This window comes from Prionailurus viverrinus, chromosome X (genome assembly GCF_022837055.1).
Source record: "Prionailurus viverrinus isolate Anna chromosome X, UM_Priviv_1.0, whole genome shotgun sequence".
Taxonomy (NCBI): Eukaryota; Metazoa; Chordata; class Mammalia; order Carnivora; family Felidae; genus Prionailurus; species Prionailurus viverrinus.
Window position 1 is genome coordinate 47,542,551 of NC_062579.1, and position 142,438 is coordinate 47,684,988.

The 142,438-nt window shown below is 40.8% G+C and overlaps 1 protein-coding gene across 3 annotated transcripts; it reads left to right on the forward strand.

Annotated features, from left to right (window-relative positions):
* The first annotated feature begins 35,611 nt into the window (after positions 1-35,611).
* Positions 35,612-101,497, forward strand: MSN (moesin). 3 transcript variants are annotated; one of them, XM_047844375.1, is made up of 14 exons: positions 35,612-35,818; positions 55,933-56,004; positions 77,288-77,371; positions 85,843-85,938; positions 87,316-87,590; positions 89,362-89,445; positions 89,927-90,073; positions 91,095-91,191; positions 93,317-93,480; positions 96,289-96,419; positions 96,679-96,839; positions 98,142-98,234; positions 98,540-98,764; positions 99,286-101,497. In XM_047844375.1, exons 2-14 carry the CDS (start codon positions 55,999-56,001, stop codon positions 99,448-99,450), a joined length of 1,728 nt encoding a protein of 575 aa, XP_047700331.1. In that variant the 5' UTR covers positions 35,612-35,818; positions 55,933-55,998; the 3' UTR covers positions 99,451-101,497. The 3 variants fall into 3 exon arrangements, with proteins under 3 accessions (XP_047700331.1, XP_047700332.1, XP_047700330.1); XM_047844376.1 differs by lacking the exon at positions 55,933-56,004 and adding an exon at positions 76,417-76,494; XM_047844374.1 differs by lacking the exon at positions 55,933-56,004.
* Positions 101,498-142,438: the final 40,941 nt, after the last annotated feature.

Here is a 142,438-nt window from a genome sequence, read left to right on the forward strand (position 1 = left end):
TACTATATATATTAGGATATAGTGTACATTGCCATATAATGCAAAAAGAAATATCTATATATAAACAAGTGTCATGCCAACCAACTAAAATACCAAATAAACTTTGAACAGTGAGGAAAAAAAAAGATTATGCTGTTTCATTTCCACAAAATGTCAACATTTACATTTTTCTTTTGTTATTGATTTCTAGCTTCATTTCATTGTGGTTGGAAAAAACATTTTGTATGTTTCAATCTTTTCAATATTTATTGGGATTTGTTTTGTGACTTAACATATGGCCTCTTCTGGAGAATGCTCCATGTGCACTTGAGAAGAATGTGCATTCTTCTGTTGTTGGTTGGAGTAATTAATTTATTAATTAATGTTTTTAATGTTTATTTTTGACAGAGACAGAGAGAGACAGAGAGAGAGAGAGAGACAGTGCAAGTGGGGAAGGGCAGAGGGAGATGGGAACACAGAATCCAAAGCAGGCTCCAGGCCCTGGGCTGTCAGTGCAGAGCCTGATGCAGGCTTCAAAGCCACAGACTCTGGGATCATGATCTGAGCCGAAGTCGGATGCTTAACTGACTGAGCCACCCAGACACCCCATTGGGAGGAGTAATTTATATTTGTTAAGTTTAGTTAGTTTGCAGTGTTGTGCAAGTCTTTTATTTTTTTATTTATCTTCTGTCTAAATGTTCTATTTATGATTGAAAGTGGGATATTAAGTTTCTCACTCTTATTGTACAATTGTTTATTTCTCACTTTAATTTTGTCAATATTTGCTTTATATTTAAGTGGCTCAATTGTTTGGTGCATATATGTTTATAATTATTATGTTTCTGATAAATTGACTATCAGAATATCATTCCCTTCAGTGTCCCTTGTAAAAGGTTTTAGCTTGAAGTCTATTTTATCTGATACTCATACCCAGCTATCTTTTGGTTGCTATTTTCAAGAAAAATATTTTCCCATCTTTTCAATTTCAACTTATCTGTGTCTTTGGATATAAAGTTAATCTTTTGGGGGCACCTGGGTGGCTCAGTTGGTTAAGGTTCCGACTTTGGTTGGGGTCATGATCTCACAGTTCGTGTATAGAGTCCCATGTTGGGCTCTGTGCCCAACAGCTCAGAGCCTGGAGCTTGTTTTGGACTCTGTGTCTCCCTCTCTCTGCCCCTCCCCTGCTCAACCTCTGTTTCTTTCTCTGTATCTGTCTGTCTCTCTCTCTCTCTCTCTCTCTCTAAAATAAACATTAGGGGGCGCCTGGGTTGCGCAGTCAGTTAAGCGTCTGACTTCAGCCAGGTCACGATCTCGCGGTCCGGGAGTTCGAGCCCCGCGTCAGGCTCTGGGCTGATGGCTCAGAGCCTGGAGCCTGTTTCTGATTCTGTGTCTCCCTCTCTCTCTGCCCCTCCCCCGTTCATGCTCTGTTTCTCTCTGTCCCAAAAATAAATAAACGTTGAAAAAAAATTAAAAAAAAATAATAAAATAAACATTAAAAATTAAAAAAAAATAAAGTGAATCTTTTGTGAACAGCATATTGTTGGGTCATGTTCAGAAACAATTTCATTAATCACTGCCTTTTGATTGGGTAGTTTGATACATTTACGTTTAATATAATTATTGTATTTTTATTTGTCCCTCATTTTCTCTATTACTTGCTACTTGTATGTTCAGTGGTTTTTGAGAAGAATTGTCTTCAGTCTCTTCTTTTTTGCTTCTGTGTATATGCATTAGATGTTATTTTATGGTTGCCATGGGGATTAGATTTCACAATCTAACTTAAATTGTTACCAACTTAACTTCAATATTATTCAAAGACTCTGCTAAGATACAGCTCTGTCTCTTTATGTTATGGTTTTCACAAATCACAGCTTTATGTTTTATGCTCAATAATATAGTTATAATTATTTTTATACATTTGTCTTTAAATAATGTGAGAAATAAAAACTAGTTTAAAACTAAAAGCACAATAATATTGGCTTTTATGTTTGCCCATTTATGGACCTTTATCATAGTTTATTTCTACACATGATTTATAGTTACTGCATATATCCTTTTATTTCAACCTAAAAGACTCCCTTTAACATTTCTTGTAGACCAGGTCTAGTGTTAACATATTCCCTAAGCTATTGTTTATCTGGAAATGTCCCAATTTTCCCATTTTTGAAGAAGAGTTTTTCCATATACAAAATTCTTCACTGGCAGTTATTTTTCCAGTACTCTAAATATAATGTTCCTTTTTTTATCTTACGTTTTTTGTTGTTGGAAACTGGACATTTGAATATTATAATGTGGTAACTCTGGAAATCAAATTCTTTTACTCTTCCAAGATTTGCTGTTCTATTGATTGCTGAAGGTTATAGTATGTATGTTTAATGAGTATTCCAAACTATTTTTGGAAAGACTGAATTCCTTGTCATGTATGGTCTCTGAAGTATCTATTTCTTAAGCTCATGTTTGGCTAGTGTTTTGAATTTCTTTGAATGCCAGGAGCTGGAAACAAAAACAAACAATAACAAACAACAATAACAAAATAAAAACATCCTCTATCAAGAAAAAATACAAAATACAAAGCATGTTTCCCAGTCTTTGCAGATAGGCTCCGTGATGGGCCAATCCAACACTTATCCAGGATTGCACTGAGCCTGAGGTGAAACTTTAGAGTGGTCTGAGTTGTAAGTGAGGTAAAATAGAGAGAAGTTATGCATTTGTCCTTCACGGAGCCCTCAGAGAACTTACAGCAGACATATACAGGGTGTGGACACTTGCAGGGGATGAGCTCTGCAGCTTCTTCCTCTTGGTGATCCACTGTAGTTCTTAAAAGAAGTTTGGTTATTGAGAGAAGATGGCAGTGGAGTATGAGGACCTTAGGCTTGCCTGGTCCCCCATGAACATAACTGGATAATGAAAAATTATCCTAAATACACCAGAAATCAATCTGAAGACTTACAGAACAAACTCCACAATTAAAGGGAGAGAAGAAGCTCCATCAAAGAAAGTAGGAAGTGTGTAGTTGGGGTTTAGGGGAGAAACAGATCATGGGTACTGTGGAGAGGAGGGAGCCATTGTCATGGAGAAGAGAGAGAGAAGTCATGGTGTGAGAGAGAGAAGCACACAGAGAAATGTACAAGGAGAATGTTTCCACAAAAGTATTGGCTTGGAAAATGAGAGGGGCAGAATTTTGTGAGTTCTTGCAACCAGTGGGGCTTAAAGCCTGGAGTTGTAAAGGTCAGTGGGTTTGGCTGGGTTAGAGTCTGGAAGACACTGTGCTGCTTGTGGAGAGAAGGCAGGAAAACAAGCCAGGAACAGACAGTATGGAAACAGCAATTTTAAGTTCCTGGATCACAGAGTGGAGAGATTATTTGCTCTCCTCAGAGCATGTCACTGAGAGGCAGCATTCATGGAGACACCTCTCTGGGAACAAAGGAGCTGGCTGGAAACATTTCCCTCCCATGACCTTCAGCATAAACACAGAACAACTTGTGGGAAGGATTGCAGCACTGACACTGCCTAACTTCCTTACACAATACCCCATTCCCCAGTGCTCTGGCAGGACTGCTTCTCAGTTAAGCTTGCCTCAGTCCCAGTGCAGAAAGCCTATCCCCTAGGAGATCAACACAAACCCATGGACACATCACATCTCTGAAACAGAGAGTTTTGTAGTTATGCTGGAGTTGGTGTCAGGTCTCATTTCACAAGCTGACCAGAGCACACCTAGTTAAAACTCACCACATTCAGGGGGCACCTAGGTGGCTCAGTCAGTTAAGCATCCGACTTCAGCTTGGGTCATGATCTCACTGTTCATGAGATCGAGCCCCGCATTGGGCTCTGTGCTGACAGCTCAGAGCCTGGATCCTGCTTTGGATTCTGTGTCTCCCTCTCTCACTGCTCCTCCCCCACTCGTGCTCTGTCTTTGTATCTCTCTCAAAAATAAATAGACATTAAAAATTAAAAACAAAAAACAACACATTCAGGCCTGGGACCACACACTGCCCACAAAAACCAAGGAGAGCCTCTGCGGGTGAGTGGTCTGAAGGATAGAGCAGCCAAAACACAATAGCAGATCATACACAGCACATACCAGAGACACACCATGAAATGTCAGGCCCTGGATACCACATGATCTCTTCTTTATAATGCCATTGCTTTTTTTTAAATTTAAATTCAAGTTAGTTAACATAAAGTGTAGTCTTGGCTTCTGGAGTAGAAACCAGTGATCATTTCTTACATATGACGCCCAGTGCTCATCCCCAAAAAATGTCCTCTTTAAATCCCTTCAAATATTTAAACCACCCCCCACCCACACCTCCTCCAACAACCCTTAGTTTATTCTTTGTATTTAAGAGTCTGATATGGTTTGCCTCTCTCTCTTTTATCTTATTTTTTCTTCCCTTCCCCTATGTTCATCTGTTTTGTTTCTTAAATTCTACATATGAAAACATGATATTTACCTTTCTCTGACTTATTTCGCTTAGGATAATACCCTCTAGTTCCATCCACATTGTAGCAAATGGCTAGATTATATTCCTTTATATGGCTGAGTAATATTCCACTGTATATATGCACCACATCTTCTTTATCCATTTCTCAGTCAATGGACATTTGGGCTCTTTCCATTATTTGGCAATTGTTGATGGCACTGCTATAAACATTGAAGTGCATGTGCTCCTTCGAATCAGCACTTTTGTATCCTTTGGATAAATACCTAGCGGTGCAATTCCTGGATTGTAGGGTATTTCTATTTTTTACTTTTTGAGGACCCTCCATATTGTTTTCAAGAGTGTTCACACTAGTTTGCATTCTGACCGACAGTGCAAAAGGGTTCCCCTTTCTCTGTATCCTCACTAACGTCTGTTGTTTCCTGAGTTGTTAATTTTAGCTATTCTGACAGGTGTGTGGTGATTTCTCATTGTGGTTTTGATCTGTATTTCCCTGATGATGAGTGATATTGAGCATCTTTTCATGTGTCTCTTAGCATAAGGCCATTAGTTTTAGAAGCAAGAGACATAACTGGCTTTTCTAATACAGAGAAAAAAGGTTGAGACTTAGACAAAATGTGAAGATGGAGGAATTTATCTGAAATGAAAGAACAAGATAAAGTCCAGGCCAAAGATCTAAGTGAAACAAATATAAGTAACACACTTGATGGAGAATATAAAGGAACAATCCTAAGGATACTCAATGGGATTGAGAAAAGAATAGAAGACATCAGTGAAACCCTTACCACATAGATTAAAAGAATTAAAAAAAGAATCAATTACACATGAAGAGTGCAATAATCAAGATTAGAAACAGGCTTAATGCAATGAACATCAGGCTGGAAGAAGCAGAGGGAAAAATTAGTGGCTCAGAAGACAAAGTAATGGGAAAAAATGCAGCTGAATAAAAGAGAGAAAAAAGGATTATGCACAAGAGAATATACTTAGGGAACTCAGTGACCATCAATTGTAGTAACATTTGGATTATAGGAGTCTCAAGAAGAACAGAGAAAAGGGGGAAGAAAATTTACTTGAGGAAATAATAGCTGGAAACTTCCCAAATCTGGGGAAGGAAACAGACATCCAGATCCAGGAGGCACAGAGAACTCCCATCAAAATCAACAAAGTCAGGCCAAGTCATATTCTAATTAAATTTCCAAGATACAGTGACAAAGAAAAAACCTTAAAGGCAGCAAGAAAAAGAGGTCCCTAACTTATGAGGGAAGACTCAAAGGAGAAAATTGGCAAACCAGAAGGGAGTATCATAATATATACAAAGTGCTGAATGAGAAAAATCTGCAACCAAGGATATTCTATACAGCATGGCCATCATTCAGAATAGAAGGAGAGATAAAGAGTTTCCCAGGCAAGCAAAAAGTAAAGGATCTTGTAACCACCAAACCAGCCCATCAAGACATAAAATATGTCCCCCTTTAATATAAAGGGGACTCTTTGAATGCAAAGGAGACACCCAAAGTGACAAAAACAAGAAAAGATCAGAGAAAATCTCCAGAAGCAATGGCAAAACAGGTAATAAAATAGCAATAAACACATATCTATCAATAATTACTTTGAATGTAAATGGGCAAAATGCTCCAATCAAAAGACATAGAGTGTCAGAATGGATTAAAAAAAAAAAAGACCCATGTATATGCTGTCTATAAGAGACTCATTTGAGACCTAAATCCTAAAGTGATGGGATGGTGTAACATTTATCATGCAAATGGATGTCATAAGAAAGCCAGAGTAGCAATACTTATATCTGACAAAATAGACTTTAAAACGAAGACTAACAGAAGACAAAGAAGGACACTATATAATCATAAAAAGAACAATCCAACAGGGGCGCCTGGGTGGCGCAGTCGGTTAAGCGTCCGACTTCAGCCAGGTCACGATCTCGCGGTCCGGGAGTTCGAGCCCCGCGTCAGGCTCTGGGCTGATGGCTCAGAGCCTAGAGCCTGTTTCCGATTCTGTGTCTCCCTCTCTCTCTGCCCCTCCCCCGTTCATGCTCTGTCTCTCTCCGTCTCAAAATAAATAAACGTTAAAAAAAGAAAAAAAAATTAAAAAAAAAAAAAGAACAATCCAACAAAAGATTAACAATTGTAACTATTTAATCACTCAACATGGTAGCACCCAAATACATAAAGCAATTAATAATAAATATAAAAGAACTAATTAATAATGTTAGAACTTTAAATCCCCACTTACATCAATAGATCATCTAAACAGAAATAATCAAGGAAATAATAGCTTTGAATGACACACTGGACCAAATTTACTTAACAAATACATTAAGAACATTCCATCCTTAAACAGCAAAATAAACATTATTTTCAAGTGCACATGGTCACAAAACGGGACTCAACAAATACAAGATTGAAATCATACCAGGCACCTTTTCTGACTAAAACACTATGAAGCTAGAAGTCAACCACAGAAAAACTCTGGAAAGACCACAAATATTTGAAGGGAAAACAACATGCTACTGAACAATTAATAGGTCAATCAGGAAATCAAATAAGAAATATAGGGCTCCTGGGTGGCTCAGTCAGTTGAGCATCTGACTTCAGCTCAGGTTGTGATCTCACGGTCTGTGAGTTTGAGCCCCGCATCAGGCTCTATGCTGACAGCTCAGAGCCTGGAGCCTCCTTCGGATTCTGCGTCTCCCTCTCTCTCTGCCCCTCCCCCACTCATGCTCTGTCTCTCTGTCTCAAAAATAAATAAAAATTAAAAATATATATATTAAAAAAAGAAATAAAAAATATATGGAAACAAATGTAAATTAAAACCAAACGGTCTGAAACATTTGGAATGCAGTGAATGCAGTCCTAAGAGGGAAGTATATAGCAATATAGGCCTATACCAAAAAGCAAGAAAAATCTCAAATAAACAACCTGATGGTATACCTAAGGGAGCTAGAAAAAGAACAACAAACAAAACCTAAAGCTAGCAGAAGGAAGGAAATAATAAAAATCACAACAGAAGTAAGTTATATAGAAACAAATAGAAACCCCAAATAAAACATATCAGTGAAAGCAGGAGCTGTTTCTTTGAAAAAAAATTAATAAAATTGGTAAACCTCTAGCCAAACTTATCAAAAAGAAAAGAGAAAGGACCCAAATAAGTAGAATCACAAATGACAGAGGAGAAATAACAACCAACACTCAGAAATACAAACAGTTTTAAGAGAATATTATAAAAAACTATATGTCAATAAATTGGACAACCTAGAAGAAATGGATGAATTACTAGAAACATATTAACTACCAAAAAGAAACAGGAAGAAATAGAAAAAATGAACATACCAATAACCAGCAAATAAACTGAATCTTTAGTAAAAAATATACCGACAGAATGAGAGAAGAATATTTGCAAATGGTATATCTGATAAAGGGTTAGTATTCAAAAAAATAAGTAATTTATAAAACACAACACTCAAAAAAGCAAATAATCCAGTTAAAAAATGGGCAGAAGACATGAATAGACATTTTTTTCCAAAGATGACATACAGATGGCCAACAGACACATGAAAAGATGCTCAACATCACTCATCAATAAGGAAATACAAATCAAAACTACAATGAGACAGTATCTCACACTAGTCAGAATGGCTAAAATTAACAACACAAGAAACAACAGGTGTTGGTGAGGAGGTGGAGAAAGGGGAACCTTCTTGCACTGTTGGTGGGAATGCAAACTGGTGAAGCCACTCTGGAAAACAATATGGATGTTCCTCAAATAGTTAAACATAAAGCTACCCTACAATCCAGCAATTGTACTAGTAGGTATTTACGGAAAGAATTCAAAAGTACTTATTCAAAAGGATATATGCATCCCGATGTTTATGGCATTATTGTAGCCAAATAATGTAACAGCCCATGTGTCTATTGACTGATTAGTGGATAAAGAAGATATGGTATATATACCAAATTGAATAATACTCATGCATAAAAAAGAATCAAATTTTCCCATTTGCAACAACATGGATGGAGCTGGACAGTATTATGTGAAATGAAATGAGTCAGTCAGAGAAAGACAAGTACCTTATAGTTTCACTCATATGTGGGATTTAAGAAACTAAACAGACAAAAGAGGGAAAAAAGAGCGAGAGAGAAGCAAACCAAGAAACAAACTCATAACTTTAGAGAATAAAATGATGGTTATCAGAGGGGAGGCGAGTGGGGTGATAGGTTAAATAGGTGATGGGGATTAAGGAGGGCACTTGTGATGAGCACTGTGTGATAGATGGAAGTGTTGAATCACTAAATTGTTCCCCTGAACCTAATATTGCACTAATTATATACCTGAAACTAACCTGTATGTTAACTTGAATTTAATAAAAACTTAAAAAATAAAACATTTTCATCACCATAAAAATAAACCCTGTGTATCTTATCAGTCACTTCCCATTATTATTACAAAGATGGGGATGATATTGTCCCCACACTCAAAATATTAATTATCCTATGGGGAACATAATCATGAAAACAAATAATTAATGTCAATCTAGATTGCTGAGTGGAGGAGGCATGAACGATATCCCAGACTGGGGACAGAAGATGGTCAGGAAGATTTCCCAGTAAAGGTGTTCTTTAGCAAAGCCCTTAGCTTAGCTAATCAAAACAAAGAGAGGGGTGACATGGATGCATTTCAGGCAGAGAGTAAATACAGATTATGGTGGCCAGAATTTTAATATGGCTGTAGGTCAGGGATATAGAGATGGAGAGAAGCCAGAGTCTGGGGAGAGTGTGATAAGGGATGAAACAAGGACTTATATACTACAAAAAGGAGTTTAGCATTAACTTCATAGGCACTGAGAGCCATGTAAGCACCAAGAGTGACATTTGGCCAGGTTGGAGAATTTCATGGTGCTCCACCTCTCAGGGATTCCTGCTCAGGCTTCTAGCAAAGACTGGCTACTTCCTGGGTCCCTGGTAGGCTGGCCATGCTCCCTTTTTAAGGGTTTCTTTTATAAAGAGCTTTTTACATATTAGATATATTTATAATTCCTCTCTAACCCATCACCAAACAAAGCCCAATAAGGCCATAAAAATTAATTACATCTCAGTTCTTATTAAGACAATAAAGTCATATTTCCAATTTTTAACTCTCTGCTTCAGTTTCCCATTTTCCTCCAGGCTTCTCTGAGGCTTTCTTGCTCTCTCCTCTTATTCCTGCCCTAGTGAAATTCATAGAGCCTCATTTCTACCAGGAGTCGTGTTCCCCTTAATGGCCCAACATTTCTTAAAGCGATTTGTAGTAATAGGAAATATTCTCACATTTTTAGTTTCTAATAGCTTATTCTTCTGCAAACCTCATGAGAACTCCAGTACAATGGGTAATAGTTCCATTTTATTAAGAAGGAAGCTGAGTTCCAGAAAGTTGAAGTCAGAACCCAAGGTCACACGGCATTTCAGGGGCAGAATTGGGCCTTAAATCTATGTGGTCCAATGCATTACCACCAGACCAGACACCCTTTATTCACCTTCTTGGACTAATCTATTTGCTTTCTTCCCAGCTGGTCCTCACAAACCCCAAAAGAAGTTTTGCTAAAAAAAGTTTCTACTTCTTGTCCAGGGACCCTGACAAAGATGACTGAGAAGTGGCAGAGAGGCATTCAAACAGGCCCAGAAGGGCAGCATATCCCACCTTACCCTAATACCCAGAACCATGGTAGCAGGTTAGGTGAAGACCTTCAAGGCTGTAAATGATGAACATGTTCTAGTGTCCCTGCTCCTATGAAATTAAAAATAAAAATAATAAGCCATTGAAATCAGTGTAAAGAAGTTCATTAATATTCTGATATCTCTTAATATAACTTTTTATTTAAAGTTATTTATTTATTTTTATGTTTATTTTTGAGAGAGAGAGCATGAGTGGGGGAGGGCAGAGAGAAAGGGAGAGAGAGAATTCCAAGGAGGCCTTTTGCTGCCAGCACAGAGCCCCATGGGGGGGCTCGAACCCACAAACTGAACCATGAGATCACAACCTGAGTGGAAATCAAAAGTCGGACGCTTAACTGACTGAACCACCCAGGAGCCCCTGAAGTCTTTTTAAATATCAAATATAAGGGTGCCCAGATGGCTCACTCAAGCATCCAACTCTTGATTTCAGTTGGAGCCCTGCACTGGGCTCTGTGCTGAACCTGCTTGGGATTCTTTATCTCTCTCCCTCTCTCTGCCCCTCCCCTGCTCGCTCGCCCTCTCTCTCTCTCTCTCTCTCTCTCTCTGTTTAAGAATAAATAAACATTAAGCACTTGCTTTGAGGGTGAATATTTGTTGGCCTATCTTCAGTACATGGTGGGTGTGTGTCTGGTGACAGCACCATGCAAATATGAGGGTTGCTTGGGCTCAATGCCATACTGACCTTGGTCCTCGGTCAGTCAGGCCTCCAGGGGGCCCTGCCAGCTCCCACCCCTGAGGAACTGGTTTCAATAGGGGCTACCTCCAGGGCTCAATTCAGGCCTCATTCACAGGCTGTTGGCTTGATACAAAGGTTTAGGACAAAACAAGGAACTGAGGATCCCTCTCTTTTGTCTGGGTCCTACTCTCCTATTTTCTCTGCCTGTTTCTGATTCTATATATGTTTTACTTTTTCTTTTTGCTTTTTTCTTGCCCTCTGTATTTATTTCTATCTCTGAGTCTTTCTCCTTCTCTACCCCAATCTCAGACTCTGTTTCTTTTTTAATCTTATCCATTCTGTTTCTCTCCCTATTCTCGTTCCTTCTCTATTTTTTCATATCCCAGTGTCTCTTCCTTTGTTTCCTGACCTCTGTGAGCACGTGTCTTGGTTTGGTCTTTTCCCTGTCTTATTTTCTTTCCTATCCCAGAACCCACAGGGACTTCTAGAGAGCATAAGCTGCTGTATTTTGAACTTTCTTTCCAGGACAGTTAGGGATGGAGACTTAGGGTTAAATTTGAACTTTTTAGGCTTGGGTGGAGCCTCCAAAGAGACAGCTAAGGAAGGAGGGAAAACTGACTTACTTAGTAAGAGGATGGAGCCTAGGGTGGGAACTTGGCAAAGACTGTGAGTTCCAATGTTCAGTTAGTGTCCTAGTCCTGCCTTCTCTAACTAAGGCCTTGAGGCTATTTTTAGATGCTTTCAAAATATCCCAGAAGGCTTCTACCCCTCCATTCAGCCTGAGATGCCAAAGGATTCATTCATGATAAAAGAACTGAGGTCTACTTTCTATTCTTCCTCAGGTCCTACCAGCCCTGATAAAACAATAGTAATACTTCCCCAGAGTGGGACATGGAGGGAGAGGGGAGAAGTGGCAACCGATGATGAGCCAGCCAGAAAGCAGGAAGGAGGTGAATAAAGCACCTCACATTCCAAGACCTCAAAGTGTCCCAGCTGGGCGGGATCCTAGAGGTCAGTTGGTCTTTCTCCCTCAATATGTGTATGTGGGGAATGCTGAAGAGGGTGCTATTAATATCTCTCAAAAGGAAGGGAGAAAGAAAGAATATCTTAGATCCATCTCCTTCACCTCTACCCTAGTTTTGTATTTCTGGCATGGATTCTGGACTCTCCCTGGGAAATCTAGTCTCTACTAGTTTCTCTACTGGCCAGAGAAAACTTTCATATTTAGGGGTGGGGGTAGGAGTGGAAATCCAGCTCTGACTGTGTCACTTCTGCTTAAAGAGTTCACTAGCTCTCCAGTACATATTGTATAAAATCCCAAACTTCTTAGCCTGACACAAAAGTCTAAACCTCATTGTGATTTAGTTCCCACTTATCTTTCCAAATTCTTCCCTTACTTGCAATGTTTCCCTTTGCAACCTTAAAAACTGACATTCTCCACATTCTCCTGACCTGACATTCTCTCTCTTTCCCTCTCAAACAAACAAAAAACAAACAAGCAAAAAACAATCCACAATAGTTAACACATGCCTACATGTAGAAATTCAAACAGCATAGTAAAATGAAAAGTAAAACCCCTCAAACTTTCCATGCCCTAATGCCATCCAAAGGCAACCATCTCTCCAACCTAATCCTTGTTATTCTATCCCTCTCTGATCCAGTGATAAGGGCCTCCTTGTTGTTCTAAAACACATGAGCTACCACCTCAGGACCTTTGCCCTTGCTAATGCCTCTGCCTGGAATGCTCTTTCCCCAGATATTTTGCTTGTCCCTTCAGTTCCTTCATGTTGCTACTTAACTGTGGCCATCTCAGTGAGGCCTTCTCTGACCTCTTTATCTAAATTTAGTACTGCCCTCACATCCTTTATTTCCTCCCCTGCTTTATTATTTAGTACTTATTGCCATCTAATTTACTACCTATTAGACTGATTTATTTATTTGTCTGTCTCTCCCACTAGAATGTAATGGCATGATGGCAATTATTTTTCTACACAGCTGTATCCTCAGTACCTAATAGAGCACGTACCAAATCATAGGTTTTCAATAAATATTCATTGAATGAAATTCAACAGGTGATAAACATAAATTCTCTTATGCATTTGAGACTATGAATAAATTCTATGCTGACCAACTGAATTTTTGTTCTTTCTTTGGTACCAAAGTGTTTTAATTACTGCAGTTTTTATGGTTGATATATGCTTTCACACTTCTCACTTGTGTACTTGCTGTTCCTTCTGCCTGGCATGAGCTTCCCTCTCCCTGGTCTATGTGGAGAACTGCTGCTTACTCTTCAAGTCTCAGCTGAAGCTCCACATTTTTGTGAAACTTTTCTGCTTCTGCAAGGCTGAATTAGATGCCCCTCCTCCATTATCCCATAATCTCTCTGTCATTTTATTTGCCACGCTGTACCTTGGTCATCTATTTACATATCTGCCTCACCTACTAAACTATAAGCTCCCTGAGGAACTACGGCTTGATGATGATATCTTTAGTGCCTAGCACAGTGCCTGGCATTCAGTAGGAGCAGCTGTAATCAGATCTGAATTTAAATCCAACTGTGACAATTTATTGCTGTGTGATCTTGGGGAACTTACTTAACCCTGCTGAGTCCCAGTTTCATGTCCTGTAATATAGGCATCTTAATACCACATGGGGTCGTGGTGAGGATGGAATGAAATAACTCTGCATGTATAAAGTGCTGTAACAAATATGTGTACCTCTCATTAACTCGCTTGCTCTTTATGAGGGAAGTAGGGAAAATATTATGAGCTCCATTTTCCAGAGATCCTGAGAAGTGGAAGTGAATTTTCCAAGGTTGCAGAATAAATAAGTGGCAGAGCCAAGACCTCCATATGAATCTCCCAGGTTGGAAGCTTGCTCTCTGTGTGGGAAGTAAGAAGGTTATGGGCTCCAGGGTTCCTGGATCCTAAGGAAGCATGTAAATATGGTGTGCTGCCCTCAGAAAAGACTGGCACATCCTTGGCAGCATGCTTTTCCCCACTGAGGCAAATAGAGAGTGGTCCCCTTTTGCCCCCAGGTTTGTCTTAGCTTAGGTGTTCTTGGCTATCTTCTTAATCAGGGAAAAGGAGGCCATTTTTTACTGTCTGAAATAGGAGGGGGGTAGAACTATGAGATTTTTTTTCCCATGAGGGGCAGCTAAAGCCTGGGCCTGCTCTGGGAGGATTCTGAGAGGGAAGGAAACCACAGGAACCTACACAGTACCTACACAGAAACCTACACATTACCTACTATTTGCCAGCCACTTTTCCATGGATCCATTCATTCAAGTAATGAACATTTGCTGTGCACCTATTATCTGTCAGGTGCTGCACTGGATGCTGGGAGTTTAGTGGTAATGAGACTGGAAGGGGAGGATACAGATGACAAACAGGTAATAACTATAAAGAACACATAGTAGCCTTATCATTTTATGGATGAAGAAATTCGGTCTCAGAGAGGGAATATAAATTGGCCACAACACACAGCTAGTGCTGGGATCCAAAATGCATAATTGTCTAACTTTAAACCTGGTACTATTTCCACTCTACCACCTACATCCCTGAACCTGCTGCCTCCAAATCATTTTCTTCACCCATCTGTCTTAGTACTTAGAATGACACCATTAGAGAGGTATTCCTATGGGGAATACCTCCAAGAATTACTTCCAAGAATTTCCTATCAACCTGTCTGGAAAACATACCTGCAAGCCTGAGAACATATATGCAGCTATTAGCATATCTCAGTTTATGAGTTTTAACCTAGCAGTCACCTAGCAGAAAGCAGAGGAGAGTAGATTCCAGGTGGTGAGTTCTGATGGAAGGCAGAGGTGGGAGGAGGAAAAGTATAGTAGCTGGAATGAGGGTCTGAATGTATTAAAAGTAAATATGGATTGATATTTTTATAACCTTGGTAGCATAATACATAAATAACAAAATGAATATTGATAAAGGCTGGTGAGCTAAAAATTAAGAAAATTGTGTTGCAAAAATTAAAATCAAAACACAAAGGACAAACTAGGGACAAATCGGCAAGATATTTGACATAAAAGGGGCTGACATCCTTAAAATATAAAGAAATTTTATAAATCAATAACTAAAAGATAAAACCTCAGGAAAAGTTGAACAAATAATATGAATAACTTATAAAAAAGAAATATAAATCACTAACTTAACATGAAAAGATGTTCAACTTCATTAGTAATTAAATAAATGAAAATCAAGATTAAAGAGATTGTTTTTCTTCTAGCATATTGGCAAATATTAAAATGACTAATACCCAGTATTGTTGGCATGTCAAGGTAAAAGTACTTGCATGCACTGTTTGTGGAAATGAGAGTCAGAACAATTTCTCTAAGGATTGTTTGGTGACATTGAAATTTATTTTATTTATTTTATTGAAATTTAAAATTTGCTTACCCTTTGACCAACTGAGGAATAAATGTGGACCAGTGTGCAGAAATATATGCATAATGTTGTTTGATAGTACACAATAGGAAACAGTCCAAGTGTCCTTTGATAGCAGAATGGTTAAATAGGCCATGGTATATCCATTCAATGACACCACTTAAAATGTTAAAATAAACTCATTTTAGTTGACATACACAGATGCCCATGAAATACTGTTGAGTGTAAAAAGCAGATTATATATCAATATGTAGAATGTAAATTATGGGGTGTGTGTGTGTGTGTGTGTGTGTGTGATACCGTGGACTATATTAATAGAAATATCATTTCTAGAAGAAGTTCATCTCTTTATTAGGCAGAGTCCAGGTCCAGCTTTGGACATGGCATGTTAGCAGGCACACAGACAAATGACAAATTGGATCCGGTCCAAGAAGGAAGTAAGTGGGCTAAGAAGGAGTGGACCTAACTCAGAGAAATAGTTGAAGGAATTGGAGCCAGAGGTTAAAAATTCCAGGGAAACCAATTTTGGCTTAAATAAAAGAAGCTCTTTGAATGTCCTAACTCTCTTGTGATCAAGTAGACTGTCCAACTAAGGATTGGAGTGAGTTTATCACCAATGAAGGTATGTAAAGAGAGGGTCACAGAGTCAGGTGGCCTCCAAGTCACTTTTCTTCTAGTTTTTGTGAGTCTCAGACTTGACAAATGCTGTGGGCCTACACTGCCTGGGGCTGATGGGGAAGACAAGGGCAGGGGCCTAGCAGTGGGACCTGCAGAGTTAGAACAAAAAACACAATCACCCTGGCTTTCCAGCCAGACCCTTGCAGAGATCCTTTTTTTTTCCTTGCCTGGCTTCCCTGCCCCACCAGCCCCTTCCTTTTCCTACAACATCTGACCTGTGAGAACTGCAGAGTTTCCAGTAAGGAGACTGGAACTTCCACAGCTCTTTCTCCTACTGAGTCCTAATTTAAATTAGCTCCATTATTAGGCTGATAGGCAAGAGGTTACCTAGGTAGTGTGATTCCAAGGCTACTAGATCAATCCCTGTTTTAAGAGACCTCCCCAGTGTCTAATTTTTCACCATTAGTGCTTTGTTCTTTGAGTCTTGAATGCTTTCCAAAATTCTTTTGCAAAAATGCCAATAATTTCAGGAAGGAGACCACCGTAAACTGCTAGGAAAAGTAGAGGGATGGGGAAGGGCTTCTGTATTCTGCAGAAGGCCTCTTGTGAGTGTCTAGAGGAAATTTTGTATGTTGGAAGGCTAGGAAAGGAGAAGAGGAGAGAAGGCCTTTGGGGAGAAATTTTTCCATCCAAGGACCTAATCTATTTTGTGGTTAAAACTTAGAACAGCTAGACACAGTATTTCCTAGGCTTGACTGCACATTAGAATCACCCAGAGAGCTTATAAAAATACTGGTGAACAGACTTTATTCAAGCCAGAGGATTCTATCTAATTGATCTGGCTTGGGGTCCAGGCATAGTAATTTTTTGCAAATCTCCCCAGGTTTTTCTAACATTCAACCAATTCTGTGAACCACTAAGCTGTGAGAAGCCCAGTCAGATGTAATCCAGATTAGGGGAGAACAAACACGGCTAGATTAGCCTCCTGGTCCTCAGTAGGGCAGGATCATAGGGGAGAGATGATACTACTCCACTGCTCCCCAACTACATCTGCTTACCTCAAGAGTGATTAGGAGCAGGAGGGCTAGTCAGTTGTATAGATAACCAAACTTTCTGGTTTGCCTGGACTTTTCTCATTTTAAAACGGAAAGTCTCACATCCCTAGCAAACTGGAAAGGTTGGTGACTCTACAAAGGGTGACTGCAAGTATTTAAACCTTAAGTCATTTGAGCACTGATTGGCACAACCACTTCTTTCTCTCTCTTAGTTTTCTCTAAAGAACACCAACAGCTTTTAAATGCTTGTTATGCCTCTCTCACTGGCTGCTATAAAATGAAACAATGCAAGTGAAAGAACTCAGTGATCTGTAAAACAATGCATACAATACTGGGCAGAATGTTATAAATAATAAGCAGTACCTGCCAGGCTGGAAAGGTCACAGGACTATTGACAGTTAAATCTGTAATGTGCCTTGTGATGATAGAATGGCTCTCATTTATCCTTTTCTTCTCTTCCATGAGTTAATTTATCTCTTTCTCTACATTTAAAAAATTCTAGGATATCAGAGCTGGAATTGACCACTGACATCTTTCAGTCCTATACCACAATCAAATGGAGTGATGGAAGCCTAGAGAGGTAAAATAACTGATAATACAGATAACAAGATAATGCAGCTCACTAGTGGCAGAGCTAAAACTCAAACTCAGCACACCTTGGTGCCCAGCTCCTTCATTCCAGAGTCACAAAACATTGTCAAACAATATTCTTGACTCCCATAAGCCCATATGTCCTTTTGGAAGGCATCATATTTAATTTCTCCTACAAACACTGTCTGAGTTCAAAGAGAAAAAGAAGCTCAAGGAGCTGTGGGAGCTTAGGACAGGGGAACAAAATCCAGTCTGGAGAAGTGGCTATAGTCATGGAGGACATCTCAGATAAGGTGAACTGAGACTAAAAGAAAATTACTAGTTTTTCGGGTAAACAGGGGCAGTGGAGGAAGGAGGAAGCAGAAGGGGAAAGGTATTTTAGATAATGGGAACAGCATGCCCAATAGCCTAAAGGAGTCACAAAATATGGCTTTTCAGTTCAGTCTCAGTTTTTTATGACTGGAGGGCAGGATGATGGTTAAGTGGACAGATTAGGCTAGTCATATATGTCTTACTAAGGAGTTTGGGCTTTAGCTTGTAGGTGTCAGAACACCACTGAAAGTTTTTTTTTTTTTTTTGAGTCAGATATTTAACTCTCTTGAACCCAGTTTTAACTCCAGGGCAAATAGAGAAGGATTAACAAAAATAATGCAAAAGTTAGTTATCCTGAATCTCAGAACAGCACTAACACTTTCCTGGCCCAAGCTACCAGTAATGGAGCTGAAACTAAGCCATGACTGACTCATTTCTGCGATACTGGGCTGGGAGGAAACCAGCTCCTGTGTGAAGGTTTAGCCCCATCCTCCCCTATGTGGACAGAGCCAGGAAGAGTCTGAGCCCAGGCTGGCTGACCTTCAGGTTGTCTTTCCCAGAGTATGCTCTGGGGGCAAGGGCCCAGAGCACCTGGCCCCTCTACCCTTGGCAGATACTGCTCCCTGGCAATGTGTCCCCATGGATCTCTTCTCTGGTCCTGGTCTCATCTGCACTGGGGGAATTTTCCCCATCTGTCTTCTGGGCTTTATGTAATGACCCCTCCTACTCTCAGGTCACCATAGCATGAGGTTCTCTTTTTTTCTTCTATTTGGAGTTTCCCTAAAGCATGTTCATTTAGTTGACAGTCTAATGGGGAATGACAGTCTAACAGGGAAGTCTAATGTACAATTACAGACAATTGTAATTAGAGGACAGTGGGCAAGTTTGGTGTCCAAAGCATAATGGGAGCACAGAAGCAGGAAGGGAGTTTCTGTGGGTCGTGGGGCAGCTTCCCAGTGAAAATGACTTTTGCCTTGGGTTAGCAAGGGCGAGTAGGAGTTGGCCAGGGAGAGAAGGATTATAAAACTGAGGGAACAATAGGCTCAAAGGAACAGAGCTGAGACCTACCCAAGGATGATTAGGTGTGGTTCCAACAGAGAGGAAACGAATGGTGGAGCAAGGGAGGGTAGGGAATGGGGGAGGAAATGTTGAGATAAGACAACTCAACTACTGTTGGGCCTCTTCACCTGGATGTTCATGGATACCTCAAGCTCACCATACCCAAAAACTTTATCATCTTTTCCTTACCCCACAAACTGGTTCTCTTCTAGGGTTTCTAATTACCTAGTCCTACCAGTTCTACCTCTTTAATCTCTCTCTAATTTATCCTCTTCTCTCCATTCTTAATACTACCTCCCTAGTCAGAACTGAAGAATAATGCCTTTCTTTTTCTTTTTTCTTTTTTTTTTAATATATGAAATTTATTGTCAAATTGGTTTCCATACAACACCCAGTGCTCATCCCAAAAGGTGCCCTCCTCAATACCCATCACCCACCCTCCCCTCCCTCCCACCCCCCATCAACCCTCAGTTTGTTCTCAGTTTTTAACAGTCTCTTATGTTTGGGCTCTCTCCCACTCTAACCTCTTTTTTTTTTTTCCTTCCCTTCCCCCATGGGTTTCTGTTAAGTTTCTTAGGATCCACATAAGAGTGAAACCATATGATATCTGTCTTTCTCTGAATGGCTTATTTCACTTAGCATCACACTCTCCAGTTCCATCCACGTTGCTACAAAAGGCCATATTTCATTCTTTCTCATTGCCACGTAGTATTCCATTGTGTATATAAACCACAATTTCTTTATCCATTCATCAGTTGATGGACATTTAGGCTCTTTCCATAATTTGAATGCCTTTCTTTTTCTATAAGAAAAAGTATGTGGCTGATCACATCTCCCTTTCCACGTGGATTCCAGAAAGCTCAGGGATAAATTCATAGGTCAACTGTGTGAGCTCTAGTGGCTTCCATATCTTCCATATCTTACTAATTTCTTCTTCTCTTTTACCTTCATCAATAGGGTTCCTCAATTTTGACTTCCTGATTCTTACATTTTTCATTTTTATTTAAAATTGTTATTTATTTTTACTATTATTATTTTAATATTTATTTATTTTTGACAGAGAGAGACAGAACATGAGCGGGGGAAGGGCAGAGAGAGAGGGAGACACAGAATCCGAAGCAGCCTTTGGGCTCTGAGCTGTCAGCACAGAGCCCAACGCAGGGCTCAAACTTACAGTCCGTGAGATCATGACCTGAGCCAAAGTTGGACGTTCAACCGACTGAGCCACCCAGGCGCCCCAAATTGTTATTTATTTTTATAATTGTGTTGCTTTTCTGAGGTAAGTTGACTCAGATCATTTGTATAATGAGTGCAGAGATGGATAAATTGAGAGATGGTTGGCCTACAGGAGATAAAATAGCTCAGATCCTCATAATTTTTGTCTAAATTATTACAGTGGCTTCCAAACTGAGTTCTATACCCCACACTCTATCTCATCCCCTCTTATCTGTCTTCCTGTCTTGGAAGGAAGACAAAGTTAGTATTGCTTTCTAACATTACTTTAGAAAGCAATGTTATCCTTTCTAAAAGCAAAACTTTATTGTCACTCATGGGTTTTGAAAATATTAGCAGTTTCTCATCCTGAGAATAGCATTATAAACCCTTATCACGAGGTTCAAGGCCCTTCGCAACCTTACCACCTCTCATTTATTTATACTTACCAAGTACCAACTATACCATGTGCCACTGTGTTAGGCACTGGTATTCAATAGTGATTAAAAAATAGACACTGTTCCTGTTCTCATAGAATTTATACATTTCTTGGGGGAGGCAGATATTACTCAACACTCAAATAAATGTATACTTAAAAACTGTGGTTAAGTTATCTGGAGGAAGACTGGCTACTTCTCTGAGGACATATGGCAGGGACCCTTACTAAGTTTTAGAAAGTTCCACAAGAAGTAATATTTTATCTAAAGAAAGGGTTGGGTTGGTGCTAACTAGGTGAGTTGTGAGAGTGGAGAAGCATGTGCCCCCTGCAGAATAAATAGCATGAAAAGATTTTTGTAGGGGATGGATTAGAAGAAGGATGATACATTTTAGAAACAGAAAGAAGGCCAGTGTGGCTGGGAGCCAAATAGCAACAGGGAGAATTTTTTTTTCAATATATGAAGTTTATTGTCAAATTGGTTTCCATACAACACTCAGTGCTCATCTCAAAAGGTGCCCTCCTCAATACCCATCACTCACCCTCCCCTCCCTCCCACCCCCCATCAACCCTCAGTTTGTTCTCAGTTTTTAAGAGTCTCTTATGCTTTGGCTCTCTTCCACTCTAACCTCTTTTTTTTTTCCTTCTTCTCCCCCATGGGTTTCTGTTAAGTTTCTCAGGATCCACATAAGAGTGAAAACATATGGTATCTGTCTTTCTGTGTATGGCATATTTCACTTAGCATAACACTCTCCAGTTCCATCCATGTGGCTACAAAGGGCCATATTTCATTCTTTCTCATTGCCACGTAGTACTCCATTGTGTATATAAACCAAAATTTCTTTATCTATTCATCAGTTGATGGACATTTAGGCTCTTTCCATAATTTGGCTATTGTTGAGAGTGCTGCTATAAACATTGGGGTACAAGTGCCCCTATGCATCAGTACTCCTGTATCCCTTGGGTAAATTCCTAGCAGTGCTATTGCTGGGTCATAGGGTAGGTCTACTTTTAATTTTCTGAGGAACCTCCACACTGTTTTCCAGAGTGGCTGCACCAATTTGCATTCCCACCAACAGTGCAAGAGGGTTCCCATTTCTCCACATCTTCTCCAGCATCTATAGTCTCCTGATTTGTTCACTTTGGCCACTCTGACTGGCATGAGGTGATATCTGAGTGTGGTTTTGATTTGTATTCCCCTGATAAGGAGCGACGTTGAGCATCTTTTCATGTGCCTGTTGGCCATCCGGATGTCTTCTTTAGAGAAGTGTCTATTCATGTTTTCTGCCCATTTCTTCACTGGGTTATTTGTTTTTCAGGTGTGGAGTTTGGTGAGCTCTTTATAGATTTTGGATACTAGCCCTTTGTCCAATATGTCATTTGCAAATATCTTTTCCCATTCCGTTGGTTGCCTTTTAGTTTTGTTGGTTGTTTCCTTTGCTGTGCAGAAGCTTTTTATCTTCATGAGGTCCCAATAGTTCATTTTTGCTTTTAATTGCCTTGCCTTTGGGGATGTGTCAAGTAAGAAATTGCTACGGCTGAGGTCAGAGAGGTCTTTTCCTGCTTTGTCCTCTAGGGTTTTGATGGTTTCCTGTCTCACATTCAGGTCCTTTATCCATTTTGAGTTTATTTTTGTGAATGGTGTCAGAAAGTGGTCTAGTTTCAACCTTCTGCATGTTGCTGTGCAGTTCTCCCAGCACCATTTGTTAAAGAGACTGCCTATTTTCCATTGGATGTTCTTTCCTGCTTTGTCAAAGATGAGTTGGCCATACGTTTGTGGGTCTAGTTCTGGGGTTTCTATTCTATTCCATTGGTCTATGTGTCTGTTTTTGTTCCAATCCCATGCTGTCTTGATGATTACAGCTTTGTAGTAGAGGCTAAAGTCTGGGATGGTGATGCCTCCTGCTTTGGTCTTCTTCAAAATTACTTTGGCTATTCGGGGTCTTTTGTGGTTCCATATGAATTTTAGGATTGCTTGTTCTAGTTTTGAGAAGAATGATGGTGCAATTTTGATTGGGATTGCATTGAATGTGTAGATAGCTTTGTGTAATATTGACATTTTGACAATATTGTTCCAATCCATGAGCAGGGAATGTCTTTCCATTTCTTTATATCTTCTTCAATTACCTTCATAAGCTTTCTATAGTTTTCAGCATACAGATCTTTTACATCTTTGGTTAGATTTATTCCTAGGTATTTTATGCTTCCTGGTGCAACAACAGGGAGAATTGATTGAGAGGTTAAAGAGGTAGGCAGGAACCAGACCACAAAGAGCTTTTAAAGACCATGACAAAGATTCTGTTTTTTATCATAGGAGCAAAGAGAAGAAACCATTGAAGGCTTTTAAGGTGGAGAGTGACATGATAAGATTTTAATATTGAAAAGATTACTATGACTTATTTGTGGAGAATAGATTAGGGGAAAGCCAGAAAGGATGTGAGGAGATCAGTTAGGAACCTGCTACAGCTATCCATTCAACTTGGCTGGGACCAAAGTAGCAACAGTGGAGATGGAAAGAAGTGGACAGATTTGAAAACTAGTTAGGAGGCCATTTGATAGGACTTGGCAGTAGACTTAACTGGCATGGGGTAAGGAAGAAGGAGGTGTTAAGGATGACTCTTAGGTTTCTGAAGGAGAACAGGTTTGATAGGGAAGATAGGAAGGGTTTTTGGAAATGTTGAATTGGAGGCATCTGTGAGGTGGAACCTGTTTGTCATATGATCTAATGCTACAGCCTCATCCAGATCCAACTTGTAGATTTCTAAATTTCTGTGATCTCTTTTGCTTCCTTGACTTTGTAGATTCTGTTCCTTCTATTTGATGCAACACTTTCCTTACCCCTCCCCTCCATTCCCACTTTCCAGGAGGAAGGAGGAGCTACAGGAAAGTCTTTAAGGTGTGACTGTGCAGGGTGTGTGCGTGTGTGTGTGTGTGTGTGTGTGTGTGTAGAATGAGTATAGTAGCTAAAAGTGTGGGTCCTGCATAGAGCATCTGGGCTGATATCCTGTCATCTTCAGGTGCCAATGGCCTTGAGCAAGTTACTTAATCTCTCTCAGCTTCAGCATCCTCATCTATAACATGCTGGTAATAATACTTATGATTTGAGGTTGTGAGGATTAAATGAGATAATAATGCATATCAAGTCCTTAGCAAAGGGCTTGACACATAATAAGCACTCAGTAAATATTGACTGTTGTTGAGTGTTTGTGTGGGTGTGTGGTGGGGAACTGATCTGAACAATGAAGACATCAGCCTGACTAGAGAAATTCAGCTGCACTTAAAAAGAGAAATGCAGTTGTAAGTGAAAGGTGGGTCTTGGCTGTGGATGAGGAGAGAGTGCCAAATATCACTGTCATCAAGTGAGCACCAAACCTAGGCTGGGAAGCCAAACCCTGTGATCTTTCTACTCAGTGATATCTTTCACCAGGAGAAAATGGAGAAAAAGTAGTTGCTAAAATGCAGGGTGTATTACTTCCGCAAAGAGAAGGTTGGAATGCTCAGAATGTGGTCTAAGGGAAGAGATAAGATAGGTTCAGTATATGAGAGGTTGTGTTTAATGGAGTGGTGGCAGTAGGTTGTAGTTAAAAATATAAAATTATTATTGGATTTAGTGTCTGGAGAACTGGATTCTAATCTAGCTTTTATACTCACTGGATTTGTGGCCTTCAGGAGGGCTCATACATTCTTTGAGCCTTTTTATGAAAAGCCCTACTATGGTAGGGCTAGTAATCTACCTTGCCACGGCAAGGAGTAAATGATACAATAAGATATAACACGTGACAAACATACCACCACCACTGCAAATAACATATGAGCAAGCTTCCACCCTTGTACATGGCACAGAGAAGGTGCTCTAGAAAATGTTCTTGGTTGAAAATCATCATCTGTATATATGAAAATATAAAAAAGAATATCTGTCATTATAGTCTAATGGGGAGTGTAATAGTTTTCTATGACTATTGTAATAAATCACTATGAACTTAGTAGCTTAAAGCAACACTAATTTATTCTCTTACAGTTCTTGAGGTCAGATGCCTAAAACGGGTTAGCAAGGCTGCATTGCTTCTGTAGACTAGAGGAGAATCCATTTCCCTGTCTTTTCCAGTTTCTTGGTTGTGAATAATCTCTCCATATCAAGGTCAGCTAATTAGTAACCTTAATTCCATCTGCAATCTTAATTTCTCTTTATTATATAATATAATACATATCCAGGTCCTGGGGATTAGGATGTGGACATCTTTGTTGGGACCATTATTCTGTTATTCTGCCTACCGTAGGAAGCTAGATATTAAGTAAACACATAGATAAAATACATTATTGCAAACTATAGTAACTGCTGTGAAGGAGACAAACATCTGGGATTGAGAATGAAGTGTTTTTCTTTTCTTGAAGGGGGGTAGAGTGCATTCTATTTTAGAAAGAATGGTTAAAGAAAGGAGTTATATTAAAGCTGAGATCTAAATGAAGAGAAAGAGCCAGTCATGCAAATAGCCAGAGGAAGAGTGTCCAAAAAAAAGTGTACCAGTCAGAAGGAACAGTATCTGCAGATACCCTAAAGTGGGAAAAGTATGATACTGAACAAGAAGTGGAAGTATCCCTAGTCCAGCCTTGCCTAGGGAGTGGGAGAACTCAGGTAGGATCAGAATACCTTCAAGAGGTAAATGAGATGATAAATGGGTAAATATGATGAGGTAAAGTGATTTCATTACTTCCATCTCCATTTTCCATATAATCTATGATACCAGAGCCTTTAGGGATGAGAAGCAACCCCCCTAGACCATCAGGCAACCCTATGATCTCTAGGGTATACTGTGCTGATCCAGCTTCATAGAAAATGGAAACAACCAGAGTGTGGAGCACCAGAGAACTGGTACACTTACAGCTCTGGGACATAGCCAGTCAGTGGGTGGATCCAGACAGAGGTCCCTTTGCTAAAGAAGCCAGGATTATTTCATTTCTATGACAAACATTATCAATCAGGAAAGCCTGGAGCTGTGCAAGTTTCTGGGAGATGAGAAGAGAATGAAAGCCACAACCTTTGATTTTAGGACATTTTGTTGGAGATCTGTAACTCATTTTGCAAGGGGAACAAGACCTCCCCGGTTTTCAGATCAGTTGCTAGAAGTATTTTTCCTGGGTCTCAGATCCTGCCCTGAGTCATTGTAGATACTCTGTCCAGGTTTGCTCTCAGCAGAGACACTTAACAGTCTCTATTTTTATTTTCCTCCCTTAGAATTATTCAGCTTCTGTTTTTAGGAGATGTCTCCACGGCAACAGAAGTATAGGAACTTTTGTTTTTTAACTAACTGGATTCATCCTTACTGCTCTTGAATCTGGAGACCCAGCAGAAGAACATTCACATGGGAATCATGAGAGCTAGGTTTTCCCTGAACAAGTTCATTGGCTCCTCTTGGACTTAGTGTTCTTTATAAAATGGGGCATGTAGCCTAGCTAAAGGTGTGATATTCTAGGATTCTGATTTCTGTTTTCATCATTTCACAAGGATATGGAAGAGGTGGGGTTAGGCAATGATGAAAGATGAGGCTAGCTCTAAGATTCAGTGTTTCTATGAGTTAAACACAGAGTGCTGTCTCCAGGCTCTCTTTCTTCTCCTAAAAATTCTGACACAGAAAAATTGGCTGGATATCTTTGAGCCCAGTAATCTGGCATCACATTTGAGGTTTTGTTGATCTGAGTAAAGTACAGCCAGACCTCTCAGCCTCTAATCCCAAAGCTTTGGAGAAGAGGAGGCTGAGGGGGTTAGGTAGGGATATGCGTGTGAGAGGAAGTAGAGAACAGTTCTTCCTCTTCCCCTGAGGCATTACACCTGCCAGCAACACATCCTCTGGAGCCACTGAGGAGGTCCAGGGACACATGATGTGGCTGGTTCTGAGGGGCATGTCAAACTTGGCAGAGGGCCCTGCATTTTCCTCACTGAGACAAATCTGGATATGACCTCTCATCTGCATGTATACACATGGCTGAGTTGATCATAAGCAAAGTGCCTTTGGGGGGATGGGAAGATGAAGAAGGGCTCTAAAAAATAGTTTGAAACCTGTGTTTCTCACAAACTGAGGGTTGATGGGGGGTGGGAGGGAGGGGAGGGTGAGTGATGGGTATTGAGGAGGGCACCTTTTGGGATGAGCACTGGGTGTTGTATGGAAACCAATTTGACAATAAACTTCATATATTGAAAAAAAATAAACCTGTGTTTCTCAGATAAAAGATATTAGAATGTTTTTTGATCTGAGACTGCAGGTTAATGAATGAGAAAATGTGTTTCTGACGTGAATTTACATATCAGCAACTGGAAAATACAATTTAGGCCCATCAACACACATACACTCAAAAGGACACATAAACAAGTATGGGAGCTATAGACAACACCCATATGGACAAACAGAGGCACATTTAAACCCCCAAAGACCTTGGAATTTACATTTCTATCCACATAGCTATGATCATCCATTTACCATATGTAAGCACTTCATGTTTTGCAAAAATGCTGCTCATGTTCAACTTTATATCTCCTTTGACAACAATCCTGGGAAGTATCAATTATTATTACCTCAGTTTTTACACATGAGAAAACTGGGGGTTGGGATTAATCAATTGATTTTGCCTAAATTTTTTGAACCAGTAAATGACACAACAGAGGCTAAAAATAGGTCTCCTGGTTCCAAATGCAGTGTTCTTTATGGTGTCTTGTCCAAGTGGCACTTTCTTTCCCTCTCTTATGCACATACAAAAAAAAATCATGCAGATATCTTGCTGCATATACATATATGCATATGAATAAACCGTCTACAATTCTAGCCATCAGCAGAGGGTATTGGGAAGTATTATTAAGGAGGCCTTCAGTAATGGGGGGAGGAGTCTGCCCAAACCCTTGAGCCATTCTTCCTCTGTTCCTTGTCCATTTACCTACACTTTTTCAGAGCATTGGAAATGGTTTCAATTGGCTTTGCTGAAATGAAGACTTTGATCCCCATATGTCAACATTTAGGATGTGAGGAATGGTAAAAAGAACACAATATTTCCATAATGTTTCTTGCCTGTCTCTTCCACCAGGCAGGGAGCTCTGTGAGAGTAGGTACTTCTGTCTTTTCATGTCTATATTCCTAGAGCTTAGTAGAGTGCATTGTGCATAGTAAGAATATACATACACATTTTCTGAATGAATAAAATGAGTGGCTGGATAATTAATAAAGTCAGATGGTTTAATTTCAGGTTCTTACTTGTAGTGTGATCATGACCAAGTGACATCACGTTTTTGAACCTCAGTTACCTTATCTGTCAAATAAAGATTAATACCTAACTTTCTACCTAAGATGTTCTTAGGAGTAAATGAGATAATGATTTGAAAGTGACTCTGTTGCGCCACCATCTTTTCCATTTTTTCAAATGGGTAAGAAAAAGAAAACACAAGAAAAATGGGAAATAACAAAAAAAAAAGAAAGAGACTCTGTTTTGACTTGAGGGTTTTTAACATATTGTTTTTATAGACTCTCAGAGTATAAGAATCTCTTCTTCAACCTCCCAGAATGTGAGCTCTTCCAACCTTTGCTCACTTATCTCCTATTATGACTTCAGTACTTATTCAGTGACAGTCTTCAGTTTTAGACAGATATGATAACACCTTGAATGTCTTTATATCTTTTTCCCAGCTCTTCTCTTTGGGGCCATATAGAGATCATCTATTCCCTTTTCTTAGGGTGACCACTTTGAAGTCCAAATACATAGACAACATCCCCCTGAATCTTTTCAGAGTCAAACAACCTCAGGTCCTCCAACTGTTTCTCATGAATCCTGGGTCCCAGGCCGTTGAGAGCTAGCTCACTCTCTTATGGATATATCCCAATGTATGTGTCTCCCTTAGAGTGGGAGGACCACAGCAGTATACACTTCTTCAAATGGGATCTGACCAGGGAAGAAAAAGGCAGAACTCTCTTTCCTCCTGGACCTTAGTCTTTTAGGTTTGAATTAACTCTCCTGGAAACCACAGCTCACTGCTAACATTTATGAAGTTCATTATCAAGTAAAACCTCAGAGGTCTTTTTTTCCAATATTTTATTTTATTTTATTTTATTTTATTTTATTTTATTTTATATACAGTGTTATATTAGTTTCAGGTGTGTAATATAGTGATTCAACAATTCCATACATTGCTTCAGAGGTCTTTTTAGCCATGCTTCTGCTAAGTCACATTTCCTCATCTTTTCCTCCTGAGGTTGACTATTTGGACTCTACCACAAATCTTACATTTGTTCTACTTTTAAGCTTTACCATTATTTGTTCTCATCATAAACCTTTGGATTCTAATTCTATTACTTACATTCTCTCCTAGATTCTTCTTTTCATTCTTTTTTGTTCTCTTCTTCCCCTTTTCTTCCTCCTTCTAGTCATGTTTCTCTTTTTTTAAACCATTTTATATGATTAAAAAAGTAATTCAGGCTCACTAAAAAATTAAATAATATAGAAATATATACATTCTTAAAGAATTGTCTCTTTCTTCTCTAATCTCAGTTCTCTTTCTGGAGATAACAACTGATATGAGTTTTCTATGCATATTTCTCCTTTTCTGGGGACTTACAAACGTATGTGTAAACACATGGATATTTTAATTCATGAATAGTATCATATTATTCATATCGTTATTTAACCTCACAGTATAGTCATAGTAGTTCTTTCCATGCTAGTTTATGGTTTTAAAATGCTGAACAGCATCCTGTTAAATGAATATACCATTATATATATATATATATATATATATATATATATATATGATTAGTCCCCTAGTGAGAGATATTAAGGTTGTTTCCTTTAATTATCATAGTATCACAGTTCTTGTTAATTCCTCCTCATGCACAGTAGAGTGTTTCCCTAAGGTAGACTAGTAGCAGAGCTGGCACACACACACATATCTCACACACAAAAGGAAAAGAGAGTGTGTTGTAAGTGGGGGAAGGAGTAATGAGGTAGGAATAGGAGACTGTATTCCATTAGTTTTGTTTCCTAACAGGAAAATTTGAGACAGTGTAAGTGGAAACTTGGGACCTTCCAAATCTGGACATAATACAACTTGATAGGCCAACAGTGCTGGACAGGAGAATGGTAGATCCCTCTCTTCCTCTGGCTTAGCTGAGCAATTTGTCCTGAGCTCCAAAGATATGCCTGAAAATGTGCTGAGCTCCTTCTGCATGGATCACAAAATTTTATCACTTTTCAGGAACAACTACAGCCAGCCTGGAATGGAGGAAAAGAAAAAAAAAAAGGCAGCAGTTGACAAGACAAAGCAAGATGTGTGTGTGGTGGGGGGATACATGAGCACTGCAGACCTTGGGCACTGCAGGAGCTGGGGATAAGCAGAGAGCACAAGGAGGGCAGGAGAGATCAAAGGAGGGACTTGTACACAGATAAGAGTGAGCATGCTGTACTGTGTACATGTAGTGGGAATAGCCTGGCTCCAGGGGAAGGGCTGTGCTGGGGAGCTGTGGGAGAAAGAGAAGGCTACAAAGGTTAAGTGTTCATGTTGGGCACAGGAGGTCACCTGACGACTCTATGCACAGGTGATGACTTCACTTCTGAAGATCACCATGATGCCTGTGATCCACAGATCCTAGATGGCCATGTGGAAGATAGCGTAGGTGGGGCATCTTGAGGGCAGGGAGACCAGGGAGCTACTGAAGGTTAACCTAGGGCACTGAATGTGAAGATGACAGGGAGAGAAGCCATGAAAGACAGACAAAAATCAGGGTCTGGTAGCTGGATGGTAGGAGCTGGGCAGAGGGGAGTTAAAGATGATGACAGTGTGCACATAAAGGACAGTGCAAACAGCAGAACTACCAACAGACACAAAGCCAACAGGAAGGAGAGCTCCTGGGGAGGAAGAGGATCAATATCCCTTGTAGAGCCTCATATAGAACCAGGCACCTGGTCACTGCTGAAGGCATGGATGGAGTGGACAAATAGTTTCCTTCTAGGGGTATTTAGTTTGTGAACTGTGGGTCGTTCATGGAAGTTGCCATATGTTCAACAGGCTATTTGACCACATATGGTCTCTGGTCACTGGGGGTAGGACTGGGAGCTAGTGACTCTACTGGGAGACCCTTTCTGCAGGGCTAATTTCGTATTCCAAGAGGACACTGGCTCAAACTGAACTGATATTAGCTGGCTGGGAGCAGCTCTTAAAAAGTTTCCAGGCTTTTGGGGGGAAAGGCCAGAGAAAAACTTGCTGTGGTCCTTTGATATGGTTAATAATACATATTCCCAGGCACTTGATCTTGGCAAGATGCTGTATCATCACTGTTTATTATTGCCCACCTGCTATCTCAAGCTGTCTAGTCTGTCCACTGAAGTGCAGGGGTGAGATGAATCTTAAAATACATCTCCCTCCTCAAGTTTGCCTGGTCACAGGTCAGCTTGTGGAAAGGTTGTGGGAAGAATGTGGACTTTGGACTCACAAAACATGTGCCCAGATCCTTGTCCCATGATCAACAAACTGTGACTTTTGGATAAGTTGCTTCACTTCTCAAAGCTTCAAACTCTTCATTTGTACTTCTAAAGTTCCTTACTAGATATTGAAGTGTCCTCCCCACTGCTCAGCACTTGATAGGTACCTCATTAATGTTATCATGTCCCCTTTCACCTAGGGGCCTCATTAATGTTATTGTGTCCCCTTTCATCCAAATCCTAGCTTTTGCTTCCAACAAGTGGGTAGAAGATTAAGGATGATTAAAAGCAGTATTTCTCTACTGTGGAAGTTTGTATTCTCAACCATATTGTACCAGAAGGACCTATTTTCTTTGCGGAGACAGGAGTATATACTTTTGGTTATTCTGTATTTGTTTAAAGGGTACAACTAGCCTAGTGCTTGGGCTACTGAACCAGCAGAAGGAAGAGAGAGAGAGAGAAGGCTTCAGAGTTTGTGGCCTCAAGCTAATGTTTGCTGTTGTCTCTGTCATATTTCTCTTCTATGAATAAGGGAGAAGATCAGCTTCAGAGGCTTAGTTAATTCTTTCCTAACCATCAGCCAAGAGCAATTGTGCTGAGAGAAGCAGAAAAGATCTAATTTAGATGTAAAGAAGGACTTTCCAACAGTGATGAAAATGAAAAGCAGCCCTCAGAATGTTCTAAGTGATGGGGATCTTTCAACTATCCAATAAATGGGAGGGGGGTTGCTTCTTTATTCAAAATATCACTGGATTCAGGACTCTGCCCTACCCAGTTCCTCTCTGGTATTGTCTCTCCTGCACTATTGTGTCCTCTAAAGGAGAAATACCATAGAGTGTAGGCTTCTTTATTGAAGTGAGTTTAAGTCTTAGGTAGGAGGTGATTAAAAGTCCAATCTCATTTTTCTCTTTAGCTTGGCATAGGCTTTCACACAAATATGCATTACGCAATTCCTGCTTTCAGTTTCCTGGACTTTAGTATCCAGACTTGCCGCTGCTCCAGAATGGTCTTGGCCTCTCAGGAATGCTGAGCCTTTCCACCTGGACCCTTTTCTGGCCCTAAGCCTCAGTCAAATTTTTCCCTTTGCATCTTTTATCCCTTGATTCAGATGCTCCCAGTTTCCTTGGACTCCAGCTCCAGAAATTTTCTGTGCCACCTTCTGTTCATACTAGCCCTTACCTACCTTTACTGTTTGAAAAATACTTCCCTATTCCTCATTGAACCTTTTGAATTCAGCTTTTCTGAAAATTCAAGTGTCTTTATACCTTTTACTTTCCTCACCCAGGGTAACCAATATGTTAGCCCTTATTTACATGTCTTCTCTCTGCAAACAGTGGCATATATCTCATCATATCTAAACCTAAGTGTGGAGATCACTCTGATCCCAGGAAGATTGAACTAACTCTTAATTCACATGGGATCATTACAGGGAATGGGGTGGGGGAGATCAGAAGTTCTGACCATATAGGTAAAAAGTGTTTTACAAAGAGGTAAGAAACAAAGGTGTATTTCTCTGACCATCTTGAAGAACAAGAGAGCACCTCAGCTGCCTCTACTTTGCTTTGGAGATGGGGGGATAGCTGAGATGGGTTCCTTCTAGACATAGGGTTTTGAATGTAACCTTCAAGTATGTCCAGATGCTTGACCATAATCGCCATACCCAGCTTCTGTCTGGTGAAGGTGGAGGGGTGTGGTTGGGACTACTTCCCTTGTTCTAGCTTTCAAAATTTCTTGCTTGTATTATCACAACAGCTTAACTGAGCTCTTTGTCCTCCCTATTATCCCTGAATCTGTCCTCTATGCTTGTTGCCCAATCTTGGGTAAGTTCTTTCCTCTTTTTGATCCTCAGTTTCCTCAACATGCATGGGGGCTGAACTAAACAGTTTCTGATCATCTATGCTTTCCTCCCTTTCCCATCCTTCTTCTCCTTAGTTTCCCCACCTTCTGACCTCCCTTTTTCCATTTAGACTCTTGTGCCCCTTTTCTCTTTTAATAGTGTGTTCAGCTGCTTGACATTCTCCAACCAGATTTCTCTTGTGTATTACAGGGAGTGTTGACATGGGACATGGGGAATGACACACAGGGGGTTTCCACTCTCCAGAATGGATAATGAAAGTTGAAGTCTCCAATCAACTTCCCCTCCTTTTGGCACTTAGCCTAGTTCAAGGCCCTAGTGGGCTTTAAGAGAACATAAATGAGTGAGTCAGTGAGTTCCTTGAACTTCTGGGGGGAAAGAGGCATGGTAATGTCAAGGAATGTGATTGGCCATTATTGCTATCCCTGCTACTAAGGCTTTCTGGGAAGTGCTGCTCTTCCTTGGAGGGTCAACTGCTCAGCTCAAGGAAATAGTTTCGGTAGATAACTTTTTTTTTTTTTTCAATTCTTTAATACATCTAAAATACTTTTATTTTTTAAATTTTATTTTAAATTCCAGTATAGTTAATGCACAGTGTTATATTACTTTCAGGTATACAATATAGTGATTCAACAATTCCATACATCACCCAGTGCTTCTCACAAGTGCACTCCTTAATCCCCATCACTTGTTTAACCCATCTCCTCCATCCCCCTTCTCTCTGGTAACTATCAGTGTGTTCTCTATAGTTATGAGTCTGTTTCATGGTATGACTATTTTTTTCACATATGATCATTTGTTTGTTTCTTAAATTCCACATATGCATGAGATTATATGGCATTTGACTTTCTCTGACTGACTTATTTCACTTAGCATTATACTTTCTAGCTCCATCCATGTCATTGCAAATGGCAAAATTTAATTCCCTTTTATGAATAAATAATGTTCCCTTGTGTATATACATATCACATCCTTTTTAACCATTCATCTATTGATGGACATGGGCTGCTTCCATAATTTGGCTATTGTAAATAATGCTGCTATAAATATAAGGGTGCATGTATCCCTTCGAATTAGTGGTTTTTTTTTTTTTTTGGCAAACATACAGTAGTGCAATTACTGGATCATAGGGTAGTTGTATTTTTAACTTTTTGAGGAACCTTCATACTGTTTTCAAGAGTAGCTGCACGTTTGCATTCCCACCCCCAGTGCAAGAAGTTTCCTTTTTCTCCACATCTTCACCAACACTTGTTGTTTCTTGTGCTTTTCATTTTAGCCAATTTCTGACAGGTGTGAGGTGATATCTCCTTGCAGTTTTGATTTGCACTTCCCTGATGATGAGTTGGGCAGGGAACTTTGTGTATCCTAGCACACATCAATGAATCTTGACAGCAGTGAGAGAAACTGAGGCACACTGATTCATTAACATTGGTGAGTTGGGAAAGCAGAGGAGCAGGGAATAGGACTGCTGATTCCTGAATGAAAATGCAAAGCCAGTCTTCATACAACCCTGCTAGATTCATCTATTGTCCTAGGGAATCTACTTCTTTTCTCATCCTTTTATAATGTCAGAGTGGGAAAGGAACTTGGAAGCCCAGAACGCAGTCATTTCTTGCTCCAGAAGAGAAAGCTCACGCTCAGATGGGGAAGGGAGTTACACAAGGCCATATAGTGGTCACAGAGTGAATTAGTGGCAAAACTACAACTAGAGGCCAAGTGTCCTGACTACCCCTCTCAAATATCCATTCCACTGCTCCAAGTTGGCTCATCATCCTTGAGGTATGTGATGCCTTACTTTGTAAAGGATAATCAGACTATACTTTCACATGTTTGCTTGTGGATAGGAGAAAAAATAATTATGATCAGTCACTTTCAAAGTAAAACTCAAACTTATCCAGATAACAGCTGTAGTCTTGAACTCTGTTGTCCTGGGATTCTGTGGCCTTATGAAGTAGAATGAGTGCTGGCAGACAGACACATCTCAAAGGAGTGGACTGGGGGTGCATCCAACTTGGGCAATGATAGCCTTATTAGAAAGTAAACACATAAATCATGAATATGTTGGGGGAGAGGATGAAGCATCAAGGCATTGATTTGAAGAAGATGAAGGCTGGGATTTGAAGGAAGGAAAATGAGTAGAGGGCAGATATAGAAAAGAAGCCCAATTCTGTTGAAAATGAGGATTGAGCAAGAATGGGGAGGAAATATGATGGGAAAAGGGATATAGAAACCTACAGAAGAGAATGAATGAAGTGTAGGAGGAGCTGAGGTAGTGTAGCCAAGAGAAGAGAAGTTTGGGGAGGGGGGGTGGCATGTAATCTTCAGACCTCTAAGGAATTATTAAGGACAGTAGATGATTTGTGTGGCCACAGGGAGCAAAGCTGAGATCCACAGGAGAAAAGGAGTTCGGCTACACACAAGGACTTTCTGAGAATCAGAGCTGTCTTGAGAGGGCACAGACAGTTTTGGTAGGTAGTAAGCTCCCCATTAGTGGACACTTACTGTCAAGGGCTCTAAGCCTCTGCCAAGATTCAGCCCAGGGCCAGTCTCTGCTTTGGGGTGGGGCCAGATGGCCTGGATTCAAAGAGGTAGGGGCTATGAAAGGGACGGGAGAAAGAGTGGGGCTGGGTCAGGGGTAGGAATCCCCGTTGGAGCTCCCAGGCCCAGCCTGAGCCCCACGTGGCTGCTGTGACCGGGCTGGGTTGGGCTGGGCTGGGCGGGGCCGGCGGCGGGCAAGAAGGCGGGCGCGAGGGCGGGGAGCCGCACGGAAGCCCGGCCACAGAAAGAAGCGGGCGACGCGACAGGGGCGGCTCTTTCCTGGGTGGGGTTTCTGAAGTCGTGGCCCGTTAGCAGGAAGCCGAGCAGTTGCCCTGACGCTAGCGAGGGACCCAATCCGAAACCCCAGTCCCGAGTCCGTGCTGTGTGTACTGTGTGCTCAGCGCTGCCCGACAGCTCCTAGCCGAACTTCCATCAACTCTGCCACTTTTGCAGCCACCATGCCTAAGACGGTGAGTTCTGAGGATGTACGCTGCCGCCTTGGGGGCTCTAGCTGACTCTCGTAGCCCCTTGCTGGTGGCTAGGAGCTTGGCCAGCAAACCGCCCACTCAGAACGCCGAGCCCTCCGCCAAGACCTGGGTTAGGGAGGGGCGAGAATGGAGTCCTCTGGTCTGGTGCGTCCTCGGGTGTGAGTGGGTGCTGGGCTAGAAGTGTGGACTAGGTGGGACCTGCCTCTTTCTCAGATTACAGTTTCCTCCGTGTGGGATGAGGCAGTAAGTAGGGTTCCTTAGGAGCCCGAGGTCTCTTCTTACCCCTGATGTGCTATGGGGGCAGGGGAAAGGAACACTTTCTCCAGTTCATGAATTGGTGCCTTTCTGAGGGGCAAAGCTGCCATGGTCCAGGAGGGGCCAGGGGAACTGAGAAGGAAGGAGGGGGTAGGAAGCTGCAATGGGCTGATCCCCCACCCCCACTCACCTTTCTCATAGCTTCCCCTGGCAGCTCCAGCTGTTTCTCACTAATAGGGGAAGAAAGAGTTGGTGGAGGAGAGAGTTGTGCAGGGACACATCAGAAGCTGTTTGCTTTTACCCAGGATCACTAATACTTAACTGGGCACCAGTCTGAGGAGAGGTCTGCTTTACTTCTAGGGTAGAAGACTGGTTTCTTCCTCCTCTCCACCGACAGATCCTTGCCCTTCCCATTGCTTAATGGGTCTCTATCTCCCCCTATCCCCTCCAGACTTTTCTGTGAGGTGTGGATTCTCCCTTGTGGGGCTGCACCTTTCTAAAATGGTGGTAGCTTCTAGGATTTGGTCTCCACCCCGCTGGCTGTTATGAGAAGAGCAGAAGCGTCCTGGGAGTGGGGCCTAGGGAGGCCGGATGCCCAGAAGGGAGGGGTAGGGGAGGGGTGTGCCTGAATAATGAGTCCTGCTTGCTTTTGTGCAAGTCATGCCAAAAAGCTACTAGGGCCCTTTTCTTGTTCGGGAAGGCCTGGTGACCACACTGGCAAGCAGCTTGTTGTGCTTACAGACCCCTCTCCCTAGAGGACTACCTGAGCCTTGTAGAGCTGAGATAGTGACTAGTAGCCTTGAGAAGGGCCAAGGGTCCCTGGAGGAGAGGAGTGGGGTGCCTGGTTCTTCGGGTGTATGCTGAATTTGGTTGCCACGTTGCTGTATTCCAGCCTTTCTGTCAAGTCATTCTTGCCTTTCCAGAACCCTGTCCATCAAAACCACCAAGTTTTCAACAAGTATGTCCTTTTACCTTCTCTCCTTTAAATTGCTGTGGTGGTTTTATGACACGGGGTTTTCCCACACTTGGCTCCCCTTCCCCAACACACATAAAGTGAGAGAGAATGGTTTTGAAAAGAAAAAAGATGGAAAAAAAGCCCACTGTCTCTGCCAACACAGAGGATTATAAAGATCCTTTCAGGAGCCTCTTCTTGAGTTTAGCTCTCTGTGGGTGTTTTTACCTAAATAGATGGGTGGATCTCTGGGAACAGACTTTACCCTATGACCTCTCTTCACTAGTGGCATATTTCATGGTCAGTTCTAAGGTAGCTCACCTTTAAATGTAACTCTATGGGCCTAGAAATTGCCTCAGAGTTGCCTTAACCATCCCATCTCAGTCAGAAATGGCAAAGAAGAGCGTGGTGATCCTTTTCCTGGGCATGGAGAGAGACGAGAATGAGCTGTTTGAGGTCCAGGCTAGGGTACTGAAGTTACCTGAATACTGAAGGTATTTTTATGCAGATTGACAGAAACTTGAATCAGATTGGAAGAAGAGGGCTGAATTTTGATAGCCTGAAAACTTTGGAGAATTTTCCATGTTGTTCTGTTCAAGTAATGGTCAAATTTAGGAGAAACAACTATATCATGCTTATTAAGACCATAGAATCTTGACCTGAAAGGGACCTCTGAGACTGTCTAGTACAACTTTCTCCCCCTCCTCACCCAAATATTTCTTTTTTTAACTAATGAGGATATTAGGCTAACAGAAAGGAACCTACCTAAGGGCACATGGTGACAAAACCAATATTGGGGTCCAAGGTTTTTGATGCTTATCCCATTGACCCTCTGTTCTGACTCAGTAATTGGGTTCTTGAAATTGAATCCCCTCTCCTGCCCAAAGCAAACTGCCCTCTGTTCTTAGGACTTCCTGGTCCTCAGATAAAAGAAAGTGGATAATTTAGGCAAAGTAACACTGGAATTTGTGTGTTCTCCTGGTGAGAGTTGAGGGTTTCACAAGGTGCCTCTTGTTATTTTTCTCATTCCTCATCACAATTCTGAGGCATCCAGGGGCTTACACTAGTTCACTGCATGCCAGCTAGTAACTTTAGTGAAGGGAGAAAATTCTCTGTTTTCTGCTCCTTCTTTACTAGTTAAGCTATTAGGCTATTTCTGGAGTATGACAGATAGGGAAGGGTAATGGAAAAATCAAATCTGTTCATTCATATGAACCATGTCTGCAGTCTGTCAAGGCTGGGTTTCACTTTTACAGCCAATTGTCTCCCTTAGCCCAACTTCCATTAAATATATTAAAACATGCTCCTCTGTATCCTCTTTCTTCCAGTTCTTGGATTATGCTTCTAGTTGCCAGTTTCCTAAGTCTGCTTTAGCAGCCAGAATGAAGAAGCTTATTAACTTGCTATCTATACTTTCTGCTGATAAGACAGTTGTAAAAACAAAGTCTTTCTCCTTCCCTGCCCTCTTTAATTTTTTTTTTTTTGGTCACAAAGTCTTTAGGACTCCCTAAAAAGAGATTGTTTTTAATTTTCAAGGTTTTCTTGAGTTTTTGGTTTGTTAGAGTTGAAAAGGCTCTTCACAACTATCAAGTCTAACCCTTCTCATTGTATATATGGGAAAACTGAGACCCACAGATAGGGAGGGGCTGACCTAGAATGATGTAGCATGTCAGTAGTAAAGCCAGGACTTGAATCTAGGTCTTGAATTAGTCTTGGTAAAACCTTTTTATTTTGCTGAATTTTTAGCCCTAGCTCAATAGGTCAGGGGAAAGGTGATCAAGTGGTCATTAATGTGACCATCCATGTGAGCAGATATAGAGTCCAGCTTCTTGAAGTATTTGAAGGCTTCTGGATCTGCATTCAGCTAAACTTTAACAGGGACTGTGTGGACTATTTATTCTTCTGCCATTCCTAGCATTGCTTGAGCCACTGGAGTGGCACTAAAATGGTACTTCATGAATAGGAGGCAGAATATCAGTTTTTCAACCATTGAACCAGCCCTGCATACAGACTTTAGGGAAAGGAAAGGGATCAGGAATGGAAGTTATACATGAGAGAAGGTGATTCTTTGGATCCTGCATCTCTCCACTTCTTTATTTCCCCAGTTTACTCTACCATTTGTGAAAGTGTAGATGATAGAGCAGGAACTATCTTGGGGATTTCCTTTAGGCTTCTCCTTGAATAGCTTTCTGGACAGAGAGGGACTGGTTAGGCAAGAGGATCCTTGAAGGCAACAAATAATCTATACTTAGGCTTGGAGCGGGGAAGGTTGTTCTGTGAGTGAGTTGACAGAGGTGGTATTGACCACTAGTCTGCTAACTCTCCATTATTCTCTAGCTTCCCATAACAGTAGCTTGTTTTAAGGGTGTTATTTTTACTTTTCTCTCTTTCTGCTCTCAGGAGAATGCTTTACTGGATGTTGAATGGATATTTAGAGGTCATCTGGTCTATCTCTCTAGCTCCACATCCAATTCTATGGATGAGATAAGATGACCCTTACATTTATTCTGAACTCTGTTCTAATAGTGTTGCTTGGCAATTGTCTGTCTAGGTTCCTTTGTGTCTTCTTGGGAGTCCCCCTTACTTGAATTTTCAGAGTCAAGATCCCCCGAGGGGAGAATATCTGGTTACCAACCAGATATACCAACCAGGGTTGGGCCTTTATGGCTAGAAGCTGCTGGAAATTGGCATTATTACAGGTTGGGAACAGTGTGTTTCTGATTTTTTAGAGATAGAATTGAATTTATAATGTACATCTTTCCTAATTCACAATTTTTTCTTGCTGCTACCATACCCACTCTTCTGCCCCAAAAGAAAAAAACAAAAAACAAAAAACAAAAACAGAGTACAAAGATGGTCTCCTTTGGGACAGTTTAGTGGTCAAGTAGAGAGGTGGTCTTATCATGATTGGCTGGCTTTGCTGTTCATCTTTCCCATCTCATGCTTGGTAGAGCTGAAAAACTTTTCAATTACATGTTCTGATTTGTGTCATAGGAGCAGTCACTTGAAGGGTAGCTCAGGACTCCATTGGTTTGGAAAGTGGCAAGGAACACTAACCGGAGAATTTTTCTTCTCTTTTCATGTAAGAAAAACATCTTCCCTGTCCTTAATTAAGTGATCCAAATGAAGTGAATAGTTAGGCAAGTCCTTTATTCAGTCTCTTCAGTCTCTCCAATTTGTCATGAGGGTACTGCATTAGTAATAAATACACTCTAGGGATCTTAATGTCCTTGAGAGCCTTGATGATACAGCTTCAAGCCTCCCATTTATATGGTTTTTTTTCCTTAAGACATTTTTTCCCTCAAAATTTGAGTGCCTTCTATGTACCAGGCAGTGTGCTAGAATTTTCTGGATGTAAAAAGTTCAGCAGCACTTGCTAAAATGTACTTTTTTGTCCCCTTACACCTCTGGAGGACTGTGTTTTCCTGGGTACTGAGTTCAGAATGGAGAATTTTTAGCTTGGGAGTTGGTTTGTTTCATTAGTAGCTCTGACAAGAACACTGGTATGAGTGTTCTTGGCTGCTTCTTCTTAAGTCTATGGAGGGAAAAGGACTATGTCTTTCCTTACAGAGGAACAAGAAACCAAATGACACTATATTGTGAAGGCTATGAGTTGACTGAAGAGCCTCAGACAAACACTGAAATTCCTTCTCACTGGCTGCCAGTAGCATATACTCCCTGTAGTTCTGCTGAAATTCCAGGAAGCTTTTAGGTTATGTTTCAGATGTACTTTTAACCTTATGAGTGTGGTAGTTAGATATTGGTAAACTTTGAGGAACTGGTGGGCATAAACTAACCTGTCAAGATAGCTACCACCAGTGAGCTGAGGGCTAGCTGTTGTGGGGTACAGCATTTCAAATGCATCTTTATTTAGGATGACCCAGAGCTTCCTCATCCTTAACCTTCACTTCAGCTGATTGTTATGGATTGTCTGGGTTTCTCACAGGAGTGTTTTAAACCACAGAGCAAATGACCTCATCTTAAACTTTTTAGTTCTACCTTTATGTTTTGGATGAGGATAGCAAAGTCCAGAAAAGGGAAGTGATATGAGTGAACTGATAATAAGGCTGGGACTAAACCAAAATTGCCTAGCCCCAGTGTAGAGGAGGAAGTTTTGTCTGCCTTCTAAATGACACTTGGTGCAGGGTACTCAGTGTTTTCTCCCTCTGTGCTGGGGTGACTTGACCATAGTGTTATTATGGTCATGGGAAGAGCAAGTCCTTCTGAATGTGTAGAACTGACCTCAGAGGTTACTTTATATGGAGATGATTAAGGCTCTGACAGTGCCTTTGGGACTCTGTAGCACTTCCCAGGAAGGTAAATGTTTTTTGCTTTGTCTGCAAAGGGTTGTAGAAAACAGATGCATGTGTGTTGAAGGGAGGTAAAGAAAGGAAACTAGTCACATTTTCCTGCTTGAGATTGGGCCTCAACTGTACTAAGAGTTTTTATGGACCAGAATTATTTTCTGTACTAATAACTAGAGGAGTTATCCAGCTTGCTCAGGATCACATAAAGTTGGTAATAGTATTGAATGGAGAACTTGGCTTTCTTGATTACCAAGTTAGTGGTCTCTCACTGGATTTGCCTATCTTGGAAGAATGACTCTTTTCACCAAGGGACACAGACTTCCAGAGAATTGGCTCTGTGGTGATTACATTAACAAGATGGCTGCAGTGGAGTTCCCCTAAATAGCTTCTGCTCTAGCAGATTTCAGTCAGTGGGTGACTCAGTTCTTCTGGGGTCCCAGAATGACGTTTCTCTCTTCCTGCCCCCCTTCACCCAAATCCCTGCTTTCACTTTGCCTTTTTAGATTTATGACCTAGCAATAGCACTGCTAGGAATTTACCCAAGGGATACAAGAGTGCTGATGCACAGGAGCACTTGTACCCCAATGTTTATAGCAGCACTTTCAACATAGTCAAATTATGGCAAGAGACTAAATGTCCATCAACTGATGAAGGGATAAAGAAGATGTGGTTTATATACACAATGGAATACTACTTCGCAATGAGAAAGAATGAAATCTGGCCATTTGCAGCAACGTGGATGGAACTGGAGAGTGTGATGCTAAGTGAAATAAGTCAGGCAGAGAAAGATACCATATGTTTTTACTCATATGAGGATCCTGAGAATCTTAACAGAAGGCCATGGGGGAGGGGAAGGGGGAAAATAGTTACAGAGAGGGAGGGAGACAAGCCATAAGAGACTCTTAAATACTGAGAACAAACTGAGGGTTGATGGGGGTGGGGGAGAGGGGAAAGTGGGTGATGGGCATTGAAAGGCACCTGTTGGGATGAGCACCGGGTGTTATATGGAAACCGGTTTAACAATAAATTATATTTAATATAAAAAAACTACAGTGTACTAAATTTTAAAAAAATAATAAATTTTGAGTTCTTCTCTTTCTGTATCTGACTCAGTCCTCAAGCTTGACCCGTTCCTTGAGATAGGGGAACGTTATGGTATTTTCATTAGTATTTTGGTGGAAGTATTTGCTTTTGTCACAACCATTTGAATTCAGAATAGTCTCTTGGCCTCAACCCTCACTACTCATTTCTAATTGTTGCAGGCCAAACCTGGGGCAGGTGGATAACCGAAACCAAACCAAACCAAACCAAAAGACTTTTAAGGCCTTCATAGAAAGCTAACATAGAGCAGTGGGGAAAAGCACAGACTCTGGAACCAGACTGCTTGGGCTCAAATCCTAGCTCTGTGACCAATTATTTGTATACCCTTGGGCAAGTTACTTAACTTCTGTGTCTCATTTTCTTCAACTGTAAAGTGAAGACAATAATAGTACCTATCTCACAGGGTTGTTTGAGGACTGAATGGGCCAATTTGTGTAAAGTGCTTAGAACTGTGCCTGGCATCTAATAAGTTAGATGCAAATGTCAGTTATTATAACTACTTATGGAACTGAACTACTATATGCCCAACCCTGTGCTAGGTAAAATGGTAAGAAAGAAGGCAGGCAGTTACATTCTCACCATTTATTGAGTGGTTACTAAGTACTCTTTACTATAAGGGATAGAAATAAGTGAACTGAGTATATAGTTCCTGCATTTATAGATGTCCCATTTAATTGGAGATTTAGAGCTAACTCACTTAAAAACATTTTAAGAAAAATAAATACTTTACATTACATTCTCTATAGATTTTCAGAAGAAGGGGGTTTAATGAACAGAACTTTGAAGGTGGGAGCAGTAGCTGTTCTCGGTGGGTGAGTGACATGCTTTTGGTACATGGGCATAAAACCTAGGCCAGTGCTCTCTTGAAAGTGAGTTTGTCTAAAATGAAAGAAGCCTTGAGGTGCTAATTGTTTCAAGGGGAGCCACAAAGTACATGTGACATAGACCAAGTTACTCTTTCTAGGGTCGGTGACAGCCAATAGTCCTGTCTCAAATGCCAAATGTTCTGAAGGGGTTTGTTGGGGAAGAACTGAACCTTGGATTTTATAGAATTGGGTTAGTTACTGAAATAAATTTTACTGTCTTCGTTGCCCATGTAGGTATGTAAGAGATTTCTTCCTTCACATTTTCATATGAACTAAATCAAGGAATGGAGCTTAGTAATTACTTTTTAGGCCAGCAGCCTACAAACAGCTTTCAGTTTTCCCAATGGGTTTACTATGAGATAGGTATTTGGGAAAGATGGAAATGAGGGGATAATTTTTTAGTGTGTGATTGGAATAGGTTAAGGAGCATGTTATTTTCTGGCCAGGTCCCAGCTGCAGCATCTGGGCCTTAAACTTCAAGGAAAGACTTTTTGGGTGACTTTTAAAGCACAGTTCTTTGTGCCTGATGATAAAACCAGATCTGATGTTCCTTTCAGTGGACTTGTTGTGTTAACATAACTCCTAGGCCACAGATATGGTCATTTACCACTGAGCATGCTTAGTAGTAGTGTTTTGTCAGGTAGGTCCTATAATTGGTGACTTTAATTTTTTTAACATTTATTCATTTTTGAGGGACATAGAGAGACAGAGCATGAGTAGGGGGAGGGGAAGAGAGTGAGGGAGACACAGAATCTGAAGTAGGCTCCAGGCTTTGAGCTGTCAGCACAGAGCCTGACTTGGGGCTCAAAACCATGAACTGTGAGATCATGACCTGAGCTGAAGCCGGACGCTCAACCGACTGAACCACCTAGGCGCCCCTATAACTGGTGACTTTAAAGGCCAAATATTCTTTCTGTGTCTGGTGACCCTTCTACTTTGTGAGAATTTGGTATTTTGTGTGGCAGAGTATCAAGCAGGGCCTAATGGTAGAGAAAAGTTGAGGTGTGGGCATTTGGTCTCATAAAACAAGGAATAATCCAAAGAAATCCTTTCTTGGATATGTATTTGGGAGGTGACAGAGGTCAGGGCCTAGTAGGGGGAACAATGCATACCTATCAGGCTTGGTCAGCATTTCCTTCCCTCTCTTTTAGTCTGGGACTCCCTTAAATAACTGGGAAGGATCAGGCTTTATTTTTCTCCATTGTAGTGTGTTTAGATAAGATTCCTGATTTTGCTGTCTTGGTCTAATCTGCCCCCTACCACTCCCTGCCACGTTCCCAAACTCCTTGTCCTTTTTCAGACATCTCACCTGCAGGTTGGATGAAGTACACCAAGATGTTCTTACCTGTTGTAATCTTTGACTGTGGTTGACTATACTGTGGAATGAAGGTGTAGGGTAGGGGTCAAGGTAATAGCCAATTTGAGTGTCATCAGTTAAGTTGTACAAATCTTTGCTGTCTTCAAGGGTTTTTAAATGAGCAAAACTCCTCTCCAAACATCCTTGCTGATCTCTTGGGAGATTAATAACTCAGAAATTCCCTTGCTGAGAACAAAAACCACTTAGCCTTTTGCCTTTGAAATTTTCTTTCTTCTAACATGAAACTATCAGCAATATCAGAAATATGTAACCAGAGTAGATCGAATCTGTCTTCCCCAGGTTTCTTACTCCTTCTGGAACCTGGGCGATGGTATGTCTAGCATATGCTTAGTGAGAACATCTGGCATTTTTCTTCAGAATTACACTATACCTCTCTGCTGGTACTTGGAGAGCTGTTCCAGCAGAGCCTGCGTTGGGCCTGGGGAAAATGTCTTTTGGTTGTCTTTCTGTCTGCCATAGCCTGGGCATTTTCCTAAGGTTGGGAGTTTGTGTCCTGGCCTTAGGCCAGTTGCCAGAGGAAACCAATGACTAAAAGCTTCCTCCCTCTGACATCAGCTTTGGGAACCTTTCCTGATGATTCCCTACCAGTCAAGTATGCCTTATTTGGCTATTTTCTCCCCCCTCAAATGCCCTTTACCACCTCAACTAGTTCCCTGTTTTTTGTTTTTTGGGTTTTTTTTGGTTCAGGGAACACATTTCTCAAGTTTATATAGTGCTACCTGCAAACTTTTCTTTTTTCCTAGTATAGGGCTTGCTTAGAACAGGTGGTGAGGCTCTTTGATAGAGGTGGGGGAGAAGTGGGAGAGGAGAGAGAAAGATGCAAATGCTCTGGAATTACCATAATTTCTCCATCCTTCTTTCATTTCTCCCCCTTCTTTCTTTTTTTTTAAATTTGTAAATGTTTATTTATTTATTTTTGAGAGATACAGAGACAGAATGCGAGTGGGTTAGGGACAAAGAGAGAGGAAGACCAGAATCTGAAGCAGGCTCCAGGCTCCGAGCTGTCAGCACAGAGCCCGATGTGGAGCTATGAGATCATGACCTGAGCCGAAGTCGGATGCTCAGCCGACTGAGCCACCCAGGCGCCCCACTGTCCCCTTTCTCTCTTATCTCTCCTTGCCCTCTTGACTCAGCCTGGCCACCCCCTCTAGCTTCTTATTTAGATCTCTGATAACCTAGGGGTAGTCTTGCTTGACCTAAAAAGGCTCAGAGTGTGGGGGTGGGCAAGGTGGTGCTGGGGCTTTCAGCATCTTAAACTATTCCTTTGGAGTAAGTAAAACACTCCAGTTGGTAAATTCTTTGTGTGTGCCTTTTGTATGCCTAAACTTCTCACTTGGCTTTCCTGATTGGAATTGGTCCACTGTCTGTCTGCCTCCAATCCTCAGTCCTGAGCTGTCTAGCCCTAGGTTAGAAGAGCTGAGCTTTTTGACATTTAAAGCTTGAAGCACCTGTCTGGATGTTTTTTTTTTTCCTAATGCATTTTAATAGAAATGATACAATGAAAAGAATAATGTACTTAATCAGGATATCTGGTTATTTAGTCTCTGCCTGTGTGACCTTGGGCAAGTAATTTCTATGGGCCTTAACTTTAATATCTATAAAATGAGAACATTGGATTTTTCTGTTATTATGATTTTTTTATTCCTATTCTTTAAGAAGATAGTAAGGGCTTCTTAGAAAGAGTTTAACAGAACAGAGAGTAGCAACTATTTGGAGAAGTTACCCTTTCTTTGCAACAGCATTGGGAACATTGTTTCTCCCCCCAGCTATCCATGTATAATTAGCCCTTTTTATTTCAGTGAGTTCTTCTTAGAGATATTGGATCCACCTAACACAGAGATCACTGTGGGCATCCTGGCTTGGAGAGACAACTGTTGACTGAGTGCCTTGGGTGGGGCCTTGGAGTCCAGCCTGCAAACCGCAATTGCTGGTTATTTTGGGTCATTGGTGACTACAGGAAGAATAGAAGACCCTGAATTGGTCATTGTCCCAGCAGGGAAGGGGAAGACTAAGAAATAAACCAAAACTGAATGCTAATGAGATTTGACTTCTTTTACCACCTTCCTCCACAACTTAGCTACCTTAAGCCTATGAAGTTGCTTTTGGCCAAGTCTTAAATTGCTAATGTCCCCTTCCTCTTCCTCTGTTTGAGTCACTGATGTCTATGTTGCTCTTGGATGGGGAGAGCTAGGTGATGTGGGCTTGGAATAAAGGGGAGGAATTTCCAGTGAGAGAGATTGCCACATGCCTAGTGTTAAGCCTTCAACTGATTTTGCATTTTGTGAATATGGCTTCCTTTGGTGTTAGACCTGCAGATCAAAGGAGAGTGATTTCTGAATTTCCTGTCAAGGCCTAATAGGGTGATGAGGGCATAAGCAGGTTTCTAGAAATGATGTGCTCTTGGCTGGATCTGTTTTCACGCATCTTCTTCTTCCTCTTTACTGACATTTTGTAGTTCTACTTGTGAATCAAGGATCCCAGGCTGTATTTCAGCCACCTAGGAGTTGGCCATGAGTTTGATCTTCAACTGCCCTGAGCCCTCTTGAGGGAGGGCATGATATAAGTATTCTTTTTTTAAATTTTTTTTTTCAACGTTTATTTATTTTTGGGACAGAGAGAGACAGAGCATGAACGGGGGAGGGGCAGAGAGAGAGGGAGACACAGAATCGGAAACAGGCTCCAGGCTCCGAGCCATCAGCCCAGAGCCTGACGCGGGGCTCAAACTCACGGACCGCGAGATCGTGACCTGGCTGAAGTCGGACGCTTAACCGACTGCGCCACCCAGGCGCCCCATGATATAAGTATTCTTACTATCTGTCTTCCTTCCTTTGGAAACAAGTTCTTATGGCAGTTTAACCAGAGAAGGCTTAGTTGGGTAGAGCTGGGCAGTGCTTTTGGGTAGAAGATTCTTCCCCAACATTGGGCTAGAATAGCCTCTGGGCCATGTAAGAAGAACTTGCTGCTGGGTGCAGACACCTTGCTGGCAGTATTTCCCTCCTATGGGCCTTGCATGTGTTGTTAAGGATTCCAGCTGAAGGTGGTATATTAGAATGACTGTTGGTGAGGGAGGGTAAGTAAGCAAGTGGATGAGTGAAAAGGGGAGAAGGAAAGAAGAGTCAAACAGAAGAGTAGTAGTTATTTTTGTATTTCCCCTTTTTATAAAACCCAACATGGCATCATATGGCAAAGTTTAGTAAATAGAGGGAGAAATCTTTCATAAATCCACCACTTTAATAGAACAATTATTATTTATGTATATTTCTTGTCATAGCTCATATGTGTATTATAATTTTCCATTGTGCATAGTGTACATAGTGTACTACATAGTAATAGTGTACTACTTCTTTTTTAAAAAAATAATGTGTATTTATTTTTGAGAGAGAGAGAGAGAGAGAGTAAGTGGGAGGGGCAAGGAGAGAGAGGGAGAGAGAGAATCTCAAGCAGGCTCTGCACTGTCAGCACGGAGCCTGATGTGGGGCTCGAACTCACAAACCATGAGATCATGACCTGAGCCAAAACCAAGAGTCAGACACTTAACTGACTGAGCCACCCAGGTGCCCCCAAAAAAGTCCTACTTCTTTATCTTTACTTAATATATCACTAAAAGCTTAGGTAGATGCTTTTTAGTTTTTAAAATGAACACTTTAATGGCTTTATAAAATTCCATCCAATGGCTGTGCCATAATTTACCATTAACCTTTTGAGAGTCATTTAGATTACTCCCAGCATTTGCCAGTATTTATAACACTGCAGTAAATGTGAAGAGGAGAAAATCTAAACTCCTTAGCATGTTATATAGAGAGAACCCTTTGATACCTGGCTTCATTCTAGCTCACTTTCCAGACTTAGCTCCCCACATGTATGCTATACTGTGGCTTTGTGGGATCAAAGTTTTCCAAGTAAACCATACCTTTTATATCTTTCAGCTCTAGCATGTCTTTTCTTTCAGTTTGAAATGTCAAGGGTGTCTTTTTCACCTCTCCCCACTCCATGTTACCTCCACTGGAAACTTTCTTTAATACTCCTAGGTAGTATTAGTTGCACCATCTTCTATGTGCTGACTGTACTTCTCTCATAGGAATTTCTGTTATGATACTTACCACGTGATGTTGCAACTGTCTCGGCTCCAAGACTTTCTCCTTCATTGGACTTGTTGTCTTGAAAGTTTATAATCCCCTTTGCTTCAAGAAGGGTCTCTTGTTCAGGCAGACGTGGTTAGGGATGGGTAGGTCTTTGAAGAATGCGTAGTCAGTGACAGACATGGAGGGGGAGAAGCAGCAGTAATGTATGCAAGGGATTCAACAGTGTTGGATTAGCACCTGGTGGGATATACTAGGTGCTAGTAATAGAGAAAATATACTTTGGAGTAGGAAAAGGGGCATTAGCACCTGTAGGGATAACAGGCCCCTGAGAGAGAGTCTTGTTGGTCTTGGCCCACCAGTGTAAACTTCTTTTTTTTTTTTTTAATTTTTTTTCAATGTTTATTTATTTTTTTGGGGGACAGAGAGAGACAGAGCATGAATGGGGGAGGGGCAGAGAGAGAGGGAGACACAGAATCGGAAACAGGCTCCAGGCTCTGAGCCATCAGCCCAGAGCCTGACGCGGGGCTCGAACTCACGGACCGCGAGATCATGACCTGGCTGAAGTCGGACGCTTAACCGACTGCGCCACCCAGGCGCCCCGAGTGTAAACTTCTTAAATCATTTAAGATATCAGTTTCCTATCTGTAGTATGGAAAGAATGATAACACCCTACTTCTTAGGGTTATGGTAAACATTTAGGCACTAATGCATCTGGAAGTCCTCTGAGAGGTATGGAGCACAAGAGAGGGAGGGTAGGCCCAGGACTCTCCAGAATTTTTCTAGTTGTTCTATTAAAGTTCTTTCCTATGTGTGTTTCCTATTAAGCCTGTAAGCCCAGAATGCAAGATGCTATAGTTTCCCTGAGCAAGTCCCACAGCTTGGTGTTTTAGTGGAAGGTATGCAGGTAAGTCTCATCTCCCTACTCACCTGAGCAGCATCGCTCCAGGTAGCCTTCTTACAGCCTTACTCAAGAATGGCCCCAAATGGCTAGAAAGGGAGGTGGCACCTTCCCCTCCCAGCTATTTAGCATCAAATGAATGGTACTACAGTAGAGGGTTTCCTAACAACCCTTCAGCTAGAAGCAGAAGTATTTATTTATTTATTTATTTATTTATTTAAAAGTTTATGCATTTATTTTTGAGAGAGAGAGAGCACAAGTAGGGGAGAGGTGGAGAGAGAATCCCAAACAGGCTCTGTGCTGTTAGTGAGGAAGTCCGTCAGAGGGCTCAAACTCATGAACCATGATACCATGACCTGAGGGAGATCATAACCTGAGCTGAAATCAAGAGTAGGACATTTGGCCGACTCAGCCACCCAGGCACCTTGGGAGGTGGAAGTATTTATATAAGCTGCAGTGAAACTGGGTATCTTTCAGTCCTTGTGGTTAGAAGGACAAGCCTGCCATGGTTAGAAGGACAGGTCTCTGTGTCTGTCACTGACTATATGTTCCTTAGAGACTTGCCCATCCCACCTGTCTTGGGCAATTAGCTCATGGGGAACCATGAACCATGGCCATATTTAAAGTCTTTGGATGGATATTCTCCTTCATCTAGTGTGCTTTTTGTTTTCTGCCCATACCACAATGGCTTCTTGATGCTGTCCTGGCCATTTGAAAACCCCTAAGTCACCCCGGGATTTTATGTTTTATAAGGGAAGCAAATGGTATGAATCTATGGAATATCCATTAACTATAAAACACAACAAGGAGAATGGACTTGCTCAAGATCCCATAATGAGTCAGGGACAGAATCAAGTCTTAAAGCCATGACTCTCAGGAGTATGTTCTTTCCATCCTATCAGCCTATCCCACTAGGAATGTAAACTTCATGAGAACAGGGAAAGTTTCCCACTACCCATTGTATCTCCAGTACCTAGCACAGTGTCTAACATAGAGGAGGTACTTAACAAATATATGTTGAATAGATACAGTAATAGCTACTGTTGTCAAGTCAGATTGTCTTTCATAGACTTCTTTAGTTAAGTCTACTGGAAAGCCAAACAAAATTCCAGTGGCCCACTGTAAATTAGCTAATGTAGACCCAGCTGGACCCTGGCAGAATGGAGCTGTGTAGTGCCAAGGAATGGGGAGGAGTTGTCCCTCTTGTGTACCTTGGAGAGTTTGTTTACCTGTGAGTGGCCAGCTTGTTCACAGCCAATTTCCACTCTCTTTTTACATGTCTTCACACAATGTAGTAGCATTCACACAAAGGGAGAATATTTGAATCAAAATTTTTAGTGAATTATAACAGGCATTTCTATCTGCCTTTGTGAAGCAACTCACACTTTGGCCATAGAGTACATATTTGAAGCATTACCCAGTTTTTAAATTTATTTTTTTATGTGTGCTGGTAACACAGGTAGGGCTACATTGTGCAATCTAATCCTGAGAGGTATGTGCTCCTGAGGTTTAGGAATTGAGTTGACTCCTATGCTCAGGGATGGGCATGGCCAGGCACAGATCAGGGAGGACAGCAGGGAATCATGTTTGGGAACTCAGCAGCTGTGTTCTTCTGCTTTTGCCACTGTTGCCACCACCACTGCCACCACCATCATCCAAGCTGCTTTAGGGCCCAGAGATGCATATCTTTGCAGATTTGGGCAAGTGTTAATCAAGGTAAGCTATGTTGGGAAACAAGAGAAGGTCTTCTTTTTTCTACACATTCCCAAGAATGGTGTGTGACCAGTATTTTGGAAGTATAGATTGAAGCCTACTAGATAGAGTTGGGTGCTCCAAAATAGTTAAGCACCTCTGAAGGTCATCATGTCTTTAAATGCCTTCTCTATCTGTTTCTATACTGCTGAGCTAGACAACATATAGGGTATATTAACAGTCTGTGCTGTTTGGTAGGGCAGGCTTAAAGAAAGATTAATTTATTTTACAATTTGTGATTTGTTTTTTTTCATTATGAAACTAAGACATATTTTCTGTAAGAAATGAAACAGTACTGAAAAATATAAAATTTTCTGTCTTCTGCCCTTGACTATTCTTCAGAGAGAACCACCATTTACCAGTTGTATTAACTTAGACTCTTTTATAAGTACATTTATACACATATAATTTTTTTTAATTCTCTAAAAAAACATTTAATGTTTATTTTTGAGACAGAGAGAGGGAGACAGAGTGTGGGTGGGGGGGGGGGCAGAGAGAGAGGGAGGCAGAGAATCCAAAGCAGGCTCCAGGTTCCCAGCTGTCAGCACAGAGCCTGATGTGGGTCTGGAAGTCATGAACTGTGAGGTCATGACCTAAGCTGAAGTCGGATGCTTAACTGTCTGAGCCACCCAGGTGCCCCTACACATATAATTTTAAACACACACATAAAACAAATCCATTCTGCAACTTTTTTTTTACTTATTTTGTGATGACCATCTTCTCATGTCAAATCAGATTTTAATGTCTGTATAGGCTCATTAATAAGCAAGTTATCAAATGGGTGGAACACTTAAAATCTATACAAATGAAAAGGGCCCATATTCTTTTTTGAGTGGAAAATAAAGAAGACATTGTAAGTGTTTGCCTTCCTGAGAGAGAAAGGCTTTATGGAGAAGGTGGGAATTGTGGACCCTTTTGTTAGCATGAAGGATGGGATGATGAAAACTATTTCCCTTTTCAATTCTCACATCTAGAGATTGCTATTATTTCACCAGTGTCTAAATGATGTCAGTGGAATGATTGGCAGTAGGTAAACCACTTTCCTTTGCTTAATATGAACACTTCTCTCTCCTGTGGTTTTGCCAGTTTGGGGTAGCTTGATTCCAAACTGAGAGCCCTGTTCACCAGAAGACCTCTGCTACCATAGCTGTTTGAGGTTAAGGAAAGAAGCTGGTGCATGCGTGTGTGTGTGTGTGTGTGTGTGTGTGTGTGTGTTGGTGGTAGTCATGGGCATATGCTTTTCCAGTCTTCTCCAGAGACGAGCAGTGAAGCTGGATTAGAATCCTCATCCACTATCCATACATATCAGGGATCTTGTCCAGGTGACAGGAAAGTGGAATTTTGTAGACTACTCAGCTGTAATTAAGCCATCCAGTTGAAGAGTTGAGGAGGATAGTGATTTGTGAAATACAAACAAGTATACAATATATTTTGAAAAAAAAAATATCCTAGTGGCTTCTCCTGGTCTTAGAAGATATTGAAGATATTGATCATGTTGAAAGGAACCAGGTCCAATGAAGACAAGTAGAATTACCAGAATTGGAGGATCTCTTCTGCCCACTCATGGCATGCCCCACTCTTCTTGTGTCTCTTAGTTCCCAGACTTTCACAGTGGATGGAACAGAGCTTCTGCTTACTCAGTCTTTAATCATGGAGCCTCTGCCACCAGAGATTGACCTTGATTGGGCCAGGCCTATAGGCCACTGCAGGCATTATTGCCTTCCTCTTTAGACAAACAGGAAACTGCCTGCAGATTATAAGTAATTGGAGCTTTCTGAATCTTGTAGGGCAAGGAGAGCAAGGCTCTGAGATCAGACTCCAAAAAAGGAAGGGGAATTACATTTTGGGATACTTTAGTCTTTGGGCTGCTTGGATCCAAAGTATCTCCAGGCACTTATTTAGGCCAAGTTTTCAGGAAGAACTGTGTTTTAGCATATTGGCTGTGTGACCTTATGGGAAGTCCTTTAACTTCCCTGAGCCTCCCATTCTTCACTGGTAAAATGAAGATGATAACGCTAGCCTGAGTTGGTGGGAAACTTGGATAAGATAACACTGAAAAATCCTCAAATGTCAGTTCTGTAGAAAATGAACATACAGGCTTCAGGTGCTCAGAGAAGCTTAAGTCATGTTTTAACAGCCTCTGTCAACAAAGGCAGTGGAATGTGCCAGTGGATAAAAGACTTTCACTTCATCATTAAGAATGGTTATGATCCTGGGCACCTGGGTGGCTCAGTCTGTTGAGTGTCTGACTTGTGGTTTCAGCTTGGGTCATGATTTCACAGTTTGTGAATTCTAGCCCCACATCGGGCTCCACGATGCTGGTGTGAAGCCTGCTCGGGATTCTCTCTCTCTCCCTCTCTCTCTGCCCCTCGTGTGTGCTTTCTCTCTCTTTCTCTTAAGAATAAACAAATGAACTTAAAAAAAAGAATGGTTATGTTCCTTAAAAGGATAAGCCTCAGGGGTGCCTGGGTGGCTCAGTTGGTTAGGCATCCGACTTCAGTTCAGGTCATGATCTCATGGTTTGTGGGTTTGAGCCCTGTATTGGGCTCTGTGCTGACAGCTCAGAGCCTGGAGCCTGCTTCGGGTTCTGTGTCTCCCTCTCTCTCTGCCCCTCCCCCACTATCACTTTGTCTCACTCTGTCTCTCAAAAATAAATAAATGTAATAATTTTTTAAAATGATAAGCCTCAGTTATTAGGAAAAGTTCACTTCTGTGGAATAGCTCATTTATAGACCATTTGGGATCAGTGATGCATTGCCATATAGTTAGCTCTCAACTATCCATAAGAACAGTTTCTTCTTCCAGTTACCTGTGTACTGCCTTTCCTAAGCCATGTGAGCCCAGGGAATGCAAATTATCTTGGCTCTTCTGACAGCCCAAACAAGAATAATTAGGGAGATATTTTCTAAAAAAATTCCCGGACATAAAGTGGTTAGAGTGCTACTGCTGAGTTATCCATAAGGTATTACTCTTATGTTGATGTGGATGACTGACCTTAACTACAAGGAAAACAGTGAACTTTGGCTTTTGGAGCAAGGAAAGAAATAGGCTTCTACTTCCCTGGTCAGAAAAGATGGTCAGTACCATCTTTTCAAGCTGTGAACTCAGGTAGTGGTGACAAATTTATGAGACTGGGATTGAAAGGGAGTCAAGCCTTCAAAGAGTGGTGGGAGGAGAGACCACATATGAGATCATCCTACATAGACTGTTATTCTAACGGAGGGTTTGACAAGTTATCCCTCCCCCAATGTACTGGGATTTAGCCTTTGTTAGGAAGAGCCAAAACTAAAGAAATACTAAAAGAGCTTTTAGAGACCCCTCTAGGCAATTTCCCCTGGAGCTTCTAAGCTGTTGAGAAGCCCAGAAAATGGAATACTAGGGTTGGGAAGCTGGGAGGGAGTTATAAATTTAGGGGATAGCTGCCTGCTTTCCAAGTAGTTCCCTGTTTAAAACAACCTTGAGATATGTGAATTTAAGGAATCCCTTTACAGGTTGGCTGGCATTGTCTTGCAGTCATTTTCCAGTGTTCCTAGCTTTCCTTATCCCTTGGCTGGACAAAAAACCAAACCAAACAAAAAAGTCTCCAACACAAATACTAATAATTCGATATGTTTGTGATATGCATCCTAGCTGTCAGAGCCCTTTCAAACACTATTATGATGTCATTTAATATTCATTAGCTCTCTCCAGTTGGCAGGTTAGGAATTATTACCCCCATATTTGCATATGGGGAAACTGAGGCTCAAAGAGGTTAAGAGACTCTACAAAAATTACTCAGTGAATGTATAAGGGAGACAGGAGTTGAATGGAAAACAAATGTGACTTCAGTTTTAGACTCTGGAGTATTGGAAGGGGAGATGAATGTTGTTTCACAAAGGCTTAGACTTAAGCCCTAGTCATGGTTAAGCCACGTTGGAAGTGGTCAACTATCTAGTTTTTGGATGGGAGGACTTCATAGAAAGTCTTGGGAATGTTCAGTAACATAACTGGGTGGAGAGAAAGGCAGGAAGGGTGGCAAGAGTCAGTCTAGGCCTGATATGGGTGAAGAGGGAAGAGGTGCTTTGAAAGGGTAATTCATAGGGAGCCCACCAGAAACAGGTTATAGAATGACATCATGAGGTAGATGGTTTAGTATAATCCCTGGCCAGATAGTCCCTGGTCACAAGTAGTTGGTAAGCCCTCAGGAATGTGACACTATCACATGGGAATGTGTCACTAGAGCAGCCAAAGCCTGTGGAAGCAAGAAGAGCAGATCTCCCTTGTCACCATCCCCTCTATGTAGGGTGTGAGCTCCTTAAAGATGGGCCATAGAGACCAGATGTGGCAAATGGAAAAACCTAGTTGATAATGGCAGATAGGCCTGGTCCTTTAGAAGGAAAAGTCATAATGTTTGCTTGATTTCGAAGCATGTGACATCGAATTTATCAGTTCTAATACATTTGTATGTATGTATGTATGTATGTATGTATTTATTTATTTATTTATTTTTATTTTTTTCTTTACAGATCTGAAGCAGAGTTGGGAAAAGGGGGAAATTTGAACTCCTGACTCCAGTAGCTCTAGGGGCCAGAATGAAGGTGGAGTTTAACTGTTAGAGCTGCTGTTCTTATAGTTGGGGGACTGAGTTTTACATGGGGCCAGCTAGGTTCCTTACCTTCTGATCCACTGGGAAAGTCTAGCTTGCCTGTGCGGTTGGTCTTGGCCAGCTTGAGGAAGCACATGTAGACTGATTTATTGTTCTGGCTTAGGGCTTTGGGTGTCAGTATTTTTTTGTAATTTTTAAATATTTATTTATTTTTGACAGAGAGAGACAGAGCATGAGCAGGGGAAAGGCAGAGAGAGAGGGAGACATAGAACCCAAAGCAGGCTCCAGGATCTGAGCTGTCAGCACAGAACCCGATATGAGACTCAAACCCATGAACAGTGAGATAATGAATGGAGCTGAAGTTGGACACTTAACTGACTGGGCCACCTAGATGCCCCAGGCATCAGTATTTTTTAAGAGTTCTTCTATTTTAATGTTGGGCTATGGTTGATAACTCATACCTAATCAAAGCCTCTTCATGTTACATCCATAAAAAAGGATTCTGACAAAGGGGAGGCCTATGCCCATACAGCGTGAATAGAGCTGAGCTGAGTTGTGATTTGTCCAGGGCTCTTTTCACTTCACTCTTGTAGCTGGAGGTAAAAGGTGGCCCCGATAGCTCAATTAGGCAGTCCTTAAACTTGGTCCCTGGGCCTGGATGAGATGGAAATTATGTGACCCCCAAGTGCTGGAGGAAAGAGTGGGATTCAAAGTAACTAAGTGGGGGTACATTGGTGATGCAGTCAGTTAAGTGTCAGACCCTTGATTTTGTCTCAGGTCATAATCCCAGGGTCATGGGATTGAGCCCAGCATTGGGCTCCGTGCTGAGCATGGAGCCTGCTTGGGATTCTCTCTCTCTCTCCTCTCTCTCTCTCTCTCTCTCTCTCTTTCTCTGCCCCTCTCTCCCACTCTCTCTCTAAACAAAAACAAAAACAAAAAACAAAACAAACAAAACCACACAAAGCAACTAACTGGGCCCAAGGGAAGTAAACAACTCTCTTTAGAGCAGGAATGTGCAGACCAGTTGTGGTAGGGGAGAAAGGACAGGACAGGATGGGAAGTGAATAATGCTGTGGGCTCTAAGGCATTCAGTTAGTGGGAACATCATAGGGAGTTGGTGTGTAAGAGCCCAAGGACCCTGTGAATTCATTTTTCAGTGCCATTATAGAAGTGCTGGGCTGGGACCCTGCCCTGTGTCCACAGCAAGGTGCTTGGGAACTGGAGACTGCTTGTTGTCTGTTTCCTGCTTCAGCTACATGGCCTTTACACCCGACTAGGCCCCAGCCTCTGCTGCTTCTATACTTTTAGAGTACATGAAGTTCTCCCACAAGGCCTGGTACCATATCACAGTGTGCTTTTTAATTATGTTTTAACAGTTTTATATGTGGCATCCCAATTTTAATTGAGTTTTATTTAGCATAAGCTTCTTCTATGGTAGGAAAGGGGTTTTTAGTCTAAGACTTCCCTGGGGCACAAGAGAGTGTTTGATGTGGAGAACGAGGCAATTCCAGGAGGATATCTTGATTTCTTTTCAGCCATCAGCCTCCAAAGAAACTTTTTATTTGGAGAGAAAGGTGGCTGGGAGATTTAGGGTAGATATAGCACATACTGCATTCTGTGGGACCCAATAATTACATCTTTTCACTACTAGATGGGAAACCCTTTGAAGTAAGGGCTTATGATAATCTTTGTATTTTTAGTGCCCAATACCCTGTCCCACACTTTTCAGGTACTCAATAGGTGCTGAATTTTCTTCTCTTGCTTCCTCCTTTGAGTCAGACTAGATTCTTCCCTTCCTGAGGGAAGAATCTGGAAGCTAACTGGGAGAAAAGGGCCACATCTGAGCATTGGCCATCAGTGGTATCCCTGTTTCTAGAAGTCCACAGTTCTTAACAGTAGTTGAATTTTAGGGTACACATGCTTTCACACATACATAGTTTTCTTTCTTTTTTTTTTCTTTTTTTTTTTCTACAAGAGAGGTAAATGTGAGGAGTTAGGGCATGGAGTGGGAGGTTAGAAGGTAGGCACTCCTGAATGGTTGTTTGTTTTTTTTTTTCTCACCACTTCTTTTTTTTTTAAATTTTTTTAACGTTTTTATTTATTTTTGAGACAGAGAGAGACAGAGCATGAATGGGGAGGGGCAGGGAGAGAGGGAGACACAGAATCGGAAGCAGGCTCCAGGCTCTGAGCCATCAGCCCAGAGCCTGACGCGGGGCTCGAACTCACGGACCATGAGATCGTGACCTGAGCTGAAGTCAGATGCTTAACCGACTGAGCCACCCAGGCACCCCTCTCACCACTTCTTTATGAGAGAAGTGCTAACTGGACTCTGAGGATCCTAGACCTAGTCCAGAGGAGTGTTGACCACTAATGGAGATCTTTAGTGTTGGAGCTTTGTGGTTGGCACTAATTTCATTCTTAACTCTCCTTCCCACTGAGTTTGGCATCTCTGACTTTATTTCTTTTTATTATCCACACCTTTTCTAAATACATAAGGAGAGAAGTAAGCTATAGATGCCCCTTTGTTTCTTGAGCCCTTCATAGGCCAGCTGGGAAGGTCCTGTTCTTTTTTCTTCTTCATACATGCCTCTTGTTCTTCAAGGCCTGGGGTTTGAGCCAGAAGCCTAGGCGCTAGGCACTCCATGGCTTAGCTCCTGGACTGGAGCATACTACTGAGGGGGATCAGCATTACCCAGGGCCTTTCTGGTATGTGAATGAGCCTTTGGGAAGATGGCAAGTGCTGTAAACTTATTGCTTATTTTTTCCCAGTGCTTTTACTCAGGAAAGGAGTAGCCTCCTGTTTAGGCCAATTATCTTTAGCTAACTTTTGGATCAGACCCTTGCTGTCCATCTTCAATGGAAATTAGAATGTGAAGAGAGGTGTTAGACCAGATTTGAGGCCTTGTTGATAGTGGAGTGACTAACTTGACAATATTTGGCCTAGTCTGGCAGTTGATAAACTTGTTTCTGAGTCCTATGTTAGTAAAAATAGATTTCACATTAATTTTTTTTAAGTTTATTTATTTTGAGAGAGACAGAGAGAGCAGAAGCAGGGGAGGGGCAGAGAGAGAGGGGAACACAGAATCCGAAGCAGGCTCTGTGCTGACAGCAGAAAGCCTGATATGGGGTCGAACCCATGAACCATGAGATCATGACCTGAACTGAAGTCAGACACTCAACTGACTGAGCCACTCAGGTGCACCTGATTTCACATTTCAAAAAACATTGTTAAAAGAAAAATGGGAGAATATGCAACAGAGACCTTATGGGCCTAACAGAAACAGATTCCCAATCTTTAATAGTCTATTCTCTATACTACCAATTTATTATATACCAATTTCTTATAAACTCATGACACCTCTTTCCTGAGCTATACACATGGGACACCTCTGAATTCTGATTTGTGATAAGGCTGTTTGTAGCCAGCCCTTTCCATGTTAGTTACTAACTAACCAAACCTCTCTGTCTCCCTCTGGGGTACACTTGGGGTCTCAGTCACTGGGGTTAAAATTAAAATTGTATCCTTCTTGGAGTAAAAAGAACCTGGTAGATGATGATTTTCTTCCAGCTCACTGTTCCTATATAAGACTTAACTTTTCATCTCATATGGCCCCAAATCTTGTAAGTACACAGCTGCTGTTGATCATAATTAAGGAGATTTGAAAATGAAAACACAAAAGTCCAAAGCTACATTCAATAGGGGATTCCAGAGCTGGGGTTCTTCCTTCTTCCTCTTCCTCCCCCCACACTTTATCCTTGGCTTTGCTGAGTCTCCTAAAATCAAGGCTGACTTTTTGAGAAGGTAACTCCTTTGTGTTCTTGTGAGACCATGCCTAAACAGAGGGGATCTTGGTACTTTTGGAGTAGAACACCATAACTGGAGTTATGGGATGCTACTACAATGTAGCTCTAGTGATAAGCTTACCCAGACAGGGAAACATTCCAGCTCTATCTGTAGCCCTTACATCCAGTGTTCTGAGGGTTTCTACTATGTTAGCTGTTGTGTGTTTTTCTGGGTACATGCCTATTCAGGCACCTATTCCCATTCATGATAAGTCTTTGGGAATCCTGGAATGGAGAGAGTGTGGTGTCAAGACTGAGTCACTCTTCTGGAAAGGTCAGAGTTCTAAGAGGAGTTATATCAGATTTTCTAGGGACTTCTCCCTTCTGCTGTGACTGCCCTTCCCCAAACACACCTAGGCTTGCAGATACACACCCAATTCTAGACTACTTGGGAGACTCAATCACTGACCTTCCTGACCAGAGGTGACCAGGGTACAAGGAGTTAAACAGCACTCACCAAAGCTGCTCTTATTATCCCCTTCCCTAGTGTCCTTAATGCCTTGCCTCTAACCCAACAATGTAGAAGACTTTGTGGAATATGCAAAGATGTTTCTGCCTTTAATGGCTGAACCATATTTGTGAATAGTCAGCGAGTAAGATTAGCTTAAATGGTTTTAATGTGACGATTAATAGTGAACATTCCAAGTAGAGTTGCCTCAGGTTTTCCCATGACTTTTTTTGGGTGGGGGTCTCATCAGCATTGTTCAAGGTAACTTGAGAGAAAGGATGGGTCTCAGCCAGAAAGTAAATAAAGTAGGTCAATTATGTGGCATCATTATCAGCTACTATTTATATAGTTGTATGACCTTAGGTAAGGCATTTAACCTTTCTGAACCTTAGTTTTCAATTTTTGAAATGTGGATAATGATACCCACTTCCTTCAGATTTATGAGAGAGAAAATAGCTCACACGTGTAAAAGTACATCTAGAAGGGGACCTGACACATTGAAAGTGCTTGATAAATGCCCGTTTCTCTAATTCCTTTCATGGTATTTTACTCTCTTTAAATAGTAATTTTAGGACCCTAGTTAGGCTTTGCCTGTAATTTGTAAGTGTGCTCCCTATGATAGTGTAATAGCACTATATCTGTATGATTTTTTTTTAAATAAGGAAACTGATATTTGAAACAATGATGCCTAATTTGAAACAATTACTGGCCTACTTTGTGGTGAACCACGCTGTGCCTTCCACTGCAGCATATTGAGGGCGTGGTGAGAATCTGTGTGGGTGTATCTTGCTTTGTGAAGAGGAATCCCAGCTCTGGGGAGCCTTGAAAATCCCAGAATGAGGGAGTGGGGGAAAAGAGACCCAGGTTATACTTGATGGGTATGGGGTGGGAAGAAGATAGGATGTGCAGAGAAGAAAATGATGAGAGGAACCCTTACTCAAGAGGGCACAACAGTTTGTGAAACCAGTGCGTCGCCACCTCTTTGCAGAAGCCAGGCAGCTGTGGCTGAGGCCTGTCCCAAGCCCTTGCTGTGCTGGTAGCTTTCACTTCCTCTTTGTGAGTGTGTGTGTGTGTGTGTGTGTGTGTGTGTGTGTGTGTGTGGTGCAGTGTGAGTACAGTGGAAATCTCATTCTAGTTGCCTTTCCAGGTCTATTTGTAGGTAGACTAGTTTTCCATATGGACTGAAAGTGGGTTGTGGTAGGCTCCCTTGAGGTCTGGGGAGTGGTTCCTCCCAGGTTTGTGGGAGCTAGGGTAGAGACTATTCATTAGGCTAAGCTGGTGCCTCAGTGGGGCTCTGTGGAACAGAGCCAGATTCCTATCTATATCTTGTATATTAAGCCATCTTGTCTGGCTTTGTCTTCAGGAATTTCTCTCTCTGCCAGTGGAACACCTCTCCCCCAGATCTGGTGATCTAGTGCCTAATTCTGTGGTGGTGAAATGGTCTGTAATTTATTCTCTTCTGATAGATTCTGGGAGAAGAGTCCTGGAACTGGGATAGGAAGGCTTGATCCTTTGTATCTTAGGGATAGTTTTCACATGTTGGATATTTCACTGCAGCATTTGGAGGGCATACATTGTGATTCTTGCCTCTGTGTCCTCATACATGCTATTTCTCTATCCAGAACACCATGAGCTTTCCTTTCCATTTAACATCTTTTTCCTGTGACGGTATTCTATATCTGAGGACATGTCAGCCCTTCCTCTAAAAACCTTCTGCTTTCCTACTTTCTCCATTATGGCCTGAGTGCCCCTTTATGTTTCCACAGTTCCCTTTGATTACCTCAATTACTGTTCTTGCTGTGTACAGAATGGTAATTATACACTCACTTTTCTGCAGATCACTGCCCACCTCCACCCCAAATCTCTCACATGTTCATTCACTCACTTTCACACACACATGTGCAAACATTAAAATCATCTCAAGACCTGGTCCATATTGGGCATCTAATAAGTTGGTATATGGAACCAGCATGTATGTCTATGTGACTGTATCAGGAGTGCAGATCCTTTCTAAAACACCTAAGGTAGGTAAGAGGTGGCCTTATTTGCTTTTCTAACACTTACTAGCATTGTAGGTACAATTTTAAGGTTTACTTTGGATTATGGAATAAGGTCTATTACCTGGGCCATTAGGGGGGCTGCTGGGTAATTACTGTATAGGTTCTGGTAGGCCTCTTTCCTGCTGCTGCTATCTGAACAAACTAGACCAAAATTAGGGTAGTGGGGAAGGGGACTTCTTACTCTACCCAAAGAACTCGTGTGTGTGTGTGTGTGTGTGTGTGTGTGTGTGTGTGTGTGTGTGTCTGTGTAGGGTGAGTGGTTTCGTGCCCGCTCACTTCAGCATTAGGGACTACAAAGGTTGCATGTTTGTGGTGGAAGGGGTGCTAAAAACCCTAGTGTTGGCCAAATAGGTTAAACAGTTTTTTACCAGTCTCAGTAATTTGATAGCTGAGCTTGTAGTTCGAAAGGCAAGATGTGGCTTTATTAACTGAAAAAAAAAATACAAAGCCAGCTTTTAGAGAAGTTATATCAATCTACATAGGGACCAAAACTAATAAGATGGATGTCACGTCCCTGTTCTCTTACTGACCACCCCTGCTCTGCAACTTTTCCAAAACAATCAGATCCATAGAGCTTAAGGGCATTATTTGGGCTCTTTATATCTATGCTTCCAGGAAGATGACCATGACAAAAATGAAGACTATAAGCTATGGCAACAAACAGAGATACCTAGGGCAGGTATGACACTACTCTTCAGCCTTCAGCACATCCACTGGAGGCAGGTTCTGAGAAGTCGGTATTTTCTTAAGGTCTGTGATAAACCTTGTTCCTTGATAGGGACAAGAGTCAGATTGGGCTGTGAGATTAGGTGTGGGTAAGTAGCAGGCTGGGTGGGACTGAGGACATCCTGCTTAGGGGCGGTCAGCCAAGGTCCCTCATACAAGCCTGGACAAGGATCATGTTGCACTGAAGGTCTGCACTTAGTAAGGCAGTTCTGTTAATGGTGAAGCCTCCTGACTTCATGCTGATGAATAAGGAGGTTCTCCCTGAATATTCAGATGGAATGTTCAGCCACATTCTTTGCTACTTATAGTCTGGGAAGTGAAGACAAGGGCGAGCCAGGGAGTCAGCTGATCAGAGAGGAGTGAAGGAAAATTGAACAATTAGTGGGTTCGGGCTCTGGTACCCTCTTTCCATCCCTTCCTTTGAGTGTGTTTGGGGAGCTCTTTCTTATGGGTCTGCAGTCATTTTCTTTTTCCTAGTGGCCAAAGCCACTCTAGGCCCATTAAGACTGCCAGCAGATCAAGCTGCTTTAGCAGAAATGTTGATACATCTAAAACCCAGGTATAGTGACTTGAGTAATGTTTAGGAGACTTTTTGAAAAATAAGTTTATTGTATTTTTGCATCTCCTAGTTCATTAATCAAGGAATAGCATTAGCATGTTGTATTCTAGTTTCCAAATGTAGGAAAAGTTGCCAATTTGTGTTTTTCCAGAAAATTCATTTTTCCAGAAGTACTTTGGATCATCACCATCTGTCTCTAGCATGGATCCTGTAATGTGGAAGGTGCTTTCAGTGTTAACTTGTCACCCTTCCAGTCCCTGTCTGTAAAACTGGGAAATTTACTGCAGATTACTCAGCCTGATCAGGCAAAGAACTCCAGTTCCCTCCCCAGTCAACCAAAGCCTCCTCCAGGGAGGGGAAGTGTGGTAATGACATTATCTTTCCCCAGGCAGCCACGTGTTCTCTGAGAACAGGATGTGGGGAAGGCTGGGCCCCAGTTACAGGGTTTGGGGAGGGCACAGGAAAGTGGGCTGGTGGTGTGGCCATGCGGGTTGGTACCTGCCTCCTTGGCTCTGAGAGGCAGGAAGAGCCCCTGTATTCTTAAGGGTTCACTTATGTGTACTTATGTGTATAGTTATGCATACACATCTGTGTTCTTACTATAAGAAATAACTGTAATAGCCTATGAATGAGGCCCAACTCTTCAGGCTGGAGAAACTCAGTTGGTAAGGAGTGGGTGGGCCTACGCTTGCCTTGTAACTCTTGCAGCCATATACCATTTTGGCATAGTTTTGTTGGGGAAGCTGGGCCCCAGTAGAGAATGGGCCTGCTTTGTTGCTCTTTCCCGGGGCCCTAGTCACTCCTCTACCCCCAGATGGCTCCCTAGCACACTGTGGGGATTTGCATGTTCAGTTTCCTTTCAAACCTCATCCTCTTCTTCTCCCTGCCCCCACTACTTCTTTTGGGGACCTTTGGAGATGTGCTGCCTGGGGTGGGGAAAAGAGGATGTAGCTAGCTTCCTGTGCAAGGGAGGGTGGGGTGCATGCCTTCCTGCCTGTCTGTCCACCCGCCCTGTTGCCATTTACCCAGTGCTTGAGGAACTAATTGAAGACTTCACAGTCACCAGAGGCTGAGGGGCTTTCCAGGGCAAAGGGATGGGGCTTTGCTTTTGTTGGTCTCTCTTCACAGTTCGTCACCATGGGGATTGATGGGCTTTCTTTTCCTGAATCCCAATGCTGAAAGGGCCTTTAGAGGCCAATTGGTCCAGCTACCTTAGATGGGGAAACTGAGGCCAAAAGAGTCTTTGAAGTCCTATAAAGAATAGTGGCAGAGTTGAGTAAAATTCTAGAAAGTTATACCTGGAGCTCTCTCACTTTCCCTAAGGTGGTAGTCCAGTGGTTTGTATTTGGTTGAACTGCCTGGGAAGCTGCAGTCCCCCTTTAGCTAGAAAAGTTCTACTTTTATGTACTTCAAATTTTGAAGTCTCATGTGGTTTTCTATCTGGAAGTGTGAAGAGGCAATAAGCTGCTAAAAATAAAATAAAATTGAAAACCACTGAGCAAGTCTTATGCAGTACAGTTTGGGACACTCTACCTAGAGGGGTAAGGGATTATCCCAAGGTTACTGGGACAGACCCAGAACCAATTTCTGGCCCACTGTTCTTAGCTGGTTTCTCCTAGATAATGGTGTAGTATCCTTTACCACAAGAAGACTGTTCCTACTCCATTGCTGTCTTGATTTTCTCCCATCTCATGGACAGTTCCTCTTGTAGCAATCTGAGACAGAGCCAGAGGCCAGAGGCCAGAGGCCAGAGGCCACTAGATTTCTTGGATGAATTAAATGGCAATAAGTAAGCCATTGGACTCTCTTGTAACCTTGAATAAGATAAACTTATAAGGGTAAAGAACAGTGTACTAGTAGCTGGGGACACCTGGGTTCTAGTCCTCTCTCCTTCACACTTGAGCAAATTGCTGTTTACTTCACTGAGCTTCCATTTCTCCCTGCTGTAAAATGGGGCTTGTCTATGCCCTGCCTTTCATATAGAGTTGAATTCAGTGAAAGAATGCATATGAACAAGTATCTTTTAAGCTGTAAGTCACTGTGTATGTGCAATGGGATGATTATTGTTAAGGTGAACCAGGCACCCTGGAAGAATCTGGATTGAGTAATGAGGTTGCAGGAGAAAAAGAATTAAAATTTATCAAATTTAATTTAATACATACATTTAATACATGCTAAATGTCAAGCCAGGTTCTTTCCTATAAGTAAAGGAGATGATGGTTGTCCTCACAACAATCCTGTGAAGTAGGCATTATTATTCCCATTTTACTTGTAGGGAAACTGAGGATTCAAGAAGTCTAGAAAGTTGCAGTGTCCCAGGGCCCCCTGCCAGAGACCACGCTGTTGGATATTTGTGAAGAGACTCTTAGAATGTGCTGCAGTTTCCACTGGGGCTTTCTAACCCATTTCCTGCCTTATTCCAGTCTCTATCCTCTGGTAGTGATGGGACTGTTTCTTGTTGCTTTCACATCTCAGTCTTGGGTCTTTACCCACAGCTTTCCTTGGCACCAGGCATATTTAGGTGTCCTTGTTTGGCCTTTAGATGATGGAGGAGCCTTTTGGGTCAGCCACCTTTTTGCTGACAAGAAGGCTTTCCTGCTTCCTTAGGGTGCTGGTAGGTAGAGCCAGGAATTTGTTGCTAGTCAGACAGACTAGTTCTTGGCTATGGTGATGCAGCTTTAAGACAGCAGTTGTTTCCCTTCATTGGGACTTTGTTTCTTCATTTGTAAAATGGGGCTAAATATGCTTACTTCACATGTGTATAATGTACTGGTAAATATTTAAAATCAAATTTCCTGGTGAAGTCAAGATTTATACTGTTTAGTGATCCCTGTGGTGTAAATACTCTCACCATGGCTGATTCCAAGGTACCAATATGAGGTCCTTGAGGGAGGAATTGTAAAGAGATGCACATGATCAGGTCTAGTGTAAGCTGGTTCCAGTGCACCATTATTAATGGCATCTATCTTAGACTCTCATTCTCATGTCCCCCACCTTCTCACATCTCTATGCAAATGTAGGACCCCCTCACCATATCTCTTCTGTTCTTCCAAGTTCTCAGAATTATCTAAGAACGGGAAAATATTATTTAAGGTCTGCTCCTTGCCTGAAAGCTCTCCTGGGGAAGAGTGAATATAGAGTGTTTAAGGGACAGAGAACTCAAGAAGGCTTTGATTAGGACTGTAGTTAGAACATTTTGATCCATGTGTTTTGGCTGGTGAGGTATATGCATTGACTGTTTCCTCCCACTGTCTGATTCTTAACTAGATGGTAGGATGGTGGAAAGCTCTGGACAATGACCTGAATATTTGTTCATTCCAGAAAGCATTTAGCTTTCTGTTTGGAATTCCAAAGTCTCCTCCCTCTACTGCCTGCAGAGCCTGCTCTGCTGGGTCCTAACCTCAAGGTCCCTGTCATGAGGATATTTGAGCCAGACAGCAGTTTGGAAGACCAGACCTCTCTGATCTAATCCTCAATCTCCTCTCAACAGTGTCTGTGCCAGGTGATGGTTCTTTAAATTTCCTAGGGAAAAGAATCAGCTGGGGCCAAAACGACTAATTCCCAAGATCCTCCTCTGGAGAGTCTATTTCAGTAAGTTTGGAGTGGGGTCTAGAAATCTGAGTTTTTAAATTAGTGCTTCAAATGATTCTTATGATCAATTAAGTTTGAGAAACACCACATTAGTACTGCATAACATTCTGCCAGGTTGGCATAATTATGCCCATTTTACAGGTGGAAAGATCAAGAGCTCATGGATTATTGGTAGAGTTGGATCTTGCACTTAGGTTTTCAGAATACAAAGTTATGTTCTTTCTACAACAGAGACATTGTTTTAGTGCACAATAATGTTTGTGGTGGTGGGGAGTGATGATACTAGGTAGCGAGGGCCAAGGATAATCCCTGCTCTATTTTACAAATAGGGAGACCAGGTTGCAGAGGGGTTTGGAGGCAGTGGCAGGACTGATTGCATCTCTCATCTTTAGTGTAGGTGGGCTGCATTCAACTCTGGAGAGCCGTTCACCAGGCCCAGCCTAAATGTCTCCATAGTTTTTTGTTTGTTTTTTGTTTTTTGTTTTTTTTTTTACTTGTTGTGTTTCCCTTCCTTCAAGCATCACTCTAGCCATAATACACCAGCCCATGAGAGGCTGGTTGGTTCAGGGAACCGTATTCCATGCCAGAAGTTCCCAAATATGGCTGGGCCTTAGAATTATCTAAGCTCCTAACTTCAGATATCCAGGTTCTTCCTCTTATATAGTAAATCTGTGAGTGGGTTTAGGGACTCTGTATTTTAAAAAAAAAAAATGTTTCCCCAGGTGATTCTGATGAGCCAGTTTTCAGCCCAGTTTGTGATTTGGAGGTCCCAGCAAGTTTTGTTTATGGGGTGGAGGTTTGTGTATTATGGTGAAATATGATTGGAGAAAATGGCAAGGCAGAGCCAAGATTAGGAAAGATCAGGCAGTCTCTGAAAAGGACAAAGTAGCATACGTGCTCTGTTGTGTTCTACCTCCCTTCAGAGCACTGTCTCTTGGGGAAAATCCCCATCCTTCCAAGAGAGAAAGCATTTATAATAATGCCTGTAAGGATATGTGTATGTCTACCTGATGTACATGGCTTCATATTGTATAACCAACTAGAAATCTAATCACATTTTAGAGTTTGTTCCCAAAGTGATAGTCCTTTATGCTAGAAGGGCTCTCTAGAGATCTTCTTGGGTAGCCCCAAGATCTCTACAGTTGAACACATTTTCATTTTAAATCATTCCTGAGAGGTAGGGTATTTGTAATACTATGACTAAAAAAGGGGGGGTTAGGAGTCCTCACATTCTACTTATGATGTGCTATGTATTTCCATGTCTATTATTTTAACTTAAAGCTCCCAATAACCCTGTTGTGAAGTTGATATTATTAGACCTATTTTTTTTTAGATTAGGAAAGTGAGTTTCACAAAAAGGAAGGTCAAAAAAGCTCCAGAGCTTTTTTCTATTATACCATGCTCCACTCCTCTAAAGCTGAGATAATTATTTCTGGGATGAGGACTCCAATTTTGTGGGTTACCTAGATATGGGTTTAGCTGTTGACTTACCAGTAAGGTTGGCAGGCAGGAAGCTGACCCTAGCCTAGCTCTGGGGTTAAAAACAACTTTTTGACTTGGCATGGAAGCCCCCTCCTGCAGCTGCAGAGTTAACTGATCCTAGCTTCAGCAATTTTTAACACCCAGAAGTACAAGACAGGACAGAAATCCCATGAGCACTGGATAGAACTCAAGCTGAGGCTTGGATCATCTCCAGTGTGCTTCAGAGCTGTGATGCTGGAGGTTGCTGGGGTGTGTTTCTGAGCAGAGAAAGTAAAGCCCTTATCTGGTGCTCTGGTGCCTGGCATCTCCAGGCAGCTGCAAATTTTGGTCTGTGTTTCCAGTCTACATTCTTGTGAAACTTGTAGGCAGGAAACTGGGTGAAGCAGGAAACTGATGTGAGAGAATGAAGTCCAGCTGGGTGTAGCCCCAGAGAGGGGCTTTGCCCATTTATGAGACTTACTTTATTAATGATGGATCCTGTCCCCTTTTGTTTCAGTAGCATCAAAGTTTTATGAGAATTAAAGAATCTGTTCTTCTTGGCTACTTAGATATAAATCTGTTCCTCAAATTCCCTGCCTCTTTCCCTACTGCATCTCACCCTCTCCCCACCAACCTCCAGCTTGGTTCTTGCCTGTGTCTTTTATCATGGAACTTCCCAATGAATTGCTATCCAAGTTTGTGCAAAAGAAGCTATCTTAGAAACAAGGGATCTTTGAATTTTCTTGTATGATGTGTTATGAAAGGTTTAGTCTCCCTAGAATGAGTGTTAATGAATGTCTCAGAGCCTGAAAGTTAGGCCTGCCTTCTTCCTAGACTTCCTAGTCCTAAACCTAGACTTCCAAGCCATGCCAGCTTGGAGTTTTTCACGGAGGCCTGCCTTCTTCCTAGACTTCCTAGTCCTAAACCTAGACTTCCAAGCCATGCCAGCTTGGAGTTTTTCACGGAGGCAAGGTGGTCCAGCCTCCTCTACATAGTCTTTCAGCAGTGGTTCACTTGAGGTGTCTACTGTTTCTAAGAGTCAGGGTGGTTCTATAGTTTATTAAATAGCCAGTGGATCAAGAGCCAGGTTTTCAATCCCTGATCTCATTCTGCCTAACAGCTGCATGACTCCGGGACAGTGTCTCTCCTTTCCTGGACCTCAGCTTCCCCAGCTGTATGTTGCAGAATTTGAATCAAATTGTCTCTAAGGTTCCTTTCAGCTCTGACAGTTTAGGATTCTGAACTGTTTATTCTCTTGAAGAAGAGGGATGAGAAGTTCATAAGGATGTTATTCTGGAGGAGCCAGATGAGATTCTAGGATTGAAATCTTGAGGAATTGTAAAGAGGCTATGGTAAGGAGCTAGTGGGCAGCCCCTGTAGCTAAGGAGAGATGAACTGGGGTGGGGGTAGAGAAGTATGTGTTGTTTTATTCTGGAATATGGTTTGGCTGAGCTGAATTTGCGAGTAACTCCTGGAGATAAGTGCAAATAGGGAGGAGCTAGTTTCCTTCCTGACTTTCATGTGTTGGGTGTGGGGGGGGACCCTGCCTTAGCCTGAGGTTGATGTAATTAAGTCTGGGTTAATGGGGAAGCTACAGCTTGGTAAGGTAGTCTTACAGTTCCTGACCTTTTCAGCTTTAGCCTCTGCTCTGAACTCTCATTCCCATAGTGACAAGTTAGCTATGTTCTCATTGCTAAGAGAGATTAGTTACATGTGGAGGTTACTTCTCCAAATATATGGTGACTGGGGGAATAACACCCCATTTCCAACATGCCCTTGTCTCCCAATGCTTCTTGGGGAACTTTTGGAGGGCAGGACTGGGCCAAAGCAAGTAAAAGGGGAGCCTTGTCTCCCATGGCATTTGAAGCAATTGGAGTTATTGAAGAACTACTGCTGACCCATTAAGATATGGGTGTCCGTGGGGTTGGATGTGGCTCTCCCTTCTAGAAACTACTGGAAAAAAAGACACAGGCATAGGAAGGGTTAACCCCAGGCAGGTCTTTCTGGATGTGTTAAGGGTATGGAGATGGGGAGGAAGAGGTCAGAACAGATAACTAACTGTTCCAGGTACAATGTCTAAGTCAATAGGGAAATGGCTGAGTTGCTGGGAAGTGAGTGAGTCAGTGGAGGAGGAGGAGGGGGAGATGGAGAATGCCTCCTAGGCTGGAGATTCAAAGCAACCCTTGTTTTTCCCCTTATGGAAAACAGCTGCTTGAGGCAGTGCTGTCATCCCAAGAGGCAAGACAGACCAGGCTTTGCCCTGCCCTGCCCTGCCCTTGCCTCAGTCCTGGCAGCAGGAAATGGTGGGTGCTGGAGCCTAAATAATGGAGATTAGGTAGTTTAAGTAACACTCTGGTGACTGTTCTTTTTCTAGGGGAGAGACTAAAGTTTTGGAGTTGCCCTGGTAAGGCTTGTCCTGCCTTTGTCCCCCTCCCTGACTTGCCTTTGTCTTCTTCATACCAGCAGTTCCACTGGAAGGATGGAGCATGTGGACTTTTGAGGAGAATGGGGAGGTGGCAGGTGGGGGTGAGGTCATTGAGCTCAGACCCAACTGGGCTGACTTGCAAGCTCTGCCCCTGCAAGGGGGCCTTCCCAAGGACTGTTTCCCAGATGTGCTCAGGCTTTCAATGCCAGAGTGTTTGGGCCTTGGCCAAAATAGTTGTCAAGGCAGTGTCTGAAGGCAACAGTGAAATCAGCATGACCAGAGAGGTAGGTGGAGTCATGATAGGAGCTCCGGGAATGTCTAGAAGACCAGTCTCCTCCCACTTAGAGCTGACTAAATTTGGTTTCAGTGATGTTAAGTGAGACTATGGGTGAAATGGCTTGGCACATATTTGGTATTCAGTAAGCATTCATTTCCATCTGTCTGTCATGTGCTTCTATGTACTTCAGTTTCGTCATCCATGAAGTAGGACCAGTAATTTTAATTCTTTCTGGCTTACATGTCCATGCTTCAGGGAAATTATTTGTTGTTATATGACTCTTTCTCTGCTTTCTCCCCTGTCTCCTCCAAACTTCTCTCCAGGAAGGGCCATCTTGTAGCTCAGTGATATGGGGCAAGTGATGGGAAACATTGTCCTGATCTCCTTGCTGTGGTCTGGCTATTGCTCACCTGTATGTTCTTAGCTCTAGGAAAAGAGAGGGCCAGTCCCTTCTTTGAAGCTGACCAGTCCCAGAGTCCAAAGTACCCCAGCTGCTACAGCCAAGGTAGCATCTGGCCTGGTTATTTTTGTTTTCTAGGCCAGCCAACTGGAGATCCCAGTTTGTTGAGGACTTTGGTTGGCAGACCACTGAGATAAGTTTGTTAGTGTCCAATGAAGAGCATTGGTGTGGGAAGTGTCCGTGTTCAGTTGTTGTTCAATAAATAACAGTGTATTTATTGTTCTTGGGCTAGAGGTGGGAGGGTTAGTGTATATGAGAGGGTGATACCATTCCTACCACACTCAGACTTTTTTTGTTCCCTAAAGCCTTAGTGGTCTCTAGAGACCCAATCTTTGACCTCAGCCTGTGCCTAGATCTGCAGGGACAGGGTTTGGAAGGGATTTAATTCTCTAAGTATGAAATGCTACCCTACATAGGCCAGTTCCTCCACTCTTGCCAAGCTGAGGGGCTTCCTAGGAAATTTCTGCTGACTTTGGAGGTTTTATTTTCAGGTTCTTGCCTCCAAAACTAGACCACCCTCTTGTCATTGAAATTGCAGATGTCATGCCTAAAAGGAAGGCAGTGGGTGAGCCTTCAGTGAAGCTAGGGTGAGCATCCAGTGGGCCCTGTGAGCATCCACTGTGTGGAAGTGGGTCTGATCCTGCAGTTCATCTTACACCCTAGGGTTCCAGAGAACAAGGGATCTTCTTTGATCAAGAATCCTACTCTACCTATAACCTTAAGGCCTCAGCTATATTTTTATCCTTATTTGCCCCTAACTCCAACATGCAGAAAATAGGAGAGTACCAGACCTATGACCCTTGTCATCATGACTCACATTTTCTTCTGAGTTAAGTGGTGGCAAGAATAGAAGTTCCCTTTTGTTTGCTTTCCTTTCTAATTATTTTAAACCTAAGAGTATTTGTCTTCACAGTGAAGTTCAAGAGACATCAGGCTATATTCCCTGAAGAAACAGCCACTGTGGAAATGGCAGAAACTATGAGCAGGGTTTCTGGAGAAGTAGGTTCCAGTTTGGTTTCAGCTGGACATCTTTGTATTTTAGGAGAGCCCTTGTTCTGGGGTGATGGTCTATTTAGGAGGAAGGAAGCATGGACAACACTAGCCTGTGTGACATGCGTATTCTTAACCCAGCCTTTTCTACTAGTTGATTTTTTTTAGCTTGCCTTACTTCTTTTTTTTTTAATTTTAATTTTAATTTTTTTTAAATTTACATCCAAATTAGTTAGCATATAGTGCAACAATGATTTCAGGGGTAGATTCCTTAATGCCCCTTACCCATTTAGCCCCGCCCCCCTTCCACAACCCTTCCAGTAACCATCAGTTTGTTCTCCATATTTATGAGTCTCAAAACAGAAGTTTTGTCCCCCTCCTTGTTTTTATGTTATTTTTGTTTCCCTTCCCTTATGTTCATCTGTTTTGTCTCTTAAAGTCCTCATATGAGTGAAGTCATATGATTTTTGTCTTTCTCTGACTGACTAATTTCACTTAGCATAATACCCTCCAGTTCCATCCACATAATTGCAAATGGCAAGATTTCATTCTTTTTGATTGCCGACTAATACTTCATCATATATATATATATATATATATATATATATATATATATATATATACCACTTCTTCTTTATCCATTCATCCATCGATGGACATTTGGGCTCTTTCCATACTTTGGCTATTGTTGATAGTGATGCTATAAACATGGGAGTGCATGTGTCCCTTTGAAACAGCACACCTGTATCCCATGGATAAATGCCTAGTAGTGCAATTGCTGGGTCGTAGGGTAGTTCTATTTTTACTTTTTTGACGAACCTCCATACTGTTTTCCAGAGTGGCTGCACCAGCTTGCATTACCATCTACTAGTTGATTTTATTCAAGAAACATTTATTTAACAAATATTTGACTTAAATATTTGGGCCTATGAGCTAGGCCCTGAAGATACTACATTGACATGGCCTGTGATTGACATGATCTGTGATTGCCACTGGCTTATTTCTTCTGAAGTCCTTCCCAATAGTGGAAATTAAAGGGAAATCTTAGGCTGTGGAATGTTTCCCTGGAGTCCCACCTCTTTTGTCAGTTTCCTCCCTGGACACTTTCTTCCAAAAAGCCCTATTCTGATTCTGCCCCACTCTGCTCAGAATTTCAAGGCTCTCTGGCTACTGCTAACAGGATAAGGCCCAGCTTTCTAGCATAGCCTTCAAGGCCCTCCACCTACCTTTTAGGCCTCCCTGCCTGTTTTTCACTATGCAGGCCTCATTCACACTGGAGTAGACCTGCATGTTTGGAGGTCTTAATGAACCATCTCCATCCCTGCCTCATTCTGGGCCATTGCACATATTGATTTCTATACCTGAGACATTTGGGTGTTCTTACCCCCAACTCCTGCAGTATCCCTTCTTTTAAAATGAAGATTATTCTCAGGGACCAGTGCAGATATAACTTTGAACTGTGGTTCCTTATTTCCACAAAAGGCTTCTTTTGTTCTGCTATGGCATTTCTCATGGTCTTCTTTGTATTCCTTGTATATTATAGTTTTCTTATTATTCAATAAGTGCCTTGGGATCAGGGACTGGTCCGATAGCTCTACTCTAACTATAGTTCCTTAAATATTGTGTTCCATTGATATTGGGTGAATTGAAATAAATTATAGGAAGCTCTTTGACCCGGAATCCTTAGGCTTCCATGAGGGTCCATGGATATAATCTGAAGTGAGAACGATCCATGAACTTGGATTGGGAAAAATTATATATTTGTTTTTACTGATCTCTCATTGAGATTTAGCTCCTCCTTCAATTATGAATATAGGCCAAAAAAAAAAAATAAGTGGTAATAATGGCAGTACCTGTGACTTTGTCACTAGTAGAAATCTACTAATGTTTTATATCACAATTTTTTGGTGATGTTTACTTTTTATTTTATTTATTTAAAAATTTATTATTGAAGTATAGTTGATATACAATGTTATGTTAGTTTCAGGTGTACTGAAAATTGACAGCTCTATACATTACTCAATTCTCTAGTTATTGTAGATTTCTCAAAGTATCACTATGCTCAACACAATGTTGAAATTACAGTAGAAATAACTAATAAGATACAGTGCTAGACATTTACTTAATATCATAAAAATCACATATTTTTATAACTATTTCAATATAATTGGTTTACTTATATCACTTTATTTCACGTATTTATAAAAATTCCAAAAAGGGGTCCATAGACTTTACCAGACTTCCAGAAGGGTCCATGGCACAGTAAAAAGGTGACCTTATATCCCCGTGCTTAGAAGTGCTCATTTAACCAACATCCTTTGAGTACCTACTGAGTCTTTGGTATTGGGAAGTAAATCTAAGTAAGACAGAAACCTTGAGGTGATAATGAAGTCCAGTTTACTAAAAGGCCCACTGTCTCTTTTTCATCCTGTCCTATCTCCTCAAGTCATTGGTGACTTGAAGTCTCCCTTGACCCACTTCAAGGGTGATTTGAGGCTAGATGTTGAAGCCATATTCTAGCCCATTGGGCTTCATTATCCCTATCTTATGAGGGCCCATTCTACAGAGGTCACTGGATTGGCAGGAAGCCTAGGATAACACCAAGTCAAGGTGGCTAATCTTGCCTGTTGTCTTCTACTGGGGTAACTTGCCTTACTTGTTCCTGCCTTCAGGGCCTTTCCTGTCCCATTGTCAATCTTGAAATAGATTTCCTCCCTGACTCCCTGACTTCCCCAGGCCTGGTCCTCATCAGAATTGTTTAGCTGGCAAAATGGCTGTTTGACCCCCTCTTCCCCGCTAACTGACCCCTATGGTCAGGAAAGACCCAGAGGTGTCAAAGACTGATAAGACTTAATGTCTTACCCACTCCATGGGGATTTGCATTTTTGATAATTCTATTTTTAGTCTCCCACCCAATAGTACAAGTAGTATGTAAGCATCTTAGAAAATGTGGATTAGTGGGTCTTTTTATTTTTAATTTAAAGAAGAGGGAACACACTCATCACCACCCTAAAACCAAGCCTGACTAACACTTAGGCATGATTCCAATTATTATCTCTCTGTGCATACTTTTTATGGCATTGAGCTCATGCACTCTTGTTGCTTTCCCTTCCTTACTTAATATTACTGAACTATTTTACTTGGGAATGAAATAGTTTTCAGAATATTTTATATGACCTTATAACAAACCATCTTGTGGCTGTACCATATAGATTACTTAAGCAAAATGTCCTATAATTTAAAGAATCCATCATTTATTTTCATGGGAGATATTTTGTACTTTGATGTATGAAGGGCTTAGTGTATCAGTTTAAATTATGAGGTTTGGATTTAGATCAGAATTCAAACCCTGTCTTCCCTACATCCTAGTGATATGACTTTAGATAACATTTATTTCTTTATCTTCATTATTTATTCAATATGGAGATAACATTATCTACTTCACAAAGTCATTGTTTATATTAAATGGGCTAGTGCCACGAATCGCCTTGTGAGTACCAAGTTTCCATACATGAAAACTATTGCATATTGCTACTAATATTACCATTACTACCAAATTTTCAGCCAAAGTAAAAAATCTCTACTGATGAAACTTCAGCTATCATTGACCTGAGATGGGGGATCTACTCATAAAAGTGGAAGGTACTTTATTCCAGTGCCTATAAAATCATGTATGTAACTACCTGTTGTTTTCATCAGTGCCTGTTCCTGTCCCTTATCCCTCTGCTGACTTGGCTTTGGTAACACTTCTGTGCAATGAACAACTACCTTTGCTGAGGCCCCTTTCCACTTTTGTTCTTAGGGAGACCAATAATTCAGGAGGTACTAACAATGCAAGTCAGTATATAGAACCATAGACAGTAGAACTGAAATGGTCATCACCTAGTGTAATTGACTTCTTTCCTTGCATTACTACTGTTGTACAGATGAGGTGAACTAAGGCCCAGGAAGGAAATAAGCCAGTATATTGAGCCAGGTACAGTGCTAGGCTTGGAACCCAGTGTTCTTTATCTTGCCCTTAACTTGCGTCTGCAAAGACCAGTGCTATAGATAATTCAGGCTGTGGATCAGAGGTGGGAGGAGAATGGTGTGGGTTTACAGCTGGCTGATATAGGTGGGGAAGGCTTCCTGGAAGAAGTACAATCAACAGTTGCTTCCTCTTGATAGTAGGCTGATTTGCATTTATCTGTTTGCCCCTTGGTAAGCATTGCTCTGTGGCTATGTTTTTTTGTCTTCAGTAAGCTGGTTGGGAGCCAAGGCTGAGTTATTGTTTGTTTGTCTAAATATTCTCCTTTCCTTCCCACCAATATCTAAGTTGCTCAGATTCTTAGCATACTACTAGTTCCCTCTTCTCTTGTTGAACAGATACACTTGTCCCAGGCTCTGCTAAGCACAGACCCAGACAACTAACTTGCCTCCTTTGATCTCATTCTAGATCAATGTGCGTGTGACCACCATGGATGCAGAGCTGGAGTTTGCTATCCAGCCCAACACCACTGGGAAACAGCTGTTTGATCAAGTAAGAAAGGGGCTATTTGTTTCTTACCCTTTTCCACTTCTCCTAATAATTCCCACCACAATGCCCACTTCTTGGGAATCTCTTCTCCTACATGCTCCTCCAAGCTAGGTCAAAAGAAAGGCTGACCCATGACTTAATAATAAAGGCAAAGTTTAACTTCAGCAGCCTGCTCCTTGGATGTCCACGATTAATCCTATCCTTGGTCCTGAACATGGAAGAAAAGAGAAGCAAGCAGGGTCTGACTCTGCTAGATGCTCTAAAAATGTTAACACATGGAGCCTTCCTCTCAAGTTGGAAAGATATAAGTGATCTCTTCCCCCATTTTAATGACAAGACTCAGAAATTAAGTAGCTTTTTGTATCTAGCTGGTATTTGGCTGGGATTTGAATGCTACATTCTAGTCACTGCACCCCATGGCCCCTGTCACATGTTTTTGTTTTTGTTTTGCTTCCTAGTAGAAGGAAACCAAGTTATTCTCCCTGAGGTAGTATGCCCTCAAAAGAATATTTGAACTTAGGATACCACTGGGAGTGATGAATACATTATGAGGGTACTTCATAACCTGCAGTCATGCCTTGGAGTTAATGTTGAAGTCTCATTCCCATCTCTAACTCAAGGGGTGTCCATTCACTATTATCATAAGGGATGTGCTATATAATGTAAAAGCCAGGTGGGGACCATAGAATCTTTCAGCATTCAAAGACTCTCCAAGGGCCAAGGAATGTGCCATCTGTGACCAGACTTCCAGGAGTGAAATTGTATTCCCATTTCCAGAGGCTGAGATCCCTTTAGATGGGCCATTACCCCATTTCTCCTCCACTTTCTGGTGAGGTGGGGTCTGATATTGTCCAGGATGTTGGCACCACATCCTTGATGGATTTTCTAGGCCCTCTTGCTTCCCTTTCTCTTTTTCCCTCTGAGTTCCTCTATTGTCTAAGAACTTCCCCAGAGCTGGGGAGGGAAAGGAAGAAAGTCTCCTTTGGCCTTTTCTCAGACTTCTTCCCAGATCCCTGGATCTACACATCACCCTTTTCAAGCCAAATGATGCCATCTCCTGATGTCAACATTGGGGGCTTTGTTCATTTGCTTTGGAGGGGTATAACTGTAGAGGGAGGGTGAAGAAGGCATAATTTAGACCCTAAGGCAGAAAAAATTCTTGAACAAAGAATTAACTTATTAACTTATTAACTTCAGAAAGCCAAAAGGCATGGTAATTCTTTGTTAGTGTTGGTTTGATTTGTGTACTGTGGGTGTTGTTCTGTAGGAAGCCCAGATGGTGGGGAACCCTAGCCAGATGGTATGATAGTTGTGAAAGCTACTACTTCCCAAACAAAACCTTTGACAGACTTTAATCTTTCATACTGGCTGGGGAGAGGAAAGGGAGAAAACCAGGAAGTTCATGACTTCTCATTGGGAAAATCAGTGTTGTTTTGAGAAATATCATTTATTGAGCACTTACTATGGGCTAGCCTTGGCTAGGTGCTTTAATCCTTACAATGATCCTGCCTATGAGAGATATAACATACTCTAGATTATGCAGTTTAGTAAGTTATAACATGGAGTTTCAAATACAAATCTGACTAAAAAACTATAGTTTTCCCACTGCAATATTCTGCAGGGTGAGTGAGGCTGTTTGGGTTGAGAAGACTCAAGAGAAGATGTGTTTTCTGCTTTGAGATCTCTGAAGGACTGTCATAGGAAGGAGGAAACAGTAATGTTCTGTGAGGTCAGATGGGGAAGAGCTGGGGCCCCATGGGTGAAAAGGGGAAAAATATTTGAACTCAGACAAGAAGTTGAACATCTGGAACTCTTGGGGTTAGTGCAGGTCTGGATGGGGATCCACAGAGGTATGTTTCCACAGGCTATTGGGAGATATGATCTTTTCCTTCTAACTTGATGAGTCATAAGGGAAGGAGTCCATTCCATCTGGGCTTTGAGACCCATTATGCAAGGAGGCCCTCCTGGTGGAATTGGGGCCTAAGAGGAAGGAGCTGGGAGGAATTTCTTGGGAGGAATTTACCAAAGCTCTGGGGCCATCTTGGAACCCAGAAGTTGTCTGGCCAGTGACTAGAGAGGAAGCTAATTAGAGAGGAAGCACCCTCTTTGGCACCAGTAATACATAACATGCAACAATGGGAAGTCATAGCTTGAGGAGACAGAAGACCTGATTGGAAAGGGAAGTGTAGCCCCTAGTTCCTCCGTTTACTTTTGTTTCTTCTTGTGAGTGTGCACAAGAGTGTGAGCAATTCTGTCACCTACCACCACTTCTAAAGCCTGAGATTCTTCCAAGGGCTCTTTTTTAAAGTTTGTTTGTTTGTTTGTTTGTTTGTTTGTTTGTTTAGAGAGACAGAGAAAGGCAGAGAGAGGGAGCATGAGCAGGGGAGAGGCAGAGAGAGAGGGAGAGAGAATCTCAAGCAGGCTTCGCACTGTCAGCACAGATGTGGGGCTCAAAACCATGAACTATGAGATCATGACCTGAGCCAAGATCAAGAGATGGATGCTCAACTGACTGATCCATCCTGGTGCACATCCAAAAAGGCTCTTGATTATGTAGGTGCCACTAAGGGGCAGTGTTGCGACCATGAGTTCCACTTTGAGAACCCTTTGCCGGCTCCACCCCAGCCAGGGCCTCTAGCTTAACCAGCCCCTTCTCTTTAAGATTTTGACCTCTACAATAAAGGTGAAATCTCAGAGCATTAATTTTTAATTGACTGATTTACTATTGACTGAAAGTCTACTGTGTCTCAAGAAAAATCTCTAAACCTATCAAACACCATCTCTGTCTTTAAGGAACTTGGAGTTCTTTGCTTATAGAAACAGAGAAAAGTAAATGCAACTTTCTTCCCAGATAGAACAAAACACCCTTGAGGTTAAGGTTGTGTATAGAGGTGGTGCACAGTGTATAAAGCATGGGATTTGGTGTCAGCCTTGGGTTCAAATTCTGTCCTGCTTGAATGGCTCATTTAGCCTCTTAGGACTTTACTCTTTTCAGTAAAGTTGTAATCAAACTAATTTCACAAATTTTGTGGTCTGATTTAATCCTCAAATAAGTAAAGTGTCTGGCATACAGCAGACATTTGAGTGTTGGTTGTTCTTATTAAAGGCTAAATAAGTAGTAGAAATTGCCCTGGGAGTTCAGATAAAGAGCCATTAAATCAGGAAGATTTTCTGGCTCAGTAAATTCCTTAGGGTTTGTGGACTCTGCATTGAAGGCAACAACATTTTCTTCTCTTCCTTCCATTTTTATTTTATAAAATAACTAACATTTATTATTATAATACTAATATCTCCAACTTATAGATGAGGGGCAGAGGCTTAGAGCAGGGGGGAAGACCTATTTAAGGTCAGATAGCTAGGAAGTGATATAGTGGCTTGAATCAAGGCATATATCTTTTCCAGTTTTCCCAGTGCCTTTTGTCAGCTATATCCTCTGAGACCTCCCCTTTCTTTACCTGTTCCTATTCTAAGTGGAGGAAATTTGTCCCTAAACTTAGAATCCTAGCTGAGTGTGGTCTATCTACTTGAACTACCTCTTGAACACAGGCAGTGTAGGGCAGCAGAAACAGCATTGGTAGCAACCCCTACTAGAACTTTTCAGTTTGTGTGTTGATTTGCTTTCAGATGGGTGGTTGATAGAGCTTCTGCCAAGCCTATAATGGGATCTCAGTGGGCCTCAGGTGTTTGGGCATTGACAGAATTTCGCACATCATTTTTCATGCAGTTTTCCTTTTGAAGCTCCAGTCTTGCTTCCCAATCCTGATCTGGGATTCTGAAGTGGCTGATTACATCACTTGTTGGTTTTCTCAGATAGATGCATGGGGGTTATGGAAAAGAGGGTTCTGGGCTCCAGAATTTACCTGATCTCCCCTTCCATCCATAGATCTCAGATGTAAGCAGCATTCACACGCAGAGGAGTGACAAAAGAAGGTTCTTTCTTACATTCAGATGCTCCTAGAAATTAGTGAGGATTTTCTCAGAGGCAAATCTCTTCTCCTCACTGGACCTCAGTTTTCTAGTTTATGATGCTTGGACTCTATAATGCTGCACAGTCTGTTGTGGGAGTTTGTGTTGTGTGGCTCAATAGAATTCACAGTCAGTGTATATATAAGTGTATATAACTGGTCTTAGGAGGTACACAGAGCTGTGGGATGAATTTGATTTAGTATCTTGGAGCATCAATTTTACTTGTAGATGTTATCTATATCATTATTAAAACATTTAAGGAGTAGATGTAAAATGTGCACATGTGATTAAGATTAAACCTGAGGCTACAAAGAAATTCTGGCTTGAAGCCATCTACTTACATCCCCTGGGATATACTACCCTTTTGTGTCCTCTGAGTATATGTATTTATTATTTTCTGCTGTTTATGGATTTATTACATGGCAGATTTGAGAAATGTTAGCTCAGGCCAGGTAAGTTGGCAGTCTGGGGTCAAAGGGAACCAAGAAAGAATCTTTTTATCAGAAATGGAACCATTTCTCAGAATGGAATGGTAAGAACCCTAGTCACTGCAGCAGCAGATGTTGTTCCTGGAACCATAACCTAGATACTCTTTCCCACTAGAAGATGGGGTTTCCATTTTGTCTGGAGTGGAAGTCTCAGCTGGAAGCAAAGCTGGAAGCAAGGGAAGCTTGGCCTCATTTGGAGACAAGAGTTGCCTGAACAAATGATTCCCAGTACCCTGTGGACCTTAATTGGAGACTTCCTTATAGCCTGTAGTCTAGGGGTCATCTGTTTTATCCTTTGTTCTTTTTCAGTCTCAATTCTGACCTTAGATCACATTTCCTTCCCTCCACACCCTCATTTCCTCACTTTGGGACTTCATTGGAAGCCGAGAGATATTGCTTATTTCTCCAAAGCCTTGGAGCCTAAGGAAATGGAAAATTTATATGCATCTGATTTCTCTGTGTTTGAAAAGGAAAAAGCAGAGCTCAGAGAGATTAAAATTCCTTACTGATCCTGAAATATTTTTTGTTTTTGTTTGTTTTTTGACATCACCTTAGCTGTTATTTGTCCAACTTCTCCTCAGAGATATCCCAGATCCTAGAACTATTTTGAGTCCTGTGGTCTTCCTCTTATTACACTCCTACCCATCCTTCTAGTAAAACGAACAATGTGGTACAAAACAAGGCTAGGGAGTTCACTTCTGGGACCTCTACAACTGGCTATGTTTTCTGTACCTGCCTTACTCCCTTTTAATTCTGGTGTCTCTGAACCTCTACAGTTGGTAGATGCAACTTGCTGCCCTACCAGTTCTGTCCCAGTCTGCCACTCCATGACCTAGCATCCTGGCCCTAATCTTCTGCATCTTCAGTGTGTCTCTCTCTCTCCTGGGGCTGACCTACTTCTTCCCACCAATTGCATCTGGACCCACTATCATTCTGCAACCCCGTGAAAATCATCAGAACTGTTAATTGGGCTCTATCTTAGAACTAGGATTAGATAATAGTGCTTTAAATAATCTTTTCTGTCCATGCCCTGCCTCTATCCTCCACAAAAGATGCCAATATCACATTTCAACATGAGCATTTTATATTCTACATCTAAAACCTATAGGCAATTCCTTTTGATTGTTAACTTAGACTCAGGGACTCACCTTGCCTTTGAATCCTGGAAGTCTTTTGATCTTTTCTCATCCCATGCCCCCCACAATTTATCTTTTCTAAACATGTTCCTAGTTACCCAAGTCAGCAAGAGGTAGGTGGGAAATGGGACAGTATTTCTTAGTCATTTAAAAATAAACCTAATTAGTAGACTGAAATTGAGGTAAGAAAGAGACTAGTCAAGCCATATGAGTTGTAGTAGATGGAAAAGCTTGATAGATGAAGAAGCTAAGTCCCAGAGAGGAAAATGTGCTGCATAAAGATCACACACCAAATCAGAGACAGGTGAGACTTTCACTCAGGTTTATTCATGCCTTATTCAAGCTGTGAAAGGGAAGGTTGATCACCATGCATGCCTCAGTGAGCAATGAAGTTTGATGACTGGGGGGATATATATGGCTTCTCTCCAAAGTGGTTGCTGACTGAACCTAGTGGGAAAGCCAGGAACCATATCTAGCTGCAGAGATGGTCAAGCTCATTACCTTGCTTGGATATGTGAGCAAAAGAGAGACAAGGCAGTTAGTCGTTTGGGAACCCCAGGGCTCCTAAGCCCCTATTATTTCTTGTAATTAAAAGAGAGCATGCTAGAAAAGAAAGGGTTTTAGAGTCATGCACATCAGGATTCTAGTCTAGGCTTTATGGTTGTAGGCAGGTTGCCCCGTAAGCTTTTGTTTCTTCATTTATAAAATGGAGATAATAGCTATCTCAGGGTTTTTCAGTGTTCAGTACCTGGTACATAATAGTTACTTAATAGATATGAGATCCTTTTTCCTTGGGGCCTCTGAAGTTCTAGATTATAAGCTTTGGGAGTGACTATGGGGCCTGGCTTTGGGTGCCTAGTAGAAACTTTGTGGATATAGTGGAGGTGTGTACGTGTGTGTGTGTGTGTGTGTGTGTGTGTGTTTTGAGGGAATATATGATTTGTTCACAAGGAAGGATATTAGAAATATTGGTTTTTTCTTCCCTGTTTCTATCTCCAGGTACATTTCTTCACCTCACTCTCCTATCTCCCCTGCCCATGCCTCAAGGTAGTCAGCATAACCAATTAGGGTGTGGCTCAACTTTATTGCCTCCATCTCCAGTGATGGGCATTCTGGGTTCAGCTGCCAGCTAGAACCATTAATATGCTAATGTCAGGGACTGGAAAACAAACCCCATCTCCTGGCTGCTCTCCCTTTCCTACCCATTTCTCAGCCACAAGGCCCACGACACAAGGGGCCCCTTAGCCACTACACATACTGAGGTACTCACCATGTTTCTACCCTCTTTCCCACTCTCAACCTGTGTGAGTGGTAAGGGGAATCATGAATAGCCTCAAATCAGGGCTGGAAAGAAGCATCTCAGCACCCAGACACAGCACATCTTTGGAATATATAGATACCACAATGCCTGTTATGTCTCCCCAAACATTATTTCTTGGGCACTGTAAATGGGACTCAGTTAAAAGAGTGTGGGAATATTCCTACTTGCTAAAGATAAAGGAACAATCCAGAAGAACAAGATATAGGAGTTAAACCAACAATTTCTACTTCCAGCCTTTAATTCATTCTGGGAGTGGAAAGGCACATGACATCATAGAGGGAAGAAGTGGCAGAAAGCACTGGATTTGAATGTGTTTGGAGTCAAACAGACCTGATTCTGCTACTCACTAACTGAACTTTCACTTCTTGCAACCTTATTTTCACTATAAAATTGGGCTAATTATAAATATATCACAGGGCTTGTGAAAATCAAAGAAGATAATGGATATAACGTTTTTGATGTGTGGTAGTGGTTATAAGTAATAAACCTGTTCCCTACCTCAGCGGAAGTATCTTGTGCAAAAGAGATGCTGACATCATTTCTTGACTGCTGCCCAAGTGTATTTCCTTGCCAGACCCTGGACACCTTATGTACTTTAAAATCAGGGACCAGGGGCGCCTGGGTGGCTCAGTTGGTTAAGTGTCTGACACTTTGTTTCTGCTCAGGACATGATCTCACGGATTCATGAGTTCGAGCCCCATGTCGGGCTCTGTGTTGACAGTGCAGAGCCTGCTTGTGATTCTCTGTCTTGCTCTCTTTCTGCCCCTCCCCCACTTGTACTGTCTCTCTCAAATAAACATTTTTTTTAAATTAAAAAAATAAAGTCAGGGACCAATCAACTGATGAATGGATAAAGAAGATATATATATATATATATATATATATATATATATATATGTGTGTGTGTGTGTGTGTGTATATATATATATATCATATATAGTGGAACATAAATATATATATATATAAATATATATAGTGGAACATAAATATATATATAAATATATATAAAAATATATATAAAAATATATATATATTTATATATATAGTGGAATATTACTCAGCCATGAAAAATGAAATCTTGCCATTTGCAGTGATGTGGATGGAACTAGAATGTATTATGCTAAGCGAAATAAGTCAGTCACAAAAAGACAAATACCATATGATTTCACTCATATGTGGAATTTAAGAAACAAACAGATGAACATGCAGGAAAGGAAGGAAAAATAAAATAAGAGAAAAACAGAGAGAGAGGCAAACCATAAGAGACTCTTAACTATAGAGAACAAACTGAGGGTTTCTAGGGGGGAGGTGGGTGGGGGGATGGGTTAAATGCGTGATGGGCATTAGGAGGCACTTGTGATGAGCCCTGGGTGTTACTGTGTAAGTGATAAATCACTAAACTCTACTCCTGAAACCAATATTACACTGTATGTTAACTAGCTTGAATTTAAATAAAAACTTGGAAAAAAAATAAATTCAGGGACCATGTTGGACTTTTGTATCCTCTGTCCCTGGCACAAAGTATGTATTCAATCAGTTGTTGCTTTTTATTTTCTTTTCTAGGTGGTAAAAACTATTGGCCTGAGGGAAGTTTGGTTCTTTGGTCTGCAGTACCAGGACACTAAAAGTTTCTCTACTTGGCTGAAACTCAATAAAAAGGTAACTGTTTACCCCATTGTTGGGTTTGGAATTCATTTCTCCATTACATCTTATTCATGGGGTAATATGTGCTAGCTGGAAAATTCTGGGCTGTGTTTTTCACTGGGTGGTCCATTGACCACTAGATTAGAATAAAGGCAGAGGACCTCAGCCAAGGCAGAGCTCTTGCTCTGTCTCCACTTAGACTTCTAACAGTGAGAATGGCCAACGTCCAAGGATGGAGAGACCCTTTCTTTTTTCCTGGGAGCTCTGTCTTAAACTTTGACTTGTTTTAGACCACAGCCATTAATGCCTTTTCAAGAGGGGATTAGCATCCTATTTTTTCTTGCCAAACTCAAGGGCTCTAGGAGGATTGTTTAAAAGAGAATCACTGACTCTTGAATTGGAAAGAATCTTGAGGGTCTCCTAATCTTATTTTGTCCCTGCTCCACCTGTCAACTCATACCTAACTTCCATACAGATGCTTCCCTCTTTCTTGATTTTCTATTTTCCCTCTATAGGCATCTACACATAAGTTTATTAGCACATATTTTTTCCTCCAAGTTCATAAATTGCAGCTAGTTAACATACAGTGTAATATTATTTTCAGGTGAAGAATTTAGTGATTCATTATTTACATACAACACCTGGTGCTCATAACAAGTACCCTCCATAATACCCATCATCTATTTAACCCATTCTTTCTTCATTTTCTATCTCAGTCGAACTCCAAATGAGATGATTTGAGTAGATGTCCATTCAAGCTCATCACCTCCATGCAGTATCTCTGCAGGAACATGGTAGTCCTCCATCTCAGTATCCTCAAACTTCCCAACTTTGTCCTTGGGGATTTCCAATGTCCTGTGGCTTGTGTTTCTGATTGTGTCTAGGGGATAGGTGCCCCACCCTCTGCTGGCAAAGTCTTCTTTTCCAGAGGAGTGGAGACATTTTCTGGGCAAATGTGGAGCTCTCAAGAGCCAACTTCAGGTTTTAAAAAGCATTCTAGTTTGTTATCTTCCCTAGCCAATTCCCAGGGCTCAATGATACATACTGGTTTTTACTTTGTTAACTTACAGTGTTGTGGGAGACTTAAAAGAGGAGCTTTCTTAAGCCTAACCTCAAAATTTGGGGGCAGTTGGATATATTGTCAGATGGTGGGATCTTAAAGGCTTATGATCATTAGTGGGTCTTAGGTCATTTCAGGAAGGAATCTCTGCAGGGAAGCAATTACGGACATGGGATTGGGTCCCCAAGTGAAAGCAATGTGTCTCCTTTCTGAATTACCAAAACAATTGTCCCCTGGCTCTTTGGGATTACCCAAATTGATGACCTTTCAGTGTTTCTCCCCATCCTACAGCCAAAATATTTTTTTGAGAGCCCATAACCTCTTATTCCCAGGTGACTGCCCAGGATGTGCGGAAGGAAAGCCCTCTACTCTTCAAGTTCCGAGCTAAGTTCTACCCTGAGGATGTATCTGAGGAATTGATCCAGGACATCACCCAGCGCCTGTTCTTCCTGCAAGTGAAGGAGGGCATTCTCAATGATGATATTTACTGCCCACCTGAGACTGCTGTGCTGCTGGCCTCCTATGCTGTCCAGTCTAAATATGGTGACTTCAATAAGGAAGTCCACAAGTCTGGCTACTTGGCTGGGGACAAGTTGCTGCCACAGAGGTAAGGTGGTGCCTTTGGCGGGAGGGGGCTGCAGTCCATGGCTGACCAATCTCTATTACACAGGGACTGCCAGATCTGTTCCTTTCCACTAGGGTCTGTCTGAGGACCATCTTATGCTGCTCAGAGAGACATATTTGCATATGGCGCCATACCCTATTGTCTCTCTGACTCTCAAAATAAAAAGTTTTTTTTCCCTCTCTGCCTGGTTACAGAACTTCTTTACTCTGGAAACAGGTGCTTGTATGGATTACCAGAGACGGCTTGACATATCCTATCCTGGTTCCATTTTCTCAATCCTTTTCACTGATTTAGACCTCTTGTATCAGAGGTTCACAGAGGAGAGAGAGAAATACCCAAGCCAGGATGTGGGGGAGTTCCAACAGTCTTTTAATATTGACAGCCAGTGTATAGAGATTTCTGCTTTTATAAACGTCAAAGCTGAATGCTCTCAAACATTCATTATTTTTGTTTTAGCATCGCGACAACACATAAAATGAATAAGGCAGGCATTATACTTATTTCCTGGCTAAGGAAATAGAGCAGGGACACTCACTATGAATTGCCAGATCTCTCACAGCTCATCTGAAACAGAATCAGACCTGGAGCCCTAGTCTTTTGAATTTTTAACCCTGTTTTTTTCCCTACTGCATCCAATGGCCATTTTCATAAGCTTTCGGATAGAAGGGAAAGTTCTTGATTCTGGGATCCTCAGTCCCATTGGAGCTGTGGCATGTGCACAACTTACCTGAAAGTGTTAGGGATAGTGGTTGTTCCCTGAAACTCTACCTGATCACTGCTTTGATGTCTGAGATGGCATATTTAAAACAAGTCTTGGGGGACCGGGGTGGCTCAGTCGGTTTAAGCATCTGACTTCAGCTCAGGTTATGATCTTGCAGTTTGTTGGTTTGTTGTTGCATCAGGCTCTGTGCTGACAGCTCAGAACCTGGAGCCTGCTTCTGATTCTGTGTGTCTCCCTCTCTCTCTGCCTCTCTCTCTCTCTCTCTCAAATAAATAAACATAAAAAAGTTAATACAAGTCTTGTTTATGATGTAGTACATCTGGGAGGTTGAGCCTGTTAGTTTCTTCCAAAGCTATTTGGGCTCAGTTCTCTGATCACACGGGCTGTGATCTCATCCCTGAGCAATTTTCTCATGAACACAAACTATTGGTCCTACAAGGATCTAGGAGAGAGTGTCCTGACTCTTAGCCTTTCAATTCAGCACAGACTCTTGATACATTACTGCCCTACTTGGAGACCACAACATATTATTGTGTGTGTGTGTGTGTGTGTGTGTGTTAGAGAGAGAGAGAGAGAGAGAGAGAGAGAGAGAGAGAGAGGGAGAGGGAGGGAGATAGAGAGAAGCAGGCAGAGGGGGATGGAGAGAGAGGATCTTAAGCAGGCTCCACTCCCAGCATGGAGCCTGACACAGGCCTCAATCTCACAATGTGAGTTTATGGCCTGAGCCGAAATCAAGAGTTGGACACTTAACCAACTGAGCCACCCAGGTATTGGATTTTTTGGTTAAAACTACAAAGGAAGGTGTTTCCATTGTCTTTATTTTCCACCCATTATTGTAACCCTCCTACATCTCAGGCAGTTCCCTATGTCTAATTAATACCTCCTGCTGTAATTTCCATCTACTTCCAATATGACTTCAGTGGGCTGACTTCCATATTTTCTTTGCATCAACCCTTCAGAGAGCTAAGTGAGCTCCCTTTTACTCCTTCATTTGGGTTTTGTGCTTGAAACTACTATCTGTTGTGTTTCCAGGGTCCTGGAGCAGCATAAACTCAACAAGGACCAGTGGGAGGAGCGGATCCAGGTGTGGCATGAGGAGCACCGGGGCATGCTTAGGTAAGCCTGCCCTGGAAACTATGGGTTCTAGTGCTTTTTTTTAGGGAGAATGAGAGTAGGTTGTGGGGGAAAAGAGACAAAAGACTAAAGACACTGGAGATGTTGGAGATAAAGGGACAGGAATGCAATTTATAGGGGAAAGTAGAGATAGAAGGCAAATCAGGATTATTTTTGTGAATGATGGCAACTGTTAGCCCAAACAGTTTTGACTGTAAAGAAATGAAAGGGACCTCAGTATCCCTAGAGAACTTCTGGGGTACCAAGGGCTTCTTCCCAACAAAGAAATGGGGAAGGAGCTCTCTAAACATAGTAAATCATTTAGGTGTTGTCTAGTTCAGGAATAAATCTTCTCATTTTACCATCACCACACTATCTGGGCTCTGCTAAGAGCATTCTTGTCATAAGTGCAGAACAGGGATGCTGTCTTCCTGGGTCTAATTCATAGGCTCCCCTCTGTAACACCTCCATATCTGTCATTTAGGGAAGATGCTGTCCTAGAGTATCTGAAGATTGCCCAGGACCTGGAGATGTATGGTGTGAACTACTTCAGCATCAAGAACAAGAAAGGCTCAGAGCTGTGGCTGGGGGTGGATGCTCTAGGTCTCAACATCTATGAGCAGAATGACAGGTATAGCTCAGAGGTCTCTTAGTTTATTTGGGCCACTCTGACACCTAGGGCTCATGATGAAGTAGGACTGTACCTCCTGGGTCCCACCTGGGTCCCACCTTTTTCTACCTAGTTTAGATCAGCCCAAATGTTTGCACAACCTCCCAGGCCTCTAGATCTTGCATTGACTAGATTTGCAGTGTCTACTACAGTAGTCACTGGCCACATGTGGCTATTAAGCACTTTGAAATGTGGCTACTCTTGAATTAAGATATGTTATAAGTATAAACTATACACCAGACTTTAGAGACTTAGTGTGAAATACAGAATGTAGAATGTCTCAATATTTTTTAATATTAATCTACATGTTCAAATGATAGTATTTTGGATATACTGGGTTAAATGAACTGTTATTATATTTAATTCCACCATATTTCTTTTTACTTATTTTCATATAGCTATTAGAAAATTTAAAATTACATGTGTGGTTCTCATTATATTTCCATTGGACAGCACTAACCTAGAACCTACCTTGTGAGGGTTTATAATTAATCCCATTCCCATATGATGATTAAATACCTTTTGGCCTATAATCCCTCTTGCTACAGACATATCTCACTTGCTTATTTTTTCCCTTTTGTCTGCCCTTGGTGAGGATGGATATAATAAATTATTGTTCCATGTAATTTCTGAATCTTAGAGCTCATTGTTTACATTATCCCAGCTGTTACAACCTCGAGAGGAAGAGTCCCAATAAAATAGGGCTGGAGATTCTTGTGAGAGATTTTTATAAGGTCCATGCCTCAACAAAAAATACAAAAAAAAAAAAAAACAAACCTCAAAGATTGGGACAAGGAATAATATGTTGGTTGTAGTATCAGGAGGTCTTTTGTGCACCCTCAATACTGGCATCTGTCCTCATGGCATAGGATAACACTGGATCTACCTCCTTAAGGAAGAAGTTGGAGGCGTGGAGGGCAAACCACCAACCCTCTATGTTCTTCTTATCTTTCCCTTGTCCTGATGTTCTTGTTCTCTACAGACTGACTCCCAAGATAGGCTTTCCCTGGAGTGAAATCAGAAACATTTCTTTCAATGACAAGAAATTTGTCATCAAGCCCATTGACAAAAAAGCCCCGGTAAGTGATTCCTCCTACTGGCCAAGACAGGTACTTACTAAGACCTTGATAATGCTAGGAGCAATCATACCATCTTGCTCTCATTTTTCTGGCTTTTTTTTTTTTTTTTGTAGGGGGGAGGAGGCACAAAAGGAGATTGGCACTGGAAGGGGATTTTGATGCCAAGACATGGCTAACAGGCATCCTGTAGCTGGTGCCGCCCTGCTACCTGTGTCTCAGGAGAAGCATGGATGAGGGAGAGCCATGGACAGTCTAAATGCTGCCTCTTAGCCACTGTCTTCTGCTGCCTTAATGCTCTAGGGGTGGAAACAGAGAGTGTATCTGTTTTTTAAAGCATCTAGGCTCCAGAAAGTTAAACTGTTCATGTACTTTGGCCTATTTTTAATTTTATTTTTTTTTAAATTTTTTTTAAATTTTTTTTAACATTTATTTATTTTTGAGACAGAGAGAGACAGAGCATTAATGGGGGAGGGTCACAGAGAGAGGGAAACACAGAATCTGAAACAGGCTCCAGGCTCCGAGCTGTCAGCACAGAGCCCGACGCAGGGCCCGAACCCATGGACCGTGAGATCATGACCTGAGCCGAAGTCGGACGCTTAACCAACCAAGCCACCCAGGTGCCCCTGGCCTATTTTTAATTTTAAAGAAAGAATAGAGTCGGAAGTTCAGATCCAAAGATGATCCTCCAAACTTGTTTTTTGGTGTTACTTTGCTGCTGTCCTCTCAAGACTTATCTCCACAATAACCCAAGAACAAGAAAGGGCTTTGGGTCCATTCATTCCTTTAATATCCTCATTATACTTTTCACCCTTTCAGTTGCCTGTGGCTAGTAAGACTGGAAAGCTGGTGATTGGGAGTAAGATAGAAAACAAAAAAAACCAAAAAGAGTCTCCTCTTTTGGTGTACCTCATGTGCAACAAGGGTCAATGGCCATGCCCAGCCAGACCATTCTCATGAGGCCTCAATCATTCTTCTCCAGCCTTGAGGTCTCTGAACTTCTGCTGCTAGGCACTATATATACATACATATATATATATATATATATACATGCGTGTATATATATACATGTATATATGTATATATATTATACATATATGTATATACGTATATGTATATGTGTATATGTATATATAGTATATATAGTGTATATATATATATGTATATATATATATATATATATATATAATCTCATTTAACCCTCAACAGCATTGTCAGGTAGTAGCATACCAATTTTATAACTGATTAAACTGAGTTTCAGAGAGATGGAGTGATTTGCCCAAGATCACACAACTAAAAATGGTAAATCTGGGATTTATACCTAAGTTATTTGACTTCTAGAGCCTGTGCTCCTTCCACTGCACACTAAGCTATATAGTACCTTATACAGTAGTAGTTTGGGTTCAGTGGCAGAGGAGCTAGTAGTTAATCCATTATCTGATAATCTTGGTCCAGTGGTATCTGTAATAACAAACTCAGACTCACACAATTTGTGTGTGTGTGTGTGTGTGTGTGTGTGTTTATTGAAACCGCTGCTGTGTTCAACTTTCATAAGAAAAAGGTAAGTAATAAAGCCAGCTGAGATCAAGGGCTTCTTTTAAAAAAAGGACAGCTAGGACACTCAATGTTAAGGAGATTTAGGTATTCATGTATGTATTTACAACTGGCCTTATTCCAAAAATAATTTAAGGGGCTGTGTCTGGGATGTGCTTTTAGGAGATTACAGAAACAGTCCAGCCACCCATACTGTACTCACCAGTGTGTTATGTGGGGGTTATTGGGTCTCTAAAAGAGGCCCCTGAGATTCAGCAGGATCCCTGATTAGCAGATGTAGTCAGTTCCTATCTTTCAGTTAGACTGAGGGTATTTTAGGATGCTTTCATAAGCACAAGTTGCAAGAAATTGTAGTTTGGTAGTTTTCAGAGACAAAAAACCTGGGTTCTAGTCCTGGGTCTGTTGCTAGCTTGCTATGTCACTTCACCACTCTGATAATTAATTTTCCTATTTCTAACATGAGAAAATTGGGCTAAAAAACCTTTCTTATGCTTTTGGACTTAGCTTTTCAAAAAGCAAAAGCTTACCTTCATCTGTCCCTTAAAATTCATTTTTATTATTGGTTTCCCATCAGGACTTTGTCTTTTATGCTCCCCGGCTGCGGATTAACAAGCGTATCTTGGCCCTGTGCATGGGGAACCATGAACTATACATGCGCCGCCGCAAGCCTGACACCATTGAGGTGCAGCAGATGAAGGCACAGGCCCGGGAGGAAAAGCACCAGAAACAGATGGAACGGTAGGTTCTGTGGAACTGGAGTGGAGTGGAGGCTGGGCTGGGGAAAAGAAACTTCTCAAAGGTGTCAAATTATAAAAAATAAAAACAAAAACAAAAAACAAAGATATGAAGCCATCCTTGGATAGGTAGAGAGAGGGAGCTGTACAGGGCTGACACTTTCTCAAGTCTCAGGCATCCCTTTACTCAGGAAGCAGGCATTAGAAGCCTAGGATTTCAGAGGCTCATGAAGACATAGTTCCACATTGTCTTTGACCTTAATGTCGTTGCTCTTCTATGCAGACTCTGGGTTGCTCCAGATTATCTGACAAATGTGGTGGCATTAGCAGAAACTTTCATGCACATTTAAACATGGATTCTGTAGGGATTTTTGAGTGGAATTAGGAAGAGCCACCAGAATTTTCCTTATGAAGCCCCTGTACTCTCTCTGTAACCCCTTTGTTATTGAAAGTGTAGCAAAGCTCAGCAACATCAACATCTACTTGGGAACTTATTAGAAAGTCAGAATCTGAGACCCTACCCCAGATCTACTGACTCAGAATCTGCATCTTAAGATCCTAGGTGATCAGTTCTCCAAAGAAGCCACCAGGCACATGAAAACATCCTTAGTCTATTAGGGAAATGCAAATCAAAACTACAATGAGGTAGCACTTGATAACTCACTAATGTAGAATAAGTAAATAAATCAATACAGAAAATAATAGCATTGTCAAGCATGTGGAGAAATTGAAACTCATGTAAATTACTGGTAGAAACGTAAAATGTTTCAGCTACTGTGGAAAATAGTTTGGTGATTTCTCAAAAAGTGTAACATAGAATTACCACATGAGGGGCACCTGGGTCGCTCAGTCGGTTGACTCTCTGACCTCTGCTCAGGTCATGATCTTGCGGTTCATGGTTTCAAGCCCTGCATTGGACTCTGTGCTGACAGTTCAGAGCCTGGATCCTGCCTCAGATTCTGTATCTCCCTCTCTCTCTCTCTACCCCTCCCATGCTAACAATATGTCTCTCTCCCTCTCAAAAATAAATATTTTAAAAAATTAAAAAATAAGCAGAATTATCATATGATCCCACAACTCCACTACTAGGTATATACTCAAAAGTGTTGAAAAGAGTACATGTGGGTTGCCAGGGTGGCTCAGTCAGGTAAGCATCTGACTCTACACTAAGAGTGTGGAGCCTCCTTGGGATTCTCCCTCTCTCCCTCTCTCCCTCTCTCTCTGCCCCTCCCCTACTCACACTTTCTCTCTCTCTCCCTCAAAAGTAAATAAACTTAAAGAGTACATGTACACAAGTGTTCATATCCAACAGGTATAAACAGTCCAAATGCCCAACTGATGAATGGATACACAAATCATACAACTATACAATGGAATATTATTCAGCTGTAAAAAGGAATGAAGTACTGATACATATTGCAATGTTTATGAACCTCTGTAACATTATGCTAAGTGAAAGAAACCAGACACAAAGTTCACATACTGTATGATCCCATTTATATGAAATATCTAGAATAGATAAATCTGTAGAGGCAGAATGCAAGTTGGTGGTTATTAGCGGCTATGGGGAGGAGAGATAGGAAGAGACTTGCTTAATGGATATAGGCTTTTGTTTTGGAGTGATGAAAATGTTTTTGAACTAGATAGAAGTGGCAAATATACAACATTGTGAATGTACTAAATGCCACCAAATTGTTTGCTTTATAATGGTTACTATTATATGAATTTCACCTCAATAGGTTTATTTAAAAAATGAGATCCCAGGTGATTGCTATACATTTCAAGGTTTGAGAGCACTGCTCTAGTAGGTACTCTGTCATAAAGAGTTTGGATCCTCAAGAAGCTTCTAATATAAATGAGTTCATGTCTGAGACGTTAGACACCATGGTTCTTATTCAAAAAATTTTACTGAGATTGGGAGCAGTTCACAGAGCTGGATCTGACAGTAACCTTCCCTCAAGGACCTTATATATAGTCTTGTAGGATAAAGAGAAAAAAAAACAGTATGTACATAACTGTTGAAGGTACAAAGGCTGGGTCATCTTTTCACTCAATAATTATTGAGCAGTGAAAAAAAACAAAAATCTCTGCTCTCAGGAAGCTGATATTCTAGTGGGAAGAGGCAGAACAAATAAGCAAATTAAACAGTATGTGAGATGGTAAGAAGTGCTGTGGATAAAAATAATAAAGGGGAAAGATGGGGAGAAGGATAGGACAAGTATTCTGAGGCCCAGAAAAAGAAAAGACATCTAGGCTAGAGTGAGAAGGCAACCTCTTTAAAGAGGTATTGGGACAAGAAAAAGTGAATACTTGTTCTAGATTTGCAACACATTCTGGGGAAAAAAAAGAGCCTAGAATTGGGCTTCAGAGGGCAAGCAGAATTAGGCCTAAGGACTGATACCCTAGCCATAGAGATTATTGGACTTGAAGCACAGTATCCTAGCAGAGTCAAAACTTGACTCCCTATAACTATGAGGTAGACAAGGAAGGACAAATAGGCCATTTTACAGATGGGATACTGAGAACAAGAAAAAAGAAGTGACATAGCTAAGGTTACCCACTGGTTACCCATTGGTTACTAGTAGAGCTGGGAGTCCAGGTTGGATCTCCTGACTCAGGGACAAACTGACAGGGTACTGAGTATACTGGCCCACATGGGGCTATGATGTGAAGACAAAAATGTGGAGATAAGGCAATGTGTTCCCAACTCACAAGCTCTAAGTGTGGTAGGGGCTGAGGGTCAAGAGCAAGGGAGACTTCGGGCCTTTCCATGTAACCTTGATATACTATTCCATCCTTTCTCTGTTCTTAGTGCTCTGCTGGAAAATGAGAAGAAGAAGCGTGAGATGGCAGAAAAGGAGAAGGAGAAGATCGAACGGGAAAAGGAGGAACTGATGGAGAGACTGAAGCAGATTGAGGAACAGACTAAGAAGGCTCAGCATGGTGAGGCTTAGAGTCATTTTTGAGACTGGGTTTTCCTAGAGCCTGACTTTATGAGCTGGAGACCCTTCTGCCTGAGCTGCAGACTCAGGCTGTATAATCCATATATGGCTACAGATAGATGAAAGATTGGGCAAGAGGAAGAGTGCCTAGAACTTTCTGCCAGCTGTGCTCTAGGGTGAAGCATCTCCAGAAGGGAAACTACGTATTTCTTCTTCATATCTGCACTCTTCACCACTTTTCCCCCTTCTTCTCTTTCCAGAACTGGAAGAACAGACCCGCAGGGCTCTGGAGCTTGAGCAGGAGCGGAAGCGTGCCCAGAGTGAGGCTGAAAAACTAGCCAAAGAGCGTCAAGAAGCTGAAGAAGCCAAGGAAGCCCTGTTGCAGGCCTCTCAGGATCAGAAGAAGACCCAGGAACAGCTGGTAAAGCTACCAAATGGGCTAGGATTGTGGTACCTGAATTTTCTTCTCTGTCTGCCTACCTATTCACAGTTACCCTTGCCTGCAGGGCTGGCTTCTTCCAGCAGGGTGCCAGTCTATGGGCCCCCAGCAGATAGCTTATTCAGAAGCAAGATGCAAAGTCATTGGTGTGGCCCAGAAATCTTTGCAAACTATCTTCCGTAACCCTTACTTTTATTCTACTTTCTTCTTAGCCCTTGGGTATCTGAGCTGATGACCTGACAAAGGAAAGGAGGGAGGAAAGAAGCAAAGGGATTTACACTTAATTGACTGCCTGTGTGTTACAAGCTATGCTCGTGACTTTTCCTTTCCCCTTATTTTCTTATTTCCTCTCCAATAACCCTATGAGGTTAACCCATACGGATACTATGCCCAGATAAGGAAATTAGGGCTCAAGGAGGTTTAAGAGACTTGTCAAAGGTCACACAATGTCACTGAATAAGGATGAGAACCCATTTTTGCCTCTCTTTGAAGGGTTTGCTCTCTAAATCATATGTAAGACTATGTGTCTATGCATTTATCAGGGAGGAGGGTTAGCATCCTTACTTTTATCATGTTTCCAAGGGTTCTGTGACTCAGAAATTAAGAACCTGTGGCCCAAATTCCTTGATATATGTTCTTCCCTTGTACTGTTTGGAGTGAGAGTGCAGGAACTAAGACCTAGTTAGCAGAGGGAAGTTTCCTCTAGGATACCTGTCCAAGGTATGAGGGTGTGCATAAGCTTTTTCCCTTGTTCAGATCGTCTTGTGACACTACAGTGTCTTTCCTATACTTGTCCTGGGAGGAGTCTTAGTGGAAACCCTGAGCATTCTAGGAAAACAGGAAAGGTTCTGGTACTTTAGGTAGTGACACAGTGATCTCCAAAGCTTTATGGAGGCCCTAACTATGCAGTGGGCAGTAGTGTATGTAAGAGAAATTGAAAGGGAGAAGGATAAAGGGAAGGAGGGAGAGGGGGAGAGAGGAAAGAGAGAGAGAAAGAGATAGATGAGGAAGAGAGAAATGACATGTTTGTCTTTAGGAGGTCTATAGTCTAGATGGGGATCTCTGACTTATATGGAAATGATTTGGAGTTAAAGAATAGTAGATCTGAGAATAGGAGTGGTCTTCCAGGCTTCCTGGAGGAGGTGTGGTAAAAAGAGTCTCCAGAACAGCAAGCAAGTGGAACAGCAGGTTCCCTATTTGTTCCCCAGGGGAACTGGTGTTGAAGATACCTGGGGCCTGAGGACCAGAAGGCTCAGCTCTCACAACCTTCCAATTTATCCATAGGCCTTGGAAATGGCAGAGTTGACAGCTCGAATATCCCAGCTGGAGATGGCCCGACAGAAGAAGGAAAGTGAAGCTGTGGAATGGCAGCAGAAGGTGAGACACAGTGCCCAGAGCAAAGCATTATGGGAAAGAGTACTATATGAATAAGTTTCAGTTCCTTAGATTCCTCAGATTTGGGCTCCTTACTCCTTCCATCCCTCCTTGACAGCAGGCATCATGAGAGAAAGCTCGAGGCTTTCTCAAATACTCCTATTATACAGCTGCAGAAACTAAAGACAGACAAAGTGACTTGGATGACCTGATGCCTGCCTCGTTCTGGGCTATTCTATGCACATGTAGGATGCCACAAGTTAGCCTCGTCTGACTGCTGGTCTTTCTTTCCCTCTGTTACTGGACAGGCTCAGATGGTACAAGAAGATTTGGAGAAGACCCGTGCTGAGTTGAAGACTGCTATGAGTACACCTCATGTAGCTGAGCCTGCTGAGAATGAGCAGGATGAGCAGGATGAGAATGGGGCAGAGGCCAGTGCTGACCTGCGGGCTGATGCCATGGCCAAGGACCGCAGTGAGGAGGAACGTACCACTGAGGCAGAGAAGAATGAGCGTGTGCAGAAGCATCTGAAGGTATCTAGGCAGGGCCAAAGGGTCAAAGATACAATGTACATTCTCTAGATCATCATGGGAGTTAGGTAGAGGAGCCTGTCTCAGTGGAGTGTGGGAGGCTGAGCCTTTCTATGACAAGAGCTTTAAGGGTAGGCATCCATCACTTACTCATCAGACCTGGCCCCCTATTCCTTGTTTTTTTCTTTTTGCCCCATACTCCATTTAACTTTTGTATTCAGAAAATACCCTGACCTGATTTCTACCATTATTCTACTCTTAGAGAATACCTGCCATCAATCAATTGGTCCCCTAAGTTTGTGGGGGGTTTGTTTTATTTTTGCTCCACTGCAGTCCCAACAGGGCTGAAAATGGTCCTCAACAAATGTGTGTGTGTGTGTGTGTGTGTGTGTGTGTGTATGTGTTAGTGTATATAGAAAAAGAGGGGTGAATGTGTGTGGAGGGGGGTAGAGAGAGAGAATCTGCTTAAGGGAAGGTAAAGTTAGATCAAGCCATTAACCCCTCATCCCCTTACACCTGCACAGGCCCTCACTTCAGAACTGGCCAATGCCCGCGATGAGTCCAAGAAGACTGCCAATGACATGATACATGCTGAGAACATGCGACTTGGCCGAGACAAATACAAGACCTTGCGTCAGATCCGGCAGGGCAATACCAAGCAGCGCATCGATGAATTTGAGTCGATGTAATGGTCACCCCAACTGTAGGGACCCCTCCTCCCTTCTTCCTTGCCCCCACACTCTTTTACTCCTGCCTAACTCACACTGTGCTGAAGCCACTAACTAGAACAGCCCTGGAGTCATGCCAAGCATTCAGTGTAGCCATGGGACCAAACTTAGCCCCTCAGCTCCCACTCACTACCTTGGACAAGTACATGGCCCACAATGGTGCCAATTGGACCCTCTTTCCCTCTGTCCCATTTAATATAGCTTACAGGAAAAGACCACTTCCCTAGCTTAGAGGCACTTCGCACTTGATTTGGGAAATACCCCCTCATTTACTGTTGTTCTGTAGGGGTGAAGTGTGGTATTGGTTGAAAAATAACCCCCACACCCCTGCCACAGACTGCCTTCCTTTTCAGGGTCCTGTGATTTGCAGAAAATCACATGGTTTAGGAAAGGAGGCACGGCCCTGAGTATATGCTTTAGGATGTCAAATGACCTAGGATTAGCCCTTCCAATTCCCATTTCTTCTAGAGTTATTTAGGCTTTATAATGATTGGAAGCTAAAAAGATGTTCAGTCGTTCTTCTCTATACCTCCCAGATGGGGCCTGCTACAAACTCAGTTCTAATAAGTTTTATCCCTGAGTTTAGGAATTCAGTTTCTCCCCATGGTGAGATGGCAGGAGACAGTACCTTCAAGAGACTTCACCAACGTCTTAGAAGGCTGTTGGCCATTCACTTTAGGCAAGGCTGGATAGGAGAGCCTACCCTAATGTTTTATAGGAGACTAGGCTTGTTTCAAGTGAGCTTTATGGGCGGAAAATGTATTATTCTGAGTTCCTTCCTTCGTGGGATCTGCCCCTCCCCACTCCAACCCCCAAATTCCCTCCAGCTAGAATGGTAGGGATGGTTACCCAAAAAACTAGCCAGTCCCATCCAGCACTCTTGCCAAATGGAGGAAATGTTCACACTGGGCTTCAGTATTTTTTCTGCCAGGGTTCTAAGGTCACTTCTTTCATCAGACCTTCCATCAGAGCTATGTGGGCCACCATTCCTGCTTCAGGGACATCCCTGCCTTAGTATGGTGAGCTCTGGAGCTTGATGCCAGTTGGTTCAATTGGTGAGTGGGTAGATGCTGAGTGTGGTGAGAAAAGCCTTCAGCCTGGATCCCACTGTTTACTTGACCCCCTGAGATCCTTAATAGCTCCTTTCCCTCACCCCCTCCAAGGTGATGAATGGGCCCTGCTTCTGTTTAACAAACCTCTACCCAAGTCTTGCCCCAGCTGTGCTGCCCCTTGAAGTTGTAAACCAGAGAGATGTTGGGGGCTCTGGTCTGGTCCCTTCTACACTCCAACCTCTTTCTTTCAATCCAGGATTAACCTCCCCTTCCTCTATGTTTCATGTGTGCTCTTTTTTTTTACAAGTATTATATATTCTAGTGGCATCTAATTCAATATTGATTTCTGTGTTTCTTGCTAATGCACTCTTAGAAGATATTAGTCTTGAGGCAGGATCATTTTGGCCTCATTCCCTTACCATCCCCACACCTGGGAAGCATATACTATATTATTAAAGAATATTTTGCCAGAAACATTATTGCAAGAAGCTTTCAGTATTAGTGATGTCACCTGTCACTATAGGTCCTACAGTCCCTTCTTAAAATACTTGGTATTTGTTTCATTGTTTTTATTTTGCCTTCTCCCAAGAGTTTAGTTCCCAAGGGGTTATACTGTCCTTCCATGCAATGCCCCTAGCCCAGAGCCCTTGGCTTTGATCCCTCCCTGACTTCATTCTGACTTTGGGGAGTCATGTGCATTGCTGTGAATTATATTGACACTCTCTTGGTGATATGCCCTATACTAGCTAAATTCAAACCTGAAATTGTAGGGCAGTTTAGCTGCCTTAAGGGCAATAACCCATTCACAGGGAGGCTGGGAAGAAAGGTTAGATTTTGTATTTAGGTTTTTGTGTGCATGTGTATTTTGGGGGGTTTTAAAAAATTTTTTGGAGGGGTTTATGCTCAACTCATGTTCTGTTTCAGTGCCAATTAAAGAAGACTTCTCTGTGACTTGATATTTTGTTGTAGTATGTATGAGTGGGTGGTTGTAAGTTACTTCACTGTAATTTACATTCTGTAGACCACCTTCCAATCCTGGTCTTATTTCATACTCATTTCAGTCCTTTGGAGAGTGGATATTACCATCCTCATTTTAGGAGGGACGCAATGGACTTGAGAAAACACTACCCAAGGGACAAGACTGTCTGACTTAATTGCCTACACAGTTTCCAGGACTACAGGTCAACTTTTCCAGTGTAGGTGGGCCCTGAATTGATCATGGGATGCTCCTGGGCTCACTTGGACTTGGGGCTTTAGAATTTTTTGTGAAGGGTCTCTAGACTCCTCCTGGGATAGTCAGGCCCTGTCCTGCTTCCTTATTGGGAAGTACTCCAGGCTTGCCAATTTCCTACTACTTATTGCAGTTCCAATAAAGGTCAGAGAAATAACCTTGAACCCTGTTGCAAAAGGCAGTGAGGAGTGGAGTGTGAAGTGAAGATGGAGTGTATATATGTACAAAAGCTGTTGGGAAGTACTTTGTTGCTTATGAAACATGTCAATTTTATAATCTAAATGTACTTATGCTAGTTTTACAGATGAGGAAACAGACCCAGGTAAGACTTCCAGGCTGCCTTGAACCTAGCACATTGTCTCATTTACCAGTCTCCTTCTTGGTGAACCACACTTGCACAGAAAAGTAAACCATGTATTATGTGAACTTTAAATCCTTTACAAGAAAACTTTCAGCCAGTGGTGCCTAAATTGGTCTGCACATTGGAATTGTAAAAGTTGTTTTAAAAGACCAGACCTCATCCTCAGATCAAATTACAATCTCTAGTAGTGGGATACAGCCATCAGTATATTTGATGATTCCAATGAGTAGCCAGACTTGGGAACCACTGCTCTGAGGGCATACTATTTTTTAACTTTTTTTTATTTTTAAATTTTATTTTAATTCCAGTGTAGTTAACATACAGTTATATTAGTTTCAGGTGTACCATACAGTGATTCAACAATTCCATACATAACCCAGTAGTCATCACAGCAAGTGCACTCTTTATCAACATCACCAATTTCACCCATCTCCCCTTTGCAATGTTATTGCAAATGGAAAAATTTCATTCCTTTTTATTGCTGAATAATATTCAATTATATGGTAGGAAACACAAAAGCAGCAAAAATGAATATTTATCCAAAAAATCAATGATCTCACAAAATAAAAGAATATAAAATATGACAGTATATACCCAAAATGTAAGGAGGAGAGGAATAAAGAATGAGTTCAAACTTAAACAACCATCAACTTAATATAGACTGCTATATGCAGAAGAGTTTACACACAAACCTAACGGTAACCATATATCAAAAATGGAAAGAATAAAGAGAATGAAATCCAAATATATTACCAAAGAAAACCAGGAAACTGAAGAGAAAGACAAGAAATAATCAGAGAAAGTCTTCAACCACAAAAGAAATAATATAATAATAAATACATATGTATCAATAATGTTGAAAGCAAGTGGACTAAATGCTCAAATAAAAAGATACAGGATGAAAGAATATATATATATATATATATATAAAACAAGCTCTATCTATATGCCACCCAGAAAAGACTCATTTTACATCAAAAAACACCTGAAGATTCAAAGTGAGGGGGTTGAGAAACATCTTGCTAACGGAGGTGAATAAAAGCTGGAGTAACAATACTTATATTGAACTTAGATTAAAAAAAAAATTAACCGGGGCGCCTGGGTGGCGCAGTCGGTTAAGCGTCCGACTTCGGCCAGGTCGCGATCTCGCGGTCCGTGAGTTCGAGCCCCGCGTCAGGCTCTGGGCTGATGGCTCAGAGCCTGGAGCCTGTTTCAGATTCTGTGTCCCCCTCTCTCTCTGCCCCTCCCCTGTTCATGCTCTGTCTCTCTCTGTCCCAAAAATAAATAAACGTTCAAAAAAAAAAAGAAAATTAAAAAAAAAATTAACGTTTATTTGTTTTTGAGACTGTGAACAAGAGAGGGGCAGACAGAGAGGGAAACACAGAATCTGAAACAGGCTCCAGGCTCTGAGCTATCAGCACAGAGCCTGACACGGGGCTCAAACCCACAAACTGTGAGATCATGACCTGAGCTGAAGTCAGACGCTTAACCGACTGAGCCACCCAGGTGCCCCTGAACATAGTAGATTTTAAAAGTAACAGATAAAGAAGGGCACTATGTCATAATTATTAGGACAATTGATCAAGCAGATATAACAAATGTAAATACTTATGCACCCAACATGGAGGACCCAAATACATAAAACAGTTAATAACAAACATAAAAGAATGAATTGATAATGACACCATAATAGTAGGGGACTTTAACATCCCAATTACATCAATAGAGCCTCTAAACAGAATATAAACAAGAAAACAGTGGATTTGAATGACTCACTGGACCAGGTGGACTTAACATATATCCAAAACAGTTCATCTGAAAACAGCAGAATACACATTCTTTTCAAGTGCACACAGAACATTTTCCAGACTAGATCACATATTAGGCCACAAAACAAGCTTCAACAAACTCAAGAAAATTGTAGTCATACCATACACCTTTTCTGATCAAAACACTACGAAACTAAAAGTCAACCACAAGAAAACATCAGGAAATCCCACAAATACATGGAGGTTAAATAACACGCTGCTAAACAATGAATGGGTTAACCAGGAAATGATATAAAAATTACATAGAAACAAATGAAAATTAAAACAAAATCGTCCAAAACTATTGGAATGCAGCAAGTGTGGTCTAATATGGAAGTTTATAGTAATACAGGCAAACCTCAAGAAGAAAGAAAAATCTCAAATAACTTACCTAAACTTAGACCTAAAGGAGCTAGAGAAAGAACAACAAACAAAAGGTAAAAACAGTAGAATTAAGGAAATAATACATTTTGAAACATAAATAAGTGATATAGAAAGTAAAAATACAATAGATGGGATCAATGAAACCAGGAGGTGGTTCTTTGAAAACATCAATAAAATTTTTTGAAAATGTTATTTTTGAGAGAGTTTGTGTGTGAGTGGGGTATGGGCAGAGAGAGAGGGATACAGAGGATCTGAAGCAGGCTGACAACAGAGAACCCAATGTGGGTATCTGAGCTCACGAACTATGAGATCATGACCTGAGATGAAGTTGGATGATTAACCAATTGAACAACCCAAGTTCCCCCCAAATCAGTAAAATTGATAAACCTCTCACCAGACATCAAGATAAAAGAGAAAAGCCTCAAATAAAGAAAATCATAAATGAGAGAGGAGAAATAAAAACCAACACCAAGGAAACACAACAAATTATTAGAGAATATGATGAAAAACTGTATGCCAACAAATTGGACAACCAGGTAGAAATGGATAAATTCCTAGAAACAAATAAATTACAAAAACTGAAACAGGAGGAAATTAAAAATGTGAATAGGCCAATAGCCAGCAAATAAACTGAATCAGTAATAAAAAAAAAAAACGCCCAACAAACAAAAGCCCAGTGGCAGATGGCTTCACAGGCAGAATCTAGCAAACTTTTAAAGAAGAGTTGATACCTATTCTGCTCAAATTATTCCAGAAACTGGAAAGGGAAGAAAAACTTCCAAATTCATTCTATGAGGCCGGCATTACCCTGATACAAAAGCAAATCAAAGCACCACTAAAAACAAGAACTATAGACCAATATTCTTGATGAACATTGATGCAAAAATCCTCAACAAATTACTAGCAAACCAATTCCAACAATACATATTAAAAAATCATGAATCACGAGCAAATGATATTTACTCCTGGGTTGCAAGTGTTGTTCAGTATTCACAAATTAATCAACATGATACAGCACATCAAGAATCAGAAAGGATTAAAAAACATATGATCATTTCAATAGACACAATAAAAGCATTTGACAAAGCACAACATACATTCATAATGAAAACCTTCAACAAAGTAGGTTTAGAGGGAATTCACCTCAATATAATAAAGTCCATATATTAAAAACACAGTTAACATCATTCTTAGTGTAGAAAAGCTGTGAGATTTTTCCCTAATTTCAGAAAAAAGACACGGATATCCACTCTCACCACCTTTAGTGAACATACTACTGGAAGTCCCAGCCACAGCAGTCAGAAACAAAAAGAAATAAAGGCATCCAAATTGGTAAGGAAGAAGTAAAACTGTTACTATTGCAGATGACTTGAGACTCTTTATAGAAAACGCAAAAGACTCCACCAAAACACTACTAGAACTGATAAGCAAATTCAGTAATATTTCAGGATACAAAATCAATGCACAGTAATCTGTTACATTTCTATTCGCCAACAATGAAGCACAGGAAGAGAAATTAGGGAAGCAATCACATTTAAAATTGCACCAAAAGTGGTAAAGTACCTAGGAATAAACCTAACCAAATAAGTGGAAGACGTGTACTCTTAAAAGTATAAAACACTGATGAAGGATATTAAAAATGACACAAAGATTGAAACACACTTCTTGCTCATGGATTGGAAGAACAAATATTGTTAAAATGTCTATACTATCCAAAACAATATACACATTTAATACAATTTTTATCAAAATACTAATAGTATTTTTCACAGAGCTAGAAAAATTCTAAATTTGTAATCAACCACAAAAGAACCTGAGTAGACTAAGCAATCTTGAAAAAGAAAAACAATGATGGACATAATCCAATTCCAACTTCAAGTTATATTGCAAAGCTCTAGTGATCACGCTTTGGTACTGGCACAAAAATAGACACATAGATCCAAAGGAACAGAATAGAAAACCCAGAAATAAACCCACAAGTATATGGTCAATTAATCTTCAACAAAACAGGAAAGAATATCCAATAGGAAAAAACCAGTCTTTTCAATAAATGGGGTTGGGAAAACTGGACAGCAACATGCAAAAGAATGAAATAAACTTACACCATACACAAAAATAAATTCTAAGTGGACTCAAGACTTAAAGTAATACATAAAACCATAAAAATCTTAGAAAAGAACAAAGGCGAAAATTTAGGAGAAGAGAAAGATGGCGGAATAGGAGGACGCTGGGCTCACCGCGCGTCCTGCTGATCACTTAGATTCCACCTACATCTGCCTAAATAAACCAGAAAACCGCCAGAGGATTAGCAGAACAGAGTCGCGGAGCCAAGCTCAGACGAGAGGCCCACAGAAGAGGGTAGGAAGGGCGGCGGTGCGCCCTCCACGGACTGGCGGGAGGGAGCCAGGGCAGAGGGGTGGCTCACCGGCCAAGCAGAGCCCCCGAGTCTGGCTTGCAAAGGCGGAGGGGCCTGACGGACTGTGTTCCGACAGGAAGCGCGACTTAGCGTCTGGGAGGTCATAAGTTAACAGCTGTGCTTTGAAAGTGGGAAGGCTGGAGGACAAAGGGAGGGAGAGCTGCTGAGCCCCCTGACAACAGAGCTCAGTTTGGTGGGGAACAAAGGCGCTCGCCAGCGCCATCTCCCCCGCCCATCCCTCAGGCAAAATCCCAAAGAGAACCAGTTCCTGCCAGGGAACTTGCTCCCTCCGAGCAAACACCCAACTCTGCGCTTCTGCGGAGCCAAACCTCCGGCAGTGGATCTGACTCCCTCCCGCTGCCACAGGGCACCTCCTGAAGTGGATCACCTAAGGAGAAGCAAGCTAAGCCTACCCCTCCTGCCCCTGTGCACCTTGCCTAACCACCCCAGCTAATATGCCAGATCCCCAGCATCACAAGCCTGGCAGTGTGCAAGTAGCCCAGACAGGCCACGCCACCCCACAGTGAATCCTGCCCCTAGGAGATGGGAAGAGAAGGCACACACCAGTATGACTGTGGCCCCAGCGGTGGGCTGGGGGCAGACATCAGGTCTGACTGCGGCCCCGCCCACCAACTCCAGGTATACACCACAGCACAGGAGAAGTGCCCTGCAGGTCCTCACCATGCCAGGGACTATCCAAAATGACCAAGCGGAAGAATTCCCCTCAGAAGAATCTCCAGGAAATAACAACAGCTAATGAGCTGATCAAAAAGGATTTAAATAATATAACAGAAAGTGAATTCAGAAAAATAGTCATAAAATTAATCGCTGGGCTTGAAAACAGTATAGAGGACAGCAGAGAATCTCTTGCTACAGAGATCAAGGGACTAAGGAACAGTCACGAGGAGCTGAAAAACGCTTTAAACGAAATGCATAACAAAATGGAAAACACCACGGCTCGGATTGAAGAGGCAGAGGAGAGAATAGGTGAACTAGAAGATAAAGTTATGGAAAAAAGGAAGCTGAGAAAAAGAGAGATAAAAAAATCCAGGAGTATGAGGGGAAAATTAGAGAACTAAGTGATACACTAAAAATAATATACGCATAATTGGTATCCCAGAGGAGGAAGAGAGAGGGAAAGGTGCTGAAGGGGTACTTGAAGAAATCATAGCTGAGAACTTCCCTGAACTGGGGAAGGAAAAAGGCATTGAAAACCAAGAGGCACAGAGAACTCCCTTCAGACGTAACTTGAATCGATGTTCTGCACGACATATCATAGTGAAACTGGCAAAATACAAGGATAAAGAGAAAATTCTGAAAGCAGCAAGGAGTAAACGTGCCCTCACACATAAAGGGAGACCTATAAGACTCGTGACTGATCTCTCTTTTGAAACTTGGCAGGCCAGAAAGGATTGGCACGAGATCTTTAATGTGCTGAACACAAAATATGCAGCCGAGAATCCTTTATCCAGCAAGTCTGTCATTTAGAATAGAAGGAGAGATAAAGGTCTTCCCAAACAAACAAAAACTGAAGGAATTTGTCACCACTAAACCAGCCCTACAAGAGATCCTAAGGGGAATCCTGTGAGACAAAGTACCAGAGACATCACTACAAGCATAAATCATACAGACATCAAAATGACTCTAAACCCGTATCTTTCTATAATAACACTGAATGTAAATGGATTAAATGCGGCAACCAAAAGACATAGGGTATCAGAATGGATAAAAAAACAAGACCCATCTATTTGCTGTCTACAAGAGGCTCATTTTAGACCTGAGGACACCTTTAGATTGAGAGTGAGGGGATGGAGAACTATTTATCATGCGACTGGAAGCCAAAAGAAAGCTGGAGTAGCCATACTTATATCAGACAAACTAGACTTTAAATTAAAGGCTGTAACAAGAGATGAAGAAGGGCATTATATAATAGTTACAGGGTCTATCCACCAGGAAGAGCTAACAATTATAAATGTCTATGTGCCGAATACCGGAGCCCCCAGATATATAAAACAATTACTCATAAACACAAGCAACCTTATTGATAAGAATGTGGTAATTACAGGGGACTTTAACACCCCACTTACAGAAATGGATAGATCATCTAGACACACGGTCAATAAAGAAACAAGGGCCCTGAATGAGACATTGGATCAGATGGACTTGACAGATCTATTTAGAACTCTGCATCCCAAAGCAACAGAATATACTTTCTTCTCGAGTGCACATGGAACATTCTCCAAGATAGATCATATACTGGGTCACAAAACAGCCCTTCATAAGTTTACCAGAATTGAAATTATACCATGCTTACTTTCAGACCACAATGCTATGAAGCTTGAAATTAACCACAGGAAAAAGTCTGGAAAACCTCCAAAAGCATGGAGGTTAAAGAACACCCTTAACGAATGAGTGGGTCAACCAGGCAATTAGAGAAGAAATTAAAAAAAATATGGAAACAAACGAAAATGAAAATACAACAATCCAAACGCTTTGGGACGCAGCGAAGGCAGTCCTGAGAGGAAAATACATTGCAATCCAGGCCTATCTCAAGAAACAAGAAAAATCCCAAATACAAAATCTAACAGCACACCTAAAGGAAATAGAAGCAGAACAGCAAAGGCAGCCTAAACCCAGCAGAAGAAGAGAAATAATAAAGATCAGAGCAGAAATAAACAATATAGAATCTAAAAAAACTGTAGAGCAGATCAACGAAACCAAGAGTTGGCTTTTTGAAAAAATAAACAAAATTGACAAACCTCTAGCCAGGCTTCTCAAAAAGAAAAGGGAGATGACCCAAACAGATAAAATCATGAATGAAAATGGAATTATTACAACCAATCCCTCAGAGATACAAACAATTATCAGGGAATACTATGAAAACTTATATGCCAACAAACTGGAAAACCTGGAAGAAATGGACAAATTCCTGAACACCTACACTCTTCCAAAACTCAATCAGGAGGAAATAGAAAGCTTGAACAGACCCATAACCAGCGAAGAAATTGAATCGGTTATCAAAAATCTCCCAACAAATAAGAGTCCAGGACCAGAAGGCTTCCAAGGGGAGTTCTACCAGACGTTTAAAGCAGAGATAATACCTATCCTTCTCAAGCTATTCCAAGAAATAGAAAGGGAAGGAAAACTTGCAGATTCATTCTATGAAGCCAGTATTACTTTGATTCCTAAACCAGACAGAGACCCAGTAAAAAAAGAAAACTGTAGGCCAATATCCCTGATGAATATAGATGCAAAAATTCTCAATAAGATACTAGCAAATCGAATTCAACAGCATATAAAAAGAATTATTCACCATGATCCAGTGGGATTCATTCCTGGGATGCAGGGCTGGTTCAACATTCGCAAATCAATCAACGTGATACATCACATTAACAAAAAAAAAGAGAAGAACCATATGATCCTGTCAATCGATGCAGAAAAGGCCTTTGACAAAATCCAGCACCCTTTCTTAATAAAAACCCTTGAGAAAGTCGGGATAGAAGGAACATACTTAAAGATCATCAAAGCCATTTATGAAAAGCCCACAGCTAACATCATCCTCAATGGGGAAAAACTGAGAGCTTTTTCCCTGAGATCAGGAACACGACAGGGATGCCCACTCTCAACGCTGTTATTTAACATAGTGCTGGAAGTTCTAGCATCAACAATCAGACAACAAAAGGAAATCAAAGGCATCAAAATTGGCAAAGAGGAAGTCAAGCTTTCGCTTTTTGCAGATGACATGATATTATACATGGAAAATCCGATAGACTCCACCAAAAGTCTGCTAGAACTGATACAGGAATTCAGCAAAGTTGCAGGATACAAAATCAATGTACAGAAATCAGTTGCATTCTTATACACTAACAATGAAGCAACAGAAAGACAAATAAAGACAATGATCCCATTCACAATTGCACCAAGAAGCATAAAATACCTAGGAATAAATCTAACCAAAGATATAAAGGATCTGTATGCTGAAAACTATAGAAAGCTTATGAAGGTAATTGAAGAAGATTTAAAGAAATGGAAATACATTCCCTGCTCATGGTTTGGAAGAATAAATATTGTCAAAATGTCAATACTATCCAAAGCTATCTACACATTCAATGCAATCCCAATCAAAATGGCACCAGCATTCTTCTCGAAACTAGAACAAGCAATCCTAAAATTCATATGGAACCACAAAAGGCCCCGAATAGCCAAAGGAATTTTGAAGAAGAAGACCAAAGCCAGAGGCATCACAATCCCAGACTTTAGCCTCTACTACAAAGCTGTCATCATCAAGACAGCATGGGATTGGCACAAAAACAGACACATAGACCAATGGAATAGAATAGAAACCCCAGAACTAGACCCACAAACGTATGGCCAACTCATCTTTGACAAAGCAGGAAAGAACATCCAATGGAAAAAAGACAGTCTCTTTAACAAATGGTGCTGGGAGAACTGGACAGCAACATGCAGAAGGTTGAAACTAGACCACTTTCTCACACCATTCACAAAAATAAACTCAAAATGGATAAAGGACCTGAATGTGATACAGGAAACCATCAAAACCTTAGAGGAGAAAGCAGGAAAAGACCTCTCTGACCTCAGCCGTAGCAATCTCTTACTCGACACATCCCCAAAGGCAAGGGAATTAAAAGCAAAAGTGAATTACTGGGACCTTATGAAGATAAAAAGCTTCTGCACAGCAAAGGAAACAACCAACAAAACTAAAAGGCAACCAACGGAATGGGAAAAGATATTTGCAAATGACATATCAGACAAAAGGCTAGTATCCAAAATCTATAAAGAGCTCACCAAACTCCACACCCGAAAAACAAATAACCCAGTGAAGAAATGGGCAGAAAACATGAATAGACACTTCTCTAAAGAAGACATCTGGATGGCCAACAGGCACATGAAAAGATGTTCAGCGTCGCTCCTTATCAGGGAAATACAAATCACAACCACACTCAGGTATCACCTCACGCCAGTCAGAGTAGCCAAAATGAACAAATCAGGAGACTATAGATGCTGGAGAGGATGTGGAGAAATGGGAACCCTCTTGCACCGTTGGTTGGAATGCAAACTGGTGCAGCCGCTCTGGAAAGCAGTGTGGAGGTTCTTCAGAAAATTAAAAATAGACCTCCCCTCTGACCCAGCAATAGCACTGCTAGGAATTTATCCAAGGGATACAAGAGTACTGATGCATAGGGGCACTTGTACCCCAATGTTCATAGCAGCACTCTCAACAATAGCCAAATTATGGAAAGAGCCTAAATGTCCATCAACTGATGAATGGATAAAGAAATTGTGGTTTATATACACAATGGAGTACTACGTGGCAATGAGAAAAAATGAAATATGGCCTTTTGTAGCAACGTGGATGGAACTGGAGAGTGTGATGCTAAGTGAAATAAGCCATAGAGAGAAAGACAGATACCATATGGTTTCACTCTTATGTGGATCCTGAGAAACTTAACAGGAACCCATGGGGGAGGGGAAGGAAAAAAAAAAGAGGTTAGAGTGGGAGACAGCCAAAGCATAAGAGACTCTTAAAAACTGAGAACAAACTGAGGGTTGATGGGGGGTGGGAGGGAGGGGAGGGTGGGTGATGGGTATTGAGGAGGGCACCTTTTGGGATGAGCACTGGGTGTTGTATGAAAACCAATTTGACAATAAATTTCATGTACTAAAAAAAAAAGAACAAAGGCAGTAACTTCTTTGACATTGATTGTATGTAGCAACTTTTTTCTATATATGTCTCCTAAGGCAAGGAAAACAAAAGCAAAAATAAACTATTGAGACTACATCAAAATAAAAAGCTTCTGCACAACAAAGGAAACAATCAACAAACTAAAAATCAATCTTCAGAATGTGAGAAGATATTTGCAAATGACATATCTGATAAAGGGTTAGTATCCAAAATATTAAATAACATATACAAATCAACACCCAAAAGACAAACAGTCCAATTAAAAAATGGGCAAAGGGGGGTGCCTGGGTGGCGCAGTTGGTTAAGCATCCGACTTCAGCCAGGTCACGATCTCGCGGCCCGTGAGTTTGAGCCCCGCGTCTGGCTCTGGGCTGATGGCTCAGAGCCTGGAGCCTGTTTCCGATTCTGTGTCTCCCTCTCTCTCTGCCCCTCCCCCGTTCATGCTCTGTCTCTCTCTGTCCCAAAAATAAATAAATGTTGAAAAAAAAATTAAAAAAAAAATGGGCAAAGGACTTGAACAGACATTTCTCCAAAGACATCCAGATGGCTCACAGACACATGAAAAGATGTTCATTATCTCTTATGATCACAATTACAATGAGATATCACCTCATACCTGTCAAAATGACTAAAATCAAAAATACAAGAAACAGTGGGTGTTGGCAAGGATGTGGAGAAAAAGGAACATTCGTGCATTGTTGATGGGAATGTAAACCAGTACAGTCACCGTGGAAAGCAGTAAGGAAGTTCCTCAAGAAATTTAAAATAGAACTACCCTATGATCCAGGAATTGCACTATTGGGTATATACCCAACAAATACAAAAACACTAATTCAAAGGGATATTAGCACCTCTATGTTTACAGCAGCATTAATTACAATAGCCGAACTATGGAAGCAGTCCAAGTGTCCATCAATAGATGAATTAGATGAGTAAAGAACTGGTACACACACACACACACACACACACACAAAAGAATATTGTTCAGCCATCAAAAACAATGAAATATTACCATTTACAATGACGTGAATGGAGATAGGGACTATAATGCTAAGTGAAATAAGTCAGAGAACAAATACCATATGATTTCTTTCACTCATCTGGCAATTTAAGAAACAAAATAAGCAAATGGGAAAAAAAGAGGGAGAGTCAAACCAAGAAAAAAAATTCTTAACTGTAGAGAAAAAACTAAGGGTTACCAGAGGGGAGCTGGGTGGGAAAATGGGTTAAATAGGTGATGGGATTAAGGAGGACACTTGGCCATGTTGAGCACTGGGTGATGCACGGAATTGTTGAATCAGTATATTGTACACCTGGCACTAAAGTAACACTATATGTTAACTAACTGGAAATAACATAAAAACTTTAAAAAAACAATAAGAAAGCAATTAACAAAACGACAATAAATGCATTCCTATCAATAATTGCTTTAAATGTAAATGAACTAAATGCTGCAATCAAAAGAGAAAGGATAACTGAATGGATAAACACCACCACCAACAGCAATAACAAATGAGATCCATCCATATACTACCTACAAGTGTTGCCTCAGACCTAAAGACACATTTAGACTGTAAGTGGAGGGACAGAAAAAGATGTACCATGCAAATAAAAGTGAAAAAAAAAACAGTCAAGATAGCAATACTCATTAGACAAAATAGACTTTAAAACAAAGATTGAAGATTATGAAGTAAAATGGTGATGTAGAAAGACCCTGAACTCTTCTTCCATGGAGCACATCAAATTACACCTATTTATAAAGCAATTCCTCCTGAAGAAGATCTGAGGGCTGACTGAACTGCTTCTGCACAAGAAAAGGTAGGAAAGAATGGTGAAAGAAAACAGTTAAGTGAGACAGAGACACAGTAATGAAGGAAGTTCCTATCCCTAATGCTACAATCTTCAGTGGGGAGGGATAATACTGAAGGACCAGGAGCAGATTCCTCTGTCCTTGGGCACAGAAAAAGGTGGCAATTTAAAAGCAACCAGCATATAAAGGAGCCAGCCCTAGAATTCTGCGAAACAGTGGGAGGGCTGCTGGAACTCTCTTTTGGTCACAGAGACCAGAGAATGACATGGTTTATATCCTCCCCTCCACCTCAGAAGTGCAGACCAGAACAGGGTCCAGATTCCAAAATTGCATGCCACCTCAGCAAACACATGGTCCCTTAACCCACACCAGTCTTGGACACCCTGTCACATAAAAAAAAAAAAAAAGGCATGGATTAAAAGAAAAACTATGCATCAGCACTCCTGTATCCCTTGGGTAAATTCCTAGTAGTGCTATTGCTGGGTCATAGGGTAGTTCTATTTTTAATTTTTTGAGGAGGGCATTTGGGATGAGCACTGGGTATTGTATGTAAGCCAATTTGACAATAAATTATATTTAAAAAAAGAAAAACTAGCATATAAAAAAGTCAGTACCACAACTCCACCAAATTACCAGGAGGCTGCTAGAAATCTCTCCTGATGGAAGAAACTGAGAAACACAGTCTATACTCCTCCTCTACTTAAAAAAAGCACAGACCAAAATTAAAAAAAAAAAAAAAAAAAAAAAAAAAAAGCACAGACCAGTGCATATTTTGAGTGCCTAACTAGCCTCAGTGAGCCCTGGGCCCATAGCCTATACTATCTCCATCCATCTTACCAAAATGGCCACAAAGTGGTGCACAATGAGACACCACTGTTTAGTGCCCACTACAGCTCCAGCCTTTGCACTAAGGTGACACCAGCATGAAGCACCCTTGAACATGCCAGGCTCACACCACTTTTGCTTCAGGTGTTTTGCTGGGGCACCCCTAGTATATACCTAGTATGTAGTATTCCGGAACCTTCCAGGTGATATCTGCCTCATATCCAATAACCCTAAAAAGGCACACCTTGCATGGAGCACCCCAGACATCCTTGTCTGCACCAACACTTGCTCCAATCACCTGACCAGGGCAACCTAAGTGCTGAGGATCCCGGGACACCGAGGCTTGCATACAGTTCAGCTTCAGCTTTCCTTCCCTGTCACCCTCAATGTGGAGAGTCCCAGAACAAGACAGCTTGCAACCACTTTAGCATCCATTGTCCTGCTAGAACACGTTTTGCATGGAGAACCCAGGGAACAACACCAGTGCATTCCATATTAACTTTAGGCACCCCATTCATGGAATGCCCCAGAACCCTGTAACTTGTATCCCACCTCAGCTTCTGTCACCCCTCCAGCCATACTTCACCCTGCATGAAGAATCTTAGAAAACCCTGGCTTGTACCTACATTGGGGGCACCTTCTGCAAAATGAGTCCAGTCCTACACACTGCCTTAGCTCCAGCCACCCTGCCAAAGCAACCCCTGCACAGAGCATCCTAGGACACACAGGCTTTCACCCATTAGAGCTTTAACTCTCCTCCAAGTTCTGCACACTAAGGACACCTCGGCCTACACCCACTTCAGCTTTAGTTGTCCTGATAGAATGCCTGCTACACAGAAAGGCCCATGACCAGGGATGTCTAGGGAAGATGGTGACAGAGTAGGAGGACCCTAGGCCCATCTTGTCTCATGAACACAACTGAATAACTATCAAATCATCCTAAATACCATAGAAATTGACATGAAGACTGACAGAACAAACTCCACAACTAAAGGGAAAGAAGAGGCCACATTCAAGAAGGTAGGAAGTGTGGAGACATGGTTTAGGGAAGAAATGGATCATGGGTGCTGTGGAGGGGAGGGAGCTATGGTGATGGAGAAGGGATGGAGAGAGGGAGGAGTACATAGGAGAATGCACAAGGAGAATATTTCCCCAAAGCCATTGGCTTGGAAAATGAGAAGGGCTGAATTTCATAAGTTCTTACAACCAGCAGGGCTTGAAGACAGGAGTTTTAAAGTCAGTGAGCTTGGCTGGGATGCCACCTGAAAAGCACTGCAATACTAGATAGAAGGCAGGCAAACAAGCAGGAAAGGGGGAGCAGACAGCATGGAAACAGTGATCTGAAAAAATGCTTGGGGCAGAGTGGGGAGATTATTCACTCTTCTTGGAGAAAATCCCTGAGAGACAGCATTCACAGGGATACCTCACTGGGAACAAAGGAGTTGGCTGGAGCCATTTACCTCCCACACCCATCAGCATAAACACAGTCACTTGACTTGTTGACACTGGCTGACTAACTTGCTTACACAAAACCGCATGTCCCTGTGGCTCTGATGAAACTGCCTTTCTCAGTCAAAGTTGCCTTAGTCCCAGCATGGCAGGCTTTTCTCCCAGAAGACCAGCACAAACCGCATCCTACACCACCTCTCTAAATCCTGGAGTTGTAAAGGTCAACAAGCTTGACTGGGATAGAGCCAGGAAAGCACTGCACTGTTCCTGGAGAGAAGGCAGGCAAAAAGCCCTGAGACAGATAGGGTGCAAACTGCAATTTGAAGAACACCTGGGGACCGCAGGGGACTATTCTTTATTCCAGAAACACTTCCCTGAAAGACAGCCTTCAAAAGACACCTCTCTAGGAACAAAGGAACTGGCTAGCAACATTTCCCTCCCCCATCCCTAAGATAAACACAGAGTCACCTGGGAGAAGCAGCTCAGTGCAGACATAGGCTGCCTAACTTGCTTACATGAAACCACATAGCCCTGTGTTCTGTGGGACTACCCTTCTCAGTCAAGCTTGCCTCAGCCACAGCACATTAGGCCCTTGCCTCAGAAGACTAGCACAAACTTTTCCCCACACCACATCTCCAGAACAGAGTGTTCCACAAAGCCTCAGTTCTGTTGGAGTTGATGTCAGGTCTCATTTCACAAGCAGATAAGAGTACACTTAGTTAAAACATACCACATTAAGGCCATGAACCACACATTGCCCACAACAGGCAAGGAGACAACTGCAGACGACTGGTCTGAAGGATAGAGCAGCCACAATACAATGTGTGAGTACAAACAGCACACACCAGAGACACTCCCTGAAGCACCAGGCACTGGACACTACACGACCTTTTCTTCATAAAGCCATTATGTTCAGAACCAGGACACATAACTGGACTTTATAATGCAGAGAAGAAAGCTGAGACTTAAACAAAATGCCAATATGGAGAAATTTATTCCAAATTAAAGAACAAGATGAGGCTACAGTGAGAGATCTAAGGGGAATAGTTATAAATAACATACTCAAGGAAGAATATAAAGCAAAAATAATAAAAATCATAAAATAATCACTAGGCTTGAGAAAAGAAAAGAACACATCAGGTAGACTTTTACCACAGTGATAAAAGAGCTAAAAAAGAATCAATTGGAAATGAAGAACACAATAAATGAGTTTAGAAACAGACTCAATGCAATCAGTAATAGGCTAGAAGAAGCATAAAGATGACTTAGTGACCTAGAAGACAAAATAATGGGAAAAAAATGAAGCTGAACAAAAGAGAGATAGAAGAATTAGGCAACATAAGAATAGACTTAGGGAACTCAGCGACTCCATCAAACATAGCATTTGTATTACAGGACTCCCATTGGAAGAAGAGAGAAAACAGGGGGGAAGGGGGAGGACCTGGGTGGCTCAGTTGACTGGGCATCTGACTTTGGCTCAGGTCATGATCTCATGGTCCACCAGTTCCAGCCCCATTGGGATCTGTGTTGACAGCTCAGAGCCTGAAGCCTGCTTTGGATTCTGTCTCCCTTTCTCTCTGCCCCCCTCCACTCTCTCTCTCTCTCCTCTCTCTCTCTCTCTCTCTCTCTCTCTCTCTCTTTCTCTCTCTTTCTCTCAAAGGTAAATACACATTTAAAAATTAAAAAAAGAGAGAATTTTATGAGAAACCATATGCCAACAAATTGGACAACCTGGAAGAAATGGATAAATTCTTAGAAATATATAAACTACCAAAACTGAAACAGGAAGAAATATAAAACATGAACAGACTGAACATGAGTAAAGAAATAGAATAAGTAATAAAAAGTCTTCCAACAAACAAAATTCCAGGGCCAGATGGTTTCACAGCCAAATTCTACCAAACATTTAAAGAAGAGTTAACACCTATTCTTCCCAAACTATTCCAAGAAATAAAAAAATGTAGGGAAAACTCCCAAATTCTTTTTATGAGGCCAGCATTGCACTGATTCCAAAACCAGAGAAAAAAGTCCACTAAAAAAGAAATCACAGCCTAATATTCCTGATGAACATGGATGCCAAAAATCTCAACAAAATATTAGCAAACAAAACCCAAAAGTAAATTAAAGGAATAATTCACCATGATCAAGTAGAAGATTTATTCCTGGGATGCAAGTGGTTCAATATTCACAGATCAATTAATGTGATACATATTAATAAAATAACATATAAGAACCACATGATCCTCTCAATGGGATGCAGAAAGAGCCTTTGACAAAATACAACATCTATTCATTATAAAAACCCTCCACAAAGTAGAGATAGAGGGAACATACTTCAACATAATAAAACTAATATACAAAAAAAAACCCAGCTAATATCATCCTCAGGAATAAGACAGGGATGACCACCCTTGCCATTTTTTATTTAACATAGTACCGGAAGGCCTACCCTCAGCAACCAGACAACAAAAATAAACAAAAGGCATCCAAATCAGCAAAGAAGTCAAACTTCACTATTTGCAGTTGACATGATACTCTATATAGAAATCCTGAAAGGCTCCACCAAAAACATGGTAGACCTGATACATAAATTCAGTAAAGTCGCAGGATACAAAATCAACATACAGAAACCTGTTGCATTTCTGTACACCAACAATGAAGCAGCACAAAGGGAAATATAGGATTCAATCTCATTACAATTACATTAAGAACAATAATATACCTAGGAAAAAACCTACCCAAAGAGGTGAAAGACCTGGATTCTGAAAACTATAAAACACTGATTACAGAAATTGAAGATGATGCAATGAAATGGAAAAACATTCCATGCTCATGAATTGGAAGAACAAATATAACAAATATTGTTAATACGTGTATACTAACCAAACAATCTTCACATCTAATGCAATCCTTATCAAAATAGCAATAGCATTTTTCACAGAACTAGAACAATCCTTAAATTTGTATGGCACCACAAATTACAACATATAGCCAAAGCATCCTTGAAAAAGAAAAGAAAACCTGCAGGCATCACAGTTCCAGACTTCATGTTATAGTACAAATCTGTAGTCATCAAAACATTATGGTACTGGCACAAACATAGACACATAAGTAAATTGAACAGAATAGAAAACCCAGAAGTTAACCAACAACTGTATGGTCAATTAATCTTTGACAAAGAAGGAAACAATATCCGATAGAAAAATAACAGTGTCTTCAAAAAATGCTATTGGGAAAACTGGGCAGCAACATGCAAAAGACCGAAACTGGACCACTTGCTTACACCATACTCAAAAATAAATTCAAAATAGGTTAAATACCTAAATGTGAGACAGGAAACCATAAAATCCTAGCAGAGAACAAAGGCCGTAACCTCTTTGACATTAGTCATAGACTTTTTTCTACATAAGCAAATGCAAAGTATTGGGACTTCATCAAAATCAAAACCTTTTGCACAACAAAGGAAATAATCAACAAAACTAAAAGGCAACTTTTGAAATGTGAGAAGATATTTGCAATAACATATCTGATAAAGGGTTAGTATCTAAAATATATAAAGAACTTAAACTCAACACCCCAATATTTAATAATCCAATTAATAAATGGACAGTAGACATGAATAAATATTTTTCAAGAAGACATAAACGTGGGCAACAGGCACACAAAAAGATTATCAACATCATTGATCATCAAGGATATACACATCAAAACTACAATGAGCTACCACCTCACAATCGTCAGAATGGCTAAAATAAACCACATAAGAAAGAACAGGTCTTGTCGAGAATGTGGAGAAGGGGAACCCTTTTACATTGTTGCTGGGAATGCAGACTGGTGCAGCCACTCTGGAAAACAGTATGGAGAGTTCTCTAAAATTTAAAAATAAAACTGTCCTCCGATCCAGCAACTGTATTACTAGGTATTTACCAAAGAATAAAAATGCTGATTTGAAGGGATACATGCACCTCAATGTTTATAGCAGCATTATCAATAATAGTCAAATTATGGAAGCAGTCCAAGTGTCCATCGACTTATGAATGGATAAAGAAAGTTGGTACACACACACACACACACAGAGTATTCCTCAGCCACAAAAAAAGAATGAAATATTGTCATTTGCAATGATGTGGATGGAGCTAGAGAATATTATGCTAAGTGAAATAAGTCAGTCAGAGTAAGACAAAAACCATATAATTTCACTTAATATGTGGAATTTAGGAACAAAACAAAAAAAATCACAACATGAAAAGAGGCGGGGTGGGGGGGACCAGGAAACAGAGTATTAACTGTAGAGAACAAACTGATGATTACCAGAGGGGAATGGGTGGGAGAACCAGTTAATTAAGTGATTGGTTTAAGGAGTGCACTTGTGATGAGCACCAGTTGATTTATGGAAGTGTTGAATCATTATATTATACACCTGAAACTAATATTACACTATATGAACTAACTGGAATTTATATAAAACTTTAAAAAAGCCCCATAACCTCTCAGCTTGCATTACACCTCAAGCCCAGAAGCTGTCCCAGGGCATCTTCTCTGTGGAGAGCCTGGGGACACCCTGGATAATACCCTTCAGCTTCAGCTACCTTGGCAAGGTATCTTCTCTGTGTAGAGTCTTGGGACATCCTGACTTGCCACCATTTTATCCTTGGTTGTCCTGCCAGGGCATCAGCTGTGTGAAGAACCCAGAAACCACATGGATATTCACCCACTTAAGCTTTAGCTGTCCTTACAGGGACACTGTGTGGAGGGCCCCAGAACCCACAGCTCATGCCAGCCACTGCTATTATCAGACAACAAAAGTAAGCAAGAACACAGTCTATATAGAGGGTGGTAATACACAAGACCACTACTTCAAGCTTAAAAGGAGTAGCTGTTTAAAAAAAAAAGTGAAGTTTTCTCACCTAAGTGAAGTTGTTTCACCTAATCCTTAGAAACAAGCACAGAAAGTCAAGCAAAACGTGGAGACAGAGGTATATGCTCAAAAAGTAAGAATAAGAAAAAAACTCAGAAAAGGGACTAAATGAAACAGATAAACAATATGCTTGAGAGAGGATTTAAAGTAGTGATCATAAAAATATTCACCAGGTTGGAGAGAAGAGTGAAAAAACTCAATAAGACCTTCAATAAAGAGATAGCAAACATGAAAAAGAACTAATCGGAGCTGAAGAATACAATAATTAAAATTTTAAAAAAAGCACTAGAGAATATCAACAATATTAGCAGATGGCAAAGAATGTATCAGAAATCAAGAAGACAAGGTAATGGAAAGCACCCAAGCTGAATGACCAAAAGAGAAAAAAAAAGCTTCAAAAAAGGATAAATTAAGGGATCACTTGGAAAGCATCAGTCAAACATTCACATTGTAGATGTACCAGAAAAAAAAAAAAAAAGAAGAGGCATACAAAGGGGCAGAAAAGTTATTTAAGGAAATATTAGCTGAAGCCTCCCAAACCTAGGGAAGGAAACATATATCCAAGTTCAAGAAGCACAGAGAGTTCCAAATAAGATAAATACAAAGATATCCACAGCATGACACAAAATAATTAAAATGCCAAAGGTTAAAGAGAATGTATTAAAAGCAGTAAGAGGGAAAATTTAACTACAAAAGGTTAACTACAAGGAAAACCCTATAAGACAATCAGCTGATTCTTCAGAAGAAACTTTGCATGGCAGAAGGGAGAGACATGATATACTCAAGGTTCTGAAAGGAAAACAACAACAACAACAACAACAACAACAAATACTCTAGCTGTCAAGGATATCATTTATATGAGGAGAGATGAAGAATTTATATCATTTATATAGAAGGAGAGATGAAGAGTTTCCCAAACAAACAACAGTTAAATGAAATTACCACCAACCAAGCCTTACAAGAAATGTTAAAGGGACTTTTTTTAGGTAGAAAACCATGGCCATACTTAGATATAAGAAAATTATAAATAAAACTATGTCAAATATGACAACATATGAATAAAATGTTGATGAGGGAGTAAAGAAGAAGAAATGATTTTTGTTTAGAATGTGTTTGAACTTCATTGACCAGCAAGTTAATATAAACAGGTATATAATTTGGATATCATATATGAACCTCATGGTAACCATAAACCCAAAACCCATGATAGATACACAAATAATAAAAGGAAAGAAAACCAAAAATAATACTGCATAAACTCATCAATAACAAAAAAGGAGAAGAAAAGAACAAGGAAAAACTATAAAAAGAAACAATATAAATAACAAAATATTAATAAGTACATACATATCAATAATTAGTTTAAATGTAAATGGCCTGAGTACTGCATTTAAAAGACATACGGTGGTAGAATGGATAAAAACCAAGACTTATTTATGTTCTAACTACAAGAGACTCATCTCATACCTAAAGACACATCCAGACTTAAAGTGAAGAGACAGAAAAACATTTACCATGCAAATAGAAGTGAAAAACAGCAGCCAAGGTAATAATATTTATACCAGACAAAACAGACTTTAAGAAAAGAGACTATAACAAGAGATAAAGAAATACATTCCATAATGATAAAAGGATCAATCAATCAAACAAGAGGATACAGCACCCAGCAGCAGTACACCCATACACATAAAGCAAATAATAAAGGAGATATAAAGAAAAGTAGATGATAACACAATAATATTTGGGGGGCTTTAACACCTTACATGTATGGATGATCATCCAGGCAGAAAATCAATTAAAAAAACCAGTGTTTTATGATGACACTTTAGAGAAGATTGACAAAGCACATATATACAGAACATTCCCTCCTATACCAGCAGAATATACATTGTTTTCAAGTGCACATGGAATATTATCCAGAATAGATGACATGTTAGTAAAAAAAAAACAAGCTGCAATAAATTTAGGAATATTGAAATAATAACATGCTTCTTTCCTACCACAAGAGTATGAAACTAGAAATCAATCAGAAGAAAAAAACTGGAAACAACACAAACACATGGAGGCTAAACAACATGATACTAAACAACCAATGGGTCAGTAAAGTAATCAAATAAGAAGTTTTTAAAAATACATGTAAACAAATGAAAGTGAGAATCCAACAGTATAAAATCTTTAGGACACAACAAAAGCAGCTCAAGGAGGGATACAGGTCTACTTCAAGAAACAAGAAAAACAATCAAGTAAACAATCTAACCTTACTCTTAAACAAAATAGAAAAAGAAGAAGCCCAAGGTGAATAGAAGTAAAGAAATAATAAAGATCAGAACAGAAATAAAGACTAAATAATATTTTAAAAAATAATGTAAATAAGAGCTGGTTCTTTGAAAAGATAAATAAAATTCATAAACCCTTAACTATGAGAGAGACAAAGAGACAGAGACAGAGAGAGGAGAGACAGGCAGAGACATAGAACCCAAATAAGTATAATCACAAACAACAGGGGAGAAGTAACAACCGAAACCACAGAAATACAGAGGATTATAAAAGATAGCTGTGAATGATTTTTTATGGCAACAAATCAAACAACCTTGAAGAAACCAAAAAATTCCTAGAAACAATCTTACAAAAGTGAATTAAGAAAAAATAGAAAATCTAAACGAAGCAATTACTAGTAATGAAATTGAATCTGCAATAAAAAAAACTACCAAAAAAAAAAAATCCAGGACTAGGTGGATTCTTCCAAACACTTAGAGAAGAGTTAGTAACTGTTCTCCTCAAACTTTTCCAAAATATAGAAGAGAAATAAAAGCTTCCGAATACATTCTATTAGGTCAACATTATACCACCCAAGCCAGACAATGACACTACAAAGAAAAAAAAACAAAACTATAGGCTCATATCCCTAATAATCATAGATGCAAAAATTCTTAATAGAATATTAGCAAACAGAATTCAACAATACATTAAAAGGATTATTCACCATCATCCAGTGGAATTAATTCTGGAACTGCAAGGGTGGTTTAATATTCACAAATTGATTAATGTGATACACTATAATAAAATGAAAAAATCATATGATCACTTCAACAGATGCAGAAAAAGTATTTTATAAAATTCCGACATTCATTCATGATAAAACTTCTCAACAAAGTGGGCTTGTAAGGAACATACCTCAACAAAATAAAGACCATATATGAAAACACACAGTTAACATCACAATCAATGGTGAAAAATGAAATTTGTTTCCTCTAAAACCAAGAACAAGACAAGAATGTCCACTCGTACTCCTTTTATTAGACATATTAGTGGAAGTTTTAGCCACAGAAATCATGGGGAAAATGAGGCATCCATATTGGTAAAAATGTTAAATAGCCATTATTTGCAGATTACATGACACTATACTTGGAAAATTCTAAACACTTTACCCCCCCCCAAAAAAAAACTACTAGAAGTAATAAATGAATTCAGTAAAGTTTTAGGGCACAAAATTAATGCTCAAAAATCAGTAGCATTTTTGCACACTAATAATGAAGTAGCATAAAGAGAAATTAAGAAAACAATTACAATTACTCTTGCACCAAAAGAATAAAATACCTAGGAATAAACGTAATTGAGGAAGTGAAAGTCCTCTGAACTCTTAAAAGTATAAGAAGCTGTTGAAAGAAATTGAAGATGACCCAAACAAATGGAAAGATATTCTATAGTAATGGTTTGGAAAAATTAATATTGTTAAAATGTCCATACTACCCAAAGCAATCTACAGATTTAATGTAATCCCTATCATAATGTCAACAGCATTTTTTTTACAGAACTAGAACAAATAATACTAAAGTGTGTATTGAACAATAAAAGACCCCGAATAGCCAAAGAAGTCTTAGGTTGAGAAAGAAGAACAAACCTGGAAGTATCACAACTCCAGATTTCAGGATATACTACAAAGCTAGTAATCAAAATAGTATGGTACTGGCACAAAAGTAGACACACAGATCAATGGAACAGAATAGATAGCCCAGAAACAAACCCATTCTTATATACTCAATTTATGACAAAGAAGGTAAGAATATACAATGGTTGCCAAAAGACTGTCTAATAATTGATGTTGGGAAAGCTGAATAGCTAAAATGAAAGAATGAGACTAGATCACTTTATAACACCATAAACAAAAATAAACTCAAAATAAATTAAAGACCTAAATGTGAAACCTGAAACCATAAAAATCCTAGAGGAGAACAGGCAGTAATATCTCTGACATCAACCATAGCAACATTTTTCTAGATATGTCTCCTACATATGGGAAACAAAGCACAAAAATAAACTACTGAGACTACATCAATTAAAACACTTTGCACAGCTAAAGAAACCATGAACAAAATAAAAAGACAACCTACTGAATGGGAGAAAATATTTGTAAGTGATACATCCAATAAGGGGTTAATATCCAAAGTATATAAATAATGTATACAACTCAACACCAAAATAATCAAACAACCCAATTAAATGATGGGTGGATAACTTGAATAGACATTTTTTTAAATTTTACTTTATTATTTTTTAAGTTTATTTATTTTCGAGAAAGAGAGAGAACACAAGCAGGGGAAGTGCATTAAGAGAGGGAGAGAAAGAAAATCCCAGGCAGGCTCTGTGCTGTCAACACGGAGCCCAACATGGGCTTGAACTCACAAACCATGAGAACATGAACTGAGCTGAAATCAAGAGTCCGATGCTTAACTGACTGAGACATCCAGGTGCTTTGAATAGACTTTTTTTTTTTTTTTAGAAGAAGACATACAGACAGTCAACAGATGTGGAGGTTCATAGAGCTTGGCTGGCTAAGATTTAAGTAAAGAATGCAGCCTGGGAAACAGCTGGTTGAGAAGCAGCAAAGCAGACCAGGAAAACCACGTCTCCTTTTAAATGTCAAGGCAGAAGACAACCTTACCTTGATTGTGGATCAACATGTATTCCCACTCTGTAAACGCTTAAGCTAAAAGTAGTAAAATAACCTCATTCCTGTGACGTATACACTATCCCTGTGACATATGCCTGCACATCACTACCCTGATTGTACTGTTCCTCCCATAATCTATGAGTATGCTTTGTTCCTGCTTTTGAAACCACACATTCTTTTCCTCTGCATCCCCTTGAAATGTACTAATAAGATTCTCAATAAAAACTGTGGAAGAGCTTTGCTCTGGGCCATCACCACTAGAGCAGTTGGACCCTTGCCCTCTCCTTTCTCTGATTCAGGAATCTGGAGTAATCTGCCATCCACCGCCCCAAGGTTTGGGGGGAAACAGACATATGAAAACATGTTCAAGATTACTAATCATCAGGGAAATACAAATCAAAACAATAATGAGATATCACTTTATACCTTTCTGAATGACTATAATAAAAAAGACAACAAGTGATGGAGAGGATGTGCAGAAAAAGGAACTCCTGTGCATTGTTGGTGGGGATAGAAATTGTTTCAGCAATTGTGGAAACAGCATGGAGGTTACTCAGAAATTTTACAATAGAAATGCCACATAATCCAATAATTCCAATACTGTGTATTTACCAAAAGAAGAGAAAATACTAATTTGAAAACACAAATGCACCTCTGCTTCTTGCAGCACTATTTACAAGAGTCAGAATATGAAAAGCAACCTAAGTGCCCATCAGTAGGTGAATGGATAAGGAAGACATGGTATATATATTATATATATATATATTATACTTATTATACTAAGTTAAATAAGTCACCAGAGAAAGGCAAATACCACATGATTTCACATATAAGTGAAATATTAAAAAATAAATAAACTATAACAACAACAAGAAGAAGAACAAAAGGGAGAGCCAGAAGTCTATAAATACAGAGAAGAAACTTATGGTTTTGAGAGAAAAGGGGATTTTGGGGATAGGCAAAATGCATAAAGGGGAGTGGTGGATACAGGCTTCCAGTTATTGAGTGAGTAAGACACAGGAATAAAAGGCACAATGTAAGGAATATAGTAAATGATGCTGTAATAGTGTTGTATGATGACAAATTGTAAATACACTTCTGATGAGCATAGCTTAACGTATGGAGAAATTGAATCCATATGTTTTACACTTGAAGCTAATGTAACATTGCGTGCCAACTATACTCAAATTTAAAGAATAAATAAAACACAGCTTGTAGCAAGAGAAAAATAAGGGCACTACATAATTAAAAATGAATCAATCAAGAGGATATAACTATTTTAAATATCTATCTATCCAACAAAGAGCAACTAAATACATAACAGCATAAAAAAAAAGAATTATTCACCATGATCAAGTGGGATTCACTCCTGGGCTGCAGGGCTGGTTCAACATTCGCAAACCAATGTGACACATCACATTAATAAGAGAAAAGATAAGAACCATATGATCCTGTCAATCGATGTAGAAAAAGCATTTGAAAAAAATTCAGCATATTTCTTAATAAAAACCCTCAAGAAAGTCAGGATAGAAGGAACATACTTAAACATCATAACAGCCATTTATGAAAAGCCCACAGCTAACATCATCCTCAATGGGGAAAAACTGAGAGCTTTCCCCCTGAGATGAGGAACACGACACCGATGTCCACTCCCACCGCTGTTGTTTACCATAGTTTTGGAAGTTGTAGCATCAGCAATCAGACAACAAAAGGAAATCAAAGGTATCAAAATTGGCAATGATGAAGTCAAGCTTTCACTTTTTGCAGATGACATGATATTATACATGGAAAACCCTACAGACTCCACCAAAAGTCTGCTAGAACTGATACATGAATTCAGCAAAGTCGCAGGGTACAAAATCAATGTACAGAAATCAGTTGCATTCTTATACACTAATAATGAAGCAACAGAAAGACGAATAAAAAAACTGATCCCATTCACAATTGCACCAAGGAGCATAAAACACCTAGGAATAAACCTAACCAAAGATGTAAAAGATCTGTAGGCTGAAGACTATAGAAAGCTTATGAAGGAAATTGAAGAAGATATAAAGAAATGGAAAAACATTCCGTGCTCATGGATTGGAAGAATAAAAATTGTTAAAATGTCAATACTGCCCAAAGCCATCTACACATTCAATGCAGTCCCAATGAAAATGGCACCAGCATTCTTCTCAAAGCTAGAACAATCCTAAAATTTATATGGAACCACAAAAGATCCCGAATAGCCAAAGTAATTTTGAAGAAGAAGACTAAAGCGGGAGGCATCACAATCCCAGACTTTAGCCTCTACTACAAAGCTGTAATCATCAAGACAGCATGGTACTGGCACAAAAACAGACGCATGGAATAAAATAGAAACTCCATAATTGGACCCACAAAAGTATGGCCAACTAATCTTTGAAAAAGCAGGAAAGAATATCCAATGGAAAAAAGACAGTCTCTTTAACAAGTGGCTCTGGGAGAACTGGACAGCAACATGCAGAAGGATGAAACTAGACCACTTTCTTACACCATTCACAAAAATAAACTCAAGATGGATGAAGGACCTGAATGTGAGACAGGAAACCATCAAAACCCCAGAGGGTAAATCAGAAAAAAAAAAAAAAAAACCTCTCAGACCTCAGCCGCAGCAATTTCTTACCTGACACATCTCCAAAGACAATGGAATTAAAAGCAAAAAGGAACTATTGGGACCTCATGCAGATTAAAAGCTTCTGCATTATAAAGGAAACAATTAACAAAAATAGAAGGCAACCAATGGAATGGGAAAAGATATTTGCAAATGACATATCAGACAAAGGGCTAGTATCCAAAATCTATAAAGAACTCACCAAACTCCACACCTGAAAAATAAATAATCCAGGGAAGAAATGGGCAGAAAACATGAATAGACACTTCTCTAAAGAAGACATCCAGATAGCCAACAGGCACATGAAAAGATGCTCAACGTCGCTCCTCATCAGGGAAATACAAATCAAAACCACATTCAGATACCACCTCATGCCAGTCAGAGTGGTAAAATGAACAAATCAGGAGACTATAGATGCTGGCAAAGATGTGGAGAAATAGGAACCCTCTTGCACTGTTGGTAAGAATGCAAACTGGTGCATCCACTCTGGAAAACAGTGAGGAGGTTCTTCAAATAATTAAAAATAAATATACCCTATGTCCCAACAATAGCACTGCTAGGAAATTACCCAAAGGATACAGGAGTGCTGATGCATAGGGGCACTTGTACCCCAATGTTTATAGCAGCACTTTCAACAATAATCAAATTATGGAAAGAGCCTAAATGTCCATCAACTGATGAATGGATAAAGAAGTTGTGGTTTATATACACAATGGAATACTACTTGACAATGAGAAAGAATAAAATATGGCCTTTTTAACAACGTGGATGGAACCGGAGAGTGTTATGCTAAGTGAAATAAGTCATATAGAAAAAGACAGATACCATATGTTTTCACTCTTATGTGGATCCTGAGAAACTAAGCAGAAGACCATGGGGGAGGGGAAGGGAAAAAAAAGTTAGAAAGAGACAGAGGGAAATGATAAGAGACTCTTAAAAACTGAGAATAAACTGAGGGTTGATGGGGGATGGGAGGGAGGAGAAAGTGGGTGATGGGCATTGAGGGGGGCACCTGTTGGGATGAGCACTGGGTGTTGTATGGAAACCAATTTGACAATAAATTTCATATTAAAAAAAGCAAATATTAACAGGCATAAAAGTAGAAATTGACGGTAATACACTGGTAATATGAAGACTTTTAGGACCCAAATTACAGTAATGGGTAGATCATCTAGACAGAAAATCAACAAGGAAACCGTGGAATTGGATGCTACATTATATCAGATGCACTTAATCGGTATATACAGAAAATTCTATCCAAAACCAGCAGAATACACATTCCTTTCAAGCACACATGGAACATTCTCTAGACTAGATTACACATTAGGTGACAAAATATGTCTCAATAAATTTAAGACTGAAAGCATATCAAGCATTTTTCTGGTTACAACTATATGAAATCAATTACAAAAAAAACTGAAAAAACACATGGAGGCTAAACAACAAGCTCCTAAGTAACTACTGATTAATGAAGAAATCAAAGAAAAAAATAAAGAAATACATGGAGACAAATAGGAATAAAAGTATAATGGTCTAAAATCTTTGGGATTGAGCAAAAGCAGTTCTAAGAGGGAAGTTATATAGAGGCCTACCTTTTAAAAAAAACAATAAAACATCAAAGAAACAGCCCAATCTTACACCGAAAAGATGTTAGAAAAGTAGAACAAAAAAAGGCCCAAACCTAGCAGGAAGAAGGCAATAATAAAATTAGGGTGAAAATAAATTAAATAAAGGTTAAAAAAAATAGAAAAGATCAATGAAACCAAGAGCTGATTCTTTGAAAAGGTAAACAAAATTGAAAAGCCTCTTACAGACTCAGTTAAAAAAGGAGAGTTTAAGTAAATAAGAAATGAAAGAGGAAAAATAACAACTGATGAAACAGAAATTCAAAATATTTTAAGAGAATAATTTGAAAAGCTGTATTGCAGTTATTTGGATGACCTATAAGAGATAATGAAATTTCTAGAAACATACAATATTCTAAAACTGAATAAGGAAAAAATAGAACATTTGAACAGATAAATCATAGTAATAAAATTGAATTGCTAGTCAAAAAATTCCCATAAAACAAAAGTTCAGTATCAGATGTTTTCAGAGGTAAATTATACCGTTTGTGTGTTTACAGGAGTCAGTTCCTCTGTACTTTGCTTCTGGTGACACCTCATGTTCTCCTGTTTCTTGCACCTCTAGTTTACTGTGAGTAACTGGCCAATCTGGCCCATCAGCCCCTCTTTCTATGACTTGGTGTTATATCCACTGCACCTATGATGTTGAGAGAGACAGAAAGTATGAAGGAGATGCCTTGTGTCTTTCCGTTGGTGACATAGAGTGAGCTATCGCGGGTCTGTAGGTTTTCCCTGGTGTCCTCAATCCAGAAATATCATACTATGTACTTGCCATACACAAAATAGGCTAGGCTAGGGAGTTCCTGCTCTTGTGAGTCCTCATGAAATTTGGTCTGAGATCTCAGGAGATTTGACCTTAGATCTCAGGATATTTGCTCCTAGATCACTGGAGTTCTGTCATCAGGGAAAGGTTTGCTGTTTTCTTTGGGGTCAGGACAGACACAGAATGTTCTGAAGGTTCCAAAGCATGGAAGGATCAATTTGAGCCTGCGTGTGTGTTCAGAGGAGCTGGATTTTGTATACATTTCTTCTCCCCAAACCTCCTGACCACTGATTACTGTCACCTCTACTCAACCATGCATGATGGACCATCCAACCAATTCATCCCTATTTCAGTGGTCCATTTTTACCTTCACTGTGCCTAGAAGGCTGGAAGTATGAGGGAGACAACTTGTGTCATTTTCATGGTGGCATCTGGGACCATTTGTGGGACCCCACGTTTTTTCAGTTGTCTCCAGCCCAGAAATATCACAGCCTGCCTATTTACCCTGCACAGAAGAGTCTAAGCTAGGAAGTTACCACTGCTGCCAAGTTCCAATGAGATTTGGCTTTAGATATCTCCAGATTTGGCCCATTTCATGCAAGGTCTGTCAACAGGGTAGAGGTGGCTGTTTTCCTCAGGGGCAGGTCAGACAGACTGCCCTGAGGTCCCAAAGCCTGAAAGGATCATTGGGAGCCTGCCTGTATGTTCAGAGGATCTGGCTCCTGTGAATTTGACTTTTTGCCACACCTTCTGACCTCTTGTTTCTATCACCTCTCAGTTAGGGTGAATAACTGGCCACTAGGTTCATTTGTCCCTATTGTAGTTCTCCATTGTTAACCCCACTGAACCCAGGATGCTGAGGGAGGCAGAAATTATGACAGGAACATGCAATTTTTCAGTGTTGTTGGCATCTGTGGGAGTTCGTGGGACCCTAAGTTATCCCACCGTCCCCTATCCAGGATAGTACCAGCACTGCCTAATTACCCTCCACAAAGGCGGCTAGGCTAAGGACTTCCTGCACCTGCCAAGTTCCTGTAAAATTCCACCTGAGTTATGAGACATGGCCTTAGATCTCATGAGATTTGTCAACAGGGAAGATGTGGCTCCATTTTAGGGGGTCAGGACAAACACAGATTTCCCTGAAGTGTCCCACATCTGGAAAAGCTCTCTGGGAGTCTCCTTGTGTATTCACAGGAGCCAATTCCTGTGCACATTGCTTATCTCCACACCTTCTGCCCTCCTGTTTCTTGCACCTATAGTTTACTGTGAACAACAGGCCAGTCTGGCCCATCAGTCTCTCTCTGTGGCCTGGTGTTTCAAAAACTGCACCCAGGATGCTGAGAAAGATGGGAAGTATAAAGGAGACACTTTGTGTCTTTGTGCTGGTGACATGGAAGGTGCTACTGTGGGATCACAGATTTTCCAAGATGTCTCCAATCCAGAAATATCACAGCCCTACCTACTTACCCTGCCGAAAAGAGACTAGGCCAGGAATTTCCCATTCCTGCCAAGTTCCCATGAGATTTGACTCACATTCTCATGAGACTTGGCTTAGATCTCTAATGATTTGCCTTTATGTCACCCGAGGTCTGTCAACAGGGAGGAAATTGATGTTTTCTTTTGGGGCAGGACATAGACTGCCCTAAAGGTTCCATGGGCTGTAAGAATCAATGGGAGTCAGTCTGTGTGTTTGAAGGAGTCTGAATCTGTACATTTTGCTTCTTCCCACACTTCATGCCCTACTGTTTCTATCACATCTAGATTAGGATGAATAACAGGCTACCCAGCCCATCCATCAATATTTCAGTGGTGTGTTGTTACTCCTACTTTACCCAGGATTATGAGAGAGGCAGGAAGTATGAGCGAGACCCTTTGTGTCTTTGTGTTCATGGTGACTGCTGGCATTTGTGGAGCAGCAGGTATTCCTAGGTGTTCCCAATCCAGGAATTCCCCAGCACTTCCTACTTTCCTTGCACAAAGGAGACTAGGCGAGGCAGCTCCTGCTAGAGCTGAGTTCCAATGAGATTTGGCCTTAGATGTTTTGAGATTTGCCCCTGGAGCACATGAGATTTGGCAGTAGGAAAGATGTGGCTGCTTCTTTGGGGACAGGAGATATATAGACTTCTCTGATGTGTCCAAAGCCCGAAAAAACTCCCTGGGAGTCTGTGGGTTCAGGTACTCCCAGGTGTCTCCAATCCAGGAATTTCCCAGCCCTACCTACTTACACTGCACAAAGAAGATTAGGCTAGGGAGGTCATTCTCCTGCAGAATTCCTGCAAATTTTTCTCATGGTCTTGTGAGATATGGCTTCAGGTCTAATGAGATTTGCCCCAAGATCAAGTGAGATCTGGTAAAAGGGAAGGGGTGGCTGCCTTTTGGGGTTTCAAGACACACACAGATATCCCTAAGGTGTAGAAAGCCTGAAAAAGCTGTCAAGGAAACTACCTGTATGTTCAGAGGAGCTGGCTTTTGTGCACATTGCTTCTCCATACACTATTCTTCTCATACTATTCCAAAGAAGAGAAGAAAAACTTCCAAATTTATTTTACAAGATCAGAAATACCCTGATACCAAAATCAGACAAAGACACTGCCAAAAATAAACAAACAACAACAAAACAAGCCAATATCCCTGATGAAAATCAATGCAAATTTCACAACAAAATATTAGCAAACATAATTCAATAGTACAATAAAAGGATCCTTATTCATAATCAAATTGAATTTATTTCAAGATTCAAGCATACTTCAATATTTGGAAATGAATCAATGTGATATATCACATTAATAAAAGAAGATTAAAAATCATATAATCATATAAACAGATGCAGAAAAAGCAATTGACTAAATACAATATCCATTCATGATAAAAACTCTCAGCAAAGTGGGTTTAGAGGGAATATACCTCAACATAATAAAGGCCGTGTATGGAACATCCACAGCTAATATACTCAATGGTGAAAAACTTAAAGCTTCTCTTCTAAGATCAGGAACAAGACTAGGATGTCTACCATCACCACTTTTATTTGACATAGTACTACCCATCCTAGCTGCAGTAATCAGACAAGAAAAAGAAATAAAAGACATGCAAATTAGAAAAGAAGTAAAACTATCATTATTTGCAGACATGATATTATATGTAGAAAAACCTTAAAGACTCCACCAAAAAAAGTATTAGAAGTAATAAATGAATTAATTAAATTTTAAAGAAATAAAACTAATATACAGAAGTCTGTTGTGTTTCTATGTACTAATAAAGTAGCGTAAAGATCAATTAAGAATAAAAAATTTCATTTAGAATTATACAAAACAGAGTAAAATACCTGAGAATAAATTTAACCAAGGAGGTGAAAGACTTATCCTCTGGAAACTATAAGGCATTGATGAAAGGAATTGAAGATGACACTAACAAATGGATAAATATATTATTCCCATGGATTGGAAGAATTAATATTGTTAAAATGTCCATACAACCCAGAGCGATATACAGATTCAATGCAGTGAGTATCAAAATATCAATAGCAATTTTCACAGAAGCAGAACACACAATCCTAAAATTTATATGGAACCACAAAGGACCTCAACTAGCTAAAGCAATCCTGAGAAGAAAGAAGAAAGGTGGTATCAAAATCCCAGATTTCGAGTTATAACACAAAGATATAGACATCAAAACAGTATTATACTGGTATAAAAATAGACTCCTAGACCCATGGAATGGATAGAGAGCCCAGAAAGAAACCCACATTTATATGGTCAATTAATCTATGAAAAAGGGATATACAATGGAGAAAAGACAGTCTCTTCAATAAATAGTATTGGGAAAACTGGATAGCTACATTCAAAAGAATGAAACCAGAACACTTTCTCAAATTGTACACAAAATAAAACTCAAAATTAATTAACAACATAAATGTGATACCTGAAACCATAACAATCCTACAAGATAACATAAGCAGTAATTTCTTTGACATCAGCCATAGAAATATGTTTTTACATTTATCTTCTCAGGTAAGGACAATGAAAGCAAAAATAAACTATTGGAACTATGGACTATGTCAAAATAAAAAGCTTTTGAACAGCAAAAGAAACCATCAACAAAACAAAATGGCAACCTACTGAATGGGAGAAGATATTTTCAAATGACATATCTAATAAGAGATTAATATCCAAAATGTATTAAGATCTTATACAACTCAACACCAAAACACCCCCAAAGAATTGGAAGTTAAAAATGGGCAAAGGACCTTAATAGATATTTTTCCAAAGACATATAGATGGCCAACTGATACATGAAAAGATGCTCAGCATCATTAATCATCAGGGAATGCAAATCAAAACCACAATGAGATATCTCCTCACACGTGTTGGAATGACTATTATTGAAAATAGAAGAACTAACAAGTGTTGGTGAGAATGTGTAGAAAAAGGGAACACTCCTGTACTGTTTGTGAAAATTTAAATTGGTACAGCCACTCTGGAAAGCAGTATGGAGGTTTCTCAAAAAAATTAACAACTCTGGAATCACCAGTTGTTGCTGAGAATGCAGAGAAAGGGGAACTTTTTTGCACTATTGGTGGGAATGCAAAATGGAAAACATTATGGAGGTTCATAAAAAAGATAAAAATAGAACTACCCTATGACCCAGCAATTTCACTACTAAGCATTTATCCAAAGGATGCAAAAATGCTGATTCAAAGGGACATATGCACCCCAATGTTTATAGCAGCACTATCAACAATAGCCAAAGTGCAAAGAGCCAAAATGTCTATATGTCTATCAACTGATGAACAGATAAAGAAGATGTGGTATATATATATATATATATATATATATATATATATATATAATACTACTTGGCAATCAAAATGAAAGAAATATTGCCATCTGCAACAACGTGGATGGAACTAGAGGGTATTATTTATGCTAAGTGAAATAAGTCAGTCTAGAGAAATAAAATATAATATGATTTCACTAATGTGTGGAATTTAAGAAACAAAACAGAAGAACATAGGAGAATGGAAGGAAAAATAAGATAAAAACAGAGAGGGAGGCAAACCATAAGAAACTCTTAAATACAAAGAACAAACTCAGGGTTGCTGGAGGGGAGCTGTGTGGGGGATGTGTTAAATGGTTAATGGGTGTTACTGAGGGCACTTTTGAGATGAGCACTGGGCGTCATATGTAAGAGACTAAGAAGATGTGGCATATATATACAATGGAATATTATTCAGCCATCAAAAGGAATGAAATCTTGCTATTTGCAACAGCATGGATGGATCTAGAGGATATTATGCTAAGTGAAATAAGTCAAAGAAATACAAATACTATATAATTTCACTTATATGTGGAATATATAAATCAAAACAAATAAACAAACAAGCAAAGTCAAATATAGAGAACTGGTAGATTCCAGAGAGGAGGTGGATGGAGAGATGGGTGAAATAGTAAAAGGGGATTAAGAGGTACACACTTACAGTTATAAATAAGTAAGAGATGAAAATTACAGCATAAAGAATATAGTCAATAATATTTTAATAATGTTGTATGGTGACTACACTATTATGGTGAGCATTGAGTAATATATAGAATTTTCATGTTAATATTTTGTAAACCTGAAGCTAATACAAGTTGTATGACAATTATACTTCAATAAAAAAGTAGGGACTTAGCCAGCAATGCTGATCAATTGTCACATGTGGCTGCCTGGTCAAAAGGGTTGTGTGGAGGACAAGAAAGACTTGTTGCCTCTCAAATTCACATCACATCAGATGTGATCCACATCTGATCACATGTGTGATCCACATCACATCAGAATATTAGTTATTGGTTTATGCCCTAATCTCTGTGGACTCCTCTCAGAAAATGCAAATCTTTAGAGGAAATGTACAGAAAGGGTTTATCTCTCAAACTTAGAGTAAATGTTTCAAAATCTCTATCACAAAAGACAATGGATGCATGTTGGTGCTGAGAGCTAGAGGAATGTAAGGTATGGGATTGAGGCTGTTCTCTGGCTGGGAGGTCTCTTTGCATCTTATCCCATAAATCACCTGGAATCTGATATTTCAAATTTTGACTCAATGAAGTCCAGTTCTAAAAGATTAACAGTATTTTAACCTACTCTTTTTACATAGAGGAGGGTGGCAGCTAGTTTTCTTTTCTACAGACACTGTTAGAAAAGAAATGAACTTTGAGTCACCTGGGTGGTTCAGTTGGTTAAGCATTGGATTCTTGGTTTCAGCTCAGGTCATGATCTCACAGATCCTAAGTTGGAGCCCCACGTTGGACTGCACTGACAGCGCAGAGCCTACTTGAGATTCTCTCTCTTCCTCTCTCTCAGTCCCTACACCCCTCTTAAAAATAAATAAACTTTTGGGGCTCTTAAGTGGCGCAGTCAGTTAAGTGTATGACTTTAGCTCAGGTCATAATCTCATGATTCATGGGTTCGAGCCCTGCATTGGGCTCTGTGGTGACAGTTCAGAAACTGGAGCCTGCTTCAGGTTCTGTGTCTTCCTCTCTTTCTGCTCCTACTCTGCTTGCACTCTGTATCTCTCTCTCCCCCCACAAAAAAATAAAAATTTAAATAAAAGTAAATAAATAAATGTTTAAAAAGGGAAAATAAATGAACTTCGACTAGAGTATGATACATTGAGTCAGACTTGAGGGTAAAAATCCTGAACGTGAAGAATACTAAACTCTGCAGGAAGCTGTGACGTCATCTTTTCCAGAGACCCTAAAAGGCCATCATCCATTTCTCTTCTCTTAGTGTATCCAGGGCTAACGAGCAGAGTAAGAAATTGCAATGACTTTTCTGGCTTTGTAGTTGAAGATCTTATGAAACAATTTATTTACTTACTTACTTACTTATTTTAGTTTTTATTTTTTAATATAATTTATTGTCAAATTGGCTAACATACAGTGTGTAATGTGTTATCTTGTTTTTTGGGGTAGATTCCCATGGTTCATAGCTTACATACAACACCCAGTACTCATCCCAAGTGCCCTCCTCAATGCCCATCACCCATTTCACCATCTCTCCAAACCCCATCAACCCTCAGTTTGTTCTATATATTTAAGGTCTCTTATGGTTTGCTTCCCTCCCTCTCTGTTACTATTATTTCCCCTTCCTTTCCCCCATAGTCTTCTGTTAAGTTTCTCAAGTTCCACATATGAGTGAAAATATATGATATCTGTGATTCTCTGACTGACTTATTTCATTCAGAATAGTACCTTCCAGTTCCGTGCATGTTGCTGCAAATGGCATGACTTCATTCTTTATCATTGCCAAGTAGTATTCCATTTCAAATAATTAATGTGCCACTCAGAGGCCTTCATGAGAGGACAACTGGCCTGGTCAATCCCAGCCTAAGATCTACTTGAGGGAGGAACTGAGGTGGGAAGAGTGAGAACAAGGAACATCTTACGAACTCAGAAGTAGAAAACAGAGGGAGTTGCGGCAAGATGGCGGCTTAGGAGTACGCTGGGCTCACCGCACGTCCTACTGATCACTTAGATTCCATCTACACCTGTCTAAATAACCCAGAAAACCGCCAGAGGATTAGCAGAACGGAGTCGCCGGAGCCAAACGCAGACGAGAGGCCCACGGAAGAGGGTAGGAAGGGCGGCGAGGCGGTGCGCGCTCCACGGACTGGCGGGAGGGAGCCGGGGCGGAGGGGCGGCTCACCAGCCAAGCAGAGCCCCCGAGTCTGGCTGGCAAAAGCGGAGGGGCCTGACGGACTGTGTTCCCACAACAAGCGCGACTTAGCGTCTGGGAGGTCATAAGTTAACAGCTCTGCTCAGAAAGCGGGAAGGCTGGAGGACAAAGGGAGGGAGAGCTGCTGAGCCTCCTGACGACAGAGCTCAGTTTGGTGGGGAACAAGGCGCTCGCCAGCGCCATCTCCCCCGCCCATCCCCCAACCGAAATCCCAAAGGGAACCGGTTCCTGCCAGGGAACTTGCTCGCTCCGAGCAAACACCCAACTCTGTGCTTCTGCGGAGCCAAACCTCCGGCAGCGGATCTGACTCCCTCCCGCTGCCACAGGTCCCCTCCTGAAGTGGATCACCTAAGGAGAAGCGATCTAAGCCTGCCCCTCCTGCCCCCGAGCACCTTGCCTACCCACCCCAGCTAATATGCCAGATCCCCAGCATCACAAGCCTGGCAGGGTGCAAGTAGCCCAGACGAGCCACACCACCCCACAGTGAATCCCACCCCTAGGAGAGGGGAAGAGAAGGCACACACCAGTCTGACTGTGGCCCCAGCGGTGGGCTGGGGGCAGACATCAGGTCCGATTGCGGCCCCGCCCACCAACTCCACTTATACACCACAGCACAGGGGAAGTGCCCTGCAGGTCCTCACCACGCCAGGGACTATCCAAAATGACCAAGAGGAAGAATTCCCCTCAGAAGAATCTCCAGGAAATAACAACAGCTAATGAGCTGATCAAAAAGGACTTAAATAACATAACAGAAAGTGAATTTAGAATAATAGTCATAAAATTAATCGCTGGGCTTGAAAACAGTATAAAGGACAGCAGAGAATCTCTTGCTACAGAGATCAAGGGACTAAGGAACAGTCACGAGGAGCTGAAAAGCGCTTTAAACGAAATGCATAACAAAATGGAAACCACCACAGCTCGGATTGAAGAGGCAGAGGAGAGAATAGGTGAACTAGAAGATAAAGTTATGGAAAAAGAGGAAGCTGAGAAAAAGAGATAAAAAAATCCAGGAGTATGAGGGGAAAATTAGAGAACTAAGTGACACACTAAAAAGAAATAATATATGCATAATTGTATCCCAGAGGAGGGAGAGAGAGGGAAAGGTGCTGAAGGGGTACTTGAAGAAATCATAGCTGAGAACTTCCCTGAACTGGGGAAGGAAAAAGGCATTGAAATCCAAGAGACACAGAGAACTCCCTTCAGACGTAACTTGAATCGATCTTCTGAACGACATATCATAGTGAAACTGGCAAAATACAAGGATAAAGAGAAAATTCTGAAAGCAGCAAGGGGTAAACGTGCCCTCACATATAAAGGGAGACCTATAAGACTTGTGACTGATCTCTCTTTTGAAACTTGGCAGGCCAGAAAGAATTGGCACGAGATTTTCAGGGTGCTAGACAGAAAAAATATGCAGCCAAGAATCCTCTATCCAGCAAGTCTGTCATTTAGAATAGAAGGAGAGATAAAGGTCTTCCCAAACAAACAAAAACTGAAGGAATTTGTCACCACTAAACCAGCCCTACAAGAGATCCTAAGGGGAATCCTGTGAGACAAAGTACCAGAGACATCACTACAAGCATAAAACATACAGACATCACAATGACTCTAAACCCGTATCTTTCTATAATAACACTGAATGTAAATGGATTAAATGCGCCAACCAAAAGACATAGGGTATCAGAATGGATAAAAAAACAAGACCCATCTATTTGCTGTCTACAAGAGACTCATTTTAGACCTGAGGACACCTTTAGATTGAGAGTGAGGGGATGGAAAAGTATTTATCATGCTACTGGAAGCCAAAAGAAAGCTGGAGTAGCCATACTTATATCAGACAAACTAGACTTTAAATTAAAGGCTGTAACAAGAGATGAAGAAGGACATTATATAATAGTTACAGGGTCTATCCATCAGGAAGAGCTAACAATTATAAATGTCTATGCGCCAAATACCGGAGCCCCCAAATATATAAAACAATTACTCATAAACACAAGCAACCTTATGGATAAGAATGTGGTAATTTCAGGGGACTTTAATACACCACTTACAGAAATGGATAGACCATCTAGACACACGGTCAATAAAGAAACAAGGGCCCTGAATGAGACATTGGATCAGATGGACTTGACAGATCTATTTAGAACTCTGCATCCCAAAGCAACAGAATATACTTTCTTCTCGAGTGCACATGGAACATTCTCCAAGATACATCATATACTGGGCCACAAAACAGCCCTTCATAAGTTTACAAGAATTGAAATTATACCATGCTTACTTTCAGACCACAATGCTATGAAGCTTGAAATCAACCACAGAAAAAAGTCTGGAAAACCTCCAAAAGCATGGAGGTTAAAGAACACCCTACTAACGAATGAGTGGGTCAACCAGACAATTAGAGAAGAAATTAAGCAATATATGGAAACAAACGAAAATGAAAATACAACAATCCAAACGCTTTGGGACGCAGCAAAGGCAGTCCTGAGAGGAAAATACATCGCAATCCAGGCCTATCTCAAGAAACAAGAAAAATCCCAAATACAAAATCTAACAGCACACCTAAAGGAACTAGAAGCAGAACAGCAAAGGCAGCCTAAGCCCAGCAGAAGAAGAGAAATAATAAAGATCAGAGCAGAAATAAACAATATAGAAACTAAAAAAACTGTAGAGCAGATCAACGAAACCAAGAGTTGGTTTTTTGAAAAAATAAACAAAATTGACAAACCTCTAGACAGGCTTCTCAAAAAGAAAAGGGAGATGACCCAAATAGATAAAATCATGAATGAAAATGGAATTATTACAACCAATCCCTCAGAGATACAAACAATTATCAGGGAATACTATGAAAACTTATATGCCAACAAACTGGAAAACCTGGAAGAAATGGACAAATTCCTGAACACCTACACTCTTCCAAAACTCAATCAGGAGGAAATAGAAAGCTTGAACAGACCCATAACCAGCGAAGAAATTGAATCGGTTATCAAAAATCTCCCAAAAAATAAGAGTCCAGGACCAGATGGCTTCCCAGGGGAGTTCTACCAGACGTTTAAAGCAGAGATAATACCTATCCTTCTCAAGCTATTCCAAGAAATAGAAAGGGAAGGAAAACTGCCAGACTCATTCTATGAAGCCAGTATTCCTTTGATTCCTAAACCAGACAGAGACCCAGTAAAAAAAGAGAACTACAGGCCAATATCCCTGATGAATATGGATGCAAAAATTCTCAATAAGATACTAGCAAATCGAATTCAACAGCATATAAAAAGAATTATTCACCATGATCCAGTGGGATTCATTCCTGGGATGC

Excerpts from the sequence above, each read along its gene's own strand:
- MSN (XM_047844374.1), top strand. Across the intron at positions 87,591-89,361 it reads GACAAGTTGCTGCCACAGAG|GGTCCTGGAGCAGCATAAAC; the intron begins GTAAGGTGGTGC and ends TTGTGTTTCCAG. Across the intron at positions 98,235-98,539 it reads CTGTGGAATGGCAGCAGAAG|GCTCAGATGGTACAAGAAGA; the intron begins GTGAGACACAGT and ends GTTACTGGACAG.